This window comes from Necator americanus, chromosome III, assembly GCF_031761385.1.
Source record: "Necator americanus strain Aroian chromosome III, whole genome shotgun sequence".
In the NCBI taxonomy this organism is placed as follows: domain Eukaryota; kingdom Metazoa; phylum Nematoda; class Chromadorea; order Rhabditida; family Ancylostomatidae; genus Necator; species Necator americanus.
The window spans coordinates 18,287,430-18,399,285 of record NC_087373.1 but is presented as its reverse complement, the minus strand read 5'-3'; the positions used below and the strand labels follow the sequence as shown (position 1 = coordinate 18,399,285).

At 44.3% G+C, this 111,856-nt stretch overlaps 5 protein-coding genes across 7 annotated transcripts; 1 reads left to right on the top strand and 4 right to left on the bottom strand.

Annotated features, from left to right (window-relative positions):
- Positions 1 to 789: 789 nt before the first annotated feature.
- On the bottom strand, positions 790 to 23,681 carry RB195_010009 (uncharacterized protein; the record flags this gene model as incomplete). Of its 2 annotated transcripts, none has more annotated exons than XM_064190811.1 (21): positions 790 to 882; positions 940 to 1,086; positions 3,635 to 3,763; positions 3,852 to 3,933; positions 3,986 to 4,105; positions 4,159 to 4,268; positions 4,792 to 4,921; positions 4,981 to 5,152; positions 8,566 to 8,683; positions 8,745 to 8,825; positions 11,242 to 11,335; positions 12,229 to 12,383; positions 12,469 to 12,537; positions 12,910 to 13,008; positions 13,063 to 13,184; positions 16,674 to 16,804; positions 17,035 to 17,158; positions 19,695 to 19,809; positions 22,368 to 22,486; positions 23,460 to 23,549; positions 23,597 to 23,681. In XM_064190811.1, the coding sequence occupies 21 exons, from the start codon at positions 23,679 to 23,681 to the stop codon at positions 790 to 792; spliced, it is 2,385 nt and encodes a 794-aa protein (XP_064048394.1). The 2 variants fall into 2 exon arrangements, with proteins under 2 accessions (XP_064048394.1, XP_064048395.1); XM_064190812.1 differs by having other exon boundaries at positions 23,606 to 23,681.
- Positions 23,682 to 23,917: 236 nt separating this feature from the next.
- On the bottom strand, positions 23,918 to 27,797 carry RB195_010008 (uncharacterized protein; the record flags this gene model as incomplete). Its single annotated transcript, XM_013443123.2, has 4 exons — positions 23,918 to 24,010; positions 24,072 to 24,146; positions 24,229 to 24,317; positions 27,722 to 27,797. 4 exons carry the CDS (start codon positions 27,795 to 27,797, stop codon positions 23,918 to 23,920), a joined length of 333 nt encoding a protein of 110 aa, XP_013298577.1.
- Positions 27,798 to 39,007: 11,210 nt separating this feature from the next.
- On the bottom strand, positions 39,008 to 63,022 carry RB195_010007 (uncharacterized protein; the record flags this gene model as incomplete). Its single annotated transcript, XM_064190810.1, has 10 exons — positions 39,008 to 39,104; positions 42,238 to 42,322; positions 42,377 to 42,495; positions 42,627 to 42,725; positions 55,162 to 55,235; positions 56,069 to 56,167; positions 57,291 to 57,458; positions 58,776 to 58,886; positions 60,484 to 60,580; positions 62,985 to 63,022. The coding sequence occupies 10 exons, from the start codon at positions 63,020 to 63,022 to the stop codon at positions 39,008 to 39,010; spliced, it is 987 nt and encodes a 328-aa protein (XP_064048393.1).
- A 4,388-nt stretch (positions 63,023 to 67,410) lies between these two features.
- Positions 67,411 to 71,487, top strand: RB195_010006 (uncharacterized protein; the record flags this gene model as incomplete). Its single annotated transcript, XM_064190809.1, has 5 exons — positions 67,411 to 67,459; positions 68,998 to 69,095; positions 69,156 to 69,269; positions 69,524 to 69,667; positions 71,401 to 71,487. The coding sequence occupies 5 exons, from the start codon at positions 67,411 to 67,413 to the stop codon at positions 71,485 to 71,487; spliced, it is 492 nt and encodes a 163-aa protein (XP_064048392.1).
- Positions 71,488 to 71,970: 483 nt separating this feature from the next.
- On the bottom strand, positions 71,971 to 83,416 carry RB195_010005 (uncharacterized protein; the record flags this gene model as incomplete). Of its 2 annotated transcripts, XM_064190808.1 has the most annotated exons (11): positions 71,971 to 72,036; positions 72,235 to 72,315; positions 72,372 to 72,524; positions 75,396 to 75,518; positions 75,780 to 75,904; positions 75,956 to 76,040; positions 77,918 to 78,012; positions 78,072 to 78,191; positions 82,800 to 82,852; positions 83,008 to 83,078; positions 83,351 to 83,416. In XM_064190808.1, the coding sequence occupies 11 exons, from the start codon at positions 83,414 to 83,416 to the stop codon at positions 71,971 to 71,973; spliced, it is 1,038 nt and encodes a 345-aa protein (XP_064048391.1). The 2 variants fall into 2 exon arrangements, with proteins under 2 accessions (XP_064048391.1, XP_013298579.2); XM_013443125.2 differs by lacking the exons at positions 83,008 to 83,078; positions 83,351 to 83,416 and having other exon boundaries at positions 82,800 to 82,845.
- Positions 83,417 to 111,856: the final 28,440 nt, after the last annotated feature.

Sequence of the window (111,856 nt, the reverse complement as noted above, 5' to 3'; positions counted from 1 at the left end):
CTGAGAGCGAAAATGAGGAGGAACTCTACATTTTCGAAGTACCATGACGTTCATCGACCTGTCGATGGCGCCGTGGTCCTCCTTTTCCTACAGAATCGTAGTTCCTCTAACATTCAATTTTGCACAGAGTTCATGAAAACACAATATATGTACTTAGGAAGTGAACGTATCATAACTCCATACTAAGGAAAAACATTGAATTATTTGTTATTTTTTGTCAAGTGTTTGTATCGACGCAATTTTGTATTAGTTTTCCTTCCGAATGTTTACTACTGCTTCTAATGTTCTATTTCACGGGTAACATTATCGCAATCTATAAAGAGTCCTGATATTTTCTGTTCATAGCATTCGCATGTGTGGCATGATACACGTGAAAAGGTTTTTGTAGCCAATTTTCTTCTTCTTTTCTACTCAAATTTCATGAAAGGTTCAATTTATTTACTCAGCTAGTTTACAGCAGGAGTAAGGAGTGTACAAATTGTTAGAGAACTACAATAAATGCGATTGAGCGAATTAGGAAACTGAACGTGTTACTATCAAGTTCCGTGAAGAACGAAACCATAGTCTACGGTGAGCAGTTTGATTGAAGTTGCTTCTTTCATGTCTTTTGTTGGTCGCATTTGAGAACATAGTAGAGAGCTACACGTCTTTTTGTCCACACAAACGTCCTTGATTAAATATTAGATCTGAGTGGGTTCGTTTATGAAAGTGCACTTTTCTACAACACAGTTTGCAAGAAAAACAGGATTACAGGAAGCGAGGAAATGAGACGAGAGGAAAATAGTCATTTTAATCCACAATTCCAAGTAGAATGGCAAACGCAGAGTTGTTCTGACACTTCCTGAGATCTTGCACACGTATGATAAGACCAGGGATTATTGCCTGTAAGAAAGAAGTACGCATTTCGCTAAGATAAGAGAAATATCATAAGATAGGTACCTGTAGTTTGGCTCGAATAACCGCGAGATCAGTCAAATCATTCCACACGGTAGGTTCCTTTGATTCCACCTTCGTGAGAAACTCACTGCATTTTAGTGATAGATCATGTGATATTTGAAGTATCGAAGTGATGAGCCCATATATTTCCTGAACCATAACAACAAAAATACTTCCACTTTGCTACGTTTTGTGCAAATATAGACGGCTAAGACTCTTCATGTCGTGTTATTAAGAAAAATTCCTTTTTTAATTGCGTAGAATTGATGTCTTTCGCAATACCTTCCTGAAAGATTTGTAGTCTCTACCGATATCAGGACGTCTCCTCAAAAACTTCAGCTTGAACGAATGGGATTTCTCCCTCATTTTTCATGTGCATAGTTAGAGTTCTTCTAAGACGGATTTTAGGACTTCACTGCGTCCATAACTGAAAATCATGAATAGCAACAATTAACGTAAAGGGCAGCGATGCAAATGTTTTCGTATATGCTTACAACGAAAATGCCTGTCGTTTTGGATGGTTGAGCACCGTTGCAGAAGCGACATATTAAGCTCTGTCCTTCCAAATTTATATAGTATAACTTGAAGAAGTTGACAAATAGGTGAGAAGAGATTCTGTTTGACAAAGGTTTACCTAGCTAGTTGGTAATAGGGCCTCGAGCAATTCCACATTTTCTCATTATGGGCAGCTTTTCTTGTCCTTTGCAAGCGGTCGTAAAGGAGTAACGACCTAGGTTCCAGATGGTGAGGAACGTAATATAAGAAGAGGTTACGAGGTGAAAAGTACAACATCTTCAAAACTTATCGATCTTTTTGAATACGTATTGGATTCTCTGTAAATGTCTTGTGAGCACGGATGAATTGTTCACAGTAGTACTAAAGCAAGAAAAATGTTATCAGTGCCCGAAGCTGTCTTAGATGGGCGTTCCTGCTCATGAGATTTCTTAGGAGCCTATTACTTCCAGGTATAGGGTAAGCTTTCAAAGAAAAGCGTTCCCTGCGGTGTGAGTCGATTTTTGCCCCTTACTACGACCAAAGTTTTACTAGAATTCTATTAGGTAGGTGCGGAAGTTTCATGGTGTCTCCATAGTTGACCTTCTAAATATGACATTCATTCTTCAACAGACATGCTAATGCTATGCATTGTTTTAATGTGCATTTCCCGATCCACTCTTAATAAATACAAAATGAATCATATTACAATGGAGGTAAGTGACGATATCAACAGAGCATTTGGCTGCGGAACTTCTAACCAACGTAAAGCACAGAGATGCTTTAAAAAAAAGTCCCGCGTGGATACGATAACGTTGACGATGAGGATAGTAATGGTCGGCCACCAAAAGTTGACAATGACTAGCTGAGAACCTTCATCAAAGCGTACCCTCAAATAAGTGCTGAGTAGCGATAAGTGGATACTCCATAAGCTGACTAAGAACAGGAAAAACATCGCTTCTAAGCGGTGTCGTCTGCACTTCTACGCAATAGTAACGGATTTGTACACCAGATTGTTACATGTAAGAAGGGTCCTAAGAAGGGTCCAAAGAGGGGTGTTTCAGCGCCCTATCACACCTAGCACAGCCAATGCTTCAAAATTCGTACGCGTTCAAAATTCGTACGCGCTATGAAAGTACGAAGCATTCCCTCACCCTCCATATTCACTTGTCCTGCCTTCAACCGACCACCACTTCTTCAAGCATTTGTATGAATTTTTTGCAAAGAAAACACTTCCTCAACTAATCCGACAATATACGAATACGGCTTCCAAGAGTTCGTCAACTCGAGACAGATTTTGAAAGGATCAAATTTTTAACATTTTCAATATTTTTAGTAGGCAAAAATATGCTGTTCGCAATAGTTCTGATTTTGATTAATGAAAGTGTGTTTGAGCCTATTTTTGATAATTTGAAGTTTGTGGTTGTGGAACGACAAAACTTTTAAACTAGCCTAATACTTGCCATAATTGTATGCAGAAGAATAGGTATGTTCAGGTACTTATCATCAAACCTATGTTGTTGTAATTTTGAGAAAACATCATGCACTACACTTTTACAATGATTGGTAATTACAAGCAATACAAACAATGTGGTAAATACAAACAGTTAGTAAACTGATAAGTTAACTGGATCATAAGTACGATAGGTGGACGCATCGAAAGGAGGGAAAAAGTAACGTAACTAAGTAAGTAAAGTGGCATTGTATACTATCAATATATTTCTTAAAATCAATGGAACTCGGTCAATGGAACAACACGTTTCATTGGTGAGTCGGGTCAAAACGACACGAAGCACGGTGCAGTTGCGAAATCGGATTACTCGAAGCGGTTAGGATCGGGAGAGGGGGAAGGGTGAGAGGAACCCTGATAGCACCACTCATCGCTGCAGTTCACGATGGTCCCATCTCGACCCCAACCGCTAGCTCCGCCGCATCGAACATTGCTTGTCTTTCTTTCTTTAAATTTGTGGAAGATGTTTTGTGTTTTCGCTGTGACACCTAACATTTACGTCTTGAACCCTACCTAATACTTGTGGGAACCCAATATTCGAAATTCCCAGATGAAACTAGCTGCATCCCAGTTCGCAACAGCTGTTGAAATAAATTTCAAAACTAAAGTAAGATGTTTCGTCAGATGTATAATAATATTTTCTGAGATACAAAAAAAAGCTGCAAATTAACGGAATCAGCTGAACAGCAGAAATACCTCAGTATCATTTGTCAAGAACAATGATGCGCTCAAACCGTCCAAATATCTGCTGTGAGCGTCTACAATAGCGTCTAAATCTATTGCCTCATCTACATCACATCGCAGCCTTTTGAACCAATGATTCGTCTGCAATAAACTTGGGGACGAATAAGAGGAAATGTTCTCAGAATCAGAAAAGAAGTTGGGCAAACGGACCAATTCAAATGTGACATACCATTTCAACAGTGTACATACGCAATCGGAGCAAAGTCCGTTCAATGCAGGCCAATAAGCTCGAGATAAGACGTAGAAAAGAGCTTCCTGAAGTGAAATACAGAAGCAGATTGAGCCCTTTTCTAAACTAATGACGTGCCATTATTTAATCCTTTTTGCTTTCGTGCTGACAATTGCCCTATGGAACAGGCATTCTCCGATATCATAAGTAAGCACATTTCCACAGGCCATAGAAATTGAAACAAAGATTCATATCTAAATAATTGTAGTCGTTGTAGCACATACATAAAATGTGTAACTTAGCTCACCTTCTGTCGGTCTCCTTAAAAATTTGCAGAACTGGTTCATCTGGATGATAAAATGGACGAAGCGGTTGTACAAATTGCAGACGAGAAGAGGTGTTGGGCGAATCGGTAGCCTAAGATTTATGAATAAAGTCTTCTAAAAAAATTCTGATCTCATTGATTTATGAAAAAATCTAAGCTAGCTTCTTTGGAGAAGATCTCTACTAGTTTACTCAGTTTACATGGTAGCTATTCATACTAATGCTCAATATCTTTTGCATTCCTGCAACTACGTTCAGGAGATAGCTGCAATCTCTACTTTGTTCAGGCTGCGATAAAGATTAAATTTACATTCAAAAAACAAGAGTAGTCAAACAACACTTTTAAAGAACTTTCAAAAAAGGAAAAATGGAAACCCTTTAGCTGTTCCATAACAGCTGAACAATTGTTTGGTGCGAAACACAATCAGACTTAAAAAGACAGATATTTTCCATTTGTCCTTCTTTATGAACCTTGCTAGAGTTTTCGATGACTAACAAAAAAGTGCAGTTGCTGCCGTAGATAACTTGGTAGAAATGAACGACGACGTAACTTCAGAGCACAGAAACGTAAACGTTCAATGATCAAAAATCCAAAAACGAATTAGTAACACGTTACCGATGAAAGTGTATCCAGCTTAACGCGGAACGGAAAACGACGAATAGCAGGAGACAACGCTGCTGCTGCGATAAGTGCATTGTTAGCATCTCGTTGCGACAACTTACTACGCATGCCATATGTGCACTCACTAAATAAAGAGTTACTTATAGTGAAAGTTTATAGAAATTCAAATCTTGTATTCCATACCAAAACTTCTGGTAAAGCACAATAGAGAAAATAGGATCGTGAAGAAGAAGGAAAGAACGCGCTGCATCGAAGTGATCAATTATGTGATGTTCTACTATAAAGCAGCGGACTACGCTACCGCAAACGAGTCTGCACACCTCCTTTACAACACGCTCCAGTTTGTAACGATCATCTGAAATGAGAGGATGAAAATAAGTCATAATTCAAAACTATGCAAATGTGAAGAAGAAGTGGTTATGTAAGCGAAGAAGAATACGTTGAAGCGACCAGGCACAGGAGTTGAGTGTGGAGTTTTAATCTTTATTCGCTCAGAAAAAAGCTGAGAAAGCTGTATCGAAGTGTAGAGACATTCGCAACAAAGCAATAAACATCTCCTGTTACGTACATACAAAACGTGAAGAGAGTCAAAGATCCAGGAAAGATATTTACAGTAGGGGTGCGCAGCTGCTAGAACGGGTAAATTCATCTGGACCTGGTATTTCGCCCGCAAGAGCTTTAATCTTTCAGAGAGCATCATGAAGACACCCAAAAGATGTACAGTTATTGGTCCTAATCTTAAAAGTGAACTCAAAAATCTAGAAGTTTCTGTTTTGCAAATATTCAATAAAACTGCAAAGAAGTAGAGATATCCAACTAATTTTTGTCTCTATCACCGGCGCTGTATTTTTCTTCGATTGCTCGAGTGGGCACCAATAATATTTCAACTTAATACTTACATACTGATAATGCTTCTACTTCCGATCGCGCGCAGTGGTTGTCTAGTGTCTTCGTTTCTATCGAGAGCATCATATCGCATCATATCTTTCCTTGAAAGAGTTTGTGAAGCTTTACCATCGGATCGGCTTCTCATGCAAAGTTTGATGTCGCGAACTATCCAGTCGCTCTTAGCTCTAATCTAGCGATTGTCGTTGATACGGATAATAAGTCCTGTTCACCTAACTTTACTCTCCTTGAAATATGCGGCAGGGCTATGATCTTCGATCGCTGATGTAGGATTGAACTTCGAATCTCCTCTTTCACTTGCAAACGTATGCCAACACAGAAAAAACGGTGGTGTTGAATATGTGAGCCCGGAGGCGAATGTTGTTCACCTTCTTCACTACATCTTCGTTGCTCTTATATGCTTCCCAAGCTCATTTCTTGTCCAGCTCGGAGGTCAGGTGGTTATTAATGTTTATTTCCCGACTCAGGTAAACGTAGCTGATGTATTCGTATATGTTCGTCCCGTTGAGCGTGAATGTCGCTGAATGAATCTTAAGGCCCATTCGCTACATGAACATCGTCTTTTGCAGATTCAGCTGAAGACCGATGCATCCACATTTTTCGCCAAATTCGGTCAGCACTCATTCCCCTTGGCTGATGCTAAATGTTGTCAGAACGATATCATCAGCAGAGAGCAGACGGTGTAGTGACATGGGAGTGAAGGTTGACGGTCGCAGACGACCATCAACCTTCACTCCCATGTCGTCCCATTCCAGCTTTCACATTGCGTTCTCGAAGGTGGCTGTGAATATTTTGGGTGAGATTGTATCATCCTGCCTGACTCCTCTCTTCACATCGATGATGATATTAATGTAGAATGGCGAAATTCCAGTCGTGAAGTTGTTGTACTACTCTCGAAGTATGTTTATTTATTGACTGTTGAAGGCTTACATGACCGCTTCCGTCTCAATTGAGTCGAAGGCCTTCTTCAAATCGATGAAGGTGAGACAGAGCGGTATCTTGTACTCTCGTGATAGCTCGCTGAGTTTGTGAAAACAGTGTGAATGTAGTCAAATGTTCTGAATCTCTTTCGAAACACTGCTTGCTCGCATGGCTGTCTTTCATCTAATGTTCTTCCAATCCTGTTTAATATTACTCTTGCGAAGAGCTTTTCGATCACAGACATTAAGAAGATTGGGCAAGTTACTGATGTCGTATGAATCCCCATTCTTATACAAGAGCATGGTCTTGTTGATTTTCTACTTGTTAGTAATGATATAACTTTATTAGAACAATGAATGGGAAAAGAGTCCCAAGAAAAAAGGAAATTATATACTGTTCTGGCCGGAAAGAAAGGAAGAGAAAATTATTTACTATGTTATAACTATCGTCAAAACAGAAACCTTCCATAACAGTACAACAATATCAATATGGATATCTCTCAACACCCTACCACAGAGGAGAAATGCGCACAAATCCTATGGCCAAAATCCACTGGAGGTGCAATGCGGAACAACTACTGAATACAGTATCGAGTTTGATAAGCTGTACACGAGGTTGTTAAATAAATTTATTGACTAACGTTTCGGCTATATCGCCTTCTTCAGAGCCTGAAAAGGGCGATTCAATCTACAATTTAAACGACCAACCTCTCCACAACTAAACTGATAAACTCCACGTCTACTTTCAATCACCAATTTAGCGACTACTCACACCTTAGATCGGAGACGCCTAGCATGGACCGCCGACTGGTCGATCAAGAGGGCGAATGGTTCGAATGTCACATCCGGATCGGAAGAACCATTCGAGATATGGCGCGAGTTCCCGTGTTATCGACAGACATTCGCCATTGCGGTTCATTTTAGGGTTTTTGGATTCGATTCAAAATGCCTCCAGCGATTTTCGAGCCAACGTTTTAGATTCGCGCGCTAAGATTTGGACCGTAATTTCAAAATCGTCTCCGTCGTGTCTTTGTGTTTTATGGGCATCTAAAGGTGTCCATTCTCGTAACCTATTCTTGCCGTTCAAGTGCTCTTTGATGCAGACATACAGCGGTCGTGCAGTTTCACCGATATACTCGTCACAGTTCGTGCATGAAATCAGGTAGATTACCCCGGATCTCAAGCAGTCTCCTGGTCTACCTGTGGGACAAATAATACAGTTCGGTGTTGTACAGATGGTATCGTACAAACGATTCCGAAGTAGCTGACGTTTCAAATTGTTCGGTTGTATTTCAACGACCGAAACGGAGCTATCCAAGTCTGCTCTCCTCAGACACCGCCTAATGGCAGCGCTCATTTCATCGGAGATGTAAGGAAAGCAGAGAGGTATCTTATCTGTGGTGGGGTTTTCCAATTGCCGTGCTCGTTCACTTCGGTATCGTCTAGTTTCAGACGTTCGGATTTCATAACCATTCGAAATAGCAATTTCGTGAACTAAAGTCAATGATTCCTTTCTCTCCTCAGGTCCACTACAAACGGTTCTTGCCGTGCGGAACATGTTGCTAAGCACAGCTTTCTTCATAGGAAATGGATGAGCGGAAAGAAAGTGAACCAAGATGTTTTTATTACTGGGCTTACGATACCATTTCGTTTGGTACGTACCGTTTGATATGCCAACCTGGATGTTCAAAAAAGAAGGCTAGTTGCCCTGTGGTTTCTCCCTAGCAGGTTTTATGTGTTCGGACTGTCGGTTCAACAAGTCAAAACATTTGTCCATTAGTTGTTCTACTCTCTGAAGTCTCTGAAGAAGGCTATATAGCCGAAACGTTACCCAATAAATTTATTTAACAACCTCGTGTACAGCTTATCAAACTCGATACTACATTCAACTATGCCGAGGTTTATTGAAAGTCGAACGTATAGATGTAGAAATAAAACCTACGTATTACATAAAAAGCCCTCGAGTCTAACTGTGTGGCAACTATGTTCCTGGCTTTATCAAGATTTTCAATGTTTTTCCTAAAGTCCATTGTATTCCACGACTTCTCGATCTTGATTATCTGCAAACATCATCATCTATTATTTGGTACACTAAAAGGTCCGAAAGTATGTTAAACACACATAGTTTGCAATCCATGCAGGAAGAAATGATGGTATTAAGGAAAAGTGGCATCCCTTAATTGAGCGTTGAGCAAAAGTTTCCTGAAACGTACACACAATTTGTTCGAAAACGAACGATCTACAGGGTGATTTCCTATGTGTAGCTGACAGACTTAATAGTTGTTATTTGACTACTGTGTGATGAGCCTTTGCGCAACACCACCCTCAGGCTCGAAGCCATACACTGACTGCAGTGATGCGCGCACTTACAATCAGTTAGGTTGTTGAAAAGCCCGTCGCTTCAAAAGCGTCCGCTAACGCCGTAAATATTTTGCTAAACTTTTCTTCAACTACTAGGGAATTAAAGGGTCCATAGTTATGACAAAGATCTGAAGAAGAACCGACAACAAATTTTCTTCGGTTTGATGTTGGTAGGCATTCATTTTTTACACAACAATGCTCAACTACTTATACTTAGGTATCCATGAAACAGAGTAACCTGTGCGCCGGTACCGCCCAATGAGCGTGAGGTTTCCAATTACTCACCACGATAATTCTACCTGCTCTTTAATTTTCTACTCTAGTTCCAGTTTCTCCATTTCTCAGTTAGTTCGATCTCCTCTCATATGAGACCAAAATGATCGACAAGTAGTCAAAAACGCTTCTTTTTACACTCCTAACACCTATTTCTTCACGGATTTTTCTCAACTCAATTAGAAATAATGTACGAGTTATGTATTCGGTTGGGGATATATTTCTTTAGTATCGGGTATCTCGCCAATTTTGGTCCTTGTTTCCGACAAATCTAATTCAATTGATCGCTGTATCCTCCAGAAGTCAACTGCGATTTTGTACAAGTGGTATTCGGAAAGGAAGCTGGGTCATTCGAGATCCGGTGGTCAACATCAACTACTCGTTAGACCTCGAAGCCACTAGAAAAACCACCACCAACAACTGAGAAGCGCCACTGGCAGTGTTTGCTCTGTTGCTTCTATGCCGTACACAAGATGTCTTGGCAGAACCTTATCATTGGCAATGGAACCGTGACTTTCGAAATCTACAAGGCTCAGTTGAACGCTGCTAGACGAGACAGTACGCCGTATTCTTGTTGCACGACAACACGCGCTTGATGTCGACTCGATCAGCAGGCATTAGCTTGAAGACACTGGCCAGAGAATGACACCGATTATATTCCACTAATCCTGCCTGTTAAATATCTTCAATGATTTCCTTCATAGAAAAAAAAAAACTAACTGATTCAAATGATTTCAACACTGCTCTTGAGTCATTTTTAATTAGTAATCTTCCCAAACGATAAATTCCAGTCACTGGAGGAGCTGTAAAAAGGCTGGAGACACAGACAACCACTCTAATGTTCTCCTAGCATGACATCCAGAAAACCACACAGTCACAAGAGAATATGAAAAAATATACGGTGGGAGTTGCCGAAATTACTGAATCAAATATCAACAGTGAGATGACCTGCAAATTACGAGCCTAAACAAGGTAATGTAGACAGAAAATGAACGTGACAAAGAGCGAATGTTGTCTAGATATTACCCTCAGGAAGTTTAGAAATCTATCCAAACGAAGTTTTCTTAAAAGAGAAGAGATACAGAAGGTCGTTCTCTCAGGCGACTCTTTTCCACCCATATTTTTCCAACTTTCTACTATTTTTCCTCATACTCACCTCTGGCATGGTCATAAATTTGAGATCACCTCACATCACTATACTTCTCTTCAAGGTTTCCAGGAAAAGAATGAGTTTGATTTCCCAAAACAATTTAGTAATTTGGGAGCTATGTCTAGCGTATCTAAAAAAAGTGTTTATGATTATTAATGAACATCAGGATCTTTTTCAATGCGCCGGTGATGCAGCGTATGAACGTCGGTAGGTAGGCGGAATCAGCTATTTAGGCAGCAAGGAACTCAAGGAGGCTCCTTACCTCCTTGAGTTCAACAATCGACGCGGCATTTCTCAGCGTCAAGCTGCCAACAAGTGTGGATGCACCATCTCCACAATCAATTGGGCCTTACAGAAGTGAAGTGTGGAATCAACTACAGGAGAAAGAAGATTATGGCCCGAACGGAGGCACAGAAAGCCGACAAGCCCAAATGAGGACGTCTCATGAGGATTTTCCGTGGCTATGATAGGAACTTTTGAGGAATTTTGGAGGGCATGGTGTAAAGGGGCTGGCGTGCCGAAACAACCTAAGCTGATCAACAGCATCAAGCACTTATTGAAAAACCTAGAAATGAGTCTTGTCCTGCGTCTCACCAATCGACCAAGAAAAAAACTCGTCAAAATCCGGCGAAATCGAAAACAACTGGGTACAACATCGTCTTCTCCAAATTCTTAGCTTGCTTTTGATATATCATATAGATATAGACGTACTCTTTGGCATGAAAACTAGAGGAGTATTTTGACGATAATTGTGAATATTGGCGCTTACAGAGCCGCGCCATGAACAAACACAATTCGTGAACATGATTACAGGAAGTAAATGTTAAATCTCACTTTTTCATCTTGTCCTGTTTCAGCACCGCTCATCAATCGAGATATCAAACGACAAAGTACTCCACAACAGCTGTCCATCATTCGGTCAACAACACTGAACTCGAGAAAAATTTTTACGGGTTGAAAATATTCAGAGATAACTGATTCTCCATTCTTTTGTTACATTGTTGTAACTTGTGAAATTTACACCTCTGTTTCTAAATTTATGTGCTGAACCTGTTTGTTGTTCAATAACGACTTAACAGATCAATTATTCTTCCTTTTGATGCCGAATGCATGACGCAGTGATTGCAAAAGCTCTCATTTGCACAACTGTAAGGTAGTTTTGTACAATTAGGTCACCAGTTTAATTAGATCGGCTGATCGACTATTTCCGACACATGACAATATTTTCGCCATATCTTATTTTTATTCATTCGTTTGCTCTTTCCTCTCAATTTTCCTTAGTCATAGTATAGAATTCAAACAAAAACAAAAGTTTTTTCGCCCTCACCCATTTTATGAACCTTGTTGTGCACTATTTGTTTACTCTCTAAGTACTTTTCTCTTATTGGACCGTTTTTTACCGAGGGCATAGCAGTTTCAGAAACATACTTTCTTTAAAATAAAGCGACGGTCTTTGGTGAAACATCCCCAATCGTGACCCCTCTTTTAATTTACGCGTACATTTTTCTAACAATGAGGCTTGGCCTAGGATGCGCCGCATCAGGCGCTTTGAAGATTGTACGTGCCGCTAGATTGCGAAACTGATAGCAATATGAAACAAAACCATATAGCGAATATTTCAGGGAGTCCAGAACGTAATCGAGCCCCGTGACTCATAGGTAGAATCGAAATTCAAATTAGAGGAGTTCTCTCAGATACCGTAATTTTTCTTAGTTTCTAATACTCGAGCGGTACTCGCGGTTGTCTATTAACCATTTCATTCTATTGACCATGGTTAGCTGTAAATATATTGCGCAAAACGAAGAGAAGAAAAAGTCGTACAAATTTTCCGATACAGAACTGTACAAGGTGGACATTAGTTCCAATAAAATACTTCCAAATTCATGGCGAAGACTATGCAGACGATGCAATTCAATCAGGCGATCTCTCCAGAGCTCTACAGTAGAAGCAACACGGACTAGATGTAGTGGACGACACTGTAAATGAACCAAAAAAAAAATTTAGTATAAAGTGTGATGTGAACTTGTGCTGAACTAGAGGAATCTTCAGTGTATGACTTACGCTGGTTGGTATTTCTCTTATGCCGTGAATATACTCTTCAATGATATCTTGTGATGATAACAAGAATGCCTAAATAAGTTGATCATAACAACTTCAGTATCTCGAATAAAATATCTGCTGAAAGAAAGGTAAAATAATGTCATATTTACAATCGTCGTAGGCCTCCCTTTATTATGAAAAGATGGGAACATGTTGGACATTTATTTTTGAGAGAGTAGAAGAGAGAAAATATCAACAGAAAGCCCTTTTAATGAGGAAAGCTGACAAAATAAATATGAGTGTTCTACTGCTCACGCATTATACTTCACTCGAAACCGCCCTCGAAGTACAGAGCATGCAGAAAATTAATCCAATCGCGTTGAATCCATCAAAAAATTTTCAAGAAAAAGTTCTATTCATAACATACTGTATTTTTTTCACTAAACAGCTCTTAAATATTACCTGCAAGAAAGGGTCATCAGAGCATTGCGCGTGAAAACGTACAATATCAACGTACAAATGAGCTAAATTTAGCACACTTTCAACCACGGATTTTTGCGACTGAAATCTGAAGGTGTAACGACGCAACCAAAGATCCTAAATAAAGGAAACAACCTGCGACAGAGAGCAGGACTCAATTATGCGCATGTAACCATTGGCATCGATGCGAAAGTACGATCCCTCCAAACCAACCAGTGCTCCACATAGTTCCAGGCATAACGACCTTGCAGAAACACCTTAATTCGTGCGTGGAATACGCGATTTTCTCATTTACACAGCAATTAATGGACTTTCGAGTCATTATCAATGCAGCAGGAAGTGTTCAGTCAAGCACGTTAGGGTGTTGTCTACTCAAAGAGAAACTATCTCATCTTGTAATAGTTTGGTCTAAACTATTCAGCCGAGCGTAACCTGTGGTTTTGGTGTATTTGAAGCTAGATATTCTTATCATTAGGCTAGTATACGGACCTACACTTGCCAGGAGCGTAGCTATGCGTGTCCAATTAGAATAGCTCAGAATGTGCGATTGCGGGTATCAAGCGGATAAACTGCTTTAACTATTCAGGACGCGCTGCAATTTTTGGGGTCAAATATTAATTAAACATAAACGATTCTCAAAGATATATATATATATATATATATATATACCATCATCAGTCATCATCAGACTATATAGCAAAGGTCAATTCTCGCTTAGAACAATACGATAAGAGCCGGAATGGTGCTTCCTCGCCAGGCTAAACCTTCTCCACAATATTGTATGAAAACAATTAGAAGTTCAGAAAAAGAATAAAAAATAACAGGAGTTACATTTTTGTTGATCTATCAACACGTGGCAGTAGCCAGTTCGTTGTTTGCTGAGATTAATACATCTAGACTGGAAATTAGTACACATCCTCACCCGCTCCTCAGCGACAACGTAGCAACTCGTTGGTTGCGATATAGATTATGGTTATTGTAACAGAATGAGAGAGGGCTTGTAAGCAAAGAATATTTGGTCTCAAAATATTCTTTCCACTGTCTTCGTTGCTTATTCTTCAAAATATTCCCCTCCAAGAGGGAAGATAGACATTTCCTTACGTGTGGTGATCTGGGCATGCGGTCAGGTGAAGAATTTCAGTACTAAACTTGCTTAACCACTAGACTATAGTTCCACTAGACTATAGTCAAAAAGGTGACTTTATACTTATAATTAATGTTGTTATCATAATTTTGGGCGGGTGTAGCGCAGTCGGTAAAATGCTCTCCTGCCTGCACAATTGATCGGAGGTTGGAATCCGCCCTAGTGCTAACCAAGCCTTTCATTCACCCGGGGTCGATTATTTTTGTACCAGACTTGTCTGGGAGGATATTCTGCCTTTGAAGAAGGTCCTTGATACAGCTGAGACAAGCACAACTACATCGGCATGTAGAGCGGGGCTCGAAAGAGTGATACAATCTCAACAACGTATTCAGTGCATTAGTCGAGAATGTCACACTTAGAAAGGGATTACATTCGAAAGTGAAAGCTGATGGTTGACAGCTACACCAAGAAAATGACATCATTCTCATAACCTCTAGCGTTGCCGAAGCGCAACCAAGGATAGCCACATTCGACTCGTGAAATGAACATGATGAATGATCTGACCCTCGAGCTAGACTGACAGAAACGAGCGGCTCTGAAGCACAGGAGAGCATCTAGGGTGTAGTAGAAGGTGTAAAGCATTTGGCGAGTTCACATCTTCAATAGCACAGTTCTTGCTTTTATCTACTCCCCAGAAAGGTGGGGTGTAAATTTTTAAACTAGAGGAGAATGCGATGAACGTTACTGAACGCTTCATCGAAAAAACGAACCGGGGGTGTTAGGGGGAAAAATGAGATAAGGCGTGCTGGATACGTGATGCGTTTCAATGACAACCTTTGAATCAGAGCTGTGAGCGATGTGTTCGATGCGAAATTAGGTGCACTACGTGCCGCGTCTACCGGCGAAGGGAGAGACAGTGTCAATAGCCCCTTGATTGTTCGCTGTGGCAAACGTGTCACGTATGCCTGCTCTCACTCGTAGCTCGTTACTAGGCGCTTAGTGGGGCGATTTGGTGAGAAAAGTCCGTTTCTCACACAACCTTTTTAGATGATAAGGGGAAGTGAGTGACATCACGAACAACGCCCCTAAATCTATCTAAGTCCTTTCTTCTTGAAACCTCGGCATTGGGAAGTGTATTTATGTGACTAGAGGTTGCACGAAAACCATGATAGAAATTAGTTTGAATTAAGTGGACAATATTAGCGAACGAGAAAGAAATATCTGCTAGGAAAGCATTAAAAGTATTCTGGATTTCCGTCAGGAATCCAGCCATGAATAATAAAAATGAATGCTTATCAATTACCAATCACTTCATGCCGTTCGTAACACTGAGCTATAAGATTGTCCTACATGCAGTTTCTTAACGTTATCCAGACATAAGTAAGCATAGTGCGTAGATCTCATTCGCCTTGGCGACAATCTATAAGAACGCGGTGGCTCACCAGCCCCACTAGTCAGTGAGACTGAACAGTTTTCCTTTTGAAGATCTTGCGTGGTGTACATAGAACAATATTGAGGCTTGGCAAGGAGAGAGTAGGAATTTGACGGGACCAAGGACCTCGAACCATTTTTAGGCCTCTGATGAAGACGAGTTTGTCAGAACGTCAGACCAATAATAAAGTTTCACCTGAACCTCGTTGGCATAACAGGAAAACATAAATAAACCCCTAATTCTAGTTCTCAACACCGGCAATTTTGTAGTGCATCTTTAATGCGTTCCGATTAAATCAAAAACCAACGGGAGGACTGCTAGTACAGGTGATAGATTGGAACTAAACTGCTGCAGCTTTTTCAGCAGAAATTTGCATTTCAATTGCCAAAATTTTGTGCTTGACAGTAAAGTCAAACTGCTTGGCTGTCGTGCCTTACAAGTGATTAAATATCGTGACGGAAGGCTTCACCTGGATTTCACCACTAGTAAGGAGTCGTTTGATAGGGTGAACAAATCACTCTGAGTTTTGTTCTTACTCACCTTCTGGATTTGTAGAAAACGTCTGGCGCTGCCGTAGTGATGTTCGCAAACTACATCATGAACCCTATTTATTAGTGGAGAGAATCTAACATCGAAAATCTCCCCGAATGCGCCTTCAAATAGTGAAACAGGAGACCTATTAGAATTACGTTTTGGAAAGACTGATAACATTGACCGAAGAACTACTGACGGGCGAAAATATAATCAGTTTTATGAGAAATCAGAAATAATATCAAGTACACTACCAAATCAAAACGTCATAACTCCACTTAAACTTTTTTTTTTGCGGGCAAGTAAAACAGGTTTAAAAGAAATCGTAGCGCTCATAACATTTTCAACTGGTAGAGTAAAACATCCAAAAAAATCCACTCTATTTACCCGGTAGAATAGATATCTGGGAGACACTTTAATTCATGTAGTCTTTAATTCTTTTTCAAAAGTTCGATAAAACGATAGATGACTATGTTTCCGCATCCTTACAAAATGACATTGACATCTTTTATGTAACGTTCTTTAGCACTCAAATCATACCCAAAAGCGTAAAAGACTAATCTTATATCAAATATACCTGCGCTCAGGCTCATTAATTTACTTTATAGAATGACAACAGATAAGCTTTGTGGAGAAGTGGCGAGGAGTTTGTAACATATATACACATTACTGCAAGGTATGATTTGTAGAAATACCAACTTGATGTCATTCCCATCCGCATGTCGAGAGAAGTTCGGTTCGATTTAGACCGTTCTATGCGAAGCACTCGTAGAGATTCATTGCTAGGATATGAAGAAGAGCCATAAGCAGAAAACTCAGACTGAGACGACCTTAAATATTAGTAAAAAGCCGTCAAAGGGAATCACTTTCTATAAAGATGTGTTCGTGAAGATTAAACAGAAATATAAATATGTAGCCAAATATTCTTTATAAGCAGGATATGTCACAATAACGTAGACACACGTTGGGCTGAAAACAGAAGTACCACCTTTCACAATTCGCGTATATTTTATAATGAATCACATCGCCTAAGAGTGTAAAAAAGAAAGGACATAAATACCCGAATAGAAGGTTCTTCGCGGAAATTGGAGTGAATGAAGTAGTGCTATTATGAAGAGGAGTAGCCTGCTGCGAATTCACGGAGGAGTGCACGTGGTAGTTGTTACTAACCGTTTTAGCGGTATCTAAAAACAGAATTGCGAGTAAGAGTATATATAGAAACGCATGCGTCACCGACAAAAAAAAAATCTGGCTTCTCAAAAAGTTAATCTCAAGCGTCGAAGTCACCAATAATAACGCTGCAGAAAAAAACGGAACAAAAAGAGGACCGCAGTTAATAACGGGACGAATAGCGGAAGAAACATGGGTTTATCATAACGACTAAGGCTACCATGAAAGTCAAAGCCAAAAAGTCTTCTTACTTCGCTGGGCATAGGAATTGTGCGGCGTAGAGAACCTTAGTGAAATGTACCACATCCCTTCGCAGAAAATGCTCCTAGTTAGTAGGGGAGGGAGCTACAAAATTACCAGCGAACTCATGTCATCAGAATCAACAGGGTTCAGTTTCCTTCGTTGGTGAGCTACTCGCAAGGCACCACAAAAACAATTAACGTGATGATCAACTCGTCAAACATTTTCACAGCTACACGGCTCACGAGAAAGTAGGCAACTTGAATGTTACCAACAACCAGACGGCACTGAACAAGTTTAGAACGCCAACGGATGAGTGGAAACATCAATTGCTTTCCGTTAAAGGAAGATTCAATGAGAGGACAGGAAGAATATATAATGGCGTACAAAAGTTTTGCATCAAAAGTGATGCAAAAAGTGCAATTCTTAAAGAAGACGAAAATTGCACGGAGAGAACGTGCAGTTCCAGCTATTGAAAGTAGTACTGATAAGTTCACTGATAAGTTTCCAACTTTTGTATTGTTTGCATTACCTTTGCTTTCCCTTTTATCATGTTCTACACTTTCTTGCCAAACTTCTTTGTTTTACGTATGGGTAGAAGACCGCAGGTTTGTCTAAATATGCAAAAGGTGGAAGTCAAAGACTTTTCTTTGCGTACAAAAGAAAGTTGTTGTCCGTTATGGCGTTCATCCAAGTAGTGTCACTAGAATTTGTCACCGTTTTAAAAAGTAGGAAGTTACTATGACGATCCCTAGAAGTGTTGAAAGAGGATATCTACTGAAAGAATTATTATCAAGATTCTTAAAGGATTGGATAGCAGGATTTATAAAAATCACACTTCCATTAAACGATTGTATTAACCGAGTATTTAATAGTTATTAACCAGTCGATATTCGAAAAGATTTAGCTAAACTTTCAAAGATTACCGTGTTTTTCCCAGGACCGTCCAATGTTCTTCACTTGTTGACCGACTGTTTAGTAGAAGAACAAGTACAGCTGGTTTCCGTGAACGAATGGGATGGCCCGACCAACAATTGCAGAAGTCACATTTGCAGTAAACGGAGAAGTATTGGACACATATGCTATTCAGTTATTAGTTGAAGTTTATGTTGTTTGGAAATGATGGCCAGACTTCTGCTCTATGAACAGTCAACGCTAGATTCAACCTTAAATATCAAAGTCCTGCGGTGAGTGAATCCTGTTCCGTTCAATAGAAGTGCAGCTTTTGCAAATGCTACTCGAGTCATTATATTCTCAGCGGAAACCAACGGTTTCTTCTATGCTTTTCTATCAAACTCCGCCAGCACGTGAACGACTGGGAGGCACATGGGAATCTTCGAAACAAAGCCTCTTTGAACATCTCCTGCTTAGATGTGGATTGCTACCATACCAAGAAATTCGATGATATCAATATTTTCAGTGGTTTTCTTTGGTCTGCCACTTCTAGGAATCTTCACGATGACTTTCTACCTCTCGAAAGCAATGTTGACAAATTTTAGTAGTGAACAATATAACGGAGAGCAAGTTTTTCTTCCCTGCGCCCAAAGAAACGGTGTTGTTAACTAACTCTACCAAATTTGGAGGAGCCTGCTGCTTTTTAATCATGCCTAAAACAAAGAAACTTGTTAAGAAAGTGTAAAACAGGATAAGAGAGGTAACATGATAACATGATATGAGGCAATAGAAGGAAAAAGTATTATAATTCAAACAACACAAGAGCTGAGAAATTACCAAAATTTTGCCGTTGATATTTCCAGTAGATCTAAAATTTCTGATTTTCTTTCCGCAATTTTTGCATTTCTAAAACATGCACGACTGAGCGTTTTTTTTTTTTGAATACGTCGTGCGTGTCACTCGATAGTTTTCTTCTTTTCTCTTTTCTTTTCTTAGTTTTTTTTTTAAGGTCACGGATAGTTTTCCCTGCGTCAGTTGTCCGACTGTATCGTTCTATAATGTTCCAAAGAAGTTTTTTTTTTAAATTTTTTTAGAGAGTATTCGTAGAGTTACTGTAAATACTGGCAAGCCAACTGATCAATATTATATCACTAAAAATCTGATAACTCCTCACAAAGTGTTTTTGAGGTGGTATTCTCCGACATTAATGGTGTCCCACATGCCATGCGTTAAACATAATTACATTTTTGAAAATCACCTCCGATTAAACCTACTAGATTTAACCAAAGGAAAATCAAAATCAGAGCGAAGGCAGAAAAGTGAAAGTGCTCGACTTCTGTCCGCCATCGCCATTTTTCCAAAGTTGTGAACGCTGTATAGAGTCTCAATCTAGTATTTCGAAGAACTCATAGACACCTGTAGCCTTAAGCTTTCCTCGGCTGGCTGAACGTCGACTAAAATATGGGGATTTCTGAACACATTCTCTTGCTTCAGCTCGTTCCCGACCAGAGCTAGTGTAGAACACATGCATCTGAAAGGTTTAACTTCTTCAACAAATTTTGAAAACTTCACAAGCTTATTAAAATAACACATCAAGTGTGCATATAATTCGATTCACGAAACCACACTATACATATGTGTACAAGCCGACCGTTATAAAATATGGCATGTTTCAGTTGCTTAACTTGGTTCTGCTGTCCTAGACTAAATCGGAATGCGGTGAAACATATTCCAGATTGCGCTTCAGGTCTTTGATTTTAGAGCGAAGCTGCATAGCGGATGCAAGTCTCTTTAAGGAATGTTCAGATTCTGCCACTACAACGCGATAACATTGCCCCACAAACCTACCTACGTACTCTTCTGTCCCAGCAAACAGACGACCTATGTGCTCTTCTCGAAACTGCACTGCGCATCAGAATTCACACGACTGCAATTCAGGAGGCTGAGAGCAGAAGTAGAGTAGTCTTAATGACAGTATCGTCGTCATTAGCAAAAGTTGGTACTCCGTCATAGAATGTAGGGAGTGCTCGTTTTGTTGCGCAATCGTCTAAATGTGCCATTGTCTGTTTATCTCTCATAAATCTCATCAAGTCTTACGAAATCCTATCTCCTCGTCTGGACATCCGCTTCTACCATCTCCGCCAGAAAAACCACAAGCATCGAACTCACCATCACTGCTCATCAACTTCAGCTACTCATAAAACTGAACTGGGACCCATTCTATGTGTCGGGAAAACGTACGTGTGAACAGAAGTTTTTCAGTAGGTTCTTTGTCGGATATGTCACAGCCAAATGAGGAAGGGACATAAAAAAGGACAACAAGATCAGAACATTTGTAGTAGGAGTTCGAAATGAAGGCGGCAATCGCCTAGATGGACCAACATAGGTGTGGTAGAGAGGAGGCGGACCTTCCTCAGATGAAGGGGGTCTAGCTCATGGGATGCTGAAGTGATGAGGATCCCTTCGCCAACCGTCCAAAAGTGAAGGGGATCGGAGCAAAGGCTCCGACTGTCGCATTTATGTGGGCCAATGACTGCCACAGCTCTTTCGTAAATTCTCTCTTCATAAAGAAAAATCATTGTAGAGTCGGGTAGAAACGACCTGAAGCTTAGCGCGTAAACAGGCGCTCCCGAAGTGGCGCCATGGGACCTTCAATATCTCTGCTCGATTGAAGCTGAGCGAGGAACCCATCTCGATCGGAACTTTTTATCCAATTACATAAAAGATCACGTCGTTTGTTGTTGCGCACGAAAGTGGACCCTCCTCCCTCAAGAAAACAAAGACTACGACCTACTTCTCGAAGGTTATGAGCCTGAACGGGCCGAAGCTCGAAGCCCCAAAATCTAAACTTAGACTTCTCTTGAAAACCATTGCTTGAAAAAAGAAAAGCTGAAGCTTAATTTGAATACGTCAAACATCAAGCGCTTGCTGGTGAGCACCAGCTGCAGAAAGATGTTGCGGGAAGTTTGGAATTACAGATAGGACAAAATACAGGAAGAATTGCGAAGAGAGCCATAATTGATAACTTTTAGCGACTATATTGCTTCGCCAAGTCTTGTGATCGAAAAGATCAAAAGGAAATCCTACTGGAACCTTCTCATTACAACCTACTGGAGAAACACCACGGATTCTTGAAACGTGCGAGTTACGGTCAGGCGCTAACCATTTTTTATTCACAAACGTGACCAGTGTGCTCTACACTGAAAAAGGCGATATATATATATATATATATATATATTCGAGGATAGTGGATACTGTTTTCGTGTCCAAAACCTGAAATAGTCTACATAGCAAGTCAACATGTGTTTGTGCTCTGGCTCAAAATCAGAGTCATCCTGCGGAATTCGATATAGCATAGTGGAGGAGACGCAAACAAAAGTGTTATCTGTGATCAGTAGACTCAACTGCACTACCAACCATATCTCACCCCATTCCAGAATGGGGATTATCGAAGAATAGAAAAGGCTGCTGGACTACACTCGGAAACGAGTGGAGTCCAGCACCTGAATTTATGTCGAATATGTTATATATGTTGTACCTGAATTTATGTCGAATGACTGAAACTAGCGACCATTCCTCTCGTAAACACTTCGTCTGAGTGTACATGTTTGAGGAACATGGTTGTAATCACTCATTGTTTTAAACAGTTCGCATGTTTACCTTCACCGCGCTGCTTAGATATTCTTATACTTTGATATACGAAGGCTCCATGCCAGTGGATGCGCTTTCCAACTGCAAACGTTTCACGCACTTATTCACGTGCTTGTATGAGTACGTGCGAATTGTCGTCGGACAGCAAAGACAAATGGAAGATATAGTAGAGTCGAAATGATTTGAGGCGTGGTACGGTTGCAGCAGAGCGAGCGATTGCCATCGAGGTTCGATTAAATCATCTCTCATCATGTATCTGTGAAGTTCACAACGGCCCATTCTCGATCGCAACCTCTGGCTCCACCGCATGCCACAACTAAATCTAGCTTCCGATCGTTTTGACCCGTCTATACCTCCACCACAGTGGCTGAGATACACAACAATCCAGTACTAGGCTTCATTTTTCATTCAGTGAAAAACGAGACATTTTCCACTAACCATTCTACATTTGATAAGCAGTTCAACTAGAGCGTCCACATTATGAATCGAAGATGACGTACGTAGAGCATCGACTGTTCGTGTGAAAACGCTTGCGAAACGCGGATCTTTCGCTTTCACTAAAAAAAAAAGACTGCTACTCGCTTTCACTAAAAAAAAACTGTTATTGACTAGATTTTATGAAAATCAATCTTTCTGGTAATTCGTGAGCATAGCTGTCTGATAAATCCTGCTGCCTAATGAAAGACAATGAATAGCTTTCATAGTACTACCTTTGTAAGTCACCCCCTTTTCACAAAATTAGAAAACTGACGTTTAGGAACACAGAGACCTTTGCTTTCCGTAGTCTCAAAAATCATTATGAATTGCTATACATATTTTAATGATATATTACAAGTGATGTATCACATTATTTTTATTACTGATTCCTTGAACACATGCTTGTGTTCCTACGGCAGCTCAGAATAATCACTATGATCGTAAGTCCACAAATCTTGAATACTGGGATAACCGCGCAATTTGCTGAACCATCTTAGGCAACGCATATACGCACAGTCAGGTACGGTTTTACTAGCAGTCTTCTAGAGAGTCTCAGTAAGTCAGAAGTGGAGACAGAACCACAAAGGTGCAATTCTGATGCTCAGTTTTTATCGTTGTCCAGAGCGGTAGGGGCATATAATTTTAGCGAACTAAAAGGAGAGGTGTCGCAAGCAACAAAGTCTGAAAAAAAAAAACTAGACAGCAAAGAGACGTGTGGTCTAACACTGGTGATTTACAAAAACAGCGTCAGAGAAGAAGACCACATCAAAGCTAACCTTGATAACCATTATGATAGCGGACCACTGTTTGCTAGAGTTGCGCTGCTAATAGTGCATAATGATAATACCCCTTCCACCTGACTCCCGTAGGTCATAACTCATATCAAACTCAGAGGTCCTGAGACGGCGCCAACTGGGTGGTCACAGTTTTTTGGGTAGAAGCAACAAGTCCAAAATCGGAGAAATTATCGTTTCAATATTTCCGCGATGTTAAGCTGACAATACTTGTATCTTGAATTCGCACTTACGAAATAAGGTGAGTTAAAATACTAACTCTTCACATTGAATCTATCTACATCCTTGCTAGTAAGAACAGTTGCGTCGCAACTGCGGAATACGTTCCCTGCACATCCAAGCAGTGACTCTAGAAAAATATCCGTAGTGTTGCTCGCAACTAAAGATTTTACTTACCTGGCTCACCTAGATGTCGACTTTCAAAAGCACTCACAAGCGCGTCCACGGCGGCGACTTGCTTATGTGTTTGAATGGTCACCATTCTAAGTCACTATCAAATGATTTGTTATCATAACACTGTTACAAGGATTACAATGGAAAATTCGTCCCAGCTGGAAACTGGATTAAAGATGTATAAAGATTTATTTCCTGGAAAATACAGTAGACAGAACACATGAAGAAATAAGCAATACCAACACAAGAGAGCAATAACTACACAAGAATAACTGCAAAGGTCAGGACAGGTCTACTGTTAGAAGACCTATCCAGCCACAAATGTCAGTTCTTTTTATGACCGAATTTTTTCCTTTCGTAGAACAAATCAGTCTTCGCACTCCCGAGGTTCACAATTTTAGGGCATCCATCTCTGTCCTGTAGACAAAGCATCAGCATTTCATAATATCACGTAACAACTATGTTATGTGTAATTCACTTTCTCCATTATTGTGCACTCCTTGCAATAGTATGCCTCACTCACACCAGGACCTCCACATATGACACAGCGTCCCTGTATAAAAATTAGCATTTAAACAAAGAAAAATCGAGAACACTACATCCTGCGAAAAAAAAAACAACAGCAACACTTCAACCTGATAAGAACCGTAGTTACACTCATCGCAAATTCGAACCAAAGAACAAGGTCTAACATAGGAATCACAAATTACGCAACGACCATCACCTGAAAATATACGAAGTATATGGTAGCACGCTTTGTGAAAATTGTTTAGTCTCTAAAAGCATGCACAGCGCCGAATGTGTTCAAAATGTTGGATGCTATAGCCTTCGACTGAAGCAAAGCACAACGACATGTACAAAGTTTCAATTAGTTTTAGCCTGACTGGATGCACAGAAAGGGGAGAAAGCGGGAAAGCTCACAAAACGAAGTGCCAAGACCGTCGTCGACTAGGGCCTCTTCGCTTTGCGAGCTGGGTATTCGGCAGATACTGCAATAGACAACATCGATAACGAATATGATCGGTTCGTGGTCTTCGACATCCTTGTTGCAGTACGAAGAACACAGGAAAGGAGATATTTAGAATCACCAAGAAACGCCTGCCTAGAGCTAATACGTCAGCCACAGACAATCGCAAACTCACGTACAAGCTCATGAGACTTTGCGGAAAAGCGGCAAAGAAGACCTTAAAGAGAGAATAGGAACAGTATTGGCTGAAGCAGCAGAGGCGGGAACGAGCATTTGCTATGCTCGTCGGACTTCCACTCCTGGAACAAAAATGACCACTCTCTGGAGCACAGATGGAACAATTACAGCATCGATAAATGGATATGGAGAAGGTCACTCAAACTTCTACTCAGATCTCTTCAATAGCCACGTCCACCTCTTCTTCACCATCCGAGGAAATGTGGAGTTGTCATCCAAGAGGGCGTCTCTTCCGTTCGTCAGGCAGGTTATCATGGCGGTAAGAAATCATGCTTCAACCTGATATCAAGTCAGAACATCTGAACAACCTACCGCCAGTCCCTTTCACCACACACACTTCTCTCGTTGTCTGCTTTGTCTCTGTCTTGTCATGCAAGCTTTCTAAGCCGTACAAACCAGCAAGAACGTACTGTTTTATACCAAGGGAATCCACATAACATAACTGTCGTCTTATTTGCTAATGGTTGGTCATCTACAAACTCTTAACAACAGTGATCCTCAGCAGAATAGAAATCCTAGGACACTCATGAGAGCAAGCACGTTGTCGAAAAGGGTTTAGTATTATTGACCACATACATACCGTTTCAGAAATAGAAATATCATGAGAGTAGAAGATTTGAAGAAAGCCTTAACCATTGAAGGCATCGCTACTCCATAAATAAAGATACTTCGTGAGTTATAAACGCATTCATAATCAAAATTTTTGCATTCCACACTAATATGGGGTCAAAGTTGATTTCTTGGGGCTTACACCCTCTTGGTTCTGCTGATGACATCATCCCGACAACACGCAACCATCAGTCAGGCGGAACAAATACTGGTTGAATTGGGCGGGACGTGTAAAACAATCGGTTTCCAGCTGAATTTGAAGAAGGCAAAGTTCCTGAGAACAGATATGTTTCTAATGTCCCATCCACGTTCAATAGAACGAATATATCCGAATGCGCCAGTTGTTTATACCTAGCTAAGGAAGTTAGAGTAATAGACTACATTAGCTCCGGGCTAGAGAGACAAGGAGCGACTTGAGGATCATACTGGAGCATTGAAGATGTAGTGAAAAAAGTCAAGAACATCCGGTTCCGTGCTCCGCTATTCAACACTACTGTTTCACCGACTTTGTCTAACTCTTCGGGAATCTGAGAATTTCGTAACTACTAAGAAATTGCCGTCATAGAACGCTCTATTGAAAGGGCAACGTTAGGGTGCCTTGCTTCACGCAAGTGACAGAGGGGATTCAATGTTCACTCCTACGTCCACGATCTTTACAAAGTTTTTTTTCTTTAAAAATAAAACTACAATGCTCTTCAAGTCCCTCACGAGAAAAGATGCGCAAATCTAGCGCACGATCGGTACAAACGGAGACGCGCAGGTGCGCGCTTGAAAGAAAAGAGAACAATGGGAGCGCAAGTGATAGAGGTGACAGGTCGCCCCACCACACGGCGTAAAGCACTCACGTCTGACGTACTCCGACGTCCAAATGTTGTTTCGCGAGTTTCGTTGCAGACTACATCGAGGTACCTCGATGTTCCGCTGATGAGTGCATGTAATAAGTTTATGACGAAAAGCTGGCAAGTCATTTAATGGTCATCTAGTATACTTTGGTGAATTTGGAAGGATAACTAAGATTGAAAAAAGGCGATCAATTTTCCTTTTCGAACTGTGTTATCCAATATTATTCTTTATTTCCCGGCGGATCGATATATATATATATCGATATATATATATATATATATATATATATATATATATCCCGTCCGCCGCTGGTTCCCTTTAACCTTGGAATAGTCTTTAGTGGGAAAGCTAGCGATTGTGATCGAGGTGGGGCCCCCGGTAGCGTCGCTCGCAACCCTCACTGCCAAAAGCAGCTAAAACATCAGTTTCCGGTTGTTTTAAACCAACTATGGGTGGGATTGAGTTGTAGTTTCTCTGCATCACAGCGTACTCACTCCCAAAACACCTTAAAAAATGGCTTAGAAGATTGCTGAAAGCTAAGTGCGTAAACTGAACTAGTGAGAAAACTACCTAAAGAGCACCTCTTCGCCCTCTTACAGTAATGAAATCTACTTTGAACCGTTTTCGAAGTTAGTACTTTGTGGCTCGCCTTATTTTGAGGCGACAACATAAAACTACACCTGCAAGCTATTCGCGGCAAACGACAAGTGGGTTTTCACACCATTTGCGCATCCAAACTCCCGCACCGGCACAACTTGTTACTCGTTGATTTGCTGCACCAGGCAGATCAAGTGGAACAAGTATGTTCATTGTGAGTGACATATCGCACCACGTTTAAAGAGAAAATACGAAGGTTTACGCGTCTTTATCTCCTCACTCGTACAGGTACAAATATTGTTTCATTAGGTGAACTAGGGCTTCGAAGTGTTCCTTCCATTCCTCAGTTTAACAAGAGCTAAACCCCGTTTTTGCGGCCATTCTCGAAAACAGCGAGAACTAAAACTACTAGTGGAAAGAACCCAACATTGGAAAACTCTCTTAACGCATTTATGAAGAAACTAATTGTAATTCAGATCTGAAAGAAACATCCGAAGAGAACATGAGATCCACGATCCACAGCAGAGTAAAAGTTTCTAAGCGTCTCATATTCGTAGAGTTAGCTGGATAATGTCCAGATTGCAAGAAATAAAAAAAAGCGAAGTCAACACATTCTCCTCTTTCAATATATGTCTGTGAAGTACGTTTACAAAATTTTGAGCGCCAATTAAGTTAACCAAACATGCATCCTACATATTTCTTTCGTAGACAGAACGATAGCGGTTAAAGCTGCCTTCTTTACCAACGAAAAAAGGAAAATTGTAGCATTGACACATCTTCTCACCACCACTGTAGTGAAGTAAAAAAAAAAAACTTAATTTCTGGTGCATTTATTGGCTGGGTAACAGAGCCTACAGAATGGAAGTAAGACTCACATTTCTCACACAGACGGCCAATTGCAACTCCAGGCTGTTTCCTGCAGAAGATGAGATCTGGATGGTGCTTAGCCATTTATGACTATCTTAGGAGTCCCTGTAACAAGAAATGCAGCGTAAATCCACACAGAACAATAAAAGCAGAAGAAACGATGTTCAAAAAACCGGTAATCCGCGACACCCTGAGCGCGGTGTGAGAAGCAGCCATGGAGCGCGGCAACCGTCCTACAGAGATGAATTAAAGATTTGTAAGATCTTGTTACTGAGGAATGTCAGGAGGGATTTGTCCTGTTCATTTTTCAAAATGAGTAAGAAGTGAAGATGCAGATTTGTTGCGGAACGATTTGAGACCGCATTTCGGCTTATTTTGTGTTAGTAGCGATTGCTATTTCTTTCGGGAGTGGTGTCCTCCGCTCCTGGAAGTGTACCAATTAAAATAAAAAACTTATTGGTTCTGATCTAGACGCAGGCATCCTCTAGCATAGTGGTGTTGGCTTTATGAATGAAAAGTGCTCTTCAACTAGCGAGATGTTACAGATAAAATGCGGGTGCTGCGCTCAGAAGAATAGATTTGTACTCTCTTATCAACACATTATTTGAATACTGATCCCCAGAACCAATGTGTTTTGAAATAACAACACATGTTATTTCCACAGTATGCACACTCAGAGACAGGGATAGAGTGGCAACTCTTGAAATAAACATACAGTAGAAGATATGTAGAATCGATGGAATTTCGTGTTGTTCGTACGGTGCGCCTACAACTCAGTGATTTGTTTCTTGATGAATTCAAGCTTGCTCACACAGATCCAGTTCAAAATTCAATCAAGGCGTGAGGTGGTGAAGATGCTTTTGGACGTGCCATAGAACACCGTTGGTTCAAAGACTTTCCCGTTTGACTAAAGCATTCGTATTTTGACAAGTGCATCACTTTGGATTCCGTCGAAAGTTCTTTAAAAAAGGAGAGAAAGTTTGGAAAGGAAAAAGAAGAGAAAGATGAGATATAAATGGTTGTTTGAAAAAAAAAACTTAGACCAAGCTAACATTAGAAAGTGCCCTGATTTTATTCTGTTCCGGAGCCGCAAGCCAATGCGGTGATGTTCTGATGAAACATATCACAAAATAGCTACAGCTGCTAGGCAATAACCATTAGAAAGTTCAGAATTTTGGAACGTTGTCAGCTTTATGCCTTTTAACACTGTTTTGTTCTTGGAGAAATTTTCTGCGCTTTATTTTCAGCATTTTCGTTCTTTTACATTTTTACTTTTTACGTTGATACGTTACCTTTTTGTTCTTTGAACCTTCGTAGAAAGCAACTCTATCGCGTCATTACGATGCAAACGCAGCGCACGACCTCAGCGACATGGTGATGAGCGGGCGTGGTTTAATTATCACAGCTAGCCTAAGATGTGCCGGCTCTGTGTTACGACAGTCTCTTCTGTCGGCTGTTGGTTCCTAACAACCGCCCCCGCCCCGTTTCTAGACGGTCTATCTTACTTTTTTCTCTTAGTGCCTTTAGCTTACATGTCATAGATCTTCTTAGACTAATGCTTAGATCTTAGGCCCCGATTTATTCTAATTTTTGATTTTTTTTAACGATTGATTTAGTTATTCACTTCCAGAAATAACGGCGCCACTGAATTGCTCCCCACTACATTTTACCCGAAAGTTGTTCTTAAGTGACGAAAGGCTTTCCCATTTGAAAGGCAGATAAGCATTTCAGAGAGCGATAGTTCACCAATCAACAAGTCGTTACTGGAAGTGAATAGCTGAGTCGTTCGGAGTTCTATAACCTAAGCGTTAGTCCTAGAAGACCTTTGACAGGTTGGCTAAAGCTACTAAGAGAAAAAAGAAAGAAATAACTGCCAATGCTTTAAGTTTAATCCTTCCAAGCCGGCTTACCAGAAGTGAGTAGCTTAGTAGTATCATGTAATACTTCCAAGAAAAAAAACCGGAAATGGCTTCCATGCCATCCACGATCACCGAGCAGTAATAATAGCACATGTAACATCTTTCATTCACACACGTTCGATTTGTATTCGCAAATTGGTGGCACTGAAGAGAAGCGTTGGATCAGCATTTATGAATGCTGTTCACATTCGCCTGATTTGCGAGTTTAACTGGCTTCCACAGTTGAGGCAAGATCACTACTTCCACAGCAATCCACGCTCAGCGAGCCATTCGTCAAATTCCTTCTCAGCCTTCGATGCAAGCTCCGGCCACTTAGTAACCAGCGTGATGGCGCGAAGAGTCAGCAAATTAGCAGCAGCACCCATTGTGCGAATGAAAACACTTAACAACAAGAACGCTTTCTGTGCTCTATGGACGCCTTTGCGCTTGCGCACAGTTCGATCCTTGCGACCGAGTCGCCCTGCTAAACTACCTTAGCACCAACGTAAGGCATGAAATGTATTTGAAACGTTGTCCGAGGCTCCATTCTTCTTTTCTGAATGGTTCTAATATAAATTAGGGCCAACAAGACATGAAGCACGGCGCAGTTGCGCTTGAGGCGGTGCGGCGAAGTGCAGCGGTGTTCGCAGTGATTTTCACATTCGCACCTGGCCAGCGTATGTTAAAGCCTCAGCTAGCAAGCCTTCACTGAGTTAAGGAAGAAGAGAATGATGTAAATCAAAAACTCTACAATTGCATTCTCTTGAAGTGGTTATCGTTTTCATAGTCAGAAAAGTCAAGGTCCCGTTTAAGTTAGGAGGAAAATGCAAGTCGCAATCTTACTGGTTTAGATCCACAGCGATTTTCTGAATCATTAAACCATCTGAGAAGTGTGCTGATCCGAAAATTTTTAAGACAATATTAATCAGATTTTTGTATGCCAAAAAGACAGTTCCAGCGTAAATGCTGCTGAAGTATTGGTATGGAAATATTTTAATTACTATTACATTCTATTTTAATTTAAAAATCTATGAAATATTCTTTAAGTAGTGACCAAAGTACATAGTAAGACAAGGATGATGGTAGGTGATGGCAGATGTGTAGGTCGAACTAAAGGAGAATAATTTAAAAAACACTAAAAAATCAACACTTTGTATGGACAATGTGAAATGGAACGATGCAGGTTCGACATCCTACTGAATCAAATTTTTGCAGAAGACATAAAAACTTGAAACTACTTCCAAAAGATGAATGATTCGATATACGTAGTTTATCCTGTTTCCTGTCATGTTTTCGTTTCGTTTTCGTTTTCGTATACGTATATAGAAATTATCCTGTTTTGACTTTTTAGATGGAAATTAATCATTCATCTCTTGGAATACAAAAGATGCTTCAAAGAATTTTCCCAGATAGGTGTAATGCTATTTTTTAAATTTTTTTCGCTTTCTAGGAATTTCTTTTTGCTTATCTGGCTGAGTAAAACTGTCATCGAACGCCTAACGAGGCACGAATAATGCCTCGCAGACACATTGTACCTGAAAGTAGATCTCGAAGATACAAAGGTCTCTGTCCGCCACTAATACACCTACCCTGTCATTGATTTTATGTAGAGAATAGATACAAATGAAGCGATAAATCGCTGTTGAAAGAAGTTTGAAGAACCATATAAAGTTTTATTCTGTACTTTTACGTATTCTACAAAACGTACAAGGAAGTACTAAAATATTTGAGTTGCGCTCTATATAAACATTATATCTATAAAAATTTTTGAAAAGGTAAAATGTACAAAGGAGTTTAAAGAATGCATATAAAGTAATAAGGAAATAAAGTTGCTGGGCGTATAGTTGCTGCAGTCGAAAGTTGAACATGAATTCGAGAATGATTTCGTGACAAACACATACTTATGCGCTGCGGCTTTATATGGAACAGTTTGGGCGCGAAATGTACGAAATTATGAGGTGTGTGAAAATATATTCATTTCTTTTCCTCTGTTCTTCTTATTCTTTTGCCTGCAGCATCTTTTTGAGATAATCTTTATTTGTGTGAAGTTGCTGAAGTGAGGTCAATGTGGGATACGCATATCACTCCTCAATCATCATATCTTTGATTCTTTCATACTTTATGATAGGTCTCTGATAATATGTCTTTTAATTGGATGAAAGGATCTTGTTTTTCTCTTTAATTCCCGATCATATGCTCTCTTTGCGCTACTATTTTCGTACATCAGAACTTGCTGCGTCAATTCGTTTGACACTCCTCACCCTTCTAATTTCGCAGTATCCACTGCTTCATCGCGGCGCGAACGTCGCGCTCAGCGTTGATTGGATAGCAATAAAGGGACGGGTTCTATATGGCAGTCGTGATTACACGGAAGCGCGCGGCGCTGAAGGGAGGTCAGGAGCGGTCTACCGATTTCCACTGATACCTCTCGTCCCGCACCCGAGCTTTTTTGGTCACCAAATTCCATTAATTCCAATTCTAAACTGCAAAAACTTCGTATAGCTAAACTTTTCATCTTTTAGAAGCGGTTTCAAGTATCTAACTCTTTTGCGAAAACAGGTCTCAGTGAGGTGTGGAACCTGCATCATCACATTTCAAAACGTCAATACGTTGTACATTTTCAAAACAAAATGTTGGGGCTTCCATGCTGTTCTACGCCTGAAACTTGATGTAATATTTTCTGATTTATGCAATTATTCAATATTATGTGATGTAATATTTTTTAATGTATGTAATTATGTAATTTGTATGTATGTAATTTAATACTGCGTAATATTTTGTCCTGATTATCACGCTATCCTCCATTCACTATTGCTCGCCGCACACCCCCTTACGACCCTTTTCCTTTGCAGCCCCTCCCTTTACGATCCCCAATGGGAAAATCCCATCACACGCTTGATCCTATCTATCAGCCATTTTTCGCGCACTCTGAACATCCGTTTATCATTTGATGCATTTTCATGCTGATAATGAAGAGCTACGAACATGTAACCGCAAATCTTAACAATTGCAAGCAGTTTTTCGTGCGCAACGACGATCAACAGCACTTTTTTAAAATGTGGTCAGTTCTGTTTTGAACGCAGTAGTGTATTCAAATAGCTTCAATGAATGGGGCTTCACGATTTATTTTTAACAAGCAAATTGATATCTTCGTATAATAATACAAGTAGATCCGAGTCATCAGGTGGCCCTGAAAACATAAAGTTTTATTATTGCATTGGAAACGAGACGATTACACGCAGTCAGCCATTTTAGAATGAAAGGATAACGCTGAATGCTATCGGAAGAGAATTGATATGCGCCTTTACGTCTCATGGCCAGTTGTATGAAGGGAGGGCTCTCAATATCTAAGTAGTTCATTTTTCCTAAGGTTTATCTAACATTTTTGTCAAAAATCTCTACAGTTCTTTGATAGGTGCAAATTTCTTTGTGGCAGTGGTGCAATGGTAAGAGGTACCATCACGCTTTCTCGTTCCATGGCATAACACTGTTCAAGGTCTAGCAATTCTTTTATCTCTGTACAGCTGAATAACTGGTGCCATATGCAATACCAAGCAAGCAGCATATGCTGTCAAAAAATAAATAAATAAGAGGTAGCACATTCGTTGATTCCCGCAAGTCACCGTTTTTGCAAAGGCGTTGACAAACCTGTGGAATCCTGAATTGCAAGCACAGTGCAACTTGTATAACGAATGTCAATGAATCGTATGATCTTTTACCCGTCCTATTCTTTACTAATCTGAACGTCTGGCTAAAGACGGACTTCAGACTTTGTCTGGTGTTCAGCTCGCTCGCCCTCACTACCCGATGGGAAAATTTCGTCATGCGCTTGACACTGAGCCCACTAGAGGAAGTTTATGGGCGCCTCCAATAACTAGACTCCAGTTATCCGCTTCAAGAGAACGTTAGCCATTCCGAAGGAGGGACTATAGGCTAACAAATTGCCAATAGTTTTCAAGTTAATCGCTAAAACAGTGATAATAAGGAGTCTCTTGACTCCGTGCGAGCGTGCGGTGCTGTGGTGCGTAGAATGGGGTTGCGTCAGATATAACGCACCTACCCTTACATAGGAAGCGATTGTTGAAGGTCTGATGATGCAAGGGAAAGAGATGAAGTACTGTGTCATTCGACGGACCGAGTCGAGACGAAGCCACCCACTGAACGCTGACTATGACTCGAGAGAAGAACTGTTTCTTGGAATATACGGGAGTGAAGGTGTTAACATAGGAACACACGGCCTACAAAGAAACGAACAGTTGAAGAGGACTTCCGAATTATTCATGAAGACTAAGATCTTACATGGAAACTCGGAATTCCAAAAGTACTCCTTTCTACGCTGGACGTGGAAGTAAAAAGTGGAAGATGTCATAATGAAATAAACCAAGGCATTGCTCTGCTGCTTTTGGGACTCACGCAGAATGTTGTAGTGCCTCATGTTATCTTTGAGGTCTGCAAAACTCAGCTGCCACCGCAATAACTTTCCGCGATAGACCCTGGCAGTTTATCTGTGCAAGCCTTCGTGCCGATTCTCCCAGTCGTCATCAGCTTCAGAAGCACAGTTAGAGAACGGCCCTCTCCTTATTCAATAGGTCTTGCCTCCTATGCTAACAACTTTTTTTTCTGCTCAATTCTATAGTTTTGACCTTTTCTCCAGTAATCAATAACAACAGTCACATCCTATGTGGTGGTTCCCTTCTATTCATACTTCTTCGTCGTTGACCGTTTTCATAGTTTTGCCGCGGCATAATGTATGGCAAGGAGAAAAACAGAGCAGGGCAAGTGCTCTCACTGCGGCAGATAACGTGAAGGAGGCGGTGGGGCACTTCTCGTAATTTCGCGAGATAGCGCGACATCAATTGAGTGCTGACTGGCACTGTTTAAAGGAATCATCCCACGAATCTGGGGTGGTACGGGTTTCAGCCGGGTAATGTCTACGCGGGGTTGCAGATTGTGCGGAAGAGGGTGATTCCGTTAATCTCTCTCAGTATCAGTGTAAACGCACGACGCCAAAAAACTGCTTCTTACGACGTCCTCTATTGCAGCGCGCCACCTCGCGTCCTCCCGCCTGCGATTCGTCGAAAAGCCATTCGCACCACCTTTTTCTAAAGCTCATACTTTGGCACAGTATAGATTCAATGCTTAAATTTGTACCATACAATACAACCAATGTATTTCTTTGACAAAGAATTGTTGCCTCTTGGGGCCGTGAAGACATATGGTAGTATACAGCCTCTCATAGTTTTTACGAGAATTTACTTTGTAAAAAAACAAGGATGTGGTGTCTCTTCGCAGAAGTGCAATTTAAAACGTAGGTAGCTGTTATTGTTTTGATGGATCTATCTTCAATTCATACATATTCCTGTATTCCACGATGTTTTTCACAGAGGAAGTTCCCGTTCTTGGTGCATAAGTCTTGTAGTGGTTTGAATGGAGCGTACCGCGAAATTGACGTATGTGGAAACCTAGTGAAAAACAGAGTTCGGGAAGTAAATTAGAAACGTTAGCGTGGTCTCGTTCAATTCCTTCTAACCATTCTAAAAAAAATGGCGTGGGAGCCGATTTTGTTCCTAGGCTTGACGCGCCCACTTGTACACGTTCCAGTCCTCTCAGCAGCATACTCATTTGTTTTACTTGAATAGGCCGGTGAAGGAAACTTACTGATTTTGAATGCTCGCTCGTGAACGCACAAAGGTGAGGCGCTTTCGCGCACCTCGTAGGGACAGGCGCCATTTCCCACCCTGTTTTTCAGGAATAGGAAATTGACCGGGGGCTACACACATACACCCCGAATTCTGTGTTTTCCGTCAAGTTCCCTCATTACGGCAATTTCAAGATACGCTGCCTTTAACTTACGTAACCATATTGTTTGAAACTAGCCTTGGCTGATTATTCCCAATCATCTTGCGAGATTTGCTCTGGGTGCTTCGATATTGGGAAGTAGTTGATGGAGTTGAAGTAGTCGTGTTGGCATTGGCCGTGTTAGACCCAAAAAACAAATTTTATTCAATTTTAATCAAGAAGCTTCAGGCAGCAACTTCAACATTTCACCTATGCTCCGTTTACTTTTGTTTATTCATTATTACAGCGAAGCTTCCTAGCTTACGGAAGGATTTGTGACAATAGTGTAAAAAATGTTCCAACTTCTCCAACGTGGTGGGTGAGTTATAGTATAGTCAAGACGACATGAAGCACAGTGCAGGTGCGTAAGCGGTTGCGCTCGAAGCGGTGCGGTGGAGAGTAGCGGTTAGAATCGAGTGAGGAGCCGTGCTACCACTGCTCATTGCTGCAGTTCGCGATGGTCCCACCCCGACTCCAACAGCTCTCTCCACCGTGCCGCTTCGAGCGCAACCGCTTACACAATTGCCCTGTGCTTTTCATCCGACTATATCAACTGTTGTCTTTTCAGGAAGTTTTGTTACATCATTATCAGAACTACATAAGATATGATTATAACTATACTTATAGTCGGGTCAAAACGACATGGATCACGAGTGTAGTTGCGGTGCATTTGCCTACGCCCTCGAAACAGCGCGGTGGAGGCAGCAGTTGGAACCGAGGTGGGACCGTCAGAAACTGCAGGGATGGGTAGTGTCAGCAAGACTTTCACCACGCTACTAGCCGCTACGCTCCACCGAGGCGACTCAAGAGAAGCCGCGAACGCAATTGCGTACGTGCTTCATGTCGTTTTGACCCTACTATATATAACTACGTAATATATGAAAGGGAGGCCTGCATCATGTACCTTTTATTTTGTTGTCGGGATAGGGCATTTATAACGATAAGAGGGTGAAAAAGTACAAAATTTATAGTTCTTTCGCGAGCTCACTGAGAATGCTGGTGCATTTTATTGTGAATTGAGAACAGAAAGGTTGATTGTGAACTCGTTAGGGTTAATCAAATTGAATGTCGAAGAAAAGAAGGAATAAAGAATTCCTCTAAAAAAATAGAAATCCCCCTGCAGTGAAATAAAAAAGGCTAGATTTCTCAGCACTTGGAATACGGGTTTTCGGCAGTACATAGTTTATTGTCATAGTTATATCTTCCGACCAAATGTGAGGTGAACATTTGTAGCATCCTGTGTTTCACATCTCCAAAAAGGATAGGTCTGCTTCTTAATCACTTCTTTAGATAAGTGAAACAGCTTTTTCAAAAGTTACTAACTCGTTCTTGCAAAAAATATTTGGAATAGAATTGTAGAATATTTTACTGCCACTGCATTTGCACTATTGCATGTTTCACTATCGTTGCATTCCACTGTGTTGTCGTTTCGTTATTTCACTCAACTGTTCCACTGGTACGTGGGCTGGGGCAGCGCAGCCGTGGACGGTATCCACTGCGTCTGCGCGGTCAGTGGTACACCGTCGAGGGCAACTACACCTGTCTCTTGAATTAGTTTACAGATGACTTGTGTGAGACGAGATGGTTAATGACTTGATATGTCGGTTGGCCGCCGCGAGCCACAGGTCGTACACGCGCTCATGAAACGGCTGCGGTGTTGAGTTAAGGTCGATCATGGATGTACCATGATCGACCTCAATTCAACACAGCAGCCTTTTCATGAGGGTGTAGTGTAGCGGCTAAAGGTTCCGCTGCCTGGATGATCGATCGGAGGTTCGAGTCCGCCGTAGTGCTCACCAGGCTTTTCATCCCTCCGGGGTCGATAAATTGGTACCAGACTTGTCTGTGAGGATAAAAACACTGACTTGACACATCGGTTAGCCCCCGCAAGTCATTGTATATGCCAGTTACACGTTTGTGAACCTCAAACGATTCTTAATTGAAGTGAACTTGAGGTGGCGTACCCCAAACAGATTGATTAACGCCAGACACTTTATCTTTTATCACGGTACATCCAAAAGGATTGCTCCACTTTTCATTTAAGATCTGTAAGCACTTTTCATTCCTTTCTGAGGAGGTGATTCTTTATAGAGAAAAAAGTACTAGCGTGTACCTATTCAACAGCTTTCACAGAAATTTAGGATGTCGGCTCTTTTCGGCAGCAGATATATCTTGAAATGTTGTGATCACAATATAAATGTAAGACATGCGAATTCAGGAGTCAGAGGCCTCGGGAGCACTTGAAGCACTAGATGTCACTTTAAGGACACGAAAAAATGGAGTTAGGGGTATGGATCAGGAGTATGAAGACATTCACGCCCATTTCTTTCTATTTGATCTGGAAAGTGGCATGGAAAACAGCCTTGTCGACCGGAGTTTGCTACGAGACACTTAATGACTTGTCATGTATGCGAAGCTACGCTCAACGAAAAAACTTGGACCGTTCGATTATTCGTGCGGCAGCGAATTGTTGTCGAAATTCGATGTAGCGCAAACTCGTAAAACGTATTAGCAATTTTCTGGTACAGTTTGAAGCTGAAGAGGTATTACAGCTGAAGACTCGCATTTTCCTCACCTGTTACCGGTTTGTCCCGTTGATTGTGCATATCAATTCACAGTAAGCCCGCGATATAAAAGTCCCCCTCGCTAAAGAAATGGGAAAGAAGAGGAATGATAAGGAGAAAGGGATGCGAAGGGAGAGAAAGGTGGTGCGAAGACGACAATGGAAAGAAAAGAGGTGGAGAACCTTACTGTGGTTACCTTTATATTTTTCAACGAGCAACAAATCTTCCAGCGTTTAGTATACATGTCCCAGAGAAGGGATTTTCGCCTGATTGTTTACTGCGGTTTGTTTGTTATTATTATTTCTCCTTTTCTTTTATTTTTAACTTATTTTCTTTGAGTGCATGAAAATTGAACTGAGTTCACATGCAATCAGCTCTTCGTGCTTTCCTTTCTCCGCTGCGATTTTCGTAGGTATATATTCTTGTGTACATTTTCTCTCTCTGCACAACATGGAGCAAAGGAGAAAGGAAAGGCTGCTTGTCACTGATTAATCCTATTGGTGTCGACGCCGACGCTTTTGACAACACACACGACCTACGAACAACGACTTGCGGAGGCTGGCCGATGTGTTAAGCTAGTATCCTTATCCTCTCAGACATGTTTGGTACCAATTTATCAGAGATGAGAGGCTTGACTGGTCTAGGGCAGTTTCGAACCAACTACGCAGTTCCAACGGAATCTCCCCTCAGTTTGTCACACTCACCCGTGACCATGGAACACTACAACACTTCTGCAACCAACAAGAAGCAGAGTAAGAATATAATTGAAATCTGCAACTACTACAAACATCCTTTATCCCTAAGAGTTTCCCCGCGCAAATGGATATTGGTCCCTGAACATTGTGGTGAAAATCGTTGCCTTTCCACCATTTAGGTGTCTCAAATAACCCAATAAGCACATTACCAAAGGAATCCGTCCATGCAACGTTTCAGCGTTTGAATCACTTAGTCTCCAACCATTTGAAATGACTAACTTGCATCAAGTAGTTGGTGCTCACGAGTCTTGTGGAATACGTCGCGAGCGAAGACGGTTTCGAAAGTGCAAGAGTGGACCCAACATGCGGACGTATAATCGTGTAACTCTCATTTGTCTGGAAATGTTTATCCCTCTCTTCCAACTCTAATGATTTGTTCGCAATACTATGAATTTCAGACTAGTGATGTGCATTACTCTGCAAGATTGGCTGATCCAAATTATACTCCTCCACTTTTTTAGAAGCAGCGTATCATTGCAAATGTTGATGTTGAATGGAGAATACATATAAAATTGAACGATATTAATGTGATTACCAGTTGGAACACCTCTTCTTTGGTGAGTGTTGCATTATACTGATAAGCGTAATTTCCTCAATAAAAAATCGTCATTGTCTTCTTTTCTCAGATGAGGTTGAAAAGGGGAAAATTGAAGTGCAACAAGAGCACTTCAAGCGTCTTCAGTTTGCATGTGTATGCCATCTTAGAACTGATTCCCACCAAGAAAAATTGCTTAGAATTGAAATAATGAACTAGAAACTAATTTAATTTTTTTTTTGATTAGAAGATGTGCAGAAACATAATCCTTCAAGTTGTAGGATCCTCATCCTTAGTGCTGGGTTTTCAACTTTAAACGTAGGTGAGTGGACTTCAATAATTAGCTCTGGTTGACGTCACTGGAATTTACCAGTTCCAAGAGTCAAAATAAAATGATAGTTGCTCGTACTAGGCAACACGCTTTATTAGGTATGAAGAGAACCAATAATCAATGAGGTGTCGCTGAGTAAAAATAATCAAGAAAATAAGTTCTGCAGTTCCATCTATTTCGACTAGAAGCATTAATTATGAGACATTCGGTTCAGTGTTTGAAAATCACTCTTTAAATCGCATTTTAAAAACCAGAAAAAAATGGACCGGGGAACCTTTTTTGCAACGTTTTCGTGTGGTCTCTTTTTGCAGACCAAACCTTTACAAGACTTCTCCACTTCCTGTTCGTTAAGAGAGGAAGTTGTTGGAAAAGGCACCACTCTGACACTGCACCCAAATGCTTCGATGTGTTCAGCGCTGTAGATATTCTACAGCTACTTGGGTGGCAGTAATTGTATCGGGATCTTCGTTTTTTTTCCCAAATTTTCTCCTTTTTACAAACTTTAACAACTTATTAAAACCCCATTTGCGTAGGTCTAACGTGCATCAAGGTCATCATCGTGGTTTTTACGAATTTTGTGGAATACGTCAAGTAGTCGGCTTCGTTCTTCTTCCTGGCTTAACTGAATACAATTGCGGTTAAAGGTACGAAACAGTACGAAAGCCTTGAACTACAGCGTTTGAAGTCTACTTCTTGAAGAGAGGAACAATGTGTTTTATGCGCGTTGTGTTGTTCTTTCTGCAATTTTTGTTCGTGCAGAAAGTTCTGCGATCAAAAGAAGAGATCAAGAAGATAGTGGGACAGTGAAGAAAAAACCCAGAAGAAAGAAGAGCAACTCAGAAAAAAAAACCTCAAAAGCCAGGAGACTACACCACAACCTGTAGAAAGAACAATTCAAACAGGTGAATCACCTACCTCTAGCTAAAGATGCTGAAATCAGAAAATAACTTATTTCTAGCTTTCCCAGTTATGACCTCGTCAATATGAAGAAATGAAGACCGGAGGCAGAGGTGCAAAGTCCTACAAGTCTGAGGATGGCCAACACATATGCACGTACTGGTAAAACACGTACAGACTTATTATTAGCATTTTTGCCTGGCGAGCTACGCGAGCCTTTATCCATAGTTGAAGTCTATTTGGGAAAACTGAGTGATTAGGGAACACAAGTGAGCAGATGGGAGAGTAATATCGGTAAAAGCAGCGCGACTACATGCTTTTGAAGACGCTTAGGCAGACCTGTACCAAAATGTGAGAATGTTACCACATTAGAGACAGATTGCTCAAAAGTGGAAGGAATTTGCAACACTTATGCATTGCTAAAAATAGTAAAGTCAATTAATTATTTCTGCACCGTATACCCAAGTCAAATGCTCCTAATACTACTTCAAGAAATCAGTCCTATCGTTTCAAGATAGTGCCAAAAATGCCATCATTTTCACCGCTGAGTGTACTCGAACTCGGATTGGGTGGCAGAAGTGTGAAGAGATGGACTAGAGATGTATGCAAAGGAAGTAAAAGACTGGAAAAATACCAATGGAAACATCAAGGAAAGTGGGTAAGCGCTGCGTAGATGTAAGGAATGATGCCTGTGAAAACTGCCTTTACTTCCAGGAGCGCAGAGGAGCAATGGATTAGAGTTCACAGCATTTTGGGCTGCTAAATGGAAGAATGTATCTCATTGTAGTTGAAGCATGTCATTCAGTTCAGGTATCTCTGCTTGAGAGAGAAATCACTCTGTTTTCATGCACGAATAGGAAACCCTGAACTGGATGCGTCAAGCAACGAAACACAGTTTATGGTGGAGAAACTTCAAGAGTAGTGATGAGCAAAACACTTAGAATACATTAGATCAATTCAATACTAGAATAAGGGAGAAAATTCAATCGACCGTAGACATTTGTGGGCCAGCGTCCACTATGAGTTTCTACAAGACCTTAATCATAAAACGGCCGCCCAATCTCAATCTTGTTTTTAACGCCTTGCTGCCTTAGACAACGTAACCCTCGTGATGCCTTGGAAGCAAAACCTAATGCCAGTACTCGTGAATTGGCGAGAACGCTTGACTGCGACCAGAAAACCATCTTCAGCCACCTTTACGCTCTTGGCTGTGGCAAAGTTTTCTCGTCATGGATGTCACTCGAAATACGTGACTTGGACAAAGCACGGCACCGCCAGCCAGTGCAATAATCCTCAAAAAAAAAAACTAGAAGTGAATAATACTAAGAAAAGATTCTGATTTTGCTCTGCTTAATAAAAATATGAGTAACTGAAATAAACGGAAGCTTTACTCAGGACCTTCTAATCAATAAAATGCTTGACATCTTGAGTCATCTGTAGAAGATTCTCCGGTATAAACAAGTTTTCTACCATCCTGCTTTGCCTATCATAATTACTCATGGTGCTTCAAACAAAGATTTGGAGGAAAAACTCGCTGATCGCATGAGTTCAGGGAACTGCGCTGCTCTACTGACTTGACCAAATGTTAAAATCACTGTGGCGATCATAAATCTAACAGAACTTTAGAAGCATAATGAGTGTTGCTACGCGGCGAATAACCATTTTGATATCCTGTTTGATTCTGAAAAAGAGTTCTGCATGTTTACCTGATAGACTGCTCTGATCTTGTATCAACGTCTATATTCGATATTACAGGAGTGCTTGGAGGGGAAAGCTTCATATTTTGAATTTCTGTAAGGAAGCAAAGCTCTTTGCCAATGTCTAGATTCCCTCAACTTCACTCACTAGCTTGAGAACAGCTAATATCCTGCGACATATCTGGCGATTGATAAGGCACTTCTTCAAAGGCCAAGTCTGAGTAAAGACGAACGAAAGTAACACTGTTTTCCGAAAGTGGTCGATGCCTGCGGATGAGTTTAGCATTCCAACAATTTTAAAGTCAATTCAACAAACTATTAGGATCAAAGGAAAAACGTGACGTGTGAACTTTTAGACTTCTAATCAACGAAAAATTTAGCCTTTGACTTAGACTTACTGTCCAAAATTTGCTGACTCGAATGCTTCCCACTCTATATTTGGCTCACTTATGACCTTTTGGAAAAAATCGAAGATGTTTTTCATGCAGTAGTCCGTCCTGAAATATGCTGCTTGTAAACAACAACGAAAACAGTTATCCCTCGGCACATAGCACAAGCACTTAATGGTCAACAGACATACAATCTATCTCAGAGTTAGATACGATTTGTGACTAAGCAATTTTTTCATTTCCAGTGATAAGCATTGATTAATAAACTATCGCCTTCTCAAAGTGAAAGCTATTTGATAATTAAAGGCAGCATACCACGAATCTGGGGTGGTACGGATTTCAAGTGGAGTATCGTAGATTATGGAGACGGGGGTGGTTCCGCTCATCCCTTCCTGAATCACTGCAAGCAGCCGCCCTCTGAATGCTGTTTTGTTCCAATGCCTTCTATTGCAGCGCCCCACCCTTGCACGCGTAGCGTCCCTTACTGCCTATCGGGGCAGTCCGAATTGATTTTCGACAAATCGCAGGGCGGAGGCGGCGCAAGGGGTGGAGCATTGCAAGATGGCGTCGTGCAAAACAGCATTCTCGAGGCAGCTGTTTGCAGTGAGATGCAGGGAGAGATTAGTGGAACTACCCCCGTTTCCATAATGCACGACCCTGTACACGGATACTCTACCTGAAATCCGCACCACCTCAGATTCGTGGTATGCTGCCTTTAAGTAAGAAAAAGTGTGGAAAATAGCATATAGGGATAAACCTATCCTGTTTGTGGTTATTCGATCTTCGCTTTTCTAGTTCTGGAAATATACCGCAATGGTTAACATCGATGACGAATATGATGGATTTGCAGAAAATCTTCACGGGTGTACGGAAAAAGCGGAAATTTTTTAAACTACTAAGAGACCTCTGTCTCTTGAAACCCAAGGATTAGTACGTTAGCGAGGAGTCGCACAAGCTCCAGGGAAACACGAAATTACATCCAAGCTCGCGAAAATTTGTGGAGAAGCGATAAGACTTCAAAAAGGGAAGAACAGTATCGGTTGAAGCAGCAAAGGAGGGAAAGAGCACTCGCTACGTCCGTCCAAACTCCGAAAATCATAAAAGAAGAATGACTACTATTTGGAACTCATATTGAACAACTGCAGATCAAGCAAAAGTTCCTCACAAGAGTAATCCTAAACAGGACTTCACAGTGGTTCAGGATGATTAACCACAAACCCGTCGTTTAGGAATTCACGAAGACGTCGCAAAAGTAGAAGATGCCGCTGTTTGTCTCCATTACCGATAGAGGAAGACTTTCAATTCAGTTGAGGCGGAAGCGATCATGGCAGCCTTCGACAGTCAAGGCTTCCCCACTCCAGAAATAAAGACACTTCGTGAGCTATATGACAACTTCACAATCAAAATTTCCCCATTCTACAATGACATCATGATAAACGTAAAGAGAAAAGTTCAGTAGGGTGGGTGACATAATCCGAACCAAGATATTCAGTGCCACTCTCGACTCTAGGCCGATAGTTACACCATCTTCGTTTCGCTGATAACATCGTTTTGATAACATCAAGCATAAGCCAGGCGGAATATATGCTGCTCAAATTTAGTGGGACGTGTGCAATCATAAGCCTTCAGCTGAACCAAGGTAAAATGGTGTTCACGACGAACGGATGGGTCTCTTACGTCCCACTCATTCTCAGCGGAACGAATATATAGGAGTGCCCTAGCTATACATGTCTAGATCGGGAAATTAACATAATAAACTTTGAGCAGGATAGGAGAAAATGAGCAGCTTGAAGGGCAAACAAGAGCATCGATAATGTAATGAAGATGGCCAAAAACATCCTGCTACGCGTTCATCTATTCAGGAACATCGTTTTTCCTGTGTTGAATTACGTTTCGGAAAATTGGACGTTTTGCAACTAGGAGGAAAATGCGGTCGACGTCATAGAACGCTCCATTGAAAGGTCGATGCTAAGATTATTTCGCTTCACGCAAATAAGAAAGCGAAATGAAAAAACGAATTTAAGAGACACATGATGCGTTTCAGTGACAGTGTTGGACCAGAGCTGTGAATGACTGGATTTTACGCGATATTAAACACACTGCAAGAACATTGCTGATCCGATGATAAGATTTCCTTACGAAGTTTTTTTTTTAAAAGAAGTATGCCTATCGAGTTCGTCACGAAAAGAGAAGCCACTAGACATCCCTGGGTGCGATCATGACAAACGAGAGAGTTACTGGTGCCCACTCGAAATCGAGCAGCAACGGACCACAGGTGACACAGGTGATAGGTAAATGCACTATTACCATTTGTTGTATTGAGGAAAAAACATTATCACCAGTTACGTATATCATCATATATTCTCTCTGTGTGTGTTGTGTGTCAGTAATCAGTCGCGAAATTCCAGAAAGGAAAGGAGATGGGTCCCACGGCGTCAAATTGGTGCGCTATCGCTAGAAAACTATAAAATGGGGTTACACGATTCCTGCGGCGTGGAATTGGTGTGCCGTGGTGCAGTAGTATCGCGCAATAACTTTGTACGCATGTCTTAAAAGGCAAATGAGACTAGGCGACCTTTTTACAGCCGTGCCACTGCCCGTGCTGCGTTTCACCTCTGTGACTGCTCCGCATGTCTATTTCCCACCATGTTTGCTTCAAGCTGATAACATCCCTTCTGTTCTGATCTCGGAACATGATAATTGATAGTTTGTAGTAGTTCGAATGTTCTCCTGTCTTGAAACCTCGGTATATTCTGTCTATGTTTTGCGATAGTGTGCCTGCGAGATTTTTAGACGGAACCTTTTATTCGCCTGACGTTTCGGCTTCCTCGCCATCTTCAGAGGCCTAAATAGAGGATGACTGGAGCAATGCTACGTTTATTCCGTCAAGTGCCACATTACCCTGGGTCAGTGTGTCGATAATTGTTCAGGGTAGTGAAAACAAAAACCCATCTACATTGAAAATGGTCTTACGTGTTGCTCCACCGGATGTGGCGCGGCTGGTTGCACGCACTTGTCACTCAGCGTACCAGCGAATGAGTATTGCTGCGTGTAGATCACCAGCGACGATATAGATGATTTGATCTACACACAGAATATCAGGCGGTTATAAGTCACAGAGCGGTACAAGTGGCAGGAACTCATTCGTTATCGACAAGCAATCATTCCTATTATTCATTGAAATGTTTCTTTTAAGAATCCAAGACGCCTTCAACGTCTTCCTTGGCGATATTTCTGTTTCGTGAGCCAGTATAACGCAATTCACATCATAATAATTTCCGTTGTGGGCCTCATGTCTGTGCCTTCCTAGTGGTGTTATCAAACGTTTTCGTCGTTTTCCTACCATGTGTTCATTAATCCTCACTCCAACATTCCTACCGATTTCCCCAATGTAAGTTGCATTGCACATCAAACACTCAATCTCATATATTACTCCAATTCGTGCGCAGTCGCCTGTTTTTCCGTAGGATAAATAACACCAGATGCAGTATCTATCATATAATCTGTTTCAAACAAGCTGGCTTTTGATGTTTGCATTTGGGATATTTACCAAGATCACGTCATCATGTAATTGTGCTTGGATGATGCTGCGCTGAACAGCGGCACTGACTGCACTGTCAGAGATAAAAGGAAGACAAAGAGAAATTTTGTTTTCGCGCGGAACATTGCTATTTACAGCGCGGGTTCTCCGGCAATGCGGACGTACTGTATGGCCATAAGCACATGCGATTTTTAAAGCTAGTCTTCGTGATTCGTGTTGTTCTTGGTTGCCAGTGCATACTTCACTGGCATTTTGAACATATTACGAATCACTGCGCGTTTTGCTGCGTTCGGATGTGCAAATTTGACGTGCGATAAGGTGTTCTTGCAACGTTCCTTGCGACACCACTTTACTTTAATAATGCCATGTGAAGCACTTATTTGTGTGTTGGGTTAAGGGCGCCATCCTTCTTTAGTTGTTTTTCGTGTGAGTCTTATGTATTGCGATTGTTGGTTGAGTATTCACTCGTCCATTTCGAACTGTGTTGACATTATGATGCAACAGTCGTCAATATATCTGCGATACATTATTGGTCTACACGAAAGCACTGGTTCTTCGATTCTGCTCATGAAGCAGACCGCCCTCAGTTGTGCGAAATAATTTCCTGACCAACTGAAGATATTACAATTCAGGCATTCCTTGATAAGTGTTTTTATGTGAGTTTTACTAAGACCATATGTTTCCAAGTTGTTACCATGTAAACCTATCATCTCACAGAGAGCCTGCAGCGCTTCACTTGTTTTTTTTTTACATTCGAGTAGAGTGAGGTCACACCAAACGACCTTATTACACAGTTGCCCTCAACTTTCGCATTGCGTAATCGCTCAAGGAAATGGTGCGTGTTCGACAAATGATATGGTATTTTAGGCAAAAATTGACTCACAATTTTATTAAGGAACCACGAAATTTGATCCGTTGGTCCTCCCACACAACTTATTATTGGTCGGTTTTTGAATGTTACCGCTGATAAAAATTCGTTTCGTTTGTTTCAGCTTTGGAAACGTTTCATGGACCAGCAAAAGTGATCAGTGAAGTAGACCAAACTGTCCGCTCTGTGGAAGGTTGCAGCATGAAAGCTTATGCTTTGCAAGATCATCCGAGAATGTAATACATCAGCAAATCGATTGCGCTTTCGTAACAATGCAGCAACAAACAACAGAGTACTCTCTACTGGCGAAATAAGAGGGATTGCGCAATCGTACCTCAAATGAGGTTCGTCAACGAGATCAAACTTCGAATATACAAACTGAAAATCCAATTCAAAACGATTGTTTCGTGAAAGTCGATTCTAACGACAATACCACAAAAGACCAAGTAGTGCTCAAATATGTGGAATAATAAAACAAGCCAGTATGAGCGAGTTCTAATATTTTTTGATACTGGTGCACCAGAGAACTATAATAAACGAACGTACATCAGAGGACTTTCTACTCTTAAAACAAAAAACGGAAATATGCACTATGTTTGGCATTGGTGACCGTACTGAGAAATTTAAAGCGTTCTCCGTTTCATTGAAAATCTATGGCTTTTGGAAAGGAGATACATTTAACCGTTCAAACAAAACCCGTGATAACTAATGGTTTTCGTTCAACATATCTTTTAGTTCAGCATATCTTTTGTGCTCTTAACTTCATTGCTCTTCTTTTGATAAACATTACCACTGAACCACCGTTTACTGTCTTGGGTATAAAATCCTAAATTATCGTGAGCCATTCCACTCAGGCGCACACCCTCTTTAGAAAGTTTAAACACACATGCAATCGGCTGCTTAAACAGTAGCCAACATGATCTGATGTGGAACTTATCTTTATCACCACGATGATGTCGCTGAGGTCATTTCATGTTGGCACGTCGTTCTGTGATAACTGTTGGGGCAAACAGAGTAAGAACCCATAGTTCGAGAAATATTATCAAATTGCGTCTATATTATGGTGGTATCGAAGAAGCTGTTTGAAGCTGAAATTCGGATCTTCTCTAAATGTAAAACTGACGCATTTAAAAAGAATACTATGAATTCTTCCGCTTAAATCTATGAAAAAAGAAAGCAAAAGAAAAAAGTTGTTTGAAAAGAACAGTTCTATTTTTACAGAAAATGCCACTACTACTAATTTTCATTCATCAACGAAGGCGAGCGAAGCGAACACCACAGAAAGTGTGATGTCCGGCTTTAGCCGGACGTCTAGACAGGTAATATAATATAAAACGAAAACTTGTGTGTTTGTCCGTTCCACGCAAATTTCTATTTGAAGAGAAAAATCACCTTTACCTCAAAGTTGGGAAATCAAACCGTTGACATGCGCTGATGGCTATTTCTGTGCACTTAAAACGACGAATAGACGAAATGTCCAGATAGAGTGCAATTAAACTTGTGAGGCAACATTTGAACCACGTAACTCAATTGTGTTAACTGATTCATGGGCATGTTTTACCGCTTTTTCGCTCACAACAACCTGCGTCGTTGGACCAACAACCGTTGGACTCCCCTCGAAGGTTCTCTCTTAATGATTTTTTTTGACTAATCTATTGATTTTATTTGATAACCAGTCTGAATGTCCGGCTAAAGCCGGACTTCAGACTTTCTCTGGTTTTAGCTTCGCTCCCCTTCACTGATCAATGAAAGTTGATAGTAGTGCTGTTTTCTGTAAAATCAAATTTGCGTTTTTATAACAACACTTTCCTTCTCTTCTTTATATTATAAATTACGAATTAAAGATTACGGAGTTTTCCTACCAAATACGTCAATTCTACATTCGGAGAATATTCTACCATCAGCTACAAACACTCCTTTGATGCCAGAATAACATAGATGCAATTTGAAAGCATTACTCGAAGTATGGATATTCCTCCTGATTTCCCCCAATAGTTATCACAGAATGATGTTTTAACATGAAATGACGTGAAAGACATCTTAATACTGATAAAGATAACGTTCCACGTCAGATCACATAAACATCCTGCTACTATTTAAGCAGCCGTTTTCATGCGTGTTTTCACTTCCTGAGAACGGCATGCTACCAACTTGAGACGAACGAAGAAAGAAATAGATACGCAGAGGAGTCATGAAGGTGAAAAGCAACACGCGCAATGACCACGGCTATGAAACGGCTTTAACCATTTATCTTTTGCGACATGCACGCGAAGTTATTGCGCACCATTTCGATTCCGCGGGACCCGTCTCACCCCACGTTATACCTACCTGGCGCCCGGCGCACCAATCCGATGCCGTGGGACCCGTCGCAGCCCATTTTCTAGCTCTCTGGCGCCGGCGCACCAATCCGACGCCAGTGAACCCGTCGCATCCCCTCTTATAGGTATCTGGCGCCGGTGGACCCGTCCCACCCCCTTCTATAGGTATCTGATGCCAGCGCACCAGTCTGCCGCCGGTGGACCCGTCGCAGCACCTTCTACAGGTATCTGGCGCCGGCGCGCTAGTGCAACGCCGGTGGACCTGTCGCACCCCCTTCTATAGGTATCTGGTACCGATGGACCCGTCCCACACCCTTCTGTAGGTATCTGGCGCCGGTGGACCCGTTCCACCCCCTTCTATAAGTATCTGGTGCCGGTGGACCCGTCCCACCCCCTCCTATAGGTATCTGGCGCCGGCGCGCTAGTGCAACGCCGGTGGACCCGTCGCACCCCCTTCTATAGGTATCTGGTGCCGATGGACCCGTCCCACCCCCTTCTATAGGTATCTGGCGCCGGTGGACCCGTTCGCACCCCTTCTATAGGTATCTGGCGCCGGTGGACCCGTCCCACCCCCATAGTATCTGGCGGATCTGGCAACGCCGGTGGACCCGTCCCACCCCTTCTATAGGTATCTGGTGCCGGTGGACCGTCCACCCCTTCTATAGGTATCTGGCGCCGGTGGACCCGTCCCACCCCCTTCTATAGGTATCTGGCGCCGGTGGACCCGTCCCACCCCCTTCTATAGGTATCTGGCGCCGGTGGACCCGTCCCACCCCCTTCTATAGGTATCTGGTGCCGGTGGACCCGTCCCACCCCCTTCTGTAGGTATCTGGCGCCGGTGGACCCGTCCCACCTCCTTCTATAGGTATCTGGCGCCGGCGCGCTAGTGCAACGCCGGTGGACCCGTCGCACCCCCTTCTATAGGTATCCGACGCCCGTGGACCCGTCACACCCCCTTCTATAGGTATCTGGTACCGATGGACCCGTCCCACACCCTTCTGTAGGTATCTGGCGCCGGTGGACCCGTCGCACCCCCTTCTATAGGTATCTGGCGCCGGCGCGCTAGTGCAACGCCGGTGGACCTGTCGCACCCCCTTCTATAGGTATCTGGACCCTCTAAGGTATCTGGTACCGATGGACCCGTCCCACACCCTTCTGTAGGTATCTGGCGCCGGTGGACCCGTTCCACCCCCTTCTATAAGTATCTGGTGCCGGTGGACCCGTCCCACCCCCTTCTATAGGTATCTGGCGCCGGTGGACCCGTCCCACCCCCTTCTATAGGTATCTGGTACCGATGGACCCGTCCCACACCTTTCTGTAGGTATCTGGCGCCGGTGGACCCGTCCCACCCCCTCCTATAGGTATCTGGCGCCGGCGCGCTAGTGCAACGCCGGTGGACCTGTCGCACCCCCTTCTATAGGTATCCGACGCCCGTGGACCCGTCACACCCCCTTCTATAGGTATCTGGTACCGATGGACCCGTCCCACACCCTTCTGTAGGTATCTGGCGCCGGTGGACCCGTCGCACCCCCTTCTATAGGTATCTGGCGCCGGCGCGCTAGTGCAACGCCGGTGGACCTGTCGCACCCCCTTCTATAGGTATCTGGTACCGATGGACCCGTCCCACACCCTTCTGTAGGTATCTGGCGCCGGTGGACCCGTCCCACACCCTTCTGTAGGTATCTGGCGCCGGTGGACCCGTCCCAGCACCTTCTACAGGTATCTGGCGCCGGTGGAACGCCGGTGGACCTGTCGCACCCCCTTCTATAGGTATCTGGCGCCGGCCGTCGCACCCCTTCTATGGCGCCGGTGGACCCGTCACACCCCCTTCTATAGGTATATGGCACCGGTGGACCCGTCACACCCCCTTCTATAGGTATATGGCGCCGGTGGACCCGTCAAACCCCTTCTATAGGTATCTGGCGCCGGTGGACCCGTCACACCCCCTTCTATAGGTATCTGGCGCCGGTGGACCCGTCACACCCCTTCTATAGGTATCTGGCGCCGGTGGACCCGTCGCACCCCCTTCTATAGGTATCTGACGCCCGTGGACCCGTCACACCCCCTTCTATAGGTATCTGGTACCGATGGACCCGTCCCACACCCTTCTGTAGGTATCTGGCGCCGGTGGACCCGTCCCACCCCCTCCTATAGGTATCTGGCGCCGGTGGGCCCGTGCACCGCCTGGTGGACCTGTCGCACCCCCTTCTATAGGTATCTGACGCCCGGTGGACCCGTCACACCCCCTTCTATAGGTATCTGGTGCCGGTGGACCCGTCCCACACCCTTCTCTATAGGTATCTGGCGCCGGTGGACCCGTCCCACCCCCTTCTATAGGTATCTGGCGCCGATGCCCGCGCATAGTGCAACGCCGGTGGACCTGTCGCACCCCCTTCTATAGGTATCCGGGACGCCCGGTGGACCGTCCGTGGACCCGTCACACCCCCTTCTATAGGTATCTGGTACCGATGGACCCGTCCCACACCCTTCTGTAGGTATCTGGCGCCGGTGGACCCGTCCCACCCCCTGCTATAGGTATCTGGCGCCGGCGCGCTATAGGTAACGGCCCGGTGGACCTGTCGCACCCCCTTCTACAGGTATCTGACGCCGGTGGACCCATCGCACCCGCTTCTATAGGTATCTGGGACAGATGGACTCGTCGCACACCCTTCTATAGGTATCTGGCGCAGGTGGACCCGTCGCAGCACCTTCTATAGGTATCTGGCGCCGGCGCGCACTTAGGATTGGCGCCGGTGGACCTGTCGCACCCCCTTCTATAGGTATCTGGTACCGATGGACCCGTCCCACACCCTTCTGTAGGTATCTGGCGCCGGTGGACCCGTCCCACCCCCTCCTATAGGTATCTGGCGCCGGCGCACGGTATCGACGCCGGTGGACCGTCGCACCAACTATAGGTATCCGCCGGTGGACCCGTCACACCCCTTCTATAGGTATCTGGTGCCGGTGGACCCGTCCCACCCCCTTCTATAGGTATCTGGCGCCGGTGGACCCGTTCCACCCCCTTCTATAGGTATCTGGCGCCGGTGGACCCGTTCCACCCCCTTCTGTAGGTATCTGGCGCCGGTGGACCCGTCCCACCACCTCCTATAGGTATCTGGCGCCGGCGCGCTAGTGCAACGCCGGTGGACCTGTCGCACCCCCTTCTATAGGTATCTGACGCCCGTGGACCCGTCACACCCCCTTCTATAGGTATCTGGTACCGATGGACCCGTCCCACACCCTTCTGTAGGTATCTGGCGCCGGTGGACCCGTCCCACCACCTCCTATAGGTATCTGGCGCCGGCGCCGTCCCCTATGTCCGCCAGCAATCGCCGTGGACCGTCGCACCCCCTTTATGGTATCGACGCCGGTGGACCCGTCGCACCCCTTCTATAGGTATCTGGCGGATGGACCCGTCCACCCCTTCTATAGGTATCTGGCGATGGACCCGTCCACCCTTCTGTAGGTATCTGGTGCCGGTGGACCCGTCCCACCCCCTCCTATAGGTATCTGGCGCCGGCGCGTAACGCCGGTGGACCTGTCGCACCCCCTTCTATAGGTATCCGACGCCCATGGACCCGTCACACCCCCTTCTATAGGTATCTGGTACCGATGGACCCGTCCCACACCCTTCTGTAGGTATCTGCCGCCGGTGGACCCGTCGCAGCACCTTCTACAGGTATCTGGCGCCGGCGCGCTAGTGCAACGCCGGTGGACCTGTCGCACCCCCTTCTATAGGTATCTGGTACCGATGGACCCGTCCCACACCCTTCTGTAGGTATCTGGCGCCGGTGGACCCGTCCCACCCCCTCCTATAGGTATCTGGCGCCGGCGCGCTAGTGCAACGCCGGTGGACCTGTCGCACCCCCTTCTATAGGTATCTGGTACCGATGGACCCGTCCCACACCCTTCTGTAGGTATCTGGCGCCGGTGGACCCGTTCCACCCCCTTCTGTAGGTATCTGGCGCCGGTGGACCCGTTCCACCCCCTTCTGTAGGTATCTGGCGCCGGTGGACCCGTCCCACCCCCTCCCATAGGTATCTGGCGCCGGCGCGCTAGTGCAACGCCGGTGGACCCCTTCCACCCCTTCTATAAGTATCTGGTACCGATGGACCCGTCCCACACCCTTCTGTAGGTATCTGGCGCCGGTGGACCCGTTCCACCCCCTTCTATAAGTATCTGGTGCCGGTGGACCCGTCCCACCCCCTCCTATAGGTATCTGGCGCCGGTGGACCCGTCCCACCCCCTCCTATAGGTATCTGGCGCCGGCGCGCTAGTGCAACGCCGGTGGACCTGTCGCACCCCCTTCTATAGGTATCCGACGCCCGTGGACCCGTCACACCCCCTTCTATAGGTATCTGGTACCGATGGACCCGTCCCACACCTTTCTGTAGGTATCTGGCGCCGGTGGACCCGTCCCACCCCCTCCTATAGGTATCTGGTGCCGGTGGACCCGTCCCACCCCCTTCTATAGGTATCTGACGCCAGCGCACCAGTCTGCCGCCGGTGGACCCGTCGCAGCACCTTCTACAGGTATCTGGCGCCGGCGCGCTAGTGCAACGCCGGTGGACCTGTCGCACCCCCTTCTATAGGTATCTGGTACCGATGGACCCGTCCCACCCCCTCCTATAGGTATCTGGCGCCGGCGCGCTAGTGCAACGCCGGTGGACCTGTCGCACCCCCTTCTATAGGTATCCGACGCCCGTGGACCCGTCACACCCCCTTCTATAGGTATCTGGTACCGATGGACCCGTCCCACACCTTTCTGTAGGTATCTGGCGCCGGTGGACCCGTTCCACCCCCTTCTATAAGTATCTGGTGCCGGTGGACCCGTCCCACCCCCTTCTATAGGTATCTGACGCCAGCGCACCAGTCTGCCGCCGGTGGACCCGTCGCAGCACCTTCTACAGGTATCTGGCGCCGGCGCGCTAGTGCAACGCCGGTGGACCTGTCGCACCCCCTTCTATAGGTATCTGGTACCGATGGACCCGTCCCACACCCTTCTGTAGGTATCTGGCGCCGGTGGACCCGTCCCACTCCCTCCTATAGGTATCTGGCGCCGGCGCGCTAGTGCAACGCCGATGGACCTGTCGCACCCCCTTCTATAGGTATCTGGCGCCGGTGGACCCGTCCCACCCCCTTCTATAGGTATCTGGCGCCAGCGCACCAATCTGCCGCCGGTGGACCTGTCGCACCCCCTTCTACAGGTATCTGGCGCCGGCGCGCTAGTGCGACGCCGTTGGACCGGTCGCACCCTCTTCTACAGGTATCTGGCGCCGGCGCGCTAGTGCGACGCCTTTGGACCGGTCGTACCCTCTTTTATACCTATCTGGCGCCAGTGGACCCGTCCCACCCCCTTCTCTAGGTATCTGGCGCCGGTGGACCTGTCGTACCCTCTTCTATAGGTATCTAGCGCCAGCACACCAATCTGGCGCCGGTGGACCCGTCGCACCCCCATTTTCGAATTTCGTGACACACAGACAAACACACACACACACACACACACACGTGACAGAATAAGCCCGTTATTATATAGTAGATAATGATTATCAACCTTAGACGTGTCGTTACACGTCCGTATGAAATCGGTAAGGTGGGTGGCCGAAGTTTCTGTATAAAACAGAGACATCTACAGAGTAAAAAATTGTTTCTGCTTCGTTGCGAGCAAGTGACTAAATGCTTTAAAGTGGTTATTATTTAGGCTGGTTGCTATTCGCGAACATCAAAAGAGTATTGTTTAGGCGAAACCAATTCACTACATTGAATAAGAGTCTGGAAATTTTATCGATGGAACATTATAGACGAATGAATACTTACTCGCAAGGATTCCTTTGTCTTGCAAGATCTACCATACAAGCGATCGAACGATACCCGCATGACCACGTATCTGTCTGAAATACGCAACATTTAAAGACATCACCCCACGAATCTCGAGTGGTGCGGGTTTCAAGTAGGTTATGCCTATACGAGGTCCTAGATTATGGGGAGGAGGGTGATTCCGTCAATTTCTCCCTAATTGCCGTAAAAAACGGCCCGGAGGATGCGGGTTCGAGCGTTCCGGGGCGCTACTTTCTGCAACGAGTTCGACTGGAGCGCACCAGCCTTGCGTACGCGCCGCATCTTCTGGGTCGTTTTTTACGGCGATCTGGAAGAAATGGACGGAATCACTCCCCTCCCCATAATCTACGACTCCGTAGACATTACCTAACTGAAACCTGTAGCACACCAGATTCGTGGGATGATGGATTTAACCAACAAGTTTTTGTCGTTTTCTACGAATCTTTTCCGTTCGTCAATGCCTGTGTTAAGCGCGATCACTCCCGCTGGTGAAGCTTCACTCCCGGATCCTCACCCTACGGAAGTGCGAGTCGTGATCAAGAGCATGAAGCCTGGCACACCTTCCATAATAATTTTATAATTTTATAACAGCAGCCTTTTTTTTTGTTGGTGGCCATCAGAGATAATGGTTCTAGTCTGCATTTCTAGCCACTACGTTTTCACTCTGCATCTTCCTTTGATACCTCACCCAACTATTTTTTGACGTGGAACTGTCGCTTCAGCGAAACGACTTACAGTAATCCAGACGCTAAGTAAAATATTGCGCAAATATAGGCGCCTTATAACTTTACCTCACAATCCACTTTGTCTTCGATTTCCGTTCCACTCTTCTAATTTGATCATCTCACTTCTTTGTTATCCATGTATTAGTTTAAATAAAAAGTACCTGTCTGTCATAACTTCGAGCAATGGCAACTTGTACTGCATTGTTGTCAAATATGTGTGAAAAAAGTGCAGAAATTTGTCGTCGAATTGGCTCTGTTAGCTGAAATAACTTATAGCATTGGGTTTTCTTTCTTACATTATTGGGTACTGTAGGAATGGTTGGCTTGAAAACACTTCATGTTTAGTGACTTCTCAGTGAAACAGGTAATGTACTCGGTCTCCTTTTTTGCTACCAATTTTGCGTTGGGTTAGGCAGTAATGCTAATGTACTGCTTCCTATTACTTTGATCTTTCCGGGAGTGAACCTGTCATAGGTGCTTCCGTAGATAGAGTTAGCCTAATAAAATTTCTTGCTGAAATTTCGGACGGGTGTAATGCGGTTCCTAAAGGATTCGACTGCGACAGCACGATCTATTGTTTCTTATAGATAGATCAGACCTGGTCCTGAGCTGAGCGCGCCTTTTATCTTTTCCGAGGTCGATAACATGGTATCAAACTCGCCAGAGGGTATAAAAACAATAACCTAACATCAACTGGCTCCCTACGCCTCTGGCTCCTGCATAGGCTGCATACTCGCGTTGTAAAATAATGGTGGAATAAGCTTTTGTCTTCCGAGTACAATAGAATGGATTAGAATCTAAGAGACATATTATTTTCAAAAGACATGATCGCAAACTTTACTGCGAACACATTGAACATAAACGTTTGGAGGCTAGACATACTCACCAAATTTAGCCGACTAAAACTGGCACAAAGCTGACTCCATCAGAGAGTCGGAGCGTTTTTTACTCTCTTTCTCAATGTCTTTCACTGTCCAGAGAGAACTTATTCACACTTGAACAGCATTTCACTGCCAGGTTTCTCAGCATTCTGGCATTCTCATAGTTGTATGACTTTATTTATTTGTTATTAGTGGTGTGCTAGAGATTTCGGTAGAGGAATCAAAATCCCTCAATAAGAAACCTTGGGAATGTTTCTCTTCATTTGTTTTGATTTTTTGTCGCGTTATGTATGCTTGCAAAAGTTTGATTTTCTTTTTTTTATTGGACCTGCCGCCAAGCACTCTTATCGGGGTATTGGGGAAGAAAGCTATGTCCTTTTCTAGAGAATGCAACAGAAGCATTTAACATCTGAGTGATATTCCACACATTCCGTTTTGATGACGTCTACATGCTCAAATGTTGCGTTGGAAGAAGTCAATGTGCCTGTAAACGCAAACCTACCAAATTTATGATGTTTGTATCCTTTTCGACAAGTGAGTCGTAGAGAACAATGAATCTTGACTGCGGATCATAATCTACCACAACATAGTGCACTCGGTCGGAGTCGAAAATGATCTGCTGGGCTGGTCGAGAAGCGCTAATCATTGATTTTAGAGACTGCGGTTCCACCTAAATTCCGAGTTCTTCATTTCATTTTTTTGTTTCTGAAAACGCAAAAGAATAGCAAGCGAAGAGACATTTCAAAGCACAACGAACATCATTTAACCAGTATTCAATTGAAGACTGAAATAAATCATAAATAAATATAAATATAAATATGAGATGAAAAATGGCAGCTATGAAACCAAGTGTTTTTCTTTTCAATTTCTTATTCAGACCTTTTCGCAAACTACTGGAGCAGCTCATGGAACAGTGTTTCGAGCTTAAACGAATTGTTAGCTGCGGTGAGAAATGTCTCTTTCTCCACGATCCTGACAGAAGAGCTTCCAAAGATTGCGGCAGAACAAAGGTTGGTGGGCAAGATATAGTGTATACTTGAAGTGCGCTTCTTGACTGGTGTGGAGTTACCTTTGACCTTTACTGTTTCTTCAGCCTATGTACGAGGCGATGACCCATAAACACCACTACTTGAATTGCTGGAAGATAGCGCGCTGTCGTACGTTACACAATCAGTCTGGGGCAAACTAAGTGACTCAGAAGGAATTTAATTGTCATCGAAGAGACATTTATGGGAATCTTTGAAGCGTCAATTGGGGTTAAAAAGGAGGGAAACATTCTTTTCGCTAAAACGAGTGTAGGTTAATTTTTAGGAATTTTTGGAAAGCGTCACCTCTCTTCCTTCCCGTCTTTGAAAATAGTCTTTTCAGTTGCAACGTATCACTTCAACGATCAACATGAACAAGATCAGTCAATGTTCACAAGTGAACGTGGGTCGCTGAACTACACATCAGGGCGATGACGACGTTTATGTCATTTCACGTTGGCACATGATTCTTCGCGAATTCTTGTAGCATAGCAAAAATTCCCAATGTGGCCTATTTTGGTTGCCTCCTGTGCAGTTGCTAAGCTGTCAGCGCCCAGACCTAGGTGTTCGGGAGACGAGGTTAGACGCCCGGATGTTGGTGAACTTCTATGTTAAAAGGCAAAAAAACTTTCGAACTTTCTGGAAAATTATCTGTAGAGTTGCGAGACCTGGAGGCGAAACGCTTCACGCGCACAAATTGCAATTGATTTCTCACGTTACAGTTTTATATGTTTAAACACGAAAAATAGATAGGCAAGAGGAGAATGAATAATGAGAGGGTAAGGTTGAGAGAAAATTGAGCTTGAATCCACAGGATTCAAAAAAAAAAAGAAGCAAATCCAGTGAATTAGGTGTAATTCATTGTCCTTCAAGCCTTTTCTGAAACGATTTTCTTGTGAATCTTTTTGAGTGCTGAGTGTGAATTGTAATTCACCCATTCCTATAAGGAATTTTTAGCTTACCAGGACGAACTGGATAGCCAGGCACCCATCTAGTTTTCGAGGGCACGCAGCTTGAAGACGATCGCAAAATGTATTCATTAGGTCATCGAGAAGACGGTCTCCAAATCGCACCTAGACATTCGGAATAAAATTGCAAAACAATTATTTGCATTGTCAACTTACATAGCTATGATTGTTTGTCAAAGGTGAGAATGGGTAGAGAACAATGTTAAGGGCAAAGCTACTTTGCTGATGAAATTTTGCTCAATCAGCGATGTACTGTCTCGGGTAGGTGAGGTATATGAACAAGACCCGCGCGGTGCTGGTAGGGGATTTGATTCCTTGATCTTACTGAGTTTCTAACTGGCAGGAATGTTATCATGTGTTTGACATTATTCGTACGTTATGCACAAACCTACTTAGAAGGGCAAATCTGTCTATGTCTATCCATATACAGAGCCGGCTTTAAAGGCATCACCCCACGAATCTGGGGCGGTACGGATTTCAGGTGGAGTATTCTTATAACGAATAGAATAGTAGATTATGGAGAGGAGAGTGATTCCGTCCATTTCTTTGTAATTGCCGTAAAAACGGCCCGGAAGATACGGCTTCGAGCGTTCTGGCGCGCTCCAATCGAACTCCTTGTAGAAAATAGTGCGCCGGAACGCTCGAAGCCGTATCTTCCGGGCCGTTTTTACGGCAATTAGAAAGAAATGGACGGAATCACTCTCCTCTCCATAATCTACTATTCTATTCGTTATAAGAATACTCCACCTGAAATCCGTACCACCTCAGATTCGTGGACTGATGCCTTTTAGCACGATTTTGTCTAATGCGCGAGTAATTGAACAGAGTTCACATCACAACAATCAACACATCTTTTGCTCAGCAGCTTACATTACACTCTGTTCACCACCTTCATCAGCGAGCATCTTAATCTGCGAGCCCAAGTTAGTCGCCGCGTGTAAACTCTCTATGAGGTCGTTGCTAACTCAATGGCGCATATTAGGTTGATGGTGATACACTAAACATTCACAGTCACTGCCGCACTTGAGAGAGTTAATATAATTATTATATATGTTTATATATTACTTCTATTTTAAAAAGATAAAGGATAAACTGGTCATTGGTCACTGGTAGCATCAATCCATTTGGGATGTGCCAAAGCGTTTTTACTGCAATTCGCAATTGTTAGGGTTCTGGAACACGTGTTAGCTTTTGTGTGTGTGTGTGTGTGTTTTTCCATTCAGACGGGTTTTATATATTGTATTTGTAGAATTGTTTGTTGTTAGTAGATGCTGCACGTTGTGGAACACTTTCGGCCAACCTGTATGGTGCTATTCTTCTTCGGGCAACAGGAGGTCCCAACACTTGTCAGTGATCTGTCCAAATTATGACCCATCCATACATTCATTTGCATTTACTTACAATTTACTTTTGATCTGAGACGGCAAGTTCGTAAAAAGATGGGAAGGTCGGTAAAGTTCTCTTTCTTTCTCTGTTTTCTAAACCTACAGCTTTCTCGTGTGTTGCCCCGATATGAACGTCGTAGGCGGCAAGGTACGACTGGGCCGGGAGAATGGTAATGAGTAATTGACGAATACGGACGCTTTGTCGTCGGCTCGGCACTTCTCACTACCAACTGGTAATCCCCAGCTCACATTTGGACATTGACACTGTTACAGACGATATTATGTATTTCTGAAATCGCATCAAGCATAGGACATACTTCTCCACTATCTGTTGCTGTTGAAACTTTGGCGGCCTCCGAGTCATTGTTACTTGTATTGCTCAGGTTGCTTTCGGATCTACTCTCTTCTTTGCCACTGCAAGAAAAGAAAATCCTCTTTATGTGTGATAGTGCATCTAAGAAAAACAGAAAAAGAGCGCAGCTTATTAGTACACAGTTTTCCACATTCAGATCTGATTGGCACCGCTTGCACGACTCTGAGTGCTAGCTGTTCGCAGTGGCTCTGCTTATGTTAAACGCAATCAGGCATTTGAGTATACGCCTCAGTAGCGAGCAAGCGATAGAACATGCACAGCTATATGGTGAAAGCTATTCTAATATAGCAAAAGGGCTGTTGCCCAAACACGCTGCCAAAGCCCAACCCAATTAGGTCAGGTACCCAAAGGTAGTGAGCTTGGAGTCTCTGGTAAAAACTGTCCGTTTCGTTACAGTGAACTGTCGGGGGTTGTCCAGCAGAAGTACTCGGATATGGCGTCGACGAACAATTCACGCGAAACGCCGGCTGTCGCAGGATAGATGATAGAGAGAGAGATGATAGATGATAGATGAGGATAGAGACAGGAGTGATGAATGTATGGATTCTGTGGAACTCTTACTGAAGATCGAGAACGTTGGATAGAGCTCTGTTTAAGGGCGGCGTATCACGATTTAGACGTAGTGCGGAACCCCCCACAGCGAAGGCGTAGAGTTCGGATAGAAGATTACGAAACCCATTGTGGTTTGCTGATATTTCTCTAGTCGTCGTCGTAAAAAACGGCTTGGCAACTGCTTTAGTTCCTACGAGGTGCATTAGAACGCGCTTCAGTGTACACATTTCAGTAAACCGTTAATTTGCCTCACTTGAATAAGCTGCTGAAAGGACATAACTGATCATCAACCGCTCGCATTTGGATGCGCCGCGTACAAAGGCTGGCGTTTTGCAACGGAACCAGGCTGGGCTTCACAATCTACTACCCGAACTCTACTCCTTCTTTGTGGGTCTCTTACCACATCAAATCGATACGCTGCCTGTACGGGAGATCCGCCACTGCGAAGATGAGCGCAGCCGGATCAGGCAATGATACCACCCCGTCGATTAAGTCCCATAGATCGAGATCAGATGTGTAATTGATCTGACTCTAATTAATCGGGACCGAGGTGGCTGTTCCCCAACTTGGTGTACAGAAAGAGGAGGCTCAGATGTGCTAGAGACTGTATGGACTATCTAACGGGTCAAATAGGGATTTAGCTGGCCTGAGGCCTAGACAGTCATGTTTTTTTTGTTTATTTTTCTGAACACGTATAGCCGTGATAACCAGAGTAAAGTGGAGCGGCTAAGTCTGCTGCACTTACTCACCCCACTTTTTGAAGGAGTGGTCAAAGCAGGATTGTAAAAATGGGCCTAGACCAGCTGCAAGTAGGCACTCGCTCCACAAAGTCCGATTTTCACAGCGAAAACGTCGGCCGGAAAATGGGTGTTGCTAGTCCAATTTTTACCAAGTATTAGTAACTAATCAGAGGAGGGCGGTAGGTGATGAGATGGATTGGAGAGAAAGTTTTGGAGTGGTTCTGCTCCTAAGCGTCTATGTCAGCTGTACATGGCAGCGCGTATCCGCCAACTTTTTTCTAATAACCTCGATGCTCGAGAACTGCTCGTTGTTGTGAAGAACAGTTGTCGAGATCCTTTCCGATCTTGACGTCAGTATCTTCTCTCCTTTTCCTTCCAATCTTTTCTATAATTATTGAGAGTCGAACTGTTTGCAGGATGCTTTTCTTGCACTTGTATTTCCATCATTATCATGTTTTTTCCCAATTCCATTTTTTTTGTATTTTGCTTACCTTTCGTGATGGTTCCGCATTAGCACATAATCCTGCTTTGGTGGTGACATGAATTTAAGGTGAAGCTAATGGCTTATTTCATTTTTTCCTCTCTCCATAATCACCTTTATTTTGTTTCTTCAAATTGCTACACCTTATGAATTTCGCAGAAAATTCGTTTCGTTTAAAATTCAGCATGGTGTATTAAATTTGTCATAAACGCTGTAGCAGTTACGGAGCTACAGATTCGAACTTTATTTCTGAAAGTGCTTAATTTACATGTCGTAGGCTTCGATCTCATAGAGATCATCATATCTACACTCGTATATTACTTATTATTACATGGCGTCCTCAAATGTGCTTTGGTGCCTCTTTTTTGATGTGATTGTGATTAACAGAACCTTAATTTATTCCATTGATGGTTTCACAAATTATGAGGTCTGCTTTTATTTGTTAACTCCCCGACCATCAGGAAAATACGCTAAGATATGATCAAATAAGATTTTTCAAACTATCATTGATTTTGTTCTTAAATCGATGAATATTTGATCTCTTATAAATTTATGAGGATTTAGTCACCACAATGGACTATGCTATTACTTTCAGAAAAGAACTTTTGGTAAAAGTTCTAGAAATAGGAAAAACTCATTACTTCGCATTTGTACTGCATTTCAAAAAATTACCTTTTTCCATTTTCGCAAACTTCTGTGAGTAGGGACATTTGTATTGTTACTCCAAATTGCAAGTCTTCCTTATGTTTACTCCAATGAGTGGTTTATCTGTGAAGAACATCATGATATATGTAGCTTAGTCCGTGTGTGTGTGTGTCACTAAATTCGAAAAAGGAGGTGCGACGGGTCCATCCAGCGTCGGATTGGTGTGCCGACCCCAGATAGCTAGCTACCGGCGGCGTCGGATAGGTGCGCCGGTGCCAACTAGCTATAAAATGGGGTGCAACGAGTCCACCGGTGTCGAATTGCTGCGCCGACGTTAGATAGCTATAAAATGGGGTGGACGGATCCCGGGGCGTCAGATTGGTGCAATAACTTCATCTGCATGTCGCGAAAGGTGAATGAGACGTTGCAACTGCTTAGAAGCCCGCACCACAGCGCGCGTTGCTTTTCACTTCTATAACTCCTCCGCGTGTCTATTTTCTTGCACCTCACCTCAACTTGGTAACATGCCTTCTTCAGAAAGTGGAAGCATGAATGAAACTCGCTGCTTAAATAGTGCTCATCAGTTTACATGGTCTGAGGTGGAAAGTTATCTTTATCAGTGCGATGATGTTGTTCACGTCGTTTTATGTTAAAACATCATTCTGTGATAACTGTGGGGGAAAATAGGGAGAAAACCCATACTTCGAGTAATATTTTCAAATTGGGTCTGTATATTGATATGTTGGTATCGAAGGAGTATTTAAATCTGACGTTTGAATGATCTCCAAATGGAGAACATTTAGAACTAAATCTAAGAAATCTTGCCCCTAATTTTATACAAAGAAGCAGGAAGTATTGTTAGAAAGGCACCAATCTAATTCTAAAGCAAAAGCCGCTGCTATTAATTTTCATTGACCATTGAACGCGACCGAAGCGAACGCCACAGAAAGTCTGAAGTCCGCGTTAGCCGGACATTCAGACTTTCTGTGGCGGTTTCTAATAAATGGTTTCTGATTAGTTTAACTGTTCTTAATAGCAATGCACAACTAATAATTGCGCTTCATGCCATTTGTGAAGTGAATTGATAGATTACAGACTCATGTATGTGACAATTTCCTCAATCATCAGTTCTTGAATTAGTTCTATGATGAAAAATTCAGTTGATGAGATCAGCGCTCTATAAGGTTATCTGCTGTTGAGTGGGCACATCACATACAATGACACCTCGGATCCTAACTCTCACCAAACATACTCTCAACTTTTTTCCCAGAAAAATGTCTTTGCATTGAGGACTTTTTTAAATTGCAAAATTTCTGGAAATTCCGTTTTCTTTGTCGCTCTGCTCGCAGCTACCAACTCTTCTGAGATATCCTTACTATTCTTCGCTGTCATTACTAATCCATCGAAGAAAATAATGCCTACGCACCTCGAAAATTTGCTAGATTGTTGAATTCGTGGATTCTGAACAATAACAAGTTGTATCTTAATTGGAGAGACCTGCCTACATGGGCCATTACGTTTTAGAAGTTCGCTGTTTGCTCATTTCAAGCAATGTCACCATCGTCCCGTCAGTAATAAACCGCTTTGACTCTTCACTAGACTCCCAGTAGAGGAAGCGATGGTGTGGCACGAGTGATTTTTTCACCGCGTGGGTATGAAAAAAGAGTGATGCAGTGCAGTGGCATGCACTCACATATCGCTACCTTCTTCGCCGTTGACGTGCTCCAGTCGTCCTTTATGCTCACTGACGGTAGTAGTTGATGGTTGCCAACTCGCCCTTCTACCGCCCTTTTTCGATTGCGGCTTTCGACGCTGACATACCGAAGCACGTGATCTACAAACATCGTTTGCTGGTGACGTTACGCGCTGCGACATTTTGAGGAGACGAGTGCCAGCAGAATTCATCACTGCAGTTCACGATAGTCCCACTTGGGTCCCAACCGCTAGCTTCACCGCGCCGCTCCTCTGACCGTGACTTGCTTTCAATTAGTAGGGTTGCTTCTTTTATTGCACTTGCTCTCACAGAAAGTTTTGTTGAGAGTATTTGGAGGATTTGTGTCATCAGAGAAACTTCAGCTGCAAGAACTCTTTGTTGCCACAAAAATGTGGCTGTGCTCAAGTCTTTAAGCAATTGAAATACGCACCGAAGGCAAAATTGTCATTTATACATGTTGTCACATCAACAACGACAACGGATCATAGCAGATTTTATTTTGGAAGAAAAAGACAAACTCAAGAACAAGAGTTTTACACCATACCTGTGCACCAAGAGTTAGAACTACCAAAGGCTGCAACAAGAACAAAATGAAACCAACTCCATCTTAATACCAGGCCTTGTTTAGGTGATAGCCAAGATATCGTCAGTGTTTTTTTTTCTGTATATTTTTTGTACGGTAGAGACGAAGTGAAGCACGGGCAATTGTGTAGGCAGCTGTGCTCGGTGGCGCGTAGCGATAGTTGTCGAGGAGGGCCGTGTATTGCATTGCCTGCACCTCTCATCGCTGCAGTTCGCGATGGTCCCACCTTGACTGCAAGTGCCATGATGATGATTGATGATATGATATGCTATGATTGATGATTCACAGACGTTTTCAAATCTTCCGGGCCATTTTCTAGTGTGACACTGTAACTATTGGCTTGGATAATTTGTGGCCGTTTTCATCGTTACTTAAAGGCATCACCTCACGAATCTGGAGTGGTAGGGATTTCCGGTGGAGTATTCGTATACGGGATCGTAGATTATTGATAGAAGGGTGATTCTGTCCATTTCTTCCTAATTGCCGTAGAAAACGGCCCGGAAGATACGGCTTCGAGCGTTCCGGCGCACTATTTCCCACAAGGAGTTCGATTGGAGCGCGCCAGCTTTGTGCACGCGAGCATCTTCCGGGCCGTTTTTTACGGCAATTGAGAAGAAATGGATGGAATTGCAACCCTCTCCATAATCTACTATCCCGTGTACAAATACTCCACCTGAAATCCGCACCACCTCAGATTCGTGGTATGCTGTCTTTAAAAGTGCGCATGAAGGTGAAAAGAACAAAATATTGCCCACCCATGATAGAGAACTAATAGACCAATAGGACTCTCTAACTTTATTGATTATTGTTTTTCATATTAAGAAAAACTAAACTGTCGGGTAGATGAAACAATGCATTTTCAGATTTGCTTTTTTCATTTGATCGAGCTGCTGGACTACCGGCTGCCCGTGCGAATCGTGTCATGTACAAATGGTATCAAATGAGCACTGGGAAAAAGAGCGAAATTTATGGAAAAATACGAGAGAAAAGCAAAAAAAGGTTACGAAGACAGTGTGAGGAGTCGATAAAATTCATTGATTAATGAGTGAAAGACGTTGGGGAAAATAGGAGTAGCATATAATGGAAGATATGCTATTGATTAATCTGCGGCTTTTTGTCCTAACAGAAAATTCAAGAGAAATGATTTCTTCTCCAATCTACGACTGCTCAGTTTGATTTTGGTCTGACCTACTTGATGTGTGTTATCCGTTTTTGAGATCAAAATTCCCAAACCTTTGGAGCGCAAAAACAAACGCCGAGAAAATTTTTTCAAACATTGTTGCTGTGTTTCTTCATGCCCACCACCAATCTCATTTTTTTTGCGGGCCTTGCCGTCTCGATAAAATACAAATAAAAAAACCGAGCAGTCGAAAATAGCTTGCTTTCTGCACTTGGGACTCCACTTAGTGAATCAAATCAAATCAATAAATATGAAGTATAACATTTCAACAACTTGCTATTTTTACCTTCATTTTTAGGTCAAAAAGGCCACGAATAGAAAAAAATCTCAAGTCAGTAGTAGAGTTGAGAGGATCAGATTTATCTCGAAATCAAAAACATGATAGCCGAAGTTTCGAGAAAGTTCTATTTCACTTGGTGACTGAACACCACTTTTTTTACTCCACAATTTCCAAACCCAGGTGATTTCCTGGATTCTGGAGGCTCCTTAATAGTACATTAATGCCTCATCATCATCATCATCATCATCTGGTATTTGAAAATCAATAATTGGCTGGAAAATGCGGAAGAAGAATGCAAATAATACAGTTCCCTTTTTGAGGAATGATTATTTTTATGGCATTCAAATCTTTATGACATTCAACAATTGGCTGTGGTTTACGTCTTCTGTTTATTTTTGGAAGAAAATGGAGAAGTCGAAATTAGAATCTTGCAATACATTTGCTTGAAAAGCTACGACCCCAAAGAGTTACACTTCCTCTTTGGAATTCTAATTCGAAAATTCTTCTCGGAGAAAGTTGTCATACTATTTGTCTATCAGTCTTCAACTCCTATTGTGCTTCTGTGAAAAAGATTATTCTAAAACAGTCTTCCAGTTAGGACCGAAATACACTGCACCGTGTGTGGCTACACATTGTAGGCGCGAGCTGTCTCCATGGCAACAGCAGTGGTGCCGCGCGCGTCCCTGCATCATCTGCATGGCATCTTCTCTCCGCGGAGCCAACTTCCCTCTATTATGGAACAGAGGTAAGTGCAGTGGTTTACTCTGGATCCTCAAGAGCAAAACACACAAAAAGCAAATGTGAAGTTCTCGTGATTTCAATTTGGATCGAGTTAGGAAGAACGCTCCGATTTACCCGTAACCAGTGACTGCTTCGAGAAATTGGGATAGGACGAAAGTCGAGTGCATCTTTTTTTCAGCTAAGTGAACGAGCATAATATAAAATCTTTCAGCACTGTCCCTTACTGCTAACGCACATACAAGTCGAAGCGACACAAAGGAGGTAGCGGGGGCGATCGAGGTAGAACCCTCGCTAGTTCCACTCTTTTCTGTATTTCCAAGTAGAGTTAGCGAATGTCTCACCTCAGTTGCAATCGCTGGGTTCACTTCATCACTTCGAATTCACAACTGTAGCAAGTTTCAGGTCATTCTGACTCGACAGTAGACCCGGACACCTTACGTGAATATCGGGTTTTATGAGGTGAGGACGGCAATTGCCTGTTGAATTGTGCATGTTTGGGCATTTCAACAACGGTTCGCTGAAGACGTTGTTTACGAACGAGATCATGAGTGCGATCGTCTTCGGCGGTGCTCCGGAGTGGACCGGGTTGAGCAGACGGTAAATGTAGATCGAGTAGCTCTCTCCCCTGTAATGCTTCTATTCTTTGTTTCCGGTGCGTGTGGCCTTCTGGTCTTCACGCTTTTTGTCGCTCCCACGACAGGTAGTTTTGCTGACTGGTGATAACAAGGGTCACCAGGTGATCAATACTCCCACTCACTGACCTCGCAGAAACTTTGAAAAATTGCATTACTCTTGCGCGATACCAGTTAATTCTTGCAAATAACCGAACATAAGTCGCCTAAAAGGGCAGTGATCTGCATGAGTGAATCAAGTAACATAAGCCGCCTAAAAGGGTAATAATCTGCATGAGTGACTTAAGTAAGCGATTTCATGAAGACGAAGGAGATGTAGTTTTCAACCGCTGGCAGGTGGCTGTCGCGTGGAGTGGTCTTCTTCTGCAAACACAGGGGAGGTAGCCAGGGTCCCATCGCATAGACGTTTAGTTCGAGGGGATCGCGTTTTTTGGCTGTGTTCTCTACAGGTATGCTTATCTTCGTGATTCGAAATACTATAAACACTTTACCATTTGTCATTCAATAAATCCAGAATATATTTGGACTTGAAAAGAGATATGCGAAGTGATTCACAACCGAACACGCAAATTAAAAATATTCATATTTTATTGTGAACGATGTGTGTTTCGAAGCAATTTCGAACAGCATCATGGAAGTGAACTGTTTTAGGCACGTTCTAAGCGAATTTCCCACCTACGTGTTTTAAGGCAGTTTTGTAAGTAAAGGCTGAACGTTGTGCTTTGTTCCTTTTCATATACATGTATTTCACATATCTTGTTTGTATCCTTGCTGATTTCAAACTAGAAATAAGCAGAAAAGGACACGCTCACTGTGAAAACTGATGAATTATCTAAGTAATTATTATTCCATCAGTAGTTCATGCAGTATTCATGTAACGGCAAAACAAATAAAGCTGAATGTATTGTAGAGCCGCTGTCAAGTCTTCTTCTCGGAGTGACCGTCCATTTGAATGCGTGTTTCGCACCACTTCTGTTTATCGCAGAAATAAGCTGCTTGGTTCTAAAGGTACTGTATAGTTCTTTCTTCTTCTTCTTGCGTTCAACGCTGTTCCACCCATATTTTCAGTACACTCATCTGCATGTAACCTATAAGGTTATCTTAGTCGTCGTACTGTTAGTCCACATTTTAGTGGAGATTGTGCGTCTCCTTCTTGCTGTCGTGGGGAATCTTGGCGAAAAGGTGTGGATTTTACTTCCACCTTCCCTTTTCTGTTCATTGGATTTATATTTTATTTCCTATTATTTGTTTTCTTCAGAAGTTTGTTGGTTTTTATTAGTTGTTTTATTTCTCATGATTGAGTTTATACGCAAAGTGTTTGATTGTCTAGATTAGGCCACCAATGCTATAGTTTTAAAGACTTTTTTGTGGGACTGAGGTCTTCCTTGATAGTGAATCGGAGTGACTAGAACATTTAACGCTCCAGCTTCTCTCAGATCCCCGCAATGTCCGGATTTTGGACGTTGACGGTTGTACTGCAGTTGCCTGTTCTCTTATTCCTCTTACTCAACAATGCGGTGGCTCCTGTTCCGCTGGAAATAATAATGTTGACACTCCACTTAATATTTCTTGTCACGGAGGTACGTTGTTGTTTGTTTACAGTTTAAACTTGTTACCATTAGCAAAGTCTTCAGTAGTCTGTTAGACTCGTATCTAAACTTACACCCGGCTGTGGGAGGCTCCGTCCTTTGGGCCAATGCTAACGCTCTGCGAAATTCAAAATGGTACACCGAGTAACTACTTCCTCTGCTGCTTCAGAGGAGTAAGCCTAGAGAGAGGTAGAAAATGAGCGCCTTACGTTGTTTCACATCTTCTTACCTTAAAACAAACGAGGAGAATATCACAATAAATCTTAATCCAAAAAAGAAAGAAAGTATGATCTCTGAGTTTTAAATTGAGTAAGGGATGGAATCGGAACTTACGCTTTTCGATCCTTATTTTGCAGCTGAGAAACTTTTTTTTTTCAGGTAACTGCATAGCTTATGTTTTCTTTTTCTTCTGTCCAGTTTCTTCTCGTTTTTCCACTAGTTCTTGCATTGATCTTTTTATTTATTATTATCACTTGCTGAACTCGAATTTTCATTCTCTTTCTCGTTTATTACATACTTGTTTTACTTGATTTGACATTTCATTCTATTTGTTTTTACAGGCGAACTTCTTTCAACATAATTAAGTTCACTACCGTTTCCACTTGATTCCAAGAGTATCAAGTATTTACACAATATCTGGAAACCCGCTTTTAACCTCGCTACTGTTCTAGCTTTAGTAACAGGAGAAGAAACGACGTTATGTTCTTCACGTTTTTGTCAATGTTTCTCATTATGAAACAGCATCATCAGATCCGAAGTATTTCAACAGCTTTGATATGATTCCACTTTTTTTTAAGCAGAGCTCTGAGGTTAGGAACTGATAAAATTCGGAAGCACAAATGAATAGCCATACTTTCGCACAGAAAAAAGGGAATTAAATCAAACTTTAGGATTCAGTGTTCAGGAAAGTTTTCACTGTCGGCAAATTTCGCACGTCTGCTTCCTACGGAAAGCGCTAGCCCTAACTTTGAATATGAAGAAAGTTTGCTTTTTCTTTCAGTCTCCAAAATTGGTTGAATAGTAGCAGAAAAAACAAAAAAGGAACAGAAACAAAAAAAAAAGTCGATTGAAAATATTTAGATGTTGAGACTTCAAGTAAATTCTGAAAAGGCTATCTAGTTTTGTCATGGACCGCACTGGAATTCTTTCGTACTTTTTTTCATTATCTTCCGAGTCGGGGTTCCGATAATCGTTCGAGGTAGTGAACACGGAAGTCGTGTACCTTGGAACTAATCTTATGCAGCTTTCCACCGGATGTGCGGCCACTGGTAGCACGCACTTGTCGCTTCCCAGCGTCCTGTACTGGACTGTTGCTGTGCAGGATCACCAGGAGCGACGACATAATCTTTGATCAACACACGAAATATCAAACTGCGACTAAAGCTTGCAGAGCACTACGAATCGTTTTTATATACAAGTATTCATTTCTTTCATTCACTGGGTTTCTTTCAACAATCCAGAACGTCAGCCATGTCTTCGTTGTTGATGTTTCTTTTTTTGTGAGCTAGTATGACGTATTTCACATCATAATAGGTTCCGTTATTGCCTCATATCTATGGTTCTCTCTAAAAACATACTGGACACACCAATAGGATACATACACAGAAGAATGCCAATTTTCCAGGACACGTAATACGCTTGATGAGCGCCGTGCTCATATTTGACAGAGTGATGCCAAATAACACAGCTATGTTATTAACCTCAGTCTCTTACATTTTGTTTAGATCATCGCTGGATTCATCGCTATGAGGGTAATGGCAGCACAGCAGATCAAACTGTTCAAGACGATGATTGAAGAAAGCGAAAAATGAAGCATTCAAGAGACTCTTTAAACGTTCTTATGATCACATGTTCTCAATCAAATTAAGTATGATGCATTGACAAGCAGAAGCAAAAAGCACGAAACGACAGCAATATTATTCCAGAAGTAACATAAGGAGGGTATAAAGAACATTATCAGATTCACTGTCAAACCGTGTATGGAATGTGGCAATCCTGAGCGTAACACATATCTACATTTCTGGATAAACATGATCGAATGAATGATAACTCTGGCTGAGATATATTGCCATAAAGCCGTAACTATAATTATGCAACATTATATGAAAATAACTTAAAATAGTAATAGAACCTATAGCTAATAGCTGACAGGACGGAATCGACCAAACACAACCTATTCGAGCAAAAACCGTGTCGTCTACAGTGGAACGTGATTACTGATAGATTTAGTCATCAGCGCAGTCAGCTCAAGGATTCGAGAATTTCCAACCCTCGATTTTTCAATGCAGTTCTCATTATCCCATCATACACTTCTTTTTGAAGAGGATGGAAGCAATGGCGTCAACGGATTTGCGTTTTCGCTGAAAGCAGAGATCATTATGCGTGTAATACAGTTTCTAGGAAAAGAGGTCATCACAAAAGAATGTGAATTCTTGCTGCTAATTAACTAGGAGTCTGCAACGATTGAGCAATGTTACGCAAACTGATTTCGACTAATCTTTGCCGCCAATTCTTTGCCTCCTGCATTCTTCATTAGATAAATGCAAATGAAAGATCACCGTAAATGGTGGAACAGTGTCGTTGGCGATAGGACTGCTTTCTTTTGAACTTGGAGCTGGCGATGAATCAGTTTCGATGACCTGGAGACATGCCCAAATACCTCTTAATGTATGCAAGGAAACTAAAGTGAACCGACTTCTTCACCAGACGCTATACCAGACTCTGGTCCACTCAACATAATGTCGTTCTCTGTTTTGACGTTCAACTGAGAAAACTCGATGTTGTTGTTGTTAAAAATGCTCTTGCTTTGGTTACTCGGATCCTCGTCGATAGAAGTTGATGGTGTCATCTAAATTCCAATAGTTTACACAAGCAGAGAGCAGAGCATTCTTGTTTCTCGTGATTCTCGAGATGGATGAAGAAAAAATGGAAAAAAAAGGATCTCAGCATCGTATCTTAATGGGCACGTGTAATACTCTTTGGATGTAACTCCCTTTTCAGCTCATGTATTTAATGGTTCTTTTTCACTTTCTGAGTGATGGAAAGAACAGATATTCCAGTGTGTGGCCAAGACGTCTTACAACTGAAATTTTAATTCAAAGTCACATCCTCTGTCACCATTCCCCATAACTAATTCTTTCGTGCACCTAGTGTTGCGGTCTTTGCGCGCGCTACGTGACGAACTGAGGTCAGTGGGTTGTCTAATGCATTCTTTCCTCTGTCTGGTTGTGTTTCCATATCATAGAATATAGCTTCATATGAACATAAAAGTGAAAAGAATGAGGATGGAGTGAGCGATTTCAGGAATAATTCCGGAGCAAAAAACTCTCTGACCACGACTTGGACTTTGTGAAAGATCACAGAGGTCCCTCTGTGAAGGAACTGTGCCATCAACAGAAACAAACGGTAGTAAAAGAGCAATGGAGTCCACAGAAACTGAAATGGAGGAACAATTCATTCATCCTGCGTACTCCATTACTCGCAACTTTATCCCGGGTTGGTCATGCACTGTTTTGCTGCAGCAACACCTCTCGTCTGTCGACAAGGAGGGAGCCAGCGGATCAGGGATTGCGGACCTGCGCGCTGGGTGCATCCAATGGAGCTATTCGCACTAGAGCTCAATGGTTACAACGTCCCGTTCAGGGTGCGTGTAAAGAGGGTCCCGGCGGAATTTCCAGCATGCCCCGGCTATGCCTCGTAAGGGCAATTAGCGATGGTGCGTGTCCTAAAGAGATTCACTTTCGTTGGCACCTAAATAACTGACTCTGCTTACCTACCGCTAATCATACGCTGCATCACCGGCTAGGATATAATTCACTATCTGTTGAATTGTTCTGGAGAATCAGACACATTCACTTCACTAACGTGAGGTGATCTCAATTTAGTAACCGTACCAGAAGCAAGAGAAATCCTCACGTGAAGTTTGAGATAAGGATGTATCTAATAGCTTCAAATTACGTGTATAAAAATTTTCGTTAAAACGAAAAATTTCGAAAGAAAGAAAAGAAAAAAACTTTCGAAAGTAACGGTAATGAAAACTATCGTTATCCTGTAACTCGCAAGCTTTTTTGTAGCCTAATTTATTTCTGGGCAAAGGAACCTTCTGTATCTCTGAATTCTTGAAAATTACAGGAAGGAAAAGAGTTCAAATTTAGTAAGATTTCTAGACTTTCTGAAGGCGATATAAAGACAAACTCACTGCCTTTCTTTATTAGAAAACCATACAAAATCCCATGTACTTCTATCTAATGCTATTATTCTTTGACTTATTCGGTAATTTCGACAGCTCACACCACTCTTCTTTACATATTTCCTTGTAACTGCGCAGTTTTCTGCGTCCCTATGGTAGGAAGGACATCTATGGCGGTTGTCTGCGTCTTCATGAACGACTGGAGCGTGACCTCGTCGAGATATGTTCACGTATCCGCCGGCATATCCACTGGGCACGTTATGTCTCGGACGCATCCGCCGGGACCCTCTTTACCGTTCCCCCCCCCCCCGTTCAGAATGAGCGCCAAGCGTATAAGACCTTAAAAGCGGCTAACTACAATCGAATTACTATTTATAGAAGCCTCACAGGGGGGATGAGTATGTAGTGGAGCTGTTTCAGACGTTAAACGAAGTCTGAAGTGTTAAGAAAGTGATTTTCAACTATCGCTGCCATGGCGGAGAGACCCATCCTCAAACAAAGAACAACATCTTATAGCATGCACCGTATACTTATTGAGTTTGGCAATGGTTTTTTTACCCCTTACAGGCAGCATATCACGAAAGTGACGATGTTGGGATCTCTTCATAGGTAGACATAGTTAAGGGTGTAGTTCAAGAGTGAGTGAGATCACGCTTAACTCCCTGTTAATCTGGAAAAAGCGTGTGAAACTGTGATCCTGTCTCGCAAACTGCGCAACTTGTCACGCTTAACGGAACGATGGGATCCGCGACGAGTCTGGGATCGTGCAGGTAGGACAACTTCCGCTGCATATTTAGACTATATCAGTTGCATTGTAGAAGTTCAACGATGACGGAGTTGTCCGCTTTCTACCGCCTAATAAGTTGCATTGGTGAGGAGCTGCAAAGCTACAAAGCTGTTTCAGACGCCTTTTTTTGGATCGTTGGACGGAATAGGGTGCAATCACGCCTTTACATAATACGTGCACTGCATGCTACACCATTTATTCGTTGAGATCGCAACTTTTGCAATACATTGCCTTTGACGGTGAAATGCAGATTCAAAAAAAAATCCTAGCTCATTTTTTTTTGGTCAGGGTGACAAAATAGCTATGAATTGGGGAGAGAGACCGTCATGCATTTCAAGGCTAAGATCAGTAAATTGTTGTAAATTTCGAAAAAGACATATTTAGAGTGTGTGCTGTTCGATGTTGATGTAACAAACACATGTAACTATATCATAGGCAAAGTGTGAGAGAGGAGAAAAACTCATGGCGGACGTGTGCGAAAAAGGTCCTGCACGCTTTCAGAAATTAAGCAAGAAACAGCATATTTCAGTGCTCTTATCCAACCCATTCCGAAAAAAAAAACCAGAAAAGGAATGGGAGGAAGTGGTGTACGTGGGTGGAACAATTGTGATTGAATTTCATCCAAAGCCTTTGGATCCAATCTTAATTCTTTTCGAATAAATGCACTGTGAAGATCTCCTCGGCGTATATAAGAAATCTTCTGTTGCCCTTAGAAGAAGGGAAATAATACAAAGTGGCAGCACCTCTGTGTCTCCACTTCCCACATGAGCGTTGTGTAGCAGAGGAAGAAGTGTAGGGTTGTTAAGTAGAAACGCATTCAGCCAGTCGGCCGACACTGTCACTTGTGAAGGAGACTGCGACTGTGACTGCAAAGAGAAACGTTTCTTAGAAAATAGCATCACTTCTCGGAAAGCACATGCACTGAACATTGTAGACGAAGAAGACTATCAGTGAAGTGCCCTTATGCTAAACAATCCTCCCCAGCGAAATGCTTGGAAGGGAGTAAAAATTTGTTTTTCAAATAATTAAGCCCCTAGCAGAGCAAGTCGAGTTCGACGTGATAATCAAAGCAAAATCAGTGAAACATACTTCATTATCCACCTAACTTCACATGATGTGAAACTTACGTTCATAAGCTGTGAGAACAGCAAATGAGCAGCGGTGCCTTTCTCCTCCTTCTTTCGGGAGACGTTCTTTTGAGATCTCGGTGAAGTGTGCTCCTCACCACGAAGTTCGGCCTGGGAAAGGGAGCCTGAAGGTCAGCAATTTACCAGATACGCTTCCTCTTCAATTAATGTCATACCGGGTGGCCTGCTGCTTATGGCGATCGCCTTGGCGTCTCCAGGGTGTCCACTTCGCATCATGCTGTTATTGTGGGCATGAAGTTCCTAAAATGAAGACGGTTTCACAGCGATATCGTAGGACATAGAATGCTGCTGATACTTGAATGTTCGCAGTGACTTTAACGGCGAATAACGGCATGTGCACAATTGTTACAATGAAGCCCCATCCCGCGGAAAAAAATAATCCAATTGCGAGAAAATCCAAAACTACTTTGTTTCTGTTGTGATTTTTATGCCTACTACTCATTTTCCAGTAATACGCAGCATCTTACTATTCATCCGCTACAACATGTGGATTTTCTCTTAAATTTGAACAGCAGAGTCCCAAGCAGATCAGCGACGAAGAATGGGCGGTACTTGTTCGGTATTTCTATCTCGTCAAAGTCAAATCACAAGAGTAGCGGATCGCTGGTTTGGTCTCTAGCATCTTTAGAACATATGCCTATGCCTTTAGAACAAAAAGCTTCTTCTCCATCAATCGTTATGGAGTGGGGTTCAGCTATTAATCCTACAAATCTATTTTAATGACGTTTATATCATCTGAATAGACTTTTTTATGGGTTGCTGAGAATTCGAAATATTGTCGAATCTAGATCTGATGTTGTAAAGGCAGTGTTGTTTTGCAAAGTACGTTGTAGAAGGTAGCGTTTTTGCTTACAGAACGTATGCTTATAGAACACTCTTTTGCGGGAACTGGGCACAAAGATCACCTTTCTGAAGATCAGTTACGGCTAACAGAGGACTTGGAAAGCTGTCTGCAGAAGAGTCGTAGTACTGCTGCTAGTCAGCGACAGTGATAGATTCAGAGCAAGAAAGGTCAGAGCAGGATTTTGCTGCTAGCTCACAAATGGAACGAAATAGGTTTGATGTTCATCGACACAAACCATGATCAAAGTTTCAAGGTAGAAGAAGCTTCAACAAATCTGGAGCAGCGGATGGTGCCAACTGTTTTAATCTCGTTATGTTCTCTGAACAGCAAAATTATTATTGTAATTCCTTCACAGATATTGCGAAGTACAATTTCACTAGTCAAAACAGTACGAAGTTTTTTTTTTCCGCACAGATCTTTCGTATTTGTTTTCTTGTGCGAAAAAGAACGAAATTGGGAAATTTGTCCTTAACATTAGAAGTGCTAGTCGCTTAATGCTCAATGTTTTCAAGAACGACAAAAATATGTTGCACAAAACAAAGGACATTGAGGACCTATCGGGTGCTTATTCGGACTCTGTATTATATTTATTTATTACTCTGTATTTATTATCTGACCATGCGTAGGAATTATCTGTTGAATTTAGAAGCTTTCACATCCTTTTCTTTTGTAGTGTTGACTAAATTCAAACAAACGAAAACTACTGTTTTCAAGCACAAAAAAGATGTTTTATCTCTGACTGCGATAGAAAGTTTTGTGTTATAAAGGTAGCAAGGGTGTACGATCACTGGCCGATGCCTTTTCTTATGGAAGCCTCGTAACTCTCTCAGCAGTAATTCTTGACCATATGCTTTCTTTCGCTGTCAACTCTGCGGCGCAGAACTAAAGAAGGTCCCTAAATTTTTTGAGGGCGAGTTTTGCTAGGAGTTTTCGCAAATTCACATTTCAATTCATCCCACATTAGCATCGCTTGAAACTCTTAATTCATGACGATATCGGTATTATGCGCCAACGGAGTGTGGAAGTATGAGCGAATGATAGCGCGTAAGGTTTACACAGCAGCGCTCGTTTTCCATTTCACACATATTTTCGCAGTTTGGCAGATCGAAATTTGTATGGAATAATTCGTCTCCAAAATATGCCTACTGAAAAAGACGAGGCAATAGACGTTTCTTTCTTTTTCCTTTTCGGAAGTTTTAACGCATGTGTCTGCAGCTGGTCCATTATTTCTGATGCTGGAACCAGGATTTGGTAAATGAACTAAACGACTAACCTTTTTGTCTGGGAAGGTCCAGTTGCAGCAGCCACAGGTGAACACTCGGTTTATGGCGTGATGGACACCCATGTGACGACGAACTGTCTCGTGCGCTATAACACATCTTTTGAGTCGCGATCGAGGTAATCTCCTGTTAGATCTGAGCAAAAACCTGGGATTTTCGCATCGCAAAGTTGACAATGCTGGTCATCTCCGTGGAAATTCAAGCGATGTCGATTAAGCGAAGCTGCATGACAAAATGTCTTTCCGCAGTGACCACAGAGAAATTCGCCTGTAAAGGATGAACATTGTCTAATCTTTTGAGAGGTATTTATTCATCAAAGTAAAATGGTAATTCTAGAAAAATATTGGAACAAAGAGAATACGAAATAGTTAAGTGGTAGCTCGACGTAAGGAAAAGATCGAGTTCACTATTCTTTCCTGATCAAATAAAAAAAAGTATGAAAGAGTTTTGGAGAAATATGCACCTCCATAAGGATGAAAAGCTTACGAAGAGGATGGCGAGAGATGATCTTTCCACAGTAACAACGCAATGGAAAAATCATAAATTAGTAAAAGAACATTAGTGATCAGTACTGAGCGCTTTTTATGCGCCTTATCTTTTAGATTTCCAGCCACACAACATGCCACGTGATAATTCAGGTTTCTGTTTCCCGCGTGGAATTATCAAGGTAATGAACTACGTATTTGGGATTGTAATGTGAGATCCACTTATAGTGAGAGGGGTCTATGGCTGTGGCGTTTCACTTCTCATAAAAAATGCTGTTGAGTCGAAATATTCCATCACAATCGTTTGATTTGCGTGTGAAACGCGTCAAGAAGGGGAATTTTTGCCTAATATAAAAAAAATGACAGGGTTTTGAGAATGTATGTAGTGGCGAGAAAGAAGAAGTTTACTTAACCACGGTTGAAGTCGCGCACATGCAGTGTCAGTGGTAGTATGTAACTGGAATTAATTCTGAAAGCTGAAAAATGCTTCAAGCGAACCTTTGATTTTAGAAATTAACATTTCACATTCGGCATCTTCGAGGAGCATGTTGACTTCATACGATATATGTGTAGAACGGTCGAAGAAAAAGAAAACCACATTTTGAAAAAGAATATCGAACCCTTATAATAATCACTCGCGTTGATTTCGGACTACTGTGGGCAGTATTTGTTCTTTTTTTAAGTTCAACCAGAAAACAACTACATCAGGTTGCGGGGAAGGACATGAGGTTGAGATATGGAACAAGCCATATATTAACTAACCATAATAACCTGAAACTTGGTGCGGTTGCGCTGGCTGCGCTAGAAGTGACGCAGTCAAACCAGCGATCTTCGCCTGCTGCAATCGGACAGCGGAGATAAGTGAAAGAGCTACTCGCGACTGCTACCTCCATCGCGTCACTCCAAACACGCAATTCACTGGGAACCAGCTGGAGCTCTAACCATCTCGCGAATCATTTTCCATATCTACACAACCACCCGAGTTTGGTTATGTCTGATTTCTTAAAATTTAAATCAGAAGTTTTAAAAAGGTGATGTTGTCCGGCCCACTGCCAAACCCCAACTTGAACGGGTCGAGTACATAGATGGTGCGTGGAATCTTTGGTTAACAACACTCGGCTTCTTGACGCTGAACTGCCGGACATTGCTGACCTGAGGCACTCGGATCACTCACTCGGTGACGATAGGCAGGTACGTGAGACACTAAGCGTAGCAGGATATGGAACTGTGACGAATGCATGTATTCTACGCCAGCTCCTGCTGTAGATCGAGAAGGTTGGACAGAACTGTGTTCAAGGGCGACACGCCACGACTAAGATGAGGGCAATCGTGTCAGGTAATGATACCAGCACGTCGATTAAGACAGGTAAGTCAGCAATTATATTTGCGACTTATCTGAAATATAGGAAGGTAAAACAACCTGAAGTGAGCTCCCAAGAAAGAATCATTCTGAATCATTGCTACAGAACCGTCAGAACTATGTAGCACAAGAACATAAATCGTTTTTTCACGAAACGCAGCCACATAAATGCGAGACTTTATTTACTATCACAACACGCGCATTGACTCATTTATTATCAACTCTCATTGAAAAAAATGTATAGGTAAGCAATACTACAGTAGTTACGTATTTGCCTAGAAGGGAGAGGAAGCAGAAAAGGTGATTTCTTGGCGTCAAAGGGCAGTGGCCCATCGGGACTGTCAGCTGCAACCCACATACTAGTGATCCCGTGCCAGCCAGGAAAAATCTGGTGCATGTTGCAGCATTATGTGAACAGTAACGTGCAGAGCGTAGTGGTTTCGATCCGCTCGCAGATGATCGGAAGCGGGGCCGGGGGTGTTGGATTCGAGCCTAAGGGCGGAGCTGAGCGCTCTGTTGTACAGATTCGTCTTAAGCAAACATTTAACAGTGGGACGCAGCGATGGTGTGCGATCGTGAGTTTCTGATCGGAATAATATGTGCGCTTATGACAAAAAGTGAACGATAATGCTTTAAATTCGTCCAATTAGTTCGGAATTGATATACCCTTGAATTGATATATATATATATATATATATATATAATGTTATGTTGACGGTCATTTTCTGGGCAAAGTATTACTTTTGAGAAAATTGTATTGTGGTGGTATTCAGCTTTTCTCAGTTCGAATTATGATAACCCTCAAAACTCTTAGATGGCGTTATTAACATGAGTTGTGTCCCTAAGAGACCTCAATGGGACATGAAAACAACTTGTTTTGAAAGAAAGAGAGCTAGTAAATCGTTCAATAATGTTCGCTCGCTTCGTTCGCTTTTGCAACTAAGAAGGAACTGCAAAATACTAAGTGAACAAAGGCTTTTATTGCCTTCAACTACAAAACTTTTGCTTTACTTTACTTTTACTTTTGAAGTAGACGAAGAGAAGAACGTTTCGAACTCTTTAAGATGCTAAAAAAATCCCCTTGAAGAAGTGAAAGTTGCCAAGTTGCAAGAAAACTCCGGATGAATCCAAGCAAGAAATCAGTGTTTGTAGCCTCACAGACAATTCTGACAGCAATTTATCGACCCCAGAGGGATTAGAGGGTTCATAGCCTGGAAATGCATCGAACAACCGACTGCGTTGAGATAGTGGTTACCTCTTACCATTGCGCCATGCACACCCTCTCACTGTATCGTATAGTGCATAGATAAAAAGAGGAGGGAGCAAAGAGGGAGGTAAAGATCACAATCTTTATTCGTCTCCAGTTCTTTAGCCTCTTTAAAATTACGGCTTGATTTTTTTTTAGAAAATGCACCTATACTATACCCCCTAATCCTAAGTCTTAAGAAAACTCAGAAACTATCCATGACAAAGTCTTTCAAAAGTTCCAGAATTCTCCTTCTTTTTTCCTTCTTTTGCTCCTGGAGTAAGTATGATTTATTCGATGGGCGTTACATTAGTTCCAGTTCACAATTAATGCCAAATCGGTACTCAAATCATTCAACATTCTCTTGTAGTAAGTTGTTAGTGAGAAGGTGGTTTCAGCCTATGGATAGCCTATGGATATAGCGGTGTGTGAAAGAAGAAGGGAGTGGAAAAGTAAAAAAAAAGGCACGTTTAGGTTAAATTTGTGTGCTTTGCTTCGCGTGTGAATCCACATCCGTTTTCAAGAGTGGAGAGAGACGTGACTTGTTGGGGAGAAACGTGATTAGTGCACCAGACGCTTTCATTTCCATTTTCTTCACATCTTCTTATGACAAGGTCTTACTCTGCTATCAATTTTGCTCATCTAAAGTCACCGTGTTTTGGAGCGTCTACAAGGGAATGTGGGAAGGATCGCAGAGTAACTTCCGTGAACACTTGCAATGCTTTTACAAGCTACTTATCACAACCCGCTCAAGTATAATTTGAAGGCGACCTTTGGGAAAAAGTTTCACCATAAGATAAGCCATATATTATAGTTTCTTGCTCAAAAACTAAACCAAAGATTCAAGACACATCTACTATCTTTCGAACTTTCGAGAAGTTGGGAGTAAGCATGTCGACAAGACAAACAACCATTTAGTTCAGTACTCGTACGCATTCCTTAGTGGCTGTTACACAAAGAATCAATAAAGACTAAAGATATCATCATCGACACACAGCCATCTAGGTAAAACAACTCTGAACGAGTACATTACTCCTCTTTTCAACACAAAAATAAACATTTCCGAGTAGCCAAGCCTCACTACGTCTCCGAAGGACGAAAGTGAGCCCTATGTAGAATTATTGTGATAAGTTTCTTCTGGCAAAGCTGAGGAACAGTTTTTTTTTCTCCGAAAGAAAGCTATCTATCCAGATGTAACTAGCCAGAAAGATAACTTCTCCTGTGAGAATCTCGGAAATGAGCATGAAAATTCCCCGTAGGCATATTTTGGTTCCTTTCATTGAAAAATCTCAGTGGAAACTAAAAAACGCATTAAAAATCACATGGCAGCTTTATGAAAAGGAGAGAGAACCTAAGAGATGGGAATGCAAAAAAGAGCCAACAAAATTCTTCCTACTTCGTACTTTATAGCATGTAGATGTCACTGAATTACATACACATTTAGAAAAAAGCTATAAACTATACAGAAGAGAATTCTTACTCACACTGAGCTGTGACGTACGTCGTGAACAGAGGTGAATTTCGGGCATTCTTACTGGGCTTTTCGCAGAGAATTTTAGAAAGTCGTTGGGATTATCTGCGATGGGAGGTAGAAAAAGTGCATCCCCGTTGTGCGGTCATACCAAAGAGAGAACACCACAAGAATCGAGTAGAATTGCAAAGAGTCGGAGGATAAACAAACGAAGAGAAGAATACCGCCTTTAGTTCTTTCCCGTGACCTGTTTGACGTATCCAAAAACAAGAGAAGCTAGAACTAAGCTCTGCAAAGGTTAAGATAACCCTACCTTTTAAGTCTGGTCTCTTGAGGTCTGCTTCCGGTCGATACGGCATTGGGCTCCTGAAACATATGTATGTATGCAAAAACCTCGTACAACACATTTCTATCGAAATCACGAACGCACCGCTTGCGATGTCGGAGTTAAGAGCTGAAGAGAGTGTGTGGGTGGAAAAGGGTCAAACTAGCAGCGAGCGCGCTTGGTAATTCGCCCCCACCCAACCCGCAACCGATTTACAGTGTAAGCTCGATCAATGCCCATAATGGGTTGCCCACTTATAGTGACAGCCTGCACAAAGAAAACTCGAAAGAATGCTCGTCGTTAGCAGTGGCGACGTTTGCTCTGCGAGTCTACCAGAACTGAGTCTAAGTGTAAGCATAATAACCATACGTTGAATTTTGCTGGAAAAAAATCCCACTTGAAGAATTTGATTGTGTATCTGAACTTATGTTAGGTAAATCTACAAAATATCAGCTCAGTCTTTAAACAGTTATGGGGCTGTTAAGGAATTTGTATTCCAAGTGCCAATCCCTTCCTCTGCGAACACACTTTCAACAGACTGGAGATATTCCTTCCTGATCTTTTTCAGTGCCCATCTTGAGCACTTTTTCCGTGCCAACTTCCATGTGGAAGTGTCTCGACCGATTGCAACTATCGTGACAGGATATCTACACCTTACCTTTCATTGCCAGACGTCTAGCACCGCCACTGCCTTAGCGCCATGCACCACATTTTAGTCACAATTGCAAACATTTTCCTCCCGTTGGGATAGATTTCAGCCCATGGTAGCCCTTGCTTATTTGTTCTACGGAAGAATGTGAAACTGTAGACGGTCTTAGATTCCCTTTTCTATGCGCGCATTTAGAGATTTTAGTAACTCAACAGCTCCATTTTTACAGTTTTACAGGTGGTCCTTAAAAAGTAAAAGTCGAGCGGAAAACTCAGGTAGCCGAGCCATATCTGCACGCAAAAAAAACTGATCTCAGTTGAGTGTCACAACACCGAACTTAGCTACTCGATAAATGGAGAGTAATAAATTTGTGTGAGGAGACGACGGACGATAGCAATGTGATCGAATCGATGACTGGTTACATTTGGCAGGTCGAGCTTTTACCTATGACTCGCAGGTATCGACCGCCACACCTGTGCCTGACCTTGATGAAACGAGAGAGAGTACGAGACGTGAGACGTCTAGAGTTACAGATACCAACAGCAAAGATTTCAACTGCACCTTGCTGAGTTCGGAGTGCATTTTGAGCGAACTCTCCGCTCCCCACGAACACACTGCATCCCCGCAGCTCACATTTCATTAGAGTGGAATTGCCAGAGCAGAAACTTTCGGCGAAGGGTGACAAAGCTCTTCACGGAGGCTCTACAGTTAATAATAGCTTAGTTCTGAGAATTTTCATGAGATGGAAAGAGGAAGAATAAGATTCAAAATCCCCCTGTCGTATTCTACAAACAGGCAGCAGCCTTTTTCATATTGAACTTGAGTAAAAGAGGTAATAAAACAGTAAGGTAAACTATAAACTTTCTTACCAAATATAGTTACAAGAAAAACAACTGGACTACCAAGAGATGTGAGATAAGGGATAACGTCTGTTTGAAAAGTTCATGGTATCAGGAACGACTGTGGTTTTTCAGCCTTCTCTTCAGAAAGCTCATAGAAATCCATTATAAAACACCAGACTAAGATCTGATTGTTGATTTTAGCAAAGTTTAACTAGCAATATCATACTATCAACATTTTTGCCTCAGAAAAATCTCCAGCATGTGTTAGTGAGGAATCTTTTATTCACTATGGAATCAATCGCTTAGAACTAGTCACAACTAGATATAAAAATTCGTTGTTATCGTATCGAAAGCGCCGAAATTCCCGTAGTGCACATAAGCTTGGGATCAACCGATAATACGGTTCAGGACGCCTTAGAACCACCTCAAACGGACACTGTGCCCTCTCTCCGCTGTCCTGCAGGCTGAAAGAAGCGTCGCAGTAGGCGGGGTACAACAGTTGATAAGTGAGGCATTGATCGTGGAGCGCCCTTTCCCTTGTTCGTGATAATTGGTCTCCTCACCAATCCATAACACATCGTCGGCACTTCCTACTACTACAAAAAACGAGTACGATTTGAGAGGGTTTCGTTTCAGCTAAAGACCTAAACATGTTACGTACTGGGAGGGCAGGCCCCACCAAGCTTATTTAGTGAACAATGCATGAGGGCTTTTCGTAGCACAGAATAGCTGAAGTCGGACATAGGCATGAGGATAATTGGATCTATTTTCTGAACTGACATTCACATTGATGAGCACAAGCATTGAAGAGCATAGTGAAGTGCTTGAAAGAAAAGATCAAGGAGTAGAGGAAGCAGTACGTGTAAATTGTGCGAGAAGTTGGTAGCAACAGAGAGTGGCGATGCGCAGGCGCGGGCAGGCCATTCCGTAATTGGGTGGGGGTCGGCGACAAAAGCTGCTGCGCGCTCCCTTCTCTCGAGGTCAAAGCTGTATTGTACTATCTACGATCGATCTACGAGGCTCTACCCATGCCGATGATACCCGAGTGCCGCACATGCCGGAATCGGCACATTCCCATGCATGATTTCTAGTCGTTTTTATTCTTGAGAACTACCACTAATCTCGTCAGTTCCAAGACGGGGAACCTAAATCCACTGCTATTGAGAATGCAGGAAAGACAATGTTGTGGACATGCGCCAACAGCAACGCCACTGGTAAGAACGCACGAAATCAAATATATAAAGCAGATACACAAACTAGTCTCGCTCTCAGCAAAAAAGAGGACCTTTCGATGGCTTACTATCACGAATGCCATCCGACCTTACTATGAAATTGCAATAAGAGTGAGATCGCAAATATGAGGATTTTTCCAGAGAGAAATGTATAGAGATGTAGAGGGGAAGCACCGCCTCAAGTTACTGTCTAGAAACATCTACGAAAAATGCCTAAACTGTTCTTCTGTATGTCCTGTGTGTTATCTATCTCCAGCTAGACTTGATACACGTCTGATCTACAGGTGTATTGTTCGGAATACTACAAAAAAGTACTGCTATTACAAAATCTACTGCTGGAAATATGCATAGAAGTAGCGGAACAGAGACGAATTTTACAGCGAATTTCAATTTTAAGAGGAGGGAGAGTTGAGTCGATAATTTCTGGGCAGACTTCAGAACAGTACACTTTAAGGATGGAAAACATTTGTACTCATTTGTACAGCAGATAAAGGAATACAGTGCTAGATCAGTGGTTCGTCCATGATCAGCAATACTGAGATGGAAGTGGCTGAATGTAGAGCACTTGACCTTCTGTGATTAGGCTTCGTTTTCAGTACTACACATGCTTCATACTTCTGAAGCAACTTAACAAACATGCGACCGGCTCACACTTGTAACGGTGGAAAGCCGATTATAAGGCTTAATCTACACGACCACCTGTCATTTATTTATTTTTCACGTTCTCTGAAAGCCTAAAAATACAACTGTATGACGAAGCAACAATGACGTCGCCTAAGTGATTTAAGCACAACAAGAACTTAGCTGCAAAGCATACCTTATAACGTGGCAAATGCAATGCTAGTAGCTTCTTCTTTCTGAAAGAATGAGTGTTGTTCACAAATAATTTCACGAGTGGTCGAAACAAGAAGAAAAAGCGAATTGGATCACCGACTGGCGTCAGACTATTTAAAAGAGGAAGAGTGCTGAGTAATCGGCTGCTTGGCGATGAGAATGTCGAAAGCATGGAAGGTCGCGAGTTGAAAGCCCCTCGATGAGGGTTTGCGGTCAAGGACACATGCAGAAAGGAACTGTGCTGCGCTACCATGCACACACAGGCAACGCAGAAATACATCAACATAACTACCTATACGTAAGCTAGCGCAGGTAAAATGGGTGAAGAGAAATGGTGGTGAAGTTCTTGGCTACGCAAAGAAGGACATGTCAAAATGTGCACCAGCCTTCGTCAGGGGAATCGCAAAGCGTTCTGTTATTTAATCTTCTAAGAACACATTCTTCTACCTCCATGGAAAAAGTGGAACACCTGTTCAAGTAAATCCTCTTCTTCCAACAAAACTGGGCCTAGAAAAAAGACAAAAAAGAGAAGGAGGGTGAACATAGAAGGACTTACCAGTTAAAGTTTTGTCGGATTCAGGGGAATCGCAAAGCGTTCTGTTAAGATATAAAAATGAGAAAAGAAATCCACCAAATAATAAAAGTGAGCATTCAACAACATGAAGCTCAGACAATTCACACTTTCGAAGTCCATTAGAGCACTCATACAACATTATGAACGTCAGATGTACTACATATGGGGTTGTCTACGAATAAAAGTCTTATAGGGCACAGAAATGATGAAGTGATTGAGATAATAAACTCCAACTCGAAAGAATCTTAAAAGAGTATGCTAAAACACCATCGCGGACATGTCACAACACTCGGCAGCAATGAATTCAAATTAAAATAACATTAAAACAGATGAAAAAGCGATTCGGAGTGACTGCGCAACCGAACGCTTCACTTACGCACCATTCACTAGGAACATTAGAGAGGAATATCAAATTCTGATAAAGTTGAAGTGCTTCCGTGGCGCAATAGGCAGCGCGTTCGGCTGTTAACCGAAAGGTTGGTGGTTCGAGCCCACCCGGGAGCGGAATGTTTTGAGAGGCCTCGGAATGACTGCACAACCGAATGTTCCACTTATGCCGCATTCACTGGGAATATTAGAGAGGAATAACAAATTCTGCCAAATTTGAACTGCTTCCGTGGCGCAATAGGCAGCGCGTTCGGCTGTTAACCGAAAGGTTGGTGGTTCGAGCCCACCCGGGAGCGGAATGTTTTGAGAGGCCTCGGAATGACTGCACAACCGAATGTTTCACTTATGCAGCATTCACTGGGAATATTAGAAAGGAATAACAAATTCTACCGGGCTGAACAGTGCAAGGCTTCCGTGGCGCAATAGGAAGCGCGTTCGGCTGTTAACCGAAAGGTTAGTGGTTCGAGCCCACCCGGGAGCGGAATGTTTTGAGAGGCCTCGGAATGACTGCACAACCGAATGTTCCACTTATGCCGCATTCACTGGGAATATTAGAGAGGAATAACAAATTCTGCCAAATTTGAACTGCAAGGTTCCGTGGCGCAATAGGCAGCGCGTTCGGCTGTTAACCGAAAGGTTGGTGGTTCGAGCCCACCCGGGAGCGGAATGTTTTGAGAGGCCTCGGAATGACTGCACAACCGAATGTTCCACTTATGCCGCATTCACTGGGAATATTAGAGAGGAATAACAAATTCTGCCAAATTTGAACTGCTTCCGTGGCGCAATAGGCAGCGCGTTCGGCTGTTAACCGAAAGGTTGGTGGTTCGAGCCCACCCGGGAGCGGAATGTTTTGAGAGGCCTCGGAATGACTGCACAACCGAATGTTCCACTTATGCCGCATTCACTGGGAATATTAGAAAGGAATAACAAATTCTACCGGGTTGAACAGTGCAAGGCTTCCGTGGCGCAATAGGCAGCGCGTTCGGCTGTTAACCGAAAGGTTGGTGGTTCGAGCCCACCCGGGAGCGGAATGTTTTGAGAGGCCTCGGAATGACTGCACAACCGAATGTTCCACTTATGCAGCATTCACTGGGAATATTAGAAAGGAATAACAAATTCTACCAAATTTGAACAGTGCTTCCGTGGCGCAATAGGCAGCGCGTTCGGCTGTTAACCGAAAGGTTGGTGGTTCGAGCCCACCCGGGAGCGGAATGTTTTGAGAGGCCTCGGAATGACTGCACAACCGAATGTTCCACTTATGCAGCATTCACTGGGAATATTAGAAAGGAATAACAAATTCTGCTGAACAGTGCAAGGCTTCCGTGGCGCAATAGGCAGCGCGTTCGGCTGTTAACCGAAAGGCTGGTGGTTCGAGCCCAACCGGGAGCGGAATGTTTTGAGAGGCTTCGGAATGACTGCACAACCGAATGTTCCACTTACGCACCATTCACTGGGAATATTAGAGAGGAATAACAAATTCTGCCAAATTTGAACTGCTTCCGTGGCGCAATAGGCAGCGCGTTCGGCTGTTAACCGAAAGGTTGGTGGTTCGAGCCCACCCGGGAGCGGAATGTTTTGAGAGGCCTCGGAATGACTGCACAACCGAATGTTCCACTTATGCCGCATTCACTGGGAATATTAGAAAGGAATAACAAATTCTACCGGGTTGAAAAGTGAAAGGCTTCCGTGGCGCAATAGGCAGCGCGTTCGGCTGTTAACCGAAAGGTTGGTGGTTCGAGCCCACCCGGGAGCGGAATGTTTTGAGAGGCCTCGGAATGACTGCACAACCGAATGTTCCACTTATGCACGCATTCACTGGGAATATTAGAAAGGAATAACAAATTCTGCCAAATTTGAACTGCTTCCGTGGCGCAATAGGCAGCGCGTTCGGCTGTTAACCGAAAGGTTGGTGGTTCGAGCCCACCCGGGAGCGGAATGTTTTGAGAGGCCTCGGAATGACTGCACAACCGAATGTTCCACTTATGCCGCATTCACTGGGAATATTAGAAAGGAATAACAAATTCTACCGGGTTGAACAGTGCAAGGCTTCCGTGGCGCAATAGGCAGCGCGTTCGGCTGTTAACCGAAAGGTTGGTGGTTCGAGCCCACCCGGGAGCGGAATGTTTTGAGAGGCCTCGGAATGACTGCACAACCGAATGTTCCACTTATGCCGCATTCACTGGGAATATTAGAAAGGAATAACAAATTCTGCCAAATTTGAACTGCTTCCGTGGCGCAATAGGCAGCGCGTTCGGCTGTTAACCGAAAGGTTGGTGGTTCGAGCCCACCCGGGAGCGGAATGTTTTGAGAGGCCTCGGAATGACTGCACAACCGAATGTTCCACTTATGCCGCATTCACTGGGAATATTAGAAAGGAATAACAAATTCTGCCAAATTTGAACTGCTTCCGTGGCGCAATAGGCAGCGCGTTCGGCTGTTAACCGAAAGGTTGGTGGTTCGAGCCCACCCGGGAGCGGAATGTTTTGAGAGGCTTCGGAATGACTGCACAACCGAATGTTCCACTTATGCAGCATTCACTGGGAATATTAGAAAGGAATAACAAATTCTGCCAAATTTGAACTGCTTCCGTGGCGCAATAGGCAGCGCGTTCGGCTGTTAACCGAAAGGTTGGTGGTTCGAGCCCACCCGGGAGCGGAATGTTTTGAGAGGCCTCGGAATGACTGCACAACCGAATGTTCCACTTATGCCGCATTCACTGGGAATATTAGAAAGGAATAACAAATTCTGCCAAATTTGAACTGCTTCCGTGGCGCAATAGGCAGCGCGTTCGGCTGTTAACCGAAAGGTTGGTGGTTCGAGCCCACCCGGGAGCGGAATGTTTTGAGAGGCCTCGGAATGACTGCACAACCGAATGTTCCACTTATGCAGCATTCACTGGGAATATTAGAAAGGAATAACAAATTCTGCCAAATTTGAACTGCTTCCGTGGCGCAATAGGCAGCGCGTTCGGCTGTTAACCGAAAGGTTGGTGGTTCGAGCCCACCCGGGAGCGGAATGTTTTGAGAGGCTTCGGAATGACTGCACAACCGAATGTTCCACTTATGCAGCATTCACTGGGAATATTAGAAAGGAATAACAAATTCTACCGGGCTGAACAGTGCAAGGCTTCCGTGGCGCAATAGGCAGCGCGTTCGGCTGTTAACCGAAAGGTTGGTGGTTCGAGCCCACCCGGGAGCGGAATGTTTTGAGAGGCTTCGGAATGACTGCACAACCGAATGTTCCACTTATGCCGCATTCACTGGGAATATTAGAAAGGAATAACAAATTCTGCCAAATTTGAACTGCTTCCGTGGCGCAATAGGCAGCGCGTTCGGCTGTTAACCGAAAGGTTGGTGGTTCGAGCCCACCCGGGAGCGGAATGTTTTGAGAGGCCTCGGAATGACTGCACAACCGAATGTTCCACTTATGCCGCATTCACTGGGAATATTAGAAAGGAATAACAAATTCTGCCCAGTTTGAACAGTGCAAGTTCCGTGGCGCAATAGGCAGCGCGTTCGGCTGTTAACCGAAAGGTTGGTGGTTCGAGCCCACCCGGGAGCGGAATGTTTTGAGAGGCCTCGGAATGACTGCACAACCGAATGTTCCACTTATGCCGCATTCACTGGGAATATTAGAAAGGAATAACAAATTCTGCCAAATTTGAACTGCTTCCGTGGCGCAATAGGCAGCGCGTTCGGCTGTTAACCGAAAGGTTGGTGGTTCGAGCCCACCCGGGAGCGGAATGTTTTGAGAGGCCTCGGAATGACTGCACAACCGAATGTTCCACTTATGCCGCATTCACTGGGAATATTAGAGAGGAATAACAAATTCTGCCAAATTTGAACTGCTTCCGTGGCGCAATAGGCAGCGCGTTCGGCTGTTAACCGAAAGGTTGGTGGTTCGAGCCCACCCGGGAGCGGAATGTTTTGAGAGGCCTCGGAATGACTGCACAACCGAATGTTCCACTTATGCAGCATTCACTGGGAATATTAGAAAGGAATAACAAATTCTACCGGGCTTGAACAGTGCAAGGCTTCCGTGGCGCAATAGGCAGCGCGTTCGGCTGTTAACCGAAAGGTTGGTGGTTCGAGCCCACCCGGGAGCGGAATGTTTTGAGAGGCTTCGGAATGACTGCACAACCGAATGTTCCACTTATGCCGCATTCACTGGGAATATTAGAAAGGAATAACAAATTCTGCCAAATTTGAACTGCTTCCGTGGCGCAATAGGCAGCGCGTTCGGCTGTTAACCGAAAGGTTGGTGGTTCGAGCCCACCCGGGAGCGGAATGTTTTGAGAGGCCTCGGAATGACTGCACAACCGAATGTTCCACTTATGCCGCATTCACTGGGAATATTAGAAAGGAATAACAAATTCTGCCAAATTTGAACTGCTTCCGTGGCGCAATAGGCAGCGCGTTCGGCTGTTAACCGAAAGGTTGGTGGTTCGAGCCCACCCGGGAGCGGAATGTTTTGAGAGGCTTCGGAATGACTGCACAACCGAATGTTCCACTTATGCAGCATTCACTGGGAATATTAGAAAGGAATAACAAATTCTGCCAAATTTGAACTGCTTCCGTGGCGCAATAGGCAGCGCGTTCGGCTGTTAACCGAAAGGTTGGTGGTTCGAGCCCACCCGGGAGCGGAATGTTTTGAGAGGCCTCGGAATGACTGCACAACCGAATGTTCCACTTATGCAGCATTCACTGGGAATATTAGAAAGGAATAACAAATTCTACCGGGTTGAACAGTCAAGGCTTCCGTGGCGCAATAGGCAGCGCGTTCGGCTGTTAACCGAAAGGTTGGTGGTTCGAGCCCACCCGGGAGCGGAATGTTTTGAGAGGCCTCGGAATGACTGCACAACCGAATGTTCCACTTATGCAGCATTCACTGGGAATATTAGAAAGGAATAACAAATTCTACCGGGTTGAACAGTTGCAAGGCTTCCGTGGCGCAATAGGCAGCGCGTTCGGCTGTTAACCGAAAGGTTGGTGGTTCGAGCCCACCCGGGAGCGGAATGTTTTGAGAGGCCTCGGAATGACTGCACAACCGAATGTTCCACTTATGCCGCATTCACTGGGAATATTAGAAAGGAATAACAAATTCTACCAAATTTGAACAGTGCTTCCGTGGCGCAATAGGCAGCGCGTTCGGCTGTTAACCGAAAGGTTGGTGGTTCGAGCCCACCCGGGAGCGGAATGTTTTGAGAGGCCTCGGAATGACTGCACAACCGAATGTTCCACTTATGCCGCATTCACTGGGAATATTAGAAAGGAATAACAAATTCTACCGGGTTGAACAGTGCAAGGCTTCCGTGGCGCAATAGGCAGCGCGTTCGGCTGTTAACCGAAAGGTTGGTGGTTCGAGCCCACCCGGGAGCGGAATGTTTTGAGAGGCCTCGGAATGACTGCACAACCGAATGTTCCACTTATGCCGCATTCACTGGGAATATTAGAAAGGAATAACAAATTCTGCCAAATTTGAACTGCTTCCGTGGCGCAATAGGCAGCGCGTTCGGCTGTTAACCGAAAGGTTGGTGGTTCGAGCCCACCCGGGAGCGGAATGTTTTGAGAGGCCTCGGAATGACTGCACAACCGAATGTTCCACTTATGCCGCATTCACTGGGAATATTAGAAAGGAATAACAAATTCTGCCAAATTTGAACTGCTTCCGTGGCGCAATAGGCAGCGCGTTCGGCTGTTAACCGAAAGGTTGGTGGTTCGAGCCCACCCGGGAGCGGAATGTTTTGAGAGGCCTCGGAATGACTGCACAACCGAATGTTCCACTTATGCCGCATTCACTGGGAATATTAGAAAGGAATAACAAATTCTGCCAAATTTGAAATGCTTCCGTGGCGCAATAGGCAGCGCGTTCGGCTGTTAACCGAAAGGTTGGTGGTTCGAGCCCACCCGGGAGCGGAATGTTTTGAGAGGCCTCGGAATGACTGCACAACCGAATGTTCCACTTATGCAGCATTCACTGGGAATATTAGAAAGGAATAACAAATTCTGCCAAATTTGAACTGCTTCCGTGGCGCAATAGGCAGCGCGTTCGGCTGTTAACCGAAAGGTTGGTGGTTCGAGCCCACCCGGGAGCGGAATGTTTTGAGAGGCCTCGGAATGACTGCACAACCGAATGTTCCACTTATGCCGCATTCACTGGGAATATTAGAAAGGAATAACAAATTCTGCCAAATTTGAACTGCTTCCGTGGCGCAATAGGCAGCGCGTTCGGCTGTTAACCGAAAGGTTGGTGGTTCGAGCCCACCCGGGAGCGGAATGTTTTGAGAGGCCTCGGAATGACTGCACAACCGAATGTTCCACTTATGCAGCATTCACTGGGAATATTAGAAAGGAATAACAAATTCTGCCAAATTTGAACTGCTTCCGTGGCGCAATAGGCAGCGCGTTCGGCTGTTAACCGAAAGGTTGGTGGTTCGAGCCCACCCGGGAGCGGAATGTTTTGAGAGGCTTCGGAATGACTGCACAACCGAATGTTCCACTTATGCAGCATTCACTGGGAATATTAGAAAGGAATAACAAATTCTGCCAAATTTGAATGCTTCCGTGGCGCAATAGGCAGCGCGTTCGGCTGTTAACCGAAAGGTTGGTGGTTCGAGCCCACCCGGGAGCGGAATGTTTTGAGAGGCCTCGGAATGACTGCACAACCGAATGTTCCACTTATGCCGCATTCACTGGGAATATTAGAAAGGAATAACAAATTCTACCGGGTTGAACAGTGCAAGGCTTCCGTGGCGCAATAGGCAGCGCGTTCGGCTGTTAACCGAAAGGTTGGTGGTTCGAGCCCACCCGGGAGCGGAATGTTTTGAGAGGCCTCGGAATGACTGCACAACCGAATGTTCCACTTATGCCGCATTCACTGGGAATATTAGAAAGGAATAACAAATTCTGCCAAATTTGAACTGCTTCCGTGGCGCAATAGGCAGCGCGTTCGGCTGTTAACCGAAAGGTTGGTGGTTCGAGCCCACCCGGGAGCGGAATGTTTTGAGAGGCCTCGGAATGACTGCACAACCGAATGTTCCACTTATGCAGCATTCACTGGGAATATTAGAAAGGAATAACAAATTCTACCGGGCTGAACAGTGCAAGGCTTCCGTGGCGCAATAGGCAGCGCGTTCGGCTGTTAACCGAAAGGTTGGTGGTTCGAGCCCACCCGGGAGCGGAATGTTTTGAGAGGCCTCGGAATGACTGCACAACCGAATGTTCCACTTATGCCGCATTCACTGGGAATATTAGAAAGGAATAACAAATTCTGCCAAATTTGAACTGCTTCCGTGGCGCAATAGGCAGCGCGTTCGGCTGTTAACCGAAAGGTTGGTGGTTCGAGCCCACCCGGGAGCGGAATGTTTTGAGAGGCCTCGGAATGACTGCACAACCGAATGTTCCACTTATGCAGCATTCACTGGGAATATTAGAAAGGAATAACAAATTCTGCCAAATTTGAACTGCTTCCGTGGCGCAATAGGCAGCGCGTTCGGCTGTTAACCGAAAGGTTGGTGGTTCGAGCCCACCCGGGAGCGGAATGTTTTGAGAGGCCTCGGAATGACTGCACAACCGAATGTTCCACTTATGCAGCATTCACTGGGAATATTAGAAAGGAATAACAAATTCTGCCAAATTTGAACTGCTTCCGTGGCGCAATAGGCAGCGCGTTCGGCTGTTAACCGAAAGGTTGGTGGTTCGAGCCCACCCGGGAGCGGAATGTTTTGAGAGGCCTCGGAATGACTGCACAACCGAATGTTCCACTTATGCCGCATTCACTGGGAATATTAGAAAGGAATAACACATTCACCGGGTTGAACAGTGCAAGGCTTCCGTGGCGCAATAGGCAGCGCGTTCGGCTGTTAACCGAAAGGTTGGTGGTTCGAGCCCACCCGGGAGCGGAATGTTTTGAGAGGCCTCGGAATGACTGCACAACCGAATGTTCCACTTATGCCGCATTCACTGGGAATATTAGAAAGGAATAACAAATTCTACCGGGCTGAACAGTGCAAGGCTTCCGTGGCGCAATAGGCAGCGCGTTCGGCTGTTAACCGAAAGGTTGGTGGTTCGAGCCCACCCGGGAGCGGAATGTTTTGAGAGGCCTCGGAATGACTGCACAACCGAATGTTCCACTTATGCCGCATTCACTGGGAATATTAGAAAGGAATAACAAATTCTGCCAAATTTGAACTGCTTCCGTGGCGCAATAGGCAGCGCGTTCGGCTGTTAACCGAAAGGTTGGTGGTTCGAGCCCACCCGGGAGCGGAATGTTTTGAGAGGCCTCGGAATGACTGCACAACCGAATGTTCCACTTATGCCGCATTCACTGGGAATATTAGAAAGGAATAACAAATTCTACCGGGTTGAACAGTGCAAGGCTTCCGTGGCGCAATAGGCAGCGCGTTCGGCTGTTAACCGAAAGGTTGGTGGTTCGAGCCCACCCGGGAGCGGAATGTTTTGAGAGGCCTCGGAATGACTGCACAACCGAATGTTCCACTTATGCCGCATTCACTGGGAATATTAGAAAGGAATAACAAATTCTGCCAAATTTGAACTGCTTCCGTGGCGCAATAGGCAGCGCGTTCGGCTGTTAACCGAAAGGTTGGTGGTTCGAGCCCACCCGGGAGCGGAATGTTTTGAGAGGCCTCGGAATGACTGCACAACCGAATGTTCCACTTATGCAGCATTCACTGGGAATATTAGAAAGGAATAACAAATTCTACCGGGCTGAAATTTGAACTGCTTCCGTGGCGCAATAGGCAGCGCGTTCGGCTGTTAACCGAAAGGTTGGTGGTTCGAGCCCACCCGGGAGCGGAATGTTTTGAGAGGCCTCGGAATGACTGCACAACCGAATGTTCCACTTATGCAGCATTCACTGGGAATATTAGAAAGGAATAACAAATTCTGCCAAATTTGAACTGCTTCCGTGGCGCAATAGGCAGCGCGTTCGGCTGTTAACCGAAAGGTTGGTGGTTCGAGCCCACCCGGGAGCGGAATGTTTTGAGAGGCTTCGGAATGACTGCACAACCGAATGTTCCACTTATGCCGCATTCACTGGGAATATTAGAAAGGAATAACAAATTCTGCCAAATTTGAACTGCTTCCGTGGCGCAATAGGCAGCGCGTTCGGCTGTTAACCGAAAGGTTGGTGGTTCGAGCCCACCCGGGAGCGGAATGTTTTGAGAGGCCTCGGAATGACTGCACAACCGAATGTTCCACTTATGCCGCATTCACTGGGAATATTAGAAAGGAATAACAAATTCTGCCAAATTTGAACTGCTTCCGTGGCGCAATAGGCAGCGCGTTCGGCTGTTAACCGAAAGGTTGGTGGTTCGAGCCCACCCGGGAGCGGAATGTTTTGAGAGGCCTCGGAATGACTGCACAACCGAATGTTCCACTTATGCAGCATTCACTGGGAATATTAGAAAGGAATAACAAATTCTACCGGGTTGAACATGCAGGCTTCCGTGGCGCAATAGGCAGCGCGTTCGGCTGTTAACCGAAAGGTTGGTGGTTCGAGCCCACCCGGGAGCGGAATGTTTTGAGAGGCCTCGGAATGACTGCACAACCGAATGTTCCACTTATGCCGCATTCACTGGGAATATTAGAAAGGAATAACAAATTCTGCCAAATTTGAACTGCTTCCGTGGCGCAATAGGCAGCGCGTTCGGCTGTTAACCGAAAGGTTGGTGGTTCGAGCCCACCCGGGAGCGGAATGTTTTGAGAGGCCTCGGAATGACTGCACAACCGAATGTTCCACTTATGCCGCATTCACTGGGAATATTAGAAAGGAATAACAAATTCTGCCAAATTTGAACAGTGCTTCCGTGGCGCAATAGGCAGCGCGTTCGGCTGTTAACCGAAAGGTTGGTGGTTCGAGCCCACCCGGGAGCGGAATGTTTTGAGAGGCCTCGGAATGACTGCACAACCGAATGTTCCACTTATGCAGCATTCACTGGGAATATTAGAAAGGAATAACAAATTCTACCGGGTTGAACAGTCAAGGCTTCCGTGGCGCAATAGGCAGCGCGTTCGGCTGTTAACCGAAAGGTTGGTGGTTCGAGCCCACCCGGGAGCGGAATGTTTTGAGAGGCCTCGGAATGACTGCACAACCGAATGTTCCACTTATGCCGCATTCACTGGGAATATTAGAAAGGAATAACAAATTCTACCGGGCTGAACAGTGCAAGGCTTCCGTGGCGCAATAGGCAGCGCGTTCGGCTGTTAACCGAAAGGTTGGTGGTTCGAGCCCACCCGGGAGCGGAATGTTTTGAGAGGCCTCGGAATGACTGCACAACCGAATGTTCCACTTATGCCGCATTCACTGGGAATATTAGAAAGGAATAACAAATTCTGCCAAATTTGAAATGCTTCCGTGGCGCAATAGGCAGCGCGTTCGGCTGTTAACCGAAAGGTTGGTGGTTCGAGCCCACCCGGGAGCGGAATGTTTTGAGAGGCCTCGGAATGACTGCACAACCGAATGTTCCACTTATGCAGCATTCACTGGGAATATTAGAAAGGAATAACAAATTCTGCCAAATTTGAACAGTGCTTCCGTGGCGCAATAGGCAGCGCGTTCGGCTGTTAACCGAAAGGTTGGTGGTTCGAGCCCACCCGGGAGCGGAATGTTTTGAGAGGCCTCGGAATGACTGCACAACCGAATGTTCCACTTATGCCGCATTCACTGGGAATATTAGAAAGGAATAACAAATTCTGCCAAATTTGAACAGTGCAAGTTCCGTGGCGCAATAGGCAGCGCGTTCGGCTGTTAACCGAAAGGTTGGTGGTTCGAGCCCACCCGGGAGCGGAATGTTTTGAGAGGCCTCGGAATGACTGCACAACCGAATGTTCCACTTATGCCGCATTCACTGGGAATATTAGAAAGGAATAACAAATTCTGCCAAATTTGAAATGCTTCCGTGGCGCAATAGGCAGCGCGTTCGGCTGTTAACCGAAAGGTTGGTGGTTCGAGCCCACCCGGGAGCGGAATGTTTTGAGAGGCCTCGGAATGACTGCACAACCGAATGTTCCACTTATGCAGCATTCACTGGGAATATTAGAAAGGAATAACAAATTCTGCCAAATTTGAACTGCTTCCGTGGCGCAATAGGCAGCGCGTTCGGCTGTTAACCGAAAGGTTGGTGGTTCGAGCCCACCCGGGAGCGGAATGTTTTGAGAGGCCTCGGAATGACTGCACAACCAAGTTCCACTTACATAACCTCGGAATGACTGCACAACCGAATGTTCCACTTATGCAGCATTCACTGGGAATATTAGAAAGGAATAACAAATTCTACCAAGTTTGAACAGTGCTTCCGTGGCGCAATAGGCAGCGCGTTCGGCTGTTAACCGAAAGGTTGGTGGTTCGAGCCCACCCGGGAGCGGAATGTTTTGAGAGGCTTCGGAATGACTGCACAACCGAATGTTCCACTTATGCAGCATTCACTGGGAATATTAGAAAGGAATAACAAATTCTGCCAAATTTGAACTGCTTCCGTGGCGCAATAGGCAGCGCGTTCGGCTGTTAACCGAAAGGTTGGTGGTTCGAGCCCACCCGGGAGCGGAATGTTTTGAGAGGCTTCGGAATGACTGCACAACCGAATGTTCCACTTATGCCGCATTCACTGGGAATATTAGAAAGGAATAACAAATTCTGCCAAATTTGAACTGCTTCCGTGGCGCAATAGGCAGCGCGTTCGGCTGTTAACCGAAAGGTTGGTGGTTCGAGCCCACCCGGGAGCGGAATGTTTTGAGAGGCCTCGGAATGACTGCACAACCGAATGTTCCACTTATGCAGCATTCACTGGGAATATTAGAAAGGAATAACAAATTCTACCGGGCTGAACAGTGCAAGGCTTCCGTGGCGCAATAGGCAGCGCGTTCGGCTGTTAACCGAAAGGTTGGTGGTTCGAGCCCACCCGGGAGCGGAATGTTTTGAGAGGCCTCGGAATGACTGCACAACCGAATGTTCCACTTATGCCGCATTCACTGGGAATATTAGAAAGGAATAACAAATTCTGCCAAATTTGAACTGCTTCCGTGGCGCAATAGGCAGCGCGTTCGGCTGTTAACCGAAAGGTTGGTGGTTCGAGCCCACCCGGGAGCGGAATGTTTTGAGAGGCCTCGGAATGACTGCACAACCGAATGTTCCACTTATGCACGCATTCACTGGGAATATTAGAAAGGAATAACAAATTCTGCCAAATTTGAACTGCTTCCGTGGCGCAATAGGCAGCGCGTTCGGCTGTTAACCGAAAGGTTGGTGGTTCGAGCCCACCCGGGAGCGGAATGTTTTGAGAGGCCTCGGAATGACTGCACAACCGAATGTTCCACTTATGCAGCATTCACTGGGAATATTAGAAAGGAATAACAAATTCTACCGGGTTGAACAGTGCAAGGCTTCCGTGGCGCAATAGGCAGCGCGTTCGGCTGTTAACCGAAAGGTTGGTGGTTCGAGCCCACCCGGGAGCGGAATGTTTTGAGAGGCCTCGGAATGACTGCACAACCGAATGTTCCACTTATGCCGCATTCACTGGGAATATTAGAAAGGAATAACAAATTCTGCCAAATTTGAACTGCTTCCGTGGCGCAATAGGCAGCGCGTTCGGCTGTTAACCGAAAGGTTGGTGGTTCGAGCCCACCCGGGAGCGGAATGTTTTGAGAGGCCTCGGAATGACTGCACAACCGAATGTTCCACTTATGCCGCATTCACTGGGAATATTAGAAAGGAATAACAAATTCTACCGGGTTGAACAGTGCAAGGCTTCCGTGGCGCAATAGGCAGCGCGTTCGGCTGTTAACCGAAAGGTTGGTGGTTCGAGCCCACCCGGGAGCGGAATGTTTTGAGAGGCCTCGGAATGACTGCACAACCGAATGTTCCACTTATGCCGCATTCACTGGGAATATTAGAAAGGAATAACAAATTCTGCCAAATTTGAACTGCTTCCGTGGCGCAATAGGCAGCGCGTTCGGCTGTTAACCGAAAGGTTGGTGGTTCGAGCCCACCCGGGAGCGGAATGTTTTGAGAGGCCTCGGAATGACTGCACAACCGAATGTTCCACTTATGCAGCATTCACTGGGAATATTAGAAAGGAATAACAAATTCTGCCAAGTTGAACTGCTTCCGTGGCGCAATAGGCAGCGCGTTCGGCTGTTAACCGAAAGGTTGGTGGTTCGAGCCCACCCGGGAGCGGAATGTTTTGAGAGGCCTCGGAATGACTGCACAACCGAATGTTCCACTTATGCCGCATTCACTGGGAATATTAGAAAGGAATAACAAATTCTGCCAAATTTGAACTGCTTCCGTGGCGCAATAGGCAGCGCGTTCGGCTGTTAACCGAAAGGTTGGTGGTTCGAGCCCACCCGGGAGCGGAATGTTTTGAGAGGCCTCGGAATGACTGCACAACCGAATGTTCCACTTATGCCGCATTCACTGGGAATATTAGAAAGGAATAACAAATTCTACCGGGCTGAACAGTGCAAGGCTTCCGTGGCGCAATAGGCAGCGCGTTCGGCTGTTAACCGAAAGGTTGGTGGTTCGAGCCCACCCGGGAGCGGAATGTTTTGAGAGGCCTCGGAATGACTGCACAACCGAATGTTCCACTTATGCCGCATTCACTGGGAATATTAGAAAGGAATAACAAATTCTGCCAAATTTGAAATGCTTCCGTGGCGCAATAGGCAGCGCGTTCGGCTGTTAACCGAAAGGTTGGTGGTTCGAGCCCACCCGGGAGCGGAATGTTTTGAGAGGCCTCGGAATGACTGCACAACCGAATGTTCCACTTATGCAGCATTCACTGGGAATATTAGAAAGGAATAACAAATTCTGCCAAATTTGAACTGCTTCCGTGGCGCAATAGGCAGCGCGTTCGGCTGTTAACCGAAAGGTTGGTGGTTCGAGCCCACCCGGGAGCGGAATGTTTTGAGAGGCCTCGGAATGACTGCACAACCGAATGTTCCACTTATGCCGCATTCACTGGGAATATTAGAAAGGAATAACAAATTCTACCGGGTTGAACAGTGCAAGGCTTCCGTGGCGCAATAGGCAGCGCGTTCGGCTGTTAACCGAAAGGTTGGTGGTTCGAGCCCACCCGGGAGCGGAATGTTTTGAGAGGCCTCGGAATGACTGCACAACCGAATGTTCCACTTATGCCGCATTCACTGGGAATATTAGAAAGGAATAACAAATTCTGCCAAATTTGAACTGCTTCCGTGGCGCAATAGGCAGCGCGTTCGGCTGTTAACCGAAAGGTTGGTGGTTCGAGCCCACCCGGGAGCGGAATGTTTTGAGAGGCCTCGGAATGACTGCACAACCGAATGTTCCACTTATGCCGCATTCACTGGGAATATTAGAAAGGAATAACAAATTCTACCAAATTTGAACGTGCTTCCGTGGCGCAATAGGCAGCGCGTTCGGCTGTTAACCGAAAGGTTGGTGGTTCGAGCCCACCCGGGAGCGGAATGTTTTGAGAGGCCTCGGAATGACTGCACAACCGAATGTTCCACTTATGCAGCATTCACTGGGAATATTAGAAAGGAATAACAAATTCTACCGGGTTGAACAGTGCAAGGCTTCCGTGGCGCAATAGGCAGCGCGTTCGGCTGTTAACCGAAAGGTTGGTGGTTCGAGCCCACCCGGGAGCGGAATGTTTTGAGAGGCCTCGGAATGACTGCACAACCGAATGTTCCACTTATGCCGCATTCACTGGGAATATTAGAAAGGAATAACAAATTCTGCCAAATTTGAACAGTGCAAGGCTTCCGTGGCGCAATAGGCAGCGCGTTCGGCTGTTAACCGAAAGGTTGGTGGTTCGAGCCCACCCGGGAGCGGAATGTTTTGAGAGGCCTCGGAATGACTGCACAACCGAATGTTCCACTTATGCAGCATTCACTGGGAATATTAGAAAGGAATAACAAATTCTACCGGGTTGAACATGCAAGGCTTCCGTGGCGCAATAGGCAGCGCGTTCGGCTGTTAACCGAAAGGTTGGTGGTTCGAGCCCACCCGGGAGCGGAATGTTTTGAGAGGCCTCGGAATGACTGCACAACCGAATGTTCCACTTATGCCGCATTCACTGGGAATATTAGAAAGGAATAACAAATTCTGCCAAATTTGAACTGCTTCCGTGGCGCAATAGGCAGCGCGTTCGGCTGTTAACCGAAAGGTTGGTGGTTCGAGCCCACCCGGGAGCGGAATGTTTTGAGAGGCCTCGGAATGACTGCACAACCGAATGTTCCACTTATGCCGCATTCACTGGGAATATTAGAAAGGAATAACAAATTCTGCCAAATTTGAACTGCTTCCGTGGCGCAATAGGCAGCGCGTTCGGCTGTTAACCGAAAGGTTGGTGGTTCGAGCCCACCCGGGAGCGGAATGTTTTGAGAGGCCTCGGAATGACTGCACAACCGAATGTTCCACTTATGCAGCATTCACTGGGAATATTAGAAAGGAATAACAAATTCTGCCAAATTTGAACTGCTTCCGTGGCGCAATAGGCAGCGCGTTCGGCTGTTAACCGAAAGGTTGGTGGTTCGAGCCCACCCGGGAGCGGAATGTTTTGAGAGGCCTCGGAATGACTGCACAACCGAATGTTCCACTTATGCAGCATTCACTGGGAATATTAGAGAGGAATAACAAATTCTGCCAAATTTGAACTGCTTCCGTGGCGCAATAGGCAGCGCGTTCGGCTGTTAACCGAAAGGTTGGTGGTTCGAGCCCACCCGGGAGCGGAATGTTTTGAGAGGCCTCGGAATGACTGCACAACCGAATGTTCCACTTATGCCGCATTCACTGGGAATATTAGAAAGGAATAACAAATTCTGCCAAATTTGAACTGCTTCCGTGGCGCAATAGGCAGCGCGTTCGGCTGTTAACCGAAAGGTTGGTGGTTCGAGCCCACCCGGGAGCGGAATGTTTTGAGAGGCCTCGGAATGACTGCACAACCGAATGTTCCACTTATGCAGCATTCACTGGGAATATTAGAAAGGAATAACAAATTCTGCCAAATTTGAACTGCTTCCGTGGCGCAATAGGCAGCGCGTTCGGCTGTTAACCGAAAGGTTGGTGGTTCGAGCCCACCCGGGAGCGGAATGTTTTGAGAGGCCTCGGAATGACTGCACAACCGAATGTTCCACTTATGCCGCATTCACTGGGAATATTAGAAAGGAATAACAAATTCTGCCAAATTTGAACTGCTTCCGTGGCGCAATAGGCAGCGCGTTCGGCTGTTAACCGAAAGGTTGGTGGTTCGAGCCCACCCGGGAGCGGAATGTTTTGAGAGGCCTCGGAATGACTGCACAACCGAATGTTCCACTTATGCCGCATTCACTGGGAATATTAGAAAGGAATAACAAATTCTACCGGGTTGAACAGTGCAAGGCTTCCGTGGCGCAATAGGCAGCGCGTTCGGCTGTTAACCGAAAGGTTGGTGGTTCGAGCCCACCCGGGAGCGGAATGTTTTGAGAGGCCTCGGAATGACTGCACAACCGAATGTTCCACTTATGCCGCATTCACTGGGAATATTAGAAAGGAATAACAAATTCTGCCAAATTTGAACTGCTTCCGTGGCGCAATAGGCAGCGCGTTCGGCTGTTAACCGAAAGGTTGGTGGTTCGAGCCCACCCGGGAGCGGAATGTTTTGAGAGGCCTCGGAATGACTGCACAACCGAATGTTCCACTTATGCCGCATTCACTGGGAATATTAGAAAGGAATAACAAATTCTACCAGGTTGAACAGTGCAAGGCTTCCGTGGCGCAATAGGCAGCGCGTTCGGCTGTTAACCGAAAGGTTGGTGGTTCGAGCCCACCCGGGAGCGGAATGTTTTGAGAGGCTTCGGAATGACTGCACAACCGAATGTTCCACTTATGCAGCATTCACTGGGAATATTAGAAAGGAATAACAAATTCTACCAAATTTGAACAGTGCAAGGCTTCCGTGGCGCAATAGGCAGCGCGTTCGGCTGTTAACCGAAAGGTTGGTGGTTCGAGCCCACCCGGGAGCGGAATGTTTTGAGAGGCCTCGGAATGACTGCACAACCGAATGTTCCACTTATGCCGCATTCACTGGGAATATTAGAAAGGAATAACAAATTCTACCGGGTTGAACAGTGCAAGGCTTCCGTGGCGCAATAGGCAGCGCGTTCGGCTGTTAACCGAAAGGTTGGTGGTTCGAGCCCACCCGGGAGCGGAATGTTTTGAGAGGCCTCGGAATGACTGCACAACCGAATGTTCCACTTATGCAGCATTCACTGGGAATATTAGAAAGGAATAACAAATTCTACCGGGCTGAACAGTGCAAGGCTTCCGTGGCGCAATAGGCAGCGCGTTCGGCTGTTAACCGAAAGGTTGGTGGTTCGAGCCCACCCGGGAGCGGAATGTTTTGAGAGGCTTCGGAATGACTGCACAACCGAATGTTCCACTTATGCAGCATTCACTGGGAATATTAGAAAGGAATAACAAATTCTGCCAAATTTGAACTGCTTCCGTGGCGCAATAGGCAGCGCGTTCGGCTGTTAACCGAAAGGTTGGTGGTTCGAGCCCACCCGGGAGCGGAATGTTTTGAGAGGCCTCGGAATGACTGCACAACCGAATGTTCCACTTATGCCGCATTCACTGGGAATATTAGAAAGGAATAACAAATTCTGCCAAATTTGAACTGCTTCCGTGGCGCAATAGGCAGCGCGTTCGGCTGTTAACCGAAAGGTTGGTGGTTCGAGCCCACCCGGGAGCGGAATGTTTTGAGAGGCCTCGGAATGACTGCACAACCGAATGTTCCACTTATGCCGCATTCACTGGGAATATTAGAGAGGAATAACAAATTCTGCCAAATTTGAACTGCTTCCGTGGCGCAATAGGCAGCGCGTTCGGCTGTTAACCGAAAGGTTGGTGGTTCGAGCCCACCCGGGAGCGGAATGTTTTGAGAGGCCTCGGAATGACTGCACAACCGAATGTTCCACTTATGCCGCATTCACTGGGAATATTAGAAAGGAATAACAAATTCTACCGGGTTGAACAGTGCAAGGCTTCCGTGGCGCAATAGGCAGCGCGTTCGGCTGTTAACCGAAAGGTTGGTGGTTCGAGCCCACCCGGGAGCGGAATGTTTTGAGAGGCCTCGGAATGACTGCACAACCGAATGTTCCACTTATGCCGCATTCACTGGGAATATTAGAAAGGAATAACAAATTCTGCCAAATTTGAACTGCTTCCGTGGCGCAATAGGCAGCGCGTTCGGCTGTTAACCGAAAGGTTGGTGGTTCGAGCCCACCCGGGAGCGGAATGTTTTGAGAGGCCTCGGAATGACTGCACAACCGAATGTTCCACTTATGCCGCATTCACTGGGAATATTAGAGAGGAATAACAAATTCTGCCAAATTTGAACTGCTTCCGTGGCGCAATAGGCAGCGCGTTCGGCTGTTAACCGAAAGGTTGGTGGTTCGAGCCCACCCGGGAGCGGAATGTTTTGAGAGGCCTCGGAATGACTGCACAACCGAATGTTCCACTTATGCAGCATTCACTGGGAATATTAGAAAGGAATAACAAATTCTACCGAAGTTTGAACAGTGCTTCCGTGGCGCAATAGGCAGCGCGTTCGGCTGTTAACCGAAAGGTTGGTGGTTCGAGCCCACCCGGGAGCGGAATGTTTTGAGAGGCTTCGGAATGACTGCACAACCGAATGTTCCACTTATGCAGCATTCACTGGGAATATTAGAAAGGAATAACAAATTCTGCCAAATTTGAACTGCTTCCGTGGCGCAATAGGCAGCGCGTTCGGCTGTTAACCGAAAGGTTGGTGGTTCGAGCCCACCCGGGAGCGGAATGTTTTGAGAGGCTTCGGAATGACTGCACAACCGAATGTTCCACTTATGCCGCATTCACTGGGAATATTAGAAAGGAATAACAAATTCTGCCAAATTTGAACTGCTTCCGTGGCGCAATAGGCAGCGCGTTCGGCTGTTAACCGAAAGGTTGGTGGTTCGAGCCCACCCGGGAGCGGAATGTTTTGAGAGGCCTCGGAATGACTGCACAACCGAATGTTCCACTTATGCCGCATTCACTGGGAATATTAGAAAGGAATAACAAATTCTGCCAAATTTGAACTGCTTCCGTGGCGCAATAGGCAGCGCGTTCGGCTGTTAACCGAAAGGTTGGTGGTTCGAGCCCACCCGGGAGCGGAATGTTTTGAGAGGCCTCGGAATGACTGCACAACCGAATGTTCCACTTATGCCGCATTCACTGGGAATATTAGAAAGGAATAACAAATTCTACCGGGTTGAACAGTGCAAGGCTTCCGTGGCGCAATAGGCAGCGCGTTCGGCTGTTAACCGAAAGGTTGGTGGTTCGAGCCCACCCGGGAGCGGAATGTTTTGAGAGGCCTCGGAATGACTGCACAACCGAATGTTCCACTTATGCCGCATTCACTGGGAATATTAGAAAGGAATAACAAATTCTGCCAAATTTGAACAGTGCAAGGCTTCCGTGGCGCAATAGGCAGCGCGTTCGGCTGTTAACCGAAAGGTTGGTGGTTCGAGCCCACCCGGGAGCGGAATGTTTTGAGAGGCCTCGGAATGACTGCACAACCGAATGTTCCACTTATGCCGCATTCACTGGGAATATTAGAAAGGAATAACAAATTCTGCCAAATTTGAACTGCTTCCGTGGCGCAATAGGCAGCGCGTTCGGCTGTTAACCGAAAGGTTGGTGGTTCGAGCCCACCCGGGAGCGGAATGTTTTGAGAGGCCTCGGAATGACTGCACAACCGAATGTTCCACTTATGCCGCATTCACTGGGAATATTAGAAAGGAATAACAAATTCTACCGGGCTGAACAGTGCAAGGCTTCCGTGGCGCAATAGGCAGCGCGTTCGGCTGTTAACCGAAAGGTTGGTGGTTCGAGCCCACCCGGGAGCGGAATGTTTTGAGAGGCCTCGGAATGACTGCACAACCGAATGTTCCACTTATGCCGCATTCACTGGGAATATTAGAAAGGAATAACAAATTCTGCCAAATTTGAACTGCTTCCGTGGCGCAATAGGCAGCGCGTTCGGCTGTTAACCGAAAGGTTGGTGGTTCGAGCCCACCCGGGAGCGGAATGTTTTGAGAGGCCTCGGAATGACTGCACAACCGAATGTTCCACTTATGCAGCATTCACTGGGAATATTAGAAAGGAATAACAAATTCTGCCAAATTTGAACTGCTTCCGTGGCGCAATAGGCAGCGCGTTCGGCTGTTAACCGAAAGGTTGGTGGTTCGAGCCCACCCGGGAGCGGAATGTTTTGAGAGGCCTCGGAATGACTGCACAACCGAATGTTCCACTTATGCCGCATTCACTGGGAATATTAGAAAGGAATAACAAATTCTACCGGGTTGAACAGTGCAAGGCTTCCGTGGCGCAATAGGCAGCGCGTTCGGCTGTTAACCGAAAGGTTGGTGGTTCGAGCCCACCCGGGAGCGGAATGTTTTGAGAGGCCTCGGAATGACTGCACAACCGAATGTTCCACTTATGCAGCATTCACTGGGAATATTAGAAAGGAATAACAAATTCTGCCAAATTTGAACTGCTTCCGTGGCGCAATAGGCAGCGCGTTCGGCTGTTAACCGAAAGGTTGGTGGTTCGAGCCCACCCGGGAGCGGAATGTTTTGAGAGGCCTCGGAATGACTGCACAACCGAATGTTCCACTTATGCAGCATTCACTGGGAATATTAGAAAGGAATAACAAATTCTGCCAAATTTGAACTGCTTCCGTGGCGCAATAGGCAGCGCGTTCGGCTGTTAACCGAAAGGTTGGTGGTTCGAGCCCACCCGGGAGCGGAATGTTTTGAGAGGCCTCGGAATGACTGCACAACCGAATGTTCCACTTATGCCGCATTCACCGGGAATATTAGAGAGGAAGCGCGTTCGGCTGTTAACCGAAAGGTTGGTGGTTAGAGCCCACCCGGGAGCGGAATGTTTTGAGAGGCCTCGGAATGACTGCACAACCGAATGTTCCACTTATGCCGCATTCACTGGGAATATTAGAAAGGAATAACAAATTCTGCCAAATTTGAACTGCTTCCGTGGCGCAATAGGCAGCGCGTTCGGCTGTTAACCGAAAGGTTGGTGGTTCGAGCCCACCCGGGAGCGGAATGTTTTGAGAGGCCTCGGAATGACTGCACAACCGAATGTTCCACTTATGCCGCATTCACTGGGAATATTAGAAAGGAATAACAAATTCTACCGGGTTGAACAGTGCAAGGCTTCCGTGGCGCAATAGGCAGCGCGTTCGGCTGTTAACCGAAAGGTTGGTGGTTCGAGCCCACCCGGGAGCGGAATGTTTTGAGAGGCCTCGGAATGACTGCACAACCGAATGTTCCACTTATGCCGCATTCACTGGGAATATTAGAAAGGAATAACAAATTCTGCCAAATTTGAACTGCTTCCGTGGCGCAATAGGCAGCGCGTTCGGCTGTTAACCGAAAGGTTGGTGGTTCGAGCCCACCCGGGAGCGGAATGTTTTGAGAGGCCTCGGAATGACTGCACAACCGAATGTTCCACTTATGCAGCATTCACTGGGAATATTAGAAAGGAATAACAAATTCTGCCGAATTTGAACTGCTTTCGTGGCGCAATAGGCAGCGCGTTCGGCTGTTAACCGAAAGGTTGGTGGTTCGAGCCCACCCGGGAGCGGAATGTTTTGAGAGGCCTCGGAATGACTGCACAACCGAATGTTCCACTTATGCAGCATTCACTGGGAATATTAGAAAGGAATAACAAATTCTGCCAAATTTGAACTGCTTCCGTGGCGCAATAGGCAGCGCGTTCGGCTGTTAACCGAAAGGTTGGTGGTTCGAGCCCACCCGGGAGCGGAATGTTTTGAGAGGCCTCGGAATGACTGCACAACCGAATGTTCCACTTATGCAGCATTCACTGGGAATATTAGAAAGGAATAACAAATTCTGCCAAATTTGAACTGCTTCCGTGGCGCAATAGGCAGCGCGTTCGGCTGTTAACCGAAAGGTTGGTGGTTCGAGCCCACCCGGGAGCGGAATGTTTTGAGAGGCCTCGGAATGACTGCACAACCGAATGTTCCACTTATGCCGCATTCACTGGGAATATTAGAGAGGAATAACAAATTCTGCCAAATTTGAACTGCTTCCGTTGCGCAACAGGCAGCGCGTTCGGCTGTTAACCGAAAGGTTGGTGGTTCGAGCCCACCCGGGAGCGGAATGTTTTGAGAGGCCTCGGAATGACTGCACAACCGAATGTTCCACTTATGCCGCATTCACTGGGAATATTAGAAAGGAATAACAAATTCTACCGGGTTGAACAGTGCAAGGCTTCCGTGGCGCAATAGGCAGCGCGTTCGGCTGTTAACCGAAAGGTTGGTGGTTCGAGCCCACCCGGGAGCGGAATGTTTTGAGAGGCCTCGGAATGACTGCACAACCGAATGTTCCACTTATGCCGCATTCACTGGGAATATTAGAAAGGAATAACAAATTCTGCCAAATTTGAACTGCTTCCGTGGCGCAATAGGCAGCGCGTTCGGCTGTTAACCGAAAGGTTGGTGGTTCGAGCCCACCCGGGAGCGGAATGTTTTGAGAGGCCTCGGAATGACTGCACAACCGAATGTTCCACTTATGCAGCATTCACTGGGAATATTAGAAAGGAATAACAAATTCTACCGGGTTGAACAGTGCAAGGCTTCCGTGGCGCAATAGGCAGCGCGTTCGGCTGTTAACCGAAAGGTTGGTGGTTCGAGCCCACCCGGGAGCGGAATGTTTTGAGAGGCTTCGGAATGACTGCACAACCGAATGTTCCACTTATGCAGCATTCACTGGGAATATTAGAAAGGAATAACAAATTCTGCCAAATTTGAACTGCTTCCGTTTCGCAATAGGCAGCGCGTTCGGCTGTTAACCGAAAGGTTGGTGGTTCGAGCCCACCCGGGAGCGGAATGTTTTGAGAGGCCTCGGAATGACTGCACAACCGAATGTTCCACTTATGCCGCATTCACTGGGAATATTAGAAAGGAATAACAAATTCTACCGGGCTTGAACAGTGCAAGGCTTCCGTGGCGCAATAGGCAGCGCGTTCGGCTGTTAACCGAAGGGTTGGTGGTTCGAGCCCACCCGGGAGCGGAATGTTTTGAGAGGCCTCGGAATGACTGCACAACCGAATGTTCCACTTATGCCGCATTCACTGGGAATATCAGAAAGGAATAACAAATTCTGCCAAATTTGAACTGCTTCCGTGGCGCAATAGGCAGCGCGTTCGGCTGTTAACCGAAAGGTTGGTGGTTCGAGCCCACCCGGGAGCGGAATGTTTTGAGAGGCCTCGGAATGACTGCACAACCGAATGTTCCACTTATGCAGCATTCACTGGGAATATTAGAAAGGAATAACAAATTCTACCGGGTTGAACAGTTCAAGGCTTCCGTGGCGCAATAGGCAGCGCGTTCGGCTGTTAACCGAAAGGTTGGAGGTTCGAGCCCACCCGGGAGCGGAATGTTTTGAGAGGCTTCGGAATGACTGCACAACCGAATGTTCCACTTATGCAGCATTCACTGGGAATATTAGAAAGGAATAACAAATTCTACCGAATTTGAACAAGGCTTCCATGGCGCAATAGGCAGCGCGTTCGGCTGTTAACCGAAAGGTTGGTGGTTCGAGCCCACCCGGGAGCGGAATGTTTTGAGAGGCTTCGGAATGACTGCACAACCGAATGTTCCACTTATGCCGCATTCACTGGGAATATTAGAAAGGAATAACAAATTCTGCCAAATTTGAACTGCTTCCGTTTCGCAATAGGCAGCGCGTTCGGCTGTTAACCGAAAGGTTGGTGGTTAGAGCCCACCCGGGAGCGGAATGTTTTGAGAAGCCTCGGAATGACTGCACAACCGAATGTTCCACTTATGCCGCATTCACTGGGAATATTAGAGAGGAATAACAAATTCTGCCAAATTTGAACTGCTTCCGTGGCGCAATAGGCAGCGCGTTCGGCTGTTAACCGAAAGGTTGGCGGTTCGAGCCCACCCGGGAGCGGAATGTTTTGAGAGGCCTCGGAATGACTGCACAACCGAATGTTCCACTTATGCAGCATTCACTGGGAATATTAGAAAGCAACAACAAAATTCTACCGGGCTGAACAGTGCAAGGCTTCGTGGCGCAATAGGCAGCGTTCGGCTGTTAACCGAAAGGTTGGTGGTTCGAGCTCACCCGGAGCGGAATGTTTTGAGAGGCCTCGGAATGACTGCACAACCGAATGTTCCACTTATGCCGCATTCACTGGGAATATTAGAGAGGAATAACAAATTCTGCCAAATTTGAACTGCTTCCGTGGCGCAATAGGCAGCGCGTTCGGCTGTTAACCGAAAGGTTGGCGGTTCGAGCCCACCCGGGAGCGGAATGTTTTGAGAGGCCTCGGAATGACTGGCACAACCGAATGTTCCACTTATGCCGCATTCACTGGGAATATTAGAAAGGAATAACAAATTCTGCCAAATTTGAACTGCTTCCGTGGCGCAATAGGCAGCGCGCGTTCGGCTGTTAACCGAA